This window comes from Bubalus bubalis, chromosome 13 (genome assembly GCF_019923935.1).
Source record: "Bubalus bubalis isolate 160015118507 breed Murrah chromosome 13, NDDB_SH_1, whole genome shotgun sequence".
In the NCBI taxonomy this organism is placed as follows: Eukaryota; Metazoa; Chordata; class Mammalia; order Artiodactyla; family Bovidae; genus Bubalus; species Bubalus bubalis.
Window position 1 is genome coordinate 4,741,428 of NC_059169.1, and position 122,932 is coordinate 4,864,359.

The 122,932-nt window shown below is 43.8% G+C and overlaps 1 protein-coding gene, 1 long non-coding RNA gene and 1 other non-coding gene across 8 annotated transcripts; 2 read left to right on the top strand and 1 right to left on the bottom strand.

The window, feature by feature from the left end:
- Nucleotides 1-3,333: 3,333 nt before the first annotated feature.
- LOC123464848 lies at nucleotides 3,334-93,863 on the bottom strand. Of its 4 annotated transcripts, XR_006639884.1 has the most exons (7): nucleotides 93,726-93,844; nucleotides 86,123-86,255; nucleotides 82,387-82,431; nucleotides 32,533-32,671; nucleotides 17,311-17,399; nucleotides 15,790-16,028; nucleotides 14,092-15,210 (listed from the first exon to the last, which is right to left on the bottom strand). It is a non-coding gene; the product is annotated as an uncharacterized LOC123464848 (long non-coding RNA). The 4 variants fall into 4 exon arrangements; XR_006639885.1 differs by lacking the exons at nucleotides 14,092-15,210; nucleotides 86,123-86,255 and adding an exon at nucleotides 3,334-5,397 and having other exon boundaries at nucleotides 93,726-93,863; XR_006639886.1 differs by lacking the exon at nucleotides 86,123-86,255 and having other exon boundaries at nucleotides 15,790-15,900; nucleotides 93,726-93,863.
- TRNAG-CCC lies at nucleotides 20,079-20,151 on the top strand. Its single transcript has one exon. It is a non-coding gene; the product is annotated as a tRNA-Gly (tRNA).
- Nucleotides 93,864-93,901: 38 nt separating the features above from the next.
- On the top strand, nucleotides 93,902-120,832 carry ARGLU1 (arginine and glutamate rich 1). Of its 3 annotated transcripts, none has more exons than XR_006543971.2 (4): nucleotides 93,902-94,479; nucleotides 103,451-103,676; nucleotides 105,477-106,050; nucleotides 119,980-120,069. XR_006543971.2 is itself a non-coding variant. In XM_006072277.4 (4 exons), the coding sequence occupies exons 1-4, from the start codon at nucleotides 94,133-94,135 to the stop codon at nucleotides 120,142-120,144; spliced, it is 822 nt and encodes a 273-aa protein (XP_006072339.1). In that variant the 5' UTR covers nucleotides 93,905-94,132; the 3' UTR covers nucleotides 120,145-120,832. The 3 variants fall into 3 exon arrangements, 1 of the variants encoding a protein (XP_006072339.1); XM_006072277.4 differs by having other exon boundaries at nucleotides 93,905-94,479; nucleotides 105,967-106,050; nucleotides 119,980-120,832; XR_006543970.2 differs by lacking the exon at nucleotides 119,980-120,069 and having other exon boundaries at nucleotides 93,903-94,479; nucleotides 103,451-105,534; nucleotides 105,967-106,027.
- Nucleotides 120,833-122,932: the final 2,100 nt, after the last annotated feature.

The following is a 122,932-nucleotide window of genomic DNA, read 5'->3' on the forward strand; positions in this document are numbered from 1 at the left end:
AAAGAATCTGCCTGCTGATGCAGGAGACAGAGAAACCTGGCAGGCTACAACCCACGGGGTCACAAAAGAGTTGGATATGACTTCGCGACTAAACAGCAACACCAAAAATAAACAAGTATCATATCTGGTTATCTGAGAGGTTCCTGTTTGGATGGTATGTGTCTATGTGCTCAGTCATGTTCGACTCTTTGTGACGCCATGGACTGCAGCCCGCAAGGCCCCTCTGTCTGTGGGATTTCCCAGGCAAGAATACTGGCATGGACTGCCGTTTCCTTCTCCAGGGGATCTTCCCGACCCAGGGATGGAACCCACGTCTCCTGTGTCTCCTGCATGGGCAGGCGGATTCTTTACGGCAGAGCCACCAGAGAAACCTTTGATGGTATAAAGAGATGGAAACCTGAAAATGCAGAAGGAGAAAGAGTACGTAAAAACAGGAAAGAGGAGGGTCTCATGACAAAGTTGGCTGAAGTCACAACCATGCCCGAAGTTGTTAACCTTGAGTGGATCGAGGACAGAGGACAATGGTCCCAGGAGTGATAAAGATCTCCTCGAATTCCTTTTTATGCTACAAATACTTCATGTACAGAAGTTTGATTCCAAGGGGTGCATTTTAAAGATTTTCTTGGTTATTTAAGTGCTCAAACCATATCCTCGTTCTAATAGGTTGCAATATTTACATGAAACAAATACTGTCTTTCATTTAGATGAAAATATCCATTCTGTTGTTAAACACAACTTCACAGAGTTAAGAAATCACAGGAAACTGCTTCTGTCCCTGTCTCTATCTCTTCTCATTCTATGAATTTTGTGTCTCAGATGTATAATCTCATTATTACAATGTTTATCTCAAAGAAAGATTAGGAACCTCAGCCAATGTTTTCAGACTATCTGAAAGTCCCCACTGTCAGATTTAGAATGTGACATTAATATATTACAAATAATCAAAATGCAGTAACAAAAAGAGATGATTGAATTCCTAATGCTTCCATTACTCTTCAAAAAAAATTTTTTTTAATAAATGAACTGCTAGACGCTTTCTTTCTCGAGAGATAATCTTTCCATTAGGATGGTAATTTGCGAAGCAATATCTTTGTATTTTGTTGAGTTAGTTCTTGTTTTTAAATAGATAAAAGTTCTGTGCACAGGTTATTTAAGGGGCCGTTTTTCATTTGCAGAACATGCAAGGCTGGAGCAAGGCAGGCAGGGGAATTGTGTGCATATCAGATGTGTGCGCTTTTGCCAAGAGAAGAGACCCCCCTGAGACTTCTATCACCAGGCTGGCTCTGGGATCAGTTTAACAACTTGCTTTGAATGCATATGAGTCCTGACTGCGAAATTTGCAAATGCCTCCTCATAAAGGTTATGCACCCACTGTAAATGCGGCATCTATTCAAAAAGATGGCCAGGTTGGTTGCTAGGAGATGGTGGGATTCTCTTAGAGAAAAATCAGTCCTGACAAAAAAAAAAAAAAAAAAAAAAATTTTTACATAAAGACCTTTTAAATATAAATACCTTTGACAGCAGCTATTATTATTCACTGAGTTCCTTCACATCTGAATAAATGGCAGAAAAATGATGATATTATTCATATGCCATTATCCACTAAAGTGTTAAAATAGAGAAGTCTTATTTTCCTCTCTCTCTTTTTCTTTGTTATTGCTAAAGAGAAAGAAGAAACCTTTTTTGAAAATTCCTTTCCAGTGGATTTCTCTACTTTTCAAGATTCTCAGTATACCAGAAACCTTTCTCAAAATCTGAAATTAAAAATGTGGATCACTGCATTCTCCTTCCACACAAAACCGCCTATTTTTAAAGGCTGGTCGACAAGGAGAAGGGAAGCACACCAGCAAGACTCAAAAGAATGCAACCAACTTCCTCCAAACGGGAGGTTCAGAAAAAGCAGGGTCCGCAGGTGGAAGTCTGTGCTTCTTGTAAGCGACCATCCGTCCCAATTTCATTTCAATAACGTTTGCAATTTTCTTCCTACTGGGTTGACCGGAGGCACAGCTGCCCTCTACGTGGGTCCCGACGCCCAGCTTTTGCTAAAAATGACCCTAACACGCAAAACGTGAAGCAAGTGATGATTTGCTGTTTATAAACTGTGTCGCCTATAAATGAAGCAGCAATCTCTCCTCCTTCAGTGTGCCCTGCCCAGTCCATAGAGGACCTGAGAACCTCCCAGCTGAAACTCGCCAAGAGGTAGCTGAGGCCAGAATGCCCAAGCCAGTGGCCACCTCCCTTGGACCAGGGCCACGAGACGCATCCCCCACGCCAAGCTCAAAATAAGGGATCCATGTTAAATACATTTCATTTCCATGAGAATGGTCACCCCCATCTCCAAGCATTTTTTTTCTTTTGCTGTTGTGGATACTGTACAGTTTCTCAAGATTTTTTTTTTTTTTTTTTTTTTTTTGAGCATGCCTTGGAGTCACAAGGAGGCATGGTTCCTTGTACAAATATTGACATGAGCCCCTCCGTTTACCGAGCATTTTCCTGTGAAAGGCTGAGTATGGTAATGTCCCTTCATAGGCTTTCACACGTTTGTTCTGACTCTTGGCTCCAGGAAGTCCTTATTGTTCTAATCAATGCTCCCTGGCCCAGTGACTTTTTTTTCCCTTTTAGTGACAGACATGGTATGTTTCCTTTCTTGAAGTTCTCATGAGAGTTTCTTGAACCGTGTTCCATGCACACCAATAAAAAGGTGACACATTTGCAGGTATTCCTTTTTCTGCTTTTTGTTTTTTGTTTTGCTTGCCTTTTTTGGTCACAGCCTCTTAGCCAACACTGTGACTAACTGTTTAAGTGGTGGAATGCCAGATAAGAAAGCCCCTCCAAATTCCAATAGCTTGCTCTAAATTCATGCAACATTGGGGCGTCCCTGGCGGTCCAGTGGTTAAGACTTTACGTTGCAGGGGGTTGGAGTTCAATCCCTGGTCAGGGAGTTAAAGTCCCACATGCCTCAAGACCACAAAACAAACATATACAAGCAAGATCGTAACACATTTAATAAAGGCTTTTAGAAATGGTCCACACTGAAAAACTAAAGTAAATAATAAATGCATGGTACATGGATCCACGACTGAATTGGGGCAGAATTCCTTTGTGAGTGCACCCAAGAGGTTGCATTCTGCATTTTTACTTGAGCGTTTAACCATTTAGGTATTCCAGAAAACTTTGCTTTTCACTGTGCTTGAGATGGTGCATGCATGCTTAGCCGTGTCTCACTCTGCAACCCCATGGACTGTAGCCCGCCAGGCGCCTCTGTCCATGGGATTCTCCAGGCAAGAGTAGTGGAGTGGGTTGCCATTTCCTTCTCCAGGGGATCTTCCCTACCCAGGGATCGAACCCAAGTCTCCTCTATTGCAGGTGGATTCTTCACCACTGAGTCACCTGGGAGCCTCTTGTGTTTAGGCAATTCTTGGTCCCATAGCATCCTCCCACTTGCAGTGATTAGTTATCTCAGTTTCAAGAGCTGGTTAGTGTGTCTTTCATGCTAGAACAGAGTCGTTCATTGATTTCTACCTTGAGATTAAAAAAAGCACCACCAGAAGCGGTGAGAAACCCCCAAGGACAAAGCCCACAGACAGCAGCTGGTAGGCACCACGCTTTCCACACCGGGAGGGGGAGAATCATCTGACCCTCCCCAATTTACCACTCCTGCCAGTTCCACTTTCCCCCATGGACCTGTCAGATAGGATGAACCATGGCAGAAAGCCCCGCTCTCAGCGCTCAGTGGGGAAGGAATCTTCAAGGACACGGAGAAGCTCACAGCTCCCTTCAGTCTCACCGGGGTCACCAGGAGAACCTTGCTCATCACAGCTTCCTCTTCCCTCCTTTTTCTTAAGCACATCTGCTCTGATTTGGGAAGCTGGTTTGAGCAGAGAAAGCCCCTGGGGGTGAAAATCTAGATCACTAAGGACTCTGAGTGTCAGGTCCAGGGGGCTGTGAGCAATTCATCCCCAGGCAGGACCACACTGGGTCACGTGGGCAGGGGAGCGGGGGCCCACAGAACCAGCTGCATCTTGGCTCAGCACCCAGCAGGGTCCCAAGTGGAGAACAGGCGGCTTCCTGGATGGGCTGAGGGCATGATACATCAGAGAAGGCTCCCAGGCCGGCTCTCAGGGAGCAGGATTCAGCAGCAGTACCGAAGCCTTTGTCCTTGAGTTCCTCCACCACCCGGCCCCCGACCCCCCTCCCCATCAACTCCGACTCCTACCCCACACCCATCCATTGAGACCCCTTCTTCCCTAAATGGTCCCCAGCCATACTGTCCTCCAGCATGAAACTTTCCAAGGCACAAAGCAGTCGTCTCTCTTTGGGGCTACATTCTTTTGTAAGTTGCACTCCAGGTATGATTTATTTCTGGTTCATTTCCTGTGACTCAGTTACACAGGATGCTAAATTATGATAATAATGCTTGTCTCCAGATAATGAAGACGGGGCTTGGGTTTCTCATAGCGGAGATTTTATACAAATGCAGAGTATCATTATGGCTAAAATCCATGACTGAAGAAATTAAATTTCCTGAAATGTTTTATATCTGACAAGAATGTTTGTAATCCTCTGTATTTACCGCTAAACGAGGTGGACTACGAGAAAGAAGATATTTCAGGGGAAGGACTGAGCTCAACGGGAAAAATTAACAAATGGGAAAATTGTAGCACTGCGTTTGTTCTTTCTGGAGAGAAAGGGCTTTGGTAAACATGCAACAGGAAACTCTGTTTGATTTCTGCAGGGAAAATCTAACCAGCAACAGACTCATGCGGAATCTTCAAAGGAGAAATTTCTATACTTGTTTACTTTGTGATACGCAGCTGAAAAAGAACACCATGGCTCAGCTCAAAAGGAGCAAGACAGTGAATAACTGATCCAGTTCTGCAAAGAACTAAATACTTAACTGGACATAAAGCAAATGAAAATCTTTACCGTAAAGAAGTAAAAAAAAAAAAAAAGAGAGAGAGAGAGAGATTTGATTTGGGAGGGTAGGGGTGACATACCTTTAATCATTTCCCAAATTTAGTTCTTTTCTGGTTTCATAGTCACACGAGACAATCAAAATCAGGGTTTTAAAGTTTTTCATGTGTCAGACGTAGTTTGAGAACACAACCTGTTCTCAGTTCTCCGTTCTTATTTCCATCTCTCTTTTTGTTTGGAAGTACCGACTTCATTAAAGCAGAACAATGAAAGAATCGGTATTTCTGAAAATAGGCATTTATAGATTCACGCTCACTGGCTTTAGGTGTTTCCTCTATGTAGGTATTAACCGGTATTGCTTCAGGCCATCAAGCCAAGAGATGCCAACGACCTCCACGTCTTCATCAGAACCGAGGGTTCCTCCTAGAGACTCGACCAGTGCAACTGGCAGAACCACAAAGTGCCGGCCCTCTTCTGTGCGTCCTGAAAGATCAGGGGAGAAGGCAAGGCTGGGAGCAGAGCTGGGAGCTGTGGACAGAGCCGGCTGCAACGTATTTCTTATGCCAACTTCAGCTCTATCATTTGTCACAAATACCACTACCTTTTCAAGCCTGGGGCCTAGCTCTGTGGGTCCTGTCCAATGGCTCTCCAGTTCCTGGCCATTTTTTTTTCAAACTTTTTATTTTCTATTGGCGTATGGGTTTCCTTGGTGGCTTGGTGGTAAAGAATCTGCCTACAGTGCAGGAGACCTGGGTTCAGTCTCTGGGTTGGGAAGATCCCCTGGAAAAGGGAATGGCAACCCACTCCAGTATTTTCACCTGGAGAATTCCATGGACAGAGGAGCCTGGTGGGCTACTGTCCATAGGGTTGCAAAGAGTCGAAGACGACCCAGCGACAAATGCTAACGATGACTAACAGTTGATTCACAATGTTGTCAGGGTTTCAGGTGAACAGCAAAGGGACTCGGGCCCACATATACATGTATCCATTGTCCCCCAAACTCCCTCCCATCCAGGCAGTCACATAACATTGAGCAGAGTTCTCTGTGCTACCCAGTAGGACCTTGTTGGTTATCCATTTTAAATACAGCAGTGTGTACATGTCCATCCCAAACTCCTTAATTATCCCTTCCACTCATCCTTCCCTGCTGGCAACCGTAAGTTTGTTCTCTAAGTCTGTGAGTCTGTTTTGTAAACAAGCTCATTTGCATCATGTCTTTTTAGACTCCACATATAAGCGATGCCGTATGTTTCTGCTTCTCTGTCTGTCTTACTTCTCTCATTATGACACTCTGTAGGTCCATCCATGTGGTTGCAAATGGCGTTTTTGATGGAGGCAGCACTTTCTGATCCTACTGAGTTGCTGTCTGCCAGAGCCGGGTACCAGACTGCCCAGACCAAGGCTTGCTCCCCTCTCTAACCTGGGCTGGGGTGTGCCATGCCTACATCAACGTCACTAGCCTCACAAATCGTCCAGAGCTCTGAGCTCAAGCAGCGTCATCTCACAGAAGTGTCCTCATCACAAGCTTCCTCCTCTGTTCCGCCCCTAAAATACCTTCCCCAGAGATGCCTCCTGCCTAGGACCTGCAGACAAATCACCAAACTTATCCGACTGGGACTCCCTCTGCATTTGATGTTAAGTGGACAGACCAGGAGGTTTCTAAGGGAGCCCCAAAGGCTGGGACCGACATGAAGCACTCACTCAATGCCAGCCAAACCTTTGCCTGTGCAACCTCATAGAAACAAGATGTGCTCAGGATTTACTCTGGGAGAATAAGCAGAATGCAGAAGCTGAAGAGGAGAGGAGAAGCAATGCATTTTAGTATGTTCAACGTGAAGTCATCTTCATTCAAATTGTTTAAGAACAAAATATTTCAAATTTGCAGAAAAGTTCCCCAAGACGCAACGCACAGCTATTCACCTACCGTAGACGTTACGCAGATACTACCATTTTGCCATATTGGCCTCAGCTCTTTTAGTTTTAAGAGATTAATCATTATAAGTTAAACAATGACCATCTTCTTTTCCCTTTCTCATCTCTCTCCTTAGAGGTAAATTCTCATCTGAAAATGTGTATCATTCGCAAGCTTGTTTTTGTAACCTCATTTGTGTGAGAATTTACATGCCATATATGTAAACCATTGCTTCTGTGTTCTGAAATTCACATAAATGTTTTCATACTGTTTATTTTGTGGCTTTCCTCCACAATTATGCATTTCCATTTTATCTGTATAGTTTTATATAGATCTAACTCTACATATAGAACTTCCCTTGTGGCTCCGACGGTAAAGAATCTGCCTGCCATGCAGGAGACCTGGGCTCGATCCCTGGGCTCGATCCCTGGGTTGGGAAGATCCCCTGGAGAAGGGCATGGCAACCCACTCCAGTATTCTTGCCTGGAGAACCCTCATGGACAAAGGAGCCTGATGGGCTACAGTCCATGGGGTCACAAAGAGTGGGTCAGGACTGAGCGACTAAGCACAGCTCTACATAAGTTATATACCAGGAGGCCAACCTCCAGGCTGTGGACTGGTACCTCCTGTCAGATCAGCAGCATCATTAGATTAAAGTGCACAATAAATGCAATGCCCTTGAATCATCCCCAAACCACCCCCAGCTCCTTGGTCCCTGAAAAAATTGTCTTCCAGGAAATCTGTGCTGTCACATGCTATCCTATTCTATGATTGAATCACAGTTTCCTCGTCCATTATCCTAAAAAAAAGAAGTTTAACGTGTGTCTAGTCTTCACTGTTGTATATGATGCTGCAGTGATCATCATTTTATGCACCTTCTTCAACATTTCTGTGAAAGTCTCTCTCGAAGAGACACCTCCATGTGGGGTGCTGGCACCATCAAGCTTTTCCCACGTTGTTCAGTTTCTCTTTGAAGAGGTGAGACACTCACAACTCTACCAAGGATGTATCAGCTTTCCTGTTTTTCCACATCCTCATCAGCCAATAGGATAAAAGGGAAACTGTGGCTTCTTCTCACATCTTCCTAAAAGCTAGTTGCTCTGTTTCTTGATTCTTCTTTCATATCCCTTTTATACCCTTCGCCATTATTTTCCTATTTCATGTTTAAACATGTTCTTATTGACTTGTAATAGCCCTCTACATAATCTGGATATGATCTTTGCTATGTAGGTTGCAAACGTCTTCTCCTGGTCTGGTTATCCGGCTAATATTGAGATACAAAAAGCAGGACTTCCCTGGTGGTGCGGGGGATAAGAACCTGCCCACCAGTGCAGGGGACTTGGATCCAATCCCTGGTCTGGGAAGACTCCACGCCCCTTGGAGAAACTAAACCCATGCACCACAACTGTTGAGCCTCTGTGCCTCACAACTACGGAAGCCTAGAGTCTGTGCTCCACAAGAGAAGCCACCATCATAAGTCGGTGCCCCTCAGCAAAGCGTAGGCCCCACTCGCGGCAACTAGAGAAAGCCCACGCGTGGCAACCAAAAATACGTAAGTAAATAAAATTAAAAAAAAGAAAGAAACAAAACAGTACTTAGGATCCAGTTATGATGCTAAATCAGTTCAGTTCAGTTGCTCAGTCGTGTCCGACTCTTTGCGACCCCATGGACTGCAGCATGTTAATATCAGGTCACTTATAAAAATGTCTAAGAAATATTTCTTCTATCGATAAAGATTTCTCTTGTTTTCAGGGAAGAAGCCTACTTATGTTTATCTGAAATGTCATACTGTATACATTTCTGTATAGTTTCAAAAGATGTGACGCTCTTTAACGTTCACGTCTTGCATTTTACTGTTCATGAATATTGCTAAAGTTGGTTTATACAATAAAAAGCAGATCCTAAGACTGCTCAGTCTGAGTTTGAGATATTAGGGAATGACAGAGGAATATCTTCCAGCAACTACTTATCTCAGAAATAATTTCATGAAACAAGTCCTGTGGCTGGTGACATAATTTGCTCTCTGCCCACAGTACCCAGGAGACCTTCATGAGAGGTAAACGCATATCTGTGTACACATGTGTTTATTTGTCTATGTCTAGGGAGTATCTCTATTTTAATCTTACACTCCAATTGATTAATTAAACTTTGAGGAAACTATGTTTTTATGGCACCAGTACCCCATTTGCATCATGGAAAAGTAATTTAGTTATGTCTTAATTCCTCACTCATTTCCACTAAAATAAATCCAGAACAGATTCAGAAAGCTGATGCTGAGGACAGACAGTGAATCTGTGAGCCCGTGGCTGGAAGCCTAAAATATTATTTTGAATTAACCTATTAACTCATTTGAGATAATTCTATCCAGATTTGAGTCTGTGTTTACTCAACTGATTTATTGTCTGTTTTTATTTCTCCCAAATGGGACTCATTATGTCTCTTTAAAGCAGTGTTTTCCATGTTTTCTACCATTTTTATTTTTCAAGGTACTTTATATCATAGCGACTGAGTTATGTGTCATGTCCTACTAATTATGAAACCCAGATTTTACTGTGTGTCCATTTTAGTGGGTTTTTATGTATTTGCATATACACACGTGTTTGTTCAGATGCTAAGTATTGTCTGATTCTTTGCAATCCTGGGGATTGCAGCATACCAGGCTCCTCTGGCCTTCACTATCTCCTGGAGTCTGCTCAAATTCATGTCCATTGAGTTGGTGACACTCTATACATTTTGCATCAAAATGGCCTTTTTGAAAGACAGGGATTACATTTTTAGAAGCACTGCACCCTTTAAATGTTTCTATGGATTTATGGAGACTTCTGACATAAAAATAGATTTTCCCATATGACCGGAAATACTAGAACCAGGCCACTCAGTGATTCACCTGAAGTCTTAACTGACCTGCCACAGAAAAAGGAGGCAGTCTTTGCTTCTCTAATAGCAACATGGGAAAGTGAGGTCTTGGGTTGGGAGCTTACCCCTGGAACTTGGTGTCTTGATGGAGCCACTTAGCAGTTGCTAGTGCATCTGTTAAAGGAAAAACACTCATCTTCTGAGGTCGATGTGAGATTAACTGTCCTGGCTCAAAGCAACAGAATAAGTACTCAGTAAGCACTAGTGTCTTCCTATTCCACCTAGTTGCAGAGAACTAGGTGGAATAAATTTATCTGCCATAAATCAGGGCTTTGTAACATTCTCAGACAAGCTCTGACATCTGCACAGCCTCGCCTGTGCCACCAATTCTAGAAACCTGCCCAAGTGCTACCGGAAAGATCACTGGGACGAACTGTAACTCATCTCAACAATCAGACCTTCCGATCAGGAACAACAGGTGACTTTTTTGGTTTTTTTCAACAGAGTCTGATTGCTTACCAAGGTTTTCACAGTGCTCTATCAGCTTTTGCAATCAGTATGTACAAAGATCTGGTAGATCCTCACCCCTTTCTTTTCAGTCAGAGAAAACTGAGGCTTGAAGGGGCCAACCACACCAAAGAATGGGTTAAGACTGGACTTTGGAGTTTTCTGACCACGTAGATTTGCTAGTATGTTAGGTCAAACTCTACGCAGTTGCCGTTTTTTTAGATAGACTCCTTAAGTTCACGGGCTTTCCCAGTACAATGTTACCTTACTCACAAACACTGTAGCAGCAAGAGACACATATTAACAAATGTGAGTCCTTTAGTGTGTTGGACTCTGCAAGTCATGGACTGTAGCCCAGGAGGCTCCTCTGTCCATGGAATTCTCCAGGCAAGACTAGTCAGTAGCCATTTCCTTCTTCAGGGATCTTCCCAACCCAGGGATGGAGCCTGGGTCCCCTGCATTGCAGGCAGATTCTTTACTGTCTGAGCCACCAGGGAAGCCCCCATACTAGCACAAAGTACCCTACAAATAGGAGTTCTGATCACTGGAAGGATCAAGGGCCTGCAGGTGGCTGGCATCAGACAGAGACTGGTCAGAGGCTCAAATATCAGAACTCTTTCTCTCTTCCTTATCCGGATGCTGCTGGTGTTGGCTTCGTTTCTGCGAGAGACGCCTCACAGGGTTCAACAGTGGCTACTGAAAGCTCCAGCTTTCCCTGGTCCTTAGAACAGGGACTTCAGCAACCAGAGAGCTCCTCTCTCCTGTGTCTTCTGCAGAAGTCCTGGCTTGAGTCTGTAGCTCTGCTCAGAATCAGGTCCAAGTCAGGGACATTGATGGATGTTTGGGGGGTATGTGATTGACAGCCCAACTATAACAGGGGGCATTGCCAACATTAAAGAGGAGCTCTAACCAAAGAAAAAAGGTGCTAAAGTGCTGCTCCTGCCCACTGCATGTAAAATACACATACCTACAAAGAATCGAACATTCTCCCCAACACTGCAGTTCAACTTAATGCGAAAAACAAACAAATAAGAGCAGAACATAAAGAATAAGATGCAGAGAAATTAACTAGACAAAGACCAAAATTATTAAAAAAAAAAAAAAAAGCAACATGACTAATCTGGTTAACTACACATCAGAATGAATTCACTTCTGAAGTTTAAGAAATGTTATTTCTTTGATGTGCATAACATTTTTATCCACAAGTAAGAAAAATAGTCAAGTTTTTCAGAGGGCTTTTAAATATCACAGTTGCCTTTTTCATACAAATACAATGCTTACGATCTCATCTGTCAATGCCTTGCGGTGACATTTGAAAATTAAATAATGCCCATCTAACGGGCCAAAGCCCAGGCATAACCTGAATATTCCTGGCACTTGCATTGCCCCAAAGTTCAGTGGAGCAGAAAACGCAATTGATTTCAGGTCAGAAACAAGCAAACTACTTACATCCACCCTGCAAATTATATTGGCAAAAATAAGTAAGAACGGCCTTAGCGCATTGTGGCAAGCCCACTCTGCCTTCATAACACATTAGGTGCTACATGTAAGAACCATCAGCTCGCATAAGCAAGGGAAGGCATCAGTGTTCACAAGCATATTTAATATTTAAAATGTTTGATTTCTTTCATTTCTAAGTGAAAAATAAAATTAGATGTTCCGTTTTCTTTCCGGGCTTCCCTGGTGGCTCAAACAGTAAAGAATCTGCCTGCAATGCAGGAGACCTGGGTTTGATCCCTAGGTTTAGGAAGATCCCCTAGAGAAGGAAACGGCTCCCCATTCTATTCAGTTCAGTTGCTCAGTCATGTCCAACTCTTTGTGACCCCATGGACTGCAGCACTCCAGGCTTCCCTGTCCATCACCAACTCCTGGGGCTTGCTCAAACTCATGTCCATTGAGTCGGTGATGCCATCCAACCTCTGTCGTCCCCTTCTCCTGCCCTCAATCTTTCCCAGCTTCAGGGTCTTTTCCAATGAGTCAGCTCTTCCCATGAGGTGGCCAAAGTATTGGAGTTTCAGCTTCAGCATCAGTCCTTCCAATGAATGTTCAAGACTGATCTCCTTCAGGATGGACTGGTTGGATCTCCTTGCAGTACAGGGGGCTCTCAAGAGTCTTCTCCAATGCCACAGTTCAAAAGCATCAATTCTTTGGTGCTCAGCTTTCTTTATAGTCCAACTCTCACATCCATACATGACTAATGGAAAAACCATAGCTTTGACTAGACAGACCTTTGTCAGCCAAGTAATGTCTCTGCTTTTTAATATGTTGTCTAGATTGGTCATAGCTTTTCTTCCAAGGAGCAAGCGTCTTTTAATTTCATGGCTGCAGTCACCATCTGCAGTGATTTTGGAGCCCCAAAAAACAAAATCTCTCACTGTTTCCATTGTTTCCCCTTCTATTTGCCATGAAGCGACGGGACCGGATGCCATGGTCTTAGCTTTCTGAATGTTGAGTTTTAAGCCAACTTTTTCACTCATCTTTTTCACTTCCTTGTCTAGGCAATCCCATGGGCAGAGGAGCCTGGTGGGCTACAGTCTACGGAGTTGCAAAGAGTCAGACACAACTGAGCAACTAGCACTTTCACGTTTTCATTTTCCTGCCACACGTGAATTAGTTACTTGGCATCACTTGAAAGCATATGATGCCTGTGTAGATGCTGGCACGGACCCATGAGGTCAAGCAGGGCTGGCTCTGTGGTCCTTGCCGGAGACAATTATGCTCTTACTGTTTACAACAACACATTGGTGACACAGCAGAAGAGCAAGGGAGAAAATTCAGTGCTGGAAGGTTTACTGACTTTCGGAGTATTCAAGAATCACAGTCTTGTGCCTTAAAAAAAACATCTCTAAAATAATTTTAGAAGTATTTCAGCAGAACCTTTTAACTGAGTTTGCTATTTTCACCCCAAAACTTAGGTAATTTCTTTGAGCAATGCCTAATTTATAAACCAAAATTCTTCATTTAAATGCTATGACACCTGATCTTACTAATAGATACACCAGGGTTGGGGGTGGGGAGGGGGGCAGGGTAAAAATCTTGAGCCTGTCTTCTTTTTCATTTTTCATTAACTTTTCAAAGGATTGATGTAACATCCAATGCTCATTCTTTCTGCACCATATTATTGCTAAGAAGATCTCTTCATTTTAAATGTATTCTAATAAAAATTTGACATTCACACATTTCATAAGGAACAAATTGAAGAATTTTTGGCAGTAAGGAAAGATAAATTTCCATTAATAAATACAGCTATTTCTCCAATTTCAAATACAAATGGAGAAAACTGTTGGTAATTAGACTTGAAATTAATCAATTCCTATTTTTGCCAACAAATGAACAAATTTTAAGGAGACTTAGAGAATCGATTTGATTCTTTTTATCATGGCTCCTGAAATCTTGAAAATATTTCAAAGCATTTACTTCACCTCTCTAAAGATGGGTATAACTCATTGTCTTATAAACAGTGTAGTTTTTTGAACTTCTATGTAATGCCTTGAGAAATGAGAGAGCCAGAAATTATTACAACTACAAGCTATGTCCTAGCATCTCAGGACAGTCTGCAGAGTAGTTGCAAAGAGAATTCAAGGTTAGAAGGGAATTATGAACGACTCAGATAGATTTTCAGTTGACTCAAACTCTCAATAGTATTTAGCCTTTAAGTTTACTGATCTCTTATTGAGCATTACACACACATAAAAGACATTACTTTGCCATGTTTTTGTTTTCCCTACTAAAAGAGATTATTTTAAGATAGCATAGTAAACACCAAAGATTATAGGAAAACATATTTGCAAGAGATATTTTCTTTTTTGAACTATTTTTAAGTTAGAAGATTTATAATTTTGACATCTGAAGTAGCAGTGTTTGCTGTTCAAAAAGAACAAATGGAGAGTTCATTTGACAGATTAAGTTTTATTTCAGGGTTCAGTTACAAATAAAGAAAGAGAAGAGAAAAAAAGAGATACCATTACAAAATGATCATGTGTTCCAAAAGAAATCCATCATCTAACATTTTCTGCAGGATATCAGTTGATGGCATCAAAAGATAAAAGTCTCATTTGCCAATCACATCCCCTAAATAGGAAAACATTTTAAGTGCCAGGCAGAATCCAGTTTATAAATGCTCAGATGTGCTCCAGATTATGTACTCAGGAAATCTAAGTTACGTGTTCTTCTAAGGGAAATCTTAAAAGGAATAATTATCAAAATGATATTACGCTGAATCTTTCCAGACTGTTACTGCGCTCACAAGATTCTCTGGTGGGTCTGTTCCCATTCTCAACTAGCTACTCAAGGCTGGCCACGTCGTTCTCTTTTCCTGATGTCTACGTTGCCTTAATTGTACAATGGCTTTCATTTGCTCTTCATGTCAGATTCAAACTTGAAGAGTCTTCTGGTATTTGTTCATCAAGGGAGAAAGCAATTTTCTCCCTTGCTCTTCTGCTGTGTCACTGACGTATTGTTGTGAACAGGAAGAGCACAACTGTCTCCCACAAGGACCACAGAGCCAGCCCTGTTTGCCCTCCCAGGCTAGACAGTATTTTCTATTATCAAACCGAATAATAGAAACACGGCTGGTAAGAGGATTGTTAATCATATGAAAAGTAGTTCAGAAACACGCAAATAGGGGAAAAAAAGACTGAAGGTGAACATTTCTGATATCTTCAAATATCTGAAGGATTGTTGAGTGAAAGACGTTATATTTATCATGTCAACACCAGAGAGCAGGCTGCTGTGCATGTACTGTTGCGACCCCATGGACTGCAGCCCGCCAGCCTCCTCTGTCCACGGGATTCTCCAGGAAAGAATCCTGGAGTGGGGTGCCATTTCCTCCTCCAGGGGATCTTCTGGCCCCAGGGATCGAACCCACATCTTTTGCATCTCTTGCATTGTCAGGTGGATTCTTTACCACCGCGCCACCAGGGAAACTGGGTCTTAGCCCAGAAGGAGGAAAAAGACCAACAGTCGCAGCTGTCCTCAAAGAGAAAGAACTGTTTGGTAAAGAATTAAGGCTGGTTCTTTATCTGGTAGAAAAACAAAGCAGGAATATCACAATCGGGAAGAAGCTTTTAATCCTGGATACCTGCTAGGGAGTCCTCCGACTCCAGTCTTTGGGTTGTCCTCTTCGTTTTCTCACCCAGTTACTGGCCACCTAACTGCACCTTCCACCTGCCCTCAGCAGCCAGCCAGCTTATGCAACAGGACTTTTTGCTCCTATTCATTCGCCAAGAAATTGTCTCTGTTCCAGATAGTGTTACCCTCCCCAGTACACGACCATAAGCAAGCTACTTAACTACTCAGGTCTGCGACTTCCTACCCACCTCAAGGGGAGGCTGTGAGGAATAAATTAGATCATTGTGCATTTAGCACGGCTCCTGGCACGTAGTAATTACGAAATACTGTTTGCTCTTTTTAGCTATTATTATTGCACCCCGACTCCAGATCACTGTCTCCAAGAGGCAGGCGTGCACTAATCAGACCCAGGTTTAGTTGACTCCCTGAAACGATTTCTCTCTCTTAGGCGTGCAATTATTTCCAGCTGTTCTGAATTTGCTGAGAGACACCATAGAATTGTAAGGGGTCCAATTGTAGGAGTATCATACCTGTAAAAGGTGAAGTTCTGCTGAACTTGGTATTGAACCAGGCTCTCCTGCATTGCAGATGGATTCTTTAACAACTGAGCGTCCAGGAAGTCCATCACTCCATCTAGAAGTCTTCAAAGATACAAGACGACCGTTTGAGCAAAGAGAACGTCAGGTCTTCTATGGATCGCCCAATCTCTCTGGCCAGGTTTAGACCAGAATCAAATCAGAAAGTGACATGAACACTGAGAGATTCCTTCCTTAAAAATAAAAGGAACAACAAACCCAAACCTCAGACATTCAACAAAATAATCAACCTGTACTCTGTGAAAGTGACAGGGATGTGAAAGACAAAGAAACTGAGAAATAGTCACAATTTCAAGCTTAATGACTGAACGCAATATGGGATCCCAGACTGGATCCTGGAGCAGAAAACAGACATTATATGAAAACTTGGTGAAATTCTAATACAGTCTGTAATTTAGCCAACCAGCATTGTATCTTCACTAATTTCCTGAGTTTGGTCATTGTATTATGGTTATGTAAGGTGTTAAATCGGAGAAGGCAATGGCACCCCACTCCAGTACTCTTGCCTGGAAAATCCCATGGATGGAGGAGCCTGGTAGGCTGCAGTCCGTGGGGTTGCTAAGAGTCGGACACGACTGAGCGACTTGACTTTTACTTTGCACTTTCTTGCATTGGAGAAGGAAATGGCAACCCACTCCAGTGTTCTTGCCTGGAGAATCCCAGGGACGGGGGAGCCTGGTGGGCTGCCATCTCTGGGGTCGCACAGAGTCGGACACGACTAAAGCGACTTAGCAGTAGCAGCAGCAGCAGCAAGGTGTTAAACAGTGGACATCCACACTATCTCTATAAATTTTCTATAAGTCTAAAACTATTCTAAAAGAAAAAGGATAAAAACAGTAAAATATAAAATAATACAACAAAAATATTTAAAAATTTTAATAAATGTTCCTTCCGAAAGTTTCCTACATTGGAGATACTAGGTCTATGATTTGCAGCTGTAGGTCAGAGAAGACTATGCCGAGAAAAATAAGTTCTCACCCACAAAACCAAAAGATAGGTTTACAAATCAGTTTAAACCCGCCTCCTCATTAAAGTGCTCAACTCAGGCAAAGAAAAAAAAAAAAAAACAGGATAAGCAAACCTAGATGTATGTGAGTATGCTGAGTCAATCAGTCATACTGAAGCCCACAAGGCTACTCCATCCATGGAATTTTCCAGGCAAGAATACTGGAGTGACTGCCATTTCCTTCTCCAAGTGATTTTCCAAGACTACCCCCTCAACCTGCCACCCTGGGGCTCCTGCATTGACAGGCAGATTCATCACCACTGAGCCACCTGGGAAGCCCTAACGCAAATATACAAAGATCAACAGTTTCCCAGGAAGAAAGCAATTAGAAAATATAATGGAAGCAAAATTGATTCACAAGAGGAACTCTAATCATGGACTAACTAACACGGTACAAAAATTTATAGAAGTTACACAGATTTAACATTGGGGAAGGGGGCAGTCCTTACTCCATGGAGAGACGCATGTCATGCTTGGAGAGGAATGTTGTGGTTTCTGCCTTGAGGAAGGTCAGAAGCTCTCAAGTGGACAGAGGAAGCTATCAAAAGAAAAAAAAAAAAAAACAGCTTAATATCTTAGTCTCATTTATTTTGGGGCCTATTTAATCTTTTTATATTGTTGTTCAGTTGCTAAGTCGTGTCCAACTCTTTGCGACCCCATGGACTGCAGCACATTAGGCTTTCCTGTCCTTCACTGATTTTTTGTTATTAGCCTACATTTATTACACATCAAGTACTTTGTCCAAAGCATGCATAATTGTTTCTGTGGACACTGCCAGAGATAAAGTAGCCTGCTGCATTACTTTTGTTGTGAAGTTTTCATGGATGAATCTCAACTCTCCCCAAGAGTGTACATCTTTAAAAATAGGAGTAATTTTTACATAGTCTCAGGATGCCTACTCCAATTCCTATTGTTCTGATTTGCTGATACTGAAATCCTACTATCCTAAATTATTTGCTAAGGAACAATTAGCAACAGATAGGCATTATTTTCCATTTAATAAGAACTTTTATCCTACGACTCCATTTTTATCCAGTCTCAGTATTACAGTATATATAAAGTATTACGGTTTATATAAAAGGGTGGTGAGACTGACTCGATTTGTCTTGATCTTTTGATTTTTAAAAAAGCTCTTCATATGGAGTTTATTATCGTGAAATCTGTTTCACATTATTAAAACCAGCAGGGTAAGACATTGACAATCACAGAATAGTTATAGTTTATTTTACATTATGGTTTAACACGCCGCCTTAGCCCTTTATCTCTAACGTCCTTAAAGATATGAGAGATTTTCTATAATATTAAAATTCTAAGTACTACTAGTATATATTTTAGCTTCCCCCTTCTTAGACAAATATGTCTGAAATGATCACTTATAAGTTTAAATAGCAAGCCTTCCATGTTTAGAGATTTATGACTTCATGTTTGGAAATTAAACATGTTTAGAGATTTGTAATGGAAACTCTAGGCATTATAGTGTCTGAATAAAAGGTGTTCAAAAATTATAAGCAAAATATACACGAAGGAACTTTTTTGTAATTTGTCATTTTTCCATATCTGCTTCATCATCTACCGATTCTAAAAATATATTTATATTATGAAAAGATTAAAGAGTTACAAAGATGTTTACTTAACACAGTTCTTTTCATATCTGAATTATCTCTCCAGCTGGGTAGTGATAGCTGGAGAGTCAAATTGTGGCAGACGTGCTGTAAATATTTTTATTTTGATGATTTATTAAACCTGCTCCACTCTTCATCTAGTCTGAAGCAAGATCCCACAGGGCATGGGTTAAATAGGAAAGGAAATCATCAAAGCATATACGACACTGAAAAAGCAAGAAGTTAGAAATGAGAGAATTGCCCATCGGCAGCTGGGAAAGTCAAGAGCAAACAGGAAAAGGAGAAAAGTGAAAAGTTAAGTAAAGAGACAGGGACTCGAAGGCCCTAATCGTTCCCAGGTGAGTGTATCCAGGCTGTGTCATCATGTACCATTTTCCTGACTCAACAGGAGATACTCAAACCTTCGTGCCCTCTACCAAGTGTGTAAAATACACAAGAAAGAAAATCAAACCTGTCTTCCGGGACGTAACTCTCAATATCCCTGGTGGCTCAGATGGTAAAGAATCTGCTTGCAGTGCAAGAGACTCGGGTTTGATCCTTGGGTGGGGAAGATCCCTGAGAAGGAAATGACAACCCACTCCAGTATTCTTGCCTGGAGAATCCCATGGACAGAGGAGCCTGGTGGGCTACAGTCTATGGGGTTGAAAAGAGTTGAACACAACTGAGTGACTAACACACACACACATACACACACACACTTGGTTGAACTAACACTGTCTCCTCTGTATTTGTTGCGGTTTTTGTTGGGGAAATGGTGTTCTTGTCTGTATATTAGTATCTTTTTTAAGTCCTGCTTTTTATATTTATTTATGGCCACACCACGCAGCATGTGGGATCTTAGTTCCCTGACCGGGTATCAAACCCGTGACCCTGCAGTGGAAGCTCACCGCCCTAACTCCTGGGCCACCAGGGAAGTCCTGGATATGAGCATCTTAGAGCAGTTCAGAAGACAAGTCATGTTTCCAGACAGCTCTTCACTTCCAGACACCAATGCAGCCTTCCCAGGGCTGGGGAGCCTGAGGTGGGGACGGCATGAGGTCAGAGTCCAGGTGTGCGCTCAGGATTCCACAAAGCGGAGGCAGAGGGGACCGTCGTGCTGGTTGTGGCCAGCTGGATGCCTCCTCCACACGGGATCCTGTGCTCTTCCCACCTGGCCCGTCACCAGCGAGGGACCTGTCTGAGTGGGGCTGTGTCCCTCACTGGGCCTGGGGGTGTGCGAGCTGCCACCTTCCCCAGCTGACTTCCCTGCAGGCTTTGAGTGCAATTCGAGTGTGTCTAGGGAGGGCATGAGGGGAGGTGGACATGAAGTTTCAGGAGAAGTTCAGTTGAAATGCTGGCAAGAGCCCTTTTTCCAGCAATGTTTGGGGGTCTAAATCAAGCAATGTAGGCTTAAACTAGAAGGATCTGACCCTTTCTCACAAAACACTTACACACAGCACCTGCTGGCTTATAGCATCCAAGCAGGGCTGGGCTGACCCAGCTACAGTCCAAAAAGACAGGAATGGCCAGAGCACCTACATCACAATCTGGCTTGGAAGGAAAACAAATCGGTTCAGACTGGGCTTGGCTGTAAGGAAACATGGCCTCAGGGGGCTTCCCTGATGGTCTAGTGGTTAAGATTCTGCTCTCCCAATGCAGGGAACTGGGGTTCAATTCCCAGTCAGGGAACTAAGATCCCACATGCCGATTGGTGTGGCCAAAAAAATAATAGAAACTAAAAAGACATCAATTTGTAAAATTTTCTTTTTAAGGAGCAATAGTTTAAAAAGAAAAAAAAAAACCTGTGGCCTCAGGACCCGTGAATATTATTGACCAACTGGTGTCACTCAACAGATATGAGGGCAAGTAATGTGTTAAAAGCAGCACTGCTGTTTGAGGCAAATGATTACTTAGAGGAATAAGGGAAGGAGATGCCATTAAGAAGTTTCCAACCCTTTGCAGGTTAATGAAGACGTATTAGCTACAATACAAAAGTCTACATTTCTAAAGAATGATAAGAACTAGAAGAGGATAACAAGCAAAAAATCAGATCATATAAGACACAAATATGCAAACTTAAACATATTATCCATAAAAGACACACACACACACATATATATACATACGAGATACAAATATATATAAATATATTATGTGGCCTTTAGTTCAGTTCAGTCGCTCAGTCGTGTCCGACTCTTTGTGACCCCATGAACCGCAGCATGCCAGGCCTCCCTGTCCATCACCAACTCCCGGAGTTTACTCAAACTCACGTCCGTTGAGTCGGTGATACCATCCAATCATGTCATCCTCTGTCATCCCCTTCTCCTCCTGCCCTCAATCTTTCCCAGCATCGGGGTCTTTTCTAATGAGTCAGCTCTTCTCATCAGGTGGCCAAAGTATTGGAGTTTCAGTTTCAGCATCAGGCCTTCCTATGAACACTCAGGACTGATTTCCTTTAGGATGGACTGGTCAGATCTCCTTGCAGTCCAAGGGACTCTCAAGAGTCTTCTTCAACACTACAGTTGAAAACATCAATTCTTTGGCACTCAGCTTTCTTTATAGTCAAACTCTCACACCCACACATGACTACTGGAAAAACCGTAGCCTTGACGAGACAGACCTTTGTTGGCAAAGTAATGTCTCTGCTTTTAATGTAGCCATAGTACACAAATATGATATCTTAACCCTCCTGAGTGCCCTGACTTGTCACCTCCACTGTGGTTTTCAGGGAGTAGAAATAAGGAATGTGTCTGCTCAGTTGTGTCTAACGCTTTTTTGACCCTGTAGACTGTAGCCCTCCAGGCTCCTCTGCCCATGGAATTTTCCAGGCAAGAACACTGGAATGAGTTGCCATTTTCTGCTCCAGGGGATCTTGCCAACCCAGGGATCCAATCCATGTCTTCTAGGTCTCCTGCATTGGCAGGTTGATTTTTTCCCTCTGTGCCACCTGGGAAGCCCCCAAATAAGAAGGAAAGTGGAATCAAATCAAGACACATGCGATTCAGCCCAAGTGATGAAGTTTCCTTCTGCTCCTCTTCCACCCATGTTCCTTCCCCTGTCTCCTGCCCTCCAGCCTATGGCCTCTCCCTCTCTCTAAGCTCCCTAGGAAGCTCCCTGCTTCCCTGAGAAGCAGTGTGTTATCACATGCATCGTCAAATAATGTTCCCACACAAAATAAAGCTTCCCCCCAAAACGTGAGAGTTTGTCCCAGCTCTATAAAGAATCTGAACCACTCTTTTTCCCCTCCTTGAATGTCTGTGGGGTTGGCTTTAGTTTGTTGTTCATTTTCTGGGATTATATGGAACAAAATATTTCTTTAAAAATATCTTCTTTTGCCTTATGCTAAAGTAGTCAGATCAACTACTCTGCAAATGTTTAGGGAAGCTAATCATAGAAATAACATTTTTTTTCCTTTACCTAACACGCAGCTTTGGTGTAAAACCATGTAGTAGCGGATGCTGTACCCCAAGACATGGAATGGCAGTGGAAAGAGCCGGTGGCGGGAGGGAAAGGGCGAGGGAGGGGCAGATGTCTTATCAGACCCTCTTCACCATGCAGGCGGTACCTCTCGGACACCCTCCTTAAGAATTAATTTCTAGAACAGCTCTTCAGCCTGAAAGCCCAGAAAATGATTCCACACGCAGTGGTCCCAGAAGAGTCCCTCTGACCCCGTCCAGGCCTTTGTCTGTCACACCGTCGCCTTTTCACGGACTCCTGGGGGCTTGGGCCGATAGTAAAATGAAACTCCAAGTATGAAACTTTGGGCTCTTCGTAATCTAACTCGTCACAAACATTTTTACCCTTAATCCTTAGAGCCCAAATAGCATCATTTTAAAAATTCCCTTATTAACAGATACCTTTTAATTATCATTTGTGGGATAGGAAAAAAAAAAAAATCAACCAAGTTCAGGCCACCTCTCACCTTGTCTCTTTCTTTTTCCTTTTTGTTCAGCAAGAATCTCATGGCTTTCCCTCCCATTAGCCCATTATTCCTGTTCACCGCGAGGCCGTGTTCCCGTCTGTAAGGGACACAACGTGTCATTGTCCGAAGGCCACCTACATCAGTCTGCTCCAGGGAAAACGAGCTCTCGCCACACACAAAAGCGAAATCTGTGCAGACGCTGGCTTCAATCACTTGGTTAAGTGTCGTGCAATGAGTGACAATACAGGTTTTTTTTATTCTCACTGGGGACAGAACGATGTTTAATTAGGCATTTAAAAGCGACTGTTAACTTATACAGACCTCATCACAAATGGTTTTTCAGCAGGCTCAGTGATCTGAAACACCAATTAGTTTCAATTCACACTTATTGTCTGTCCCTCATTACAGCAGTTAGTTCAGAATCTAAATTCTTTCCTATGCAAGAAAGTGTTGATGTCCTCCTGTGAATAAGAAGAATATATATGTTTTGTCCTTTTTTCAAACGGCACCCTGTAAAATGTCTTCTCATGTGTCTCTTTTCTAACTGGAGAAGCATGCAGAGCTCTTCTCCAGAAGACGCCCTTCGTTGAGACCGGTGGTCTTACTCTGAAGCCTCTTTATTTCCAAGGCCTTCGGTGGGCAGGGGGGTGGGTGGGGAGTGACCTGTGATGCCTCTCCTGATGCTGCAGCTCCCACAGGTCTGGGCAGCTGCATCTGTCATGACCGCCCTGACTCCTGGGTCGTGCATGGCCTCTCTGAATGCCCTTCTCTCGGACGGAGTGGACTCTCCATAGCCAGCCTCTCTTACGGGTCCCCAAGCTCCCAGCCCACAGAAGCACGTGTTTTCTGCTCGCTCAAAAGTCCAGCTTTAGTACAACAGAGAGTAAGCAGAAGAGCATGGAAGGAAGGGCATCACGTCTTTCCAGAGAAGGAGAGCCACTCAGAGGCAGATAGATGGATATAGAGATGCATGGATAGAAAAGCAGATTGATCAGATAGATATAGAGACAGATGGATAGAAAAGTAGAAAGATGACAGAGATAGAAAAATGTTCGCTAGACAGACGTAGATAGGTAGACAGATATGGGTAAGTAGGTAGATAGATAAAGATGGATACAGATGATGGATATATAGATATAGATAGACGATATTGCTGTTGTTGTTCAGGTGCTAAGTCATATCCGACTTTTCACGACCCCATGGACTGCAGCACACTAGGCTTCCAGAGAGGTGATAGAGATAGATAAATCATAGATATCAGTAGATACATGGATATAGGTAGGCAGGTAGGTAGAGATATAGATAGATGATAGATAGATACCAATAGATATATATCAATAGACAGATGGATGAGTGTGTGCTAGGTCGCTTCAGTTGTGTCCAGCTCTGTGTGACCATATGGACTGTAGACTGCCAGGCTCCTCTGAACATGGGGTTCTCCAGGCAAGAATCCTGGAGTGGGCTGCCATACATAAGACACTGATTTTAATTATGGAGGCTGCTGAGTCCAAAATCTATAGATCGGGTCCTCAAGCTAGACATTCAAGGAAGAGTTACGATAGCCTTGAGTCTAATTCTGTAAGGCAGCAGGCCGAACATTTAGGCAAGACTTCCATGTTGCTGTCTCAAGAAGAATTCTTTCTTCTTTGGGAAAATGCAGTCTTTTCTCTTGAGGCCTTCAACACACCACTGACGCTATGGGAGGGAATCAGCTTTACTGAGTCTGCTGGTTTAAATGTTAAACTAAAAACACCTTCACCACAATGCCTAGATGGATGTTTAATCAAACAACTGGGTATCCTCACCAGCTGACACATAAAATTGACCATCACAGGAGGAGGACACAAACTAGAATGCACATGGCGGTTCTGCCCTTCAAACGACCCCAAGACAATCCTTGGGCCTCGGTTCCCTCACTTGTAATAGTTGCTGTTGTTCAGTCGCCAAGTTGTGTCTGACTCTTTGCAGCCCCATGGACTGCAGCATGCCAGGCCTCCTGGCTCCTCAGCATTTCCCAGAGTTTACCCAGGTTCATGTCCATTGAATCAGTGATGGCATCCAACAGTCCATCACCTGTAATGTGCTTCCCCAAATAAAATAAATGAGAACAAACAGGATTTGGGGCTGTCTGAAGAATGAGGAGTGTTCGGTTAACAAAGCTGGATTCCCTCTCTTTGAATTGTCACTAATAACATAGTAAAGTGGCAAACCACTTCAGTATTCTTGCCTTGAGAACCCCATGAACAGTATGAAAAGGCAAGATGATACGATACTGAAAGAGGAACTCCCCAGGTCGGTAGGTGCCCAATATGCTACTGGAGATCAGTGGAGAAATAAGTCCAGAAAGAATGAAGGGATGGAGCCAAAGCAAAAACAATACCCAGTTGTGGATGTGATTGGTGATAGAAGCAAGGTCCGATGCTGTAAAGAGCAATATTGCATAGGAACCTGGAATGTTAGGTCCATGAATCAAGGCAAATTGGAAGTGGTCAAACAGGAGATGGCAAGAGTGAATGTCAACATTCTAGGAATCAGCGAACTAAAATGGACTGGAATGGGTGAATTTAACTCAGATGATCATTATATCTACTACTGTGGGCAGGAATCCCTTAGAAGAAATGGAGTAGCCATCATGGTCAACAAAAGTCTGAAATGTAGTACTTGGATGCAATCTCAAAAATGACAGAATGATCTCTGTTTGTTTCCAAGACAAATCATTCAACATCACAGTAATCCAAGCCAAGTCCCAACCAGTAACGCTGAAGAAACTGAAGTTGAACAGTTCTATGAAGACCTACAAGACCTTTTAGAACTAACACCCAAAAAAGATGTCCTTTTCATTATAGAGGACTGGAATGCAAAAGTAGGAAGTCAAGAAACACCTGGAGTAACAGGCAAATTTGGCCTTGGAATAAGGAATGAAGCAGGGCAAAGGCTAATAGAGTTTTGCCAAGAGAACGCACTGGTCATAGCAAACACCCTCTTCCATCAACACAAGAGAAGACTCTATACATGGACATCACCAGATGGTCAACACTGAAAGCAGATTGATTATATTATTTGCAGCCAAAAATGGAGAAGCTGTATACAGTCAGCAAAAACAAGACCGCGAGCTGACTGTGGCTCAGATCATGAACTCCTTATTACCAAATTCAGACTTAAATTGAAGAAAGTAGGGAAAACCACTAGACCATTCAGGTATGACCTAAATCAAATCCCTTATGATTATACAGTGGAAGTGAGAAATAGATTTAAGGGACTAGATCTGATAGATAGAGTGCCTGATGAACTATGGATGGAGGTTCGTGACATTGTACAGGAGACAGAGATCAAGACCATCCCCATGGGAAAGAAATGCAAAAAAGCAAAATGGCTGTCTGAGGAGGCCTTACGAATAGCTGTGAAAAGAAGAGAAGTGAAAAGCAAAGGAGAAAAGGAAAGATATAAACATCCAAATGCAGAGTTCCAAAGAATAGCAAGAAGAGACAAGAAAGCCTTCCTCAGTGATCAATGCAAAGAAATAGAGGAAAACAACAGAATGGGAAAGACTAGAGATCTCCTCAAGAAAATTAGAGATACCAAGGGAACATTTCATGCAAAGATGGGCTCGATAAAGGACAGAAATGGTGTGGACCTAACAGAAGCAGAAGATATTAAGAAGAGGTGGCAAGAATACACAGGATAACTGTACAAAAAAGAGCTTCATGACTCCGATAACCCTAACCCTAACTCACCTAGAGCCAGACAACCTGGAATGTGAAGTCAAGTGGGCCTTAGGAAGCATCACTATGAACAAAGCTAGTGGAGGTGATGGAATTCCAGTTGCTGCTGCTAAGTCGCTTCAGTCATATCTGACTCTGTGCAACCCCACAGACGGTCAGGGACCCCACCAGGCTCCCTGGTCCCTGGGATTCTCCAGGCAAGAACACTGGAGTGGGCTGCCATTTCCTTCTCCAATGCATGAAAGTGAAAAGTGAAAGTGAAGTCACTCAGTCGTGTCCAACTCTTAGCGACCTCATGGACTGCAGCCTACCAGGCTCCTCCGTCCATGGGATTTTCCAGGCAAGAGTACTGCAGTGGGGTGCCATTGCCTTCTCTGGGAATTCCAGTTGAGCTATTTCAAATCCTGAAAGATGATGCTGTGAAAGTGCTGCACTCAATATGCCAGCAAATTTGGAAAACTCAGCAGTGGCCACAGGACTGGAAAAGGTCAGTTTTCGTTCCAATCCCAAAGAAAGGCAATGCCAAAGAATGATCAAACTACCACACAATTGCACTCATCTCACACGCTAATAAAGTAATGCTTAAAATTTTAGAAAAGTCAGAAGAACCAGAGATCAAATTGCCAACATTCGCTGGATTATCGAAAAAGCAAGAGAGTTCCAGAAAAACATCTATATCTGCTTTATTGACTATGTCAAAGCCTTTGACTGTGTGGATCACAATAAACTGTGGAAAATTCTGAAAGAGATGGGAATACCAGACCACCTGACCTGCCTCTTGAGAAACCTGTATGCAGGTCAGGAAGCAACAGTTAGAACTGGACATGGAACAACAGACTGGTTCCAAACAGGAAAAGGAGTCCATCAAGGCTGTATATTGTCACCCTGCTTATTTAACTTATATGCAGAGTACATCATGAGAAATGCTGGGCTGGAAGAAGCACAAGCTGGAATCAAGATTGCCAGGAGAAATATCAATAACCTCAGATATGCAGACTGGAAAAGTTGGCTTAAAGCTCAACATTCAGAAAACGAAGATCATGGCATCTGGTCCCATCACTTCATGGGAAATAGATGGGGAAACAGTGGAAACAGTGTCAGATTTTATTTTTCTGGGCTCCAAAATCACTGCAGATGGTAATTGCAGCCATGAAATGAAAAGACGCTTACTCCTTGGAAGGAAAGTTATGACCAACCTAGAGAGCATATTAAAAAGCAGAGACATTACTTTGCCAACAAAGGTCTGTCTAGTCAAGGCTATGGTTTTTCCAGTGGTCATGTATGGATGTGAGAGTTGGACTGTGAAGAAAGCTGAGCGCTGAAGAATTGATGCTTTTGAACTATGATGTTGGAGAAGACTCTTGAGAGTCCCTTGGACTGCAAGGAGATCCAACCAGTTCATTCTAAAGGAGATCAGTCTTGGGTGTTCTTTGGAATGACTGATGCTAAAGATGAAACTCCAGTACTTTGGCCACCTCATGCAAAGAGTTGACTCATTGGAAAAGACTCTGATGCTGGGAGGGATTGGGGGCAGGAGGAGAAGGGGACGACAGAGGATGAGATGGCTGGATGGCATCACTGACTCGATGGACATGAGTTTGAGTGAACTCTGGGAGTTGGTGATGGACAGGGAGGCCTGGCGTGCTGCAATTCATGGGGTCGCAAAGAGTTGGACACAACTGAGTGACTGAACCGAACTGAACATAGTAAGTTCGGTTCAGTTCAGTTCAGTTCAGTTGCTCAGTTGTGTCTGACTCTTTGCAACCCCATGAATCACAGCACGGCAGGCCTCCCTGTCCATCACCATCTCCCGGAGTTCACTCAAACTCACGTCCATCGAGTCGGTGATGCCATCCAGCCATCTCATCCCCTGTCGTCGAGCCACCCAAATTTAAATTCAGAAAGTTATCAAACTGGTCACATTTTGTTGTCTTCAAACAAACAGTGTCAGGTAGGGGAGTGCAGGTAGGTTTCAGGCGATTCTACATTTGGGGTATGGTCTTGAAGGTCAGTATGGAAATATGCTGAACTAGTTTAGTTAACTTGGCACTGAACAACCCAGCCAGATAGTTCTGTCCCGGGAAGAGAATGTAGGCATGTCCCATGGAAGTGTGGCTGTAGAGTGTGAAGATACAGCAGTAGAAGTCATGGACTCTAACTGTCTGACACTGAATCAGTCACTTAACCTCTCTTGACCTCAATTTACTTTCTAGAAGATAGGAAATTTGGAGAAAATGACTTTAACATTCCGTCCAGTTTCACATTGGAATCTATTAGGATTCATGCTTTCTTCCTAAACGGTTTGTATTCATTATGGAGTATTTGATGTTGGTTAAGTCAAATCTGTTCAACTTTTCAACGTATTAAGGCATAGAGGTAATCTGAAGAGTAAAGACTAAAAGAGTTTATTTTCCTGGGCTCCAGGTCACATAGCCTAATAACTATTTATATTAGCTACTGCAATGGAATCAGTTAATAGCTCTATTTGTACCTTATCTCTTCATACTTTGTCTTCCCAAAAGATCTTATGACTAAATCTTCCTTTAGCCAATTTGGTTTCAGCTGCTTTTCTTTGACAGTCTGTAAGGTGATATTTATTAATATTAAGACCCATTCTTTTTCCAATTTACGGCTCCTCAGCAGATTACTCTACTTTTAGGGATTAACGGTCCGTATCATTACACCTTTTTCATCAGTTTAGATTCATCTTACTATTTTTAACTGCTTGGCCTTTGCTGTTAAACTACAAGGTACATTAGAGCATGACCTTTGATACAGGGCTATTTTCAGAAACAAAACTCAGGATTCATCCATTCCTTGTAAGAGGAACCCCAATGACTGTGAAGTGGATAAATAAGTAAATTAACAAAGAGTAATGAAGAAATACTCTAAAACTCCAAATCTTCTTATTGATGGTTATGTGCCCTACAGTCCCTGTAGGGCCTGCTACATAGAAGATATATTAAAAATCGTTTTAAGAGATTCAAGAACGTATGTACACACTGCTACATTTAAAATGGAGAACCAACAGGGACCTGCTGTAGAGCACAGGGAACTCTGCTCAGTGTTATGTGGCAGCCTGGATGGGAGGGATGTTTGGGGGAGAAAGGATACATGTGTATGTATGGCTGAGTCCCTTCGCTGTCCACCTGAAACTATCACAGCATTGTTCGTGAATTGGCTATATCCTAACACAAAGTAAAAAAAAAAAAAAATCCCATGGACAGAGGAGCCTGGTAGGCTACAGTCCATGGGGTCGCAAAGAGTCGGACATGATTGAGCGACTTCACTTTCACTTTCTTTCAACACAAAGTAAAAAAAAAAAAGCACATAGAAGAAAAGACGGGAAAATGTCAAAGTGCCTACAGCACAGCCATACCCCCAGCCCTGTCGTCATGCTTCTCTGACCCCATTCACTCGACAGCACTGCCTGAGCACCTGCTGTGTGTCTGGCACTGCGTGAGTCGCTGAGAATACAGCAGTGAGCAAGGTAGGGCGGCGTCTTACCTTCCTCTGGTTTACACCTCACCTCGCTACTCAAAATCATACGATGCGGGCGGCAAATGAAGACGATGCTTTTACAATAAAGGAAGAAATCTGGGATTTTTTCCCAATAGAATTATTCGGTGTTTGATAAAATGCTAAAGGAAATCAACCCTGAATATTCATTGGAAGGACTGATGCTGAAGCTGAGGCTCCAGTACTCTGCCACCTGATGCAAAGAGCCGACTCATTGGAAAAGACCCTGATGCTGGGAAAGATTGAGGGCAGGAAGAGAAGAGGACAGAGGATGAGATGGCTGGATGGCATCACCAACTCAATGGACATGAGTCTGAGGCAACTCTGGGAGATAGTGCAGGACAGGGAAGCCTGGCATGCTGCAGTCCATGGGGTCACAAAGAGTCTGATTTGACTTGGCAACTGAACAATAGCAACACAAATGCTCAGTGTATACTTCGGTGACCAGACCACTGTTTCTTTTTTCAGGTAAGGAACGGGAGCCCCTTTGTTGGCATAAGAGGCACTCGAGCACTCCTGAACACAGAGCCGGCCCTGACCGCAGGAAGGGATCTTCGCAGGTGTCATTATCAGGGAAGACCCCCTAGGACTGCCCTTGGGCCCATGAATGACTCCAGAAGACCAGCTTCCTTCTTGGGCAGTGTCAGCTGGGTGGTGACCTTTGTGCTGGGCAGCTCCGTGCTGTCCTACAAGTTTGTAACCTTGGCAGTGGGATGTTACATCCTTAGGACTCAGCATATAGACATGTTCATTCACAAAGTACTGATTTTCTCCCTTTTTTTTCACTGTCATGAATATCGGCACCAAAAAGCATTTTGGGAACGAAATAATTGATTCAAAGCCATTGTCAATACGGTTTCAAAATGACACAAAATTCAAACTAGTCCATTGAAATGGGTATTGAAATGTGCATAAATAAAAGATTTCATAGGAAATGTGGTTGGAATTATTAGCTAGAATCAGGCTTGGGGTTTTCTGTGATTTAAAATTATTTGCGCTGCTTAGTAATCATCGATGGAACCTTTGCTATTTGCCGATGTCGCCTCACACCCTGGGGACCCAAAGATGGATGGAGGCATGGCCTCTGCCTCCTGGCTGAGCCTCAAACACGAATCAAATCGGGTTTCGCACACTGAGATTAACCCTGTGAGCATTTGGTTCTTCCCTTCACCAGAAAAATGCAGGCTCCGCAATTACAACAACGTCACTTTTCCCTGGTGGCTCAGACAGTGAAGCATCTACCTACAATGTGGGAGACCTGGGTTCGATCCCTGGGTCAGGAAGATCCCCTGGAGAAGGAAATGGCAAACCACTCCAGTACTCTTGCCTGGAAAATCCCATGGACAGAGGAGCCTGGTAGGCTAGTCTGTGGGGTTGCAAAGAGTCAGACACAACTGAGCGACTTCACTTTCACTTTTCACTTTCACTTTTCACCATTTCTCCTCCTGAAAATATAACTACGTTTATGATGAACATTCATCAGGACGCTTAGCACACGATTTTCATGCTCTGCTACTCACACTGTTGCCTATGTCTCCTTGTGTCTCCTGCCTTGCAGGTGGATTCTTTCGTGTCTGAGCCACCAGGGAAGCTCCCTCCTTATGTGAAAATGGGTGACTCATGACTGGTGTTAATCAGAATATTAAATTAACCACATCTTAACCAGCAGTTTTAATAACAACAGCATCTAAGCTTGGAGAAGAGATTTGTTGAAAGTTACAGAGCACAGAAGCTTCTCACCCAAGAGAATCTCCAAGCATATAATTCACAGGCTGCTCTAAGACCCTGGTCAGTCTCAGATTAAGACTGTGGGGCAAATTCTCTCCTAAAGCACGAGGATCCTGGACCACCCCCAGCTCAGCCCGTAAATGCACTTTATTTCCCACGGTCACACCCATAGCCCTCTTCTCCTGATCCCATCAGTCATGGGAGATGGCTGCGGATCCTCATCTTAGAGATGGTTCCAGAGAAATGACTTCAAGACTCTTGATAAACCTCCTCGAACCTCCACTTAAAGACTCGAAATGTTAGGTACTTCCCTTTCGCAGGAAAATAAAAAGGTTACAAATTCGTTAAAACGCTCCATCCCAATGCTTCTTTTCTGTTTTTATCACCATCTGGCTAGATGGATAAATAAGGTTCAAAAGCTGAAGAAGGTCTTTTCTATCAGAGGGAAATGTCCTGGGTTAAGCTTTATTAGCTATCATTCCAATGTATGGCTTTTGGTCTATTATTCTATTTTCCTGGCAATTATTATAACTTCACGGACAGCCATGGAAATAGCTTTCCTGACATTCAGGTTCATATCAACATCTATAAAGATTAATACTAACATTAATTCAAATGTTCTTAGCTCCTTCCTTGTCATTAGCAAATAGAAGAAGTTAAAAAAATATATCACTAGCTATTAACATGGTAATAGTGCAACAGGTAGCAAATTATGTTAGCAGTGTCATTTATGTATTTATTTAGGACAACATTTGCTTAATCTGTTTCAAAAAGGATTTCAGGTGGCTTCAGTAACTGCTAAAGTATCTTAGTTGGTTGAAAGCAAGTTTTTCACCTGAATTTAGGAAAGTGTTGGACAGAAAATTGGATAAATGATACCCAAGGCACTTAATGCAAATTGCACACCATCCCACACAGTGAAAAGGAGGATAAGTTAGCTGGACAGGAATCAGTGGCTGCTAGAAATGGTCCAAGCTCCCTCGGGCGTCCGTAATTACTTTCAATTGGGTAGCTTTCCCGACATTTGAGATTTCTTAAGAAAGGCTCCAAAACAGTTAGCATTACTTGATACTCAGCCACTGCACTTACTAGTCAAGGAAAGTGGCTGCCATGTGATCCCCGCCCCCCTCCGGAACTGAGGATTCACAGGGACGTCTCTTCTCCCCACTTGGTACTTACCTGGAGACGAGCCTTCGGTGACCTCAAAATCAGGTGCCCAGTTTTATCAGGCTTCCTGGTCCCTTTGAGTCACAGGCCAATGCTGTCTCCCTCATTTTAGTCATCAAAACTCAAAGAAAAGCAAGTGAGATGGCTTGTCCTAGGAGAAAAAAAAGACCATAAACCTGACTTCCTGTCTCCTGTTTTCTTGACAATCAACATATCAAGGTCTCCATCAGATGCGCTAATGAGGAGTAGACGACATGGCACAAATCTTTTTAAATCCTTAGAAAACTCAACATCTCTCTCCCGTGACAGTTTTATGTTTCTTTTCAGCACACGTTTTATGGGCAAATAGCACAAAGAATATGTTTGAGATTTATTTACTACCCATTTCCACATCTGTGCCTTAAAAATAATAAACAGGCAGGACTTCCCTGGTGGTCCAGGGATTCAGATTCTACACTTCCAAAGCATGGGGAGTGGGTTCGATCCCTGGTGGGAGAATTAAGATCCCACATATTATGTGGCATGGCCAAAAAAATAATAAAGAATCAGATTTTGCCTAGGACACGTATCTTTATACACCTGTTTCTTTCTCCTCATTTCTGTTCCTCTTCCAGTTTTGAAAACTGTACCCCCATCAAACCCATTGTTCAAAGTGGGGATTGGCTACATCATTCAGGTTCACCCTCATATAGATTTATGTAAAATATATTGATATCACTGTGCTAGGTCTCCCAGGTATGTTCCCTTCAGGAACAAAAGCTCCCATCAGCACTAAGGTGACTGTGTGCATGAGAGGCAGCAGGGATGGTCCTGATTTGCAGATCAGCATATGCTCAACTTTCCTTCTACTGTTGATAAAAATTATCATTATGTGCTGAAGATGGTGAGCAGAAGACAACCAGGACAGGGATGAAGAGAAAGACGTGGCAAATATCTTCTGTCTTCAAATTCATAGCCTAATGCCTTCGTGCTCAGCCACTCAGTCATGTCAGACTCTGCTACCCCAGAGAGGGCAGCACACCAAGCTTCCCTGTCTTGCACTGTCTCCCAGAGCCGAGAATTTGCTCAAATTCATGTCCATTGAGTCAGTGATGCTATCTAAACATTTCATCTTCTGTCGTCCCCTTCTCCCCCTGCCCTCAGTTGTTCCCAGCATCAGAGCTTTTTCCAATGAGTCAGCTCTTCGCACCAGGGGCCAAAGCATTGGAGCTTTGGCTTCAGCATCAGTCCTTCCACCGAATATTTAGGGTTGATTTCCTTTAGGATTGACTGATCTCCTTGCTGTCCAAGGGACTCTCAAGAGTCTTCTCCAGCACCATACTCAAAAAGCATCAGTTCTTTGGTGCTCAGCCATCTTCATCTCATATTCATACATGACGACTGGGAAAACCATAGATTTCACTATACAGACCTTCGTTGGCAAAGTGATGTCTCTGCTTTCTAATATGTTGTCTAGGTTTGTCATAGCTTTTCTTCCAAGGAGCAAGTGTCTTTTAATTTCATGGCTGCAGTCACCATCTGCAGTGATTTTGGAGCCCAAGAAAATAAAGTCTGTCACTGTTTCCATTGTTACCCCATCTATTTGCCATGAAGCGATGGGACCAGATGCCATGATCTTAGTTTTCTGAATGTTGAGCTTTAAGCCAACTTTTTCACTCTCCTCTTTCACCTTCATCAAGAGGTTCTTTAGTTCCTCTTCGCTTTCTGCCGTTAGGGTGGTATAATCTGCATATCTGAGGTTACTTATCGTGTGTTTGAAAAGGAATCAGTAGGTAGAGGAATAAAGATAGAATGTGCAAGTGACTTCTCTTAGAAGAAAATGTTTCGCAGTGAAATCCAAGAAAGTGCCAGACCTGTATTTCAAGTGTTTTGCTTATGAAGACAGATTTGAATGAATCCTAATATATAGGTCATTTCATCATCAATAGACAAAAGAGAAGCTAGAAAGAGAATGTCCAGATGTGAAGAAGAGGTGGTGTATTAAAGAAGGTGATGGAAGGAATGAGATCTGGGCACAGGTGAGCAGGTTACCTGGGGAAAGAAGAGTGATGCCCATTGGGGCTTAGAGAGGAAGTAGAAGCAATGTGGAGGAATTCTGAGCTGGGGGAGAAGCAAGAGAAAGGAAAGGCAGCTTTGATCTTTCTGATAAACTGAGAGGCTGTTTATCTTGTGAAATGGTGGGAGGTGTGGGTAGAATAGAGGACTTGAAAAAAGTGAAAAAGAAAAAAAAATTGGTGCAGACACTTTGAGGAAGCCAACAAAAAACAAACGTGAAAATAATCCTGGTGTGGCCTCTTTTTCACATCTTTAAGCTTCTCTTGGCGGGATCAGTATTCTATTTCAGATCAATCTTAACAGTCAGTCGTCAAACATTCCTGGAATGTTCACTTTCTACCAGGTTTACGCTAAGCCCTAAAGTACTTGTTAGGCCACTGCCAGAACCTTCGTGGGAAAAGAACTGTTTCTGACGTAAGCTAGTAGTTTGCTGCTTCCCACGTATTAGGGCCACAGTTGAATTACGCCACGGTCTGCAGACTTCAAACAAAGCTTCCAGGAAGTGAACGGAACCAGGACAAGGAAATGACTGTGACTCTGCACTCCATAAAGTAAAGAAATAAAGTGCAATTTGTCGCTGGAGAAACGGAGGAAGCTGAGCTGATAAAATAACCTAAGAAACTATGCGAATGATGTGATAAAGCTGGAATGGAGTCGATCATTTTGTACTTAAGATTTAACACCATTCTCCTGAATGGCCTGGGCGATCTAAAACTGGGGCAGGGAGGAGATGTCATTTTATGGCACACGTCTGCCTAGAACTCGGTCACCATGTGTCTAGGTGTCACGGGTTAAAGTCAAGGGCGTCTATTGTCACCTCCAAAAAGCCCACTTGATGATTTTTCCACGTACCTTTATGGAGCATATAGACTTGTAAGTGGAGGGAGTTAAATAACAGCATCTGCCCAGCAATTGGGCTTTGGGTTTTGAAATTGTGTAAAATAAACTGTTTTTTCTAACAGATAATTAACATTTTGAGGAGTCTGGTCGCCTGCTCTGTGGGGAGCGGCTGACTCACTGAACCGCAGGGGTTTCACCAGCCGCCTTCGCTCCCTCTCACCAAGAGCGGTTTTGTGCGAAGCTGAAGAGGTGGCCTCAAATGAAACTGCAAACTAGGCTGTTTCTCCGGATCCCTGGGTCTCCGGGTCCCCCACTTCCCCTCCAGAGATGCCCAGGACTCTCACATCCTCCTCTGCTCCGCTCAAGATGCCCTGGGGGCTGTCTGTTTACACGGAGGATTCTCAGGTGGCACAGTGGTGAAGAACCCGCCTGCAGTGTTAGAGACGCAGGCTCCATCCTGGGTCGGGAAGACCCCCTGGAGGAGGGCATGGCAACCCACTCCAGTGTTCTGGCCTGGAGAGCCCCATGGACAAAGGAGCCTGGCGGGCTGCAGTCCCTGGGGTTGCAAAGAGTCAGACAGGACTGAGCACAGGCAGGAGCATGCGAGACTCCTCCCTCAGTGAGCCAGCGAAGATGACTCTTAATATACCAGGGCTGTACATTCAAAGGCTTACAGCCACCTTCTCAGCAGTGCCTGAAAAGCTTTATTTCGGGTATCACTCTGACTGCCTTGGGATCTGGAGTCGCCTTCAAAGACCATCCTCCTTTCTTCTGGAGGCAGCACTTCCTGCTGGGAGAGTGGTTGTGCTTTCTGGAAATCATGACAGTCCTCCTGAACCCAGTCCCCTGAAAAACATGTGGGAGATGGTTTCTGGGCTCCCCGGTGATTTCAAAGACAGTTGCATGGTGATGGACAGAGAGGCCTGGCGTGCTGTAGTCCATGGGGTCGCAAAGAGTCGGACACGACTGAGCGACTGAACTGAACTGTGATTGAAAGCACTTTCGGGGAACTTCCCTGGTGGTCCTGAGGTTAAGAATCCACCTTACAATGCAGGGGATGCAGGTTTGATCCCTGGTAGCAGAATCAGAATCCTACTTGTCACTGAGCAACTGGGCCCACGTCCACCAGCTACTGAGCCTGTGTGCCCCAGCTAAGACCCAGTGCAGTCAAATAAATATATATATATTTTTAAAAAGAATATTTTAGAATCCAGGAGCCAACCAGGCTCCAAGACCCAGCATGCTCCTTGCAACGGGGAGTCTCCCCACAGCCTGCCTGGGTGGCACTGGAGGGGAATGGCAACCATAGTAAGCTGCCTGCACGCCTGCTCAGTTGCTCAGTGGGGTCCGACTCTTCTCAGCGCTGTGCTTCTCTTGTTAACGGGAGCACAGGCTCTAGGGTGAACCGTCTCAGCCCCTGTGGTGCAGCTCACGGGCTCAGTTGCCCTGCTGCACGTGGAATCTTCCCGGACCAGGGATAGAACCCATGTCCCCTCCACTGGCAGGCGGATTCTTAACCCCTGGACCCCCCAGGAAAGTCCCAGGCAACTCTTTTGTAAGCTTGTAGGGGATCTGGGATGGTCATGTTTCCCTGAAGATCCAGCTTACTTTCATCTGGACACATTCCTTTCGCTTCAGGTATATATATCCCTATAAAAAGTTGTGGCCCTCAAGTTGAAATTGATGATCACTAAACTGAAGCAGCATATACACTGGAAAACCAGGAAGAGCAAAACCCTACTGCTGGTCCCCGTGTCCCTTCCCATAGCGGACATCGCTAATCGGTCAGTACACTCCGGTGTTGAGACTGACGTCAGCTTGGAGATCTTTCTCCACACAGGACTCTAGGCACTGCTACTCATACCTGAGAATTAGGATGCAAGTTGAAACCTATCTGTAACCATTGCTTTCATTTATTTATTTTTTATATCTATTTATTTGGCTGCACTGGGTCTTCGTTGAGGGACACAGATGCAGAATCTTTAGTTGCAGCACGCGAGGTCTAGTTCCCTGACCAGGGATCAAACCCAAGCCCCTCTCTGCACTGGGAGCACGAAGTCTTAGCCACTTGGCCACCAGGAAAGTCCCTCTGTAACTCTGCTTTTAAACTGTTGCCAGTTATTCTAAAGACAGTGGTAACCAGTGATGGATTATGTTGTTTGACATACAAGCTACATACAAAAGCATAGAAGTCTCGAGTAGAAAATATTAATATCATCACCGAAGCAAGTGTATCTGGCAAAACTGGGAATCCAGATAAAGCTTATTTCTTTCTGTGGAACCTAAGGCATGGAGTTTTCTTCTCCCAAGGTCACTTAAGTCAAGTGAGTAGTTCTGAAACTTTGGAGATTTGGGGGCCTGAGCATCACTCCTGATGGATCAAGGCTGCCCCCCAGGAACCAGTCCTGTGTGCCATTCCTGAAAATTGAGGAGAAATGCTGCTTTGAAAATGATGGATGGGCCTTTAGACAGCACACCCCCACCCCACCCGGCCCATGCTGGGGAAGGAAGGCATTCCACACTGGCGGGTGTGTGGGTGGCTGAGAAAAGCTAGAGAAATCACCCTGAAGTGAGAGTTTGCTGAGAAAGAAACGTGCCTCAGACTGAGACGGATGATGACTGCATCTGTGCGTGCCCAAACTTCCCATCTCCTCAAATGTCAGGAGGGTCTGGACAACTCACCAAACTGCTTCAACAGAGGCGACCCAGGTCACAGGGCATCGACTTAGTCTGGGAGCCTGGACCCGGAAGCAGAAACTCATGGCGGGCCCAGTAATCTGTAGTTAAGTAAACCCTAGGCGACCTTGATGCTAAAGTTTGTAAAAGTGAAAACAGTGAAAGTGTTAGTAGCTCAGTCACCTCTGACTCTTCATGACCCCGTGGACTGTAGGCCTTGTTAGTCTAACATCAATTTGCACACTGCATGCTGCCCACCGTCCACTGCATACCACCCACGCCCAGCTTGTTAACACACGGTGGGTGTGTGGTGCGATCTGTGTGTCTGCCTTTGCTGTGGGTTCACAGGCTGCCAGCAAGTGTCTAAAGTGGATCAGAAGAATTGCCATTTCTCTCTGAGAAAGCTCCTTAACCCAGGAGTGCCTGGCCCTGAGGGTGTAGAACCATTGTCAGGAAGGGTTAGGCGGTGATGTAGAAAGTAGAAGTATCATGTCAGAGGCTGCTGCCTCAGCTGTGAGACTGAGCCACTGATGCTGAAGCAGAGAAAGGCAGTGGGGGCAGGGTGAAGCTTCACTGGCCTTGGAACCAAGTATGTCACCAGCTACCCATCTACCAGGGGACAGGGACGTTTGCTTGTCCCAGCTTACTACCGTTGGGCTTCCTATGTGGCTCAGTGATAAAAGAATCCACCTGCCAATGCAGGAGACACCGGTTCAATCCCTGGGTTGGGAAGATCCCCTGGAGGAGGGCATGGCAATCCATTCCAGTATTTTTGCCTGGAGAATCCCAAGGACAGAGGAGTCTGGTGGGTTACAGTCCATGGGTTGCAAAGAGTCAGACACGACTTGGCGACTAAACAACAACGCGGTCATTTTCAACTAGAAGAGATTCCCTTCCCTTCCCTGCCTCTCGCTGGTGAACAGTTTATCCTTACAACTTGGCTTGGGGGAGGTGAGTGTTACCAGCTTCTAGTGGACAGGAGGCAGAGAAGCTATGAAACATCCTATGATCCACACGATAGTCCCTACCCCAGCAAAGAACTTCTGGCCGCAGAAAGTGAGTTTTTGCTGAGGCTGAGAAATGCTGATGTGGAGGACTGAAATGTGGGTCCCTGAGTGACTGATCCTGCCTAAAACAAACCCTTAACTCAGGACTCACTCAGTGGAGAATATAATTCTTCCAATAAGAAGAAAATGAACCCAATTCTTGCTTTGGACCTAGGGAAAGTGTGTCCGTATGATGTCTTTATCAAGTTAGAGAAAACTCTATTTATAAACGCCTCTACAGCCTAGTATTTCTGCAAAGAAGACAAATAACTTACACCTTTTTACGTGAGCACAATCTCTGGCCGCAGCAATCTGTTTAGGAGACGCGGCTAGGAGGGTAGCCTGTCACTCCCCTTGCCACAAAGAAACACCAGAATAAACAAACTATCCTGGGCCCCTTGCATACTTGCAGTAAATGATAACAGCAGTTTTTTGTTTTCCATCTTTAAGATCAAAATATTTTAGTGACTTGTGATTCCTACACCTATAAAAATGATGTGTTTAAAGTTCTACAGTCTTAAAAAATAAACATGAAAAGCCTAGTTTATTTAAGATATCAAGAGAAGAAAAAAAAAGATTGGTGGGATTTTTTTTTCCTTTCCCGATCAAATAACGAACAAAATCAGCTACAGCACTACACTTTTAAAACATTGTAAGCTATAGCATTTTACTGTAATGAGTCTGTGGGTTTGCAAGGCAAGCTCAAAAGTTATGACGATCAACTCAGTCCCAGAGGGGAGAGTTTAGCTGTGTAAGCACTGGTTTAGGGAACGAATATTCGGTCGAATCAAAGATTCCGATAGTCGCTGGGTTTCCTCAACCCTAAATTCTTCTATGATGCATAATTGGATATTATGCAGTTAACTGAGAAGGACCTTGGGAGAAAACAAAAACCGAGTTCCTTTTAGATCTTCAGGAACATTAAAAGCTAAGCTTTCAACTCTAGCCAAATGCCATTACCATGAATTTCTTCCAATATATATTGTTTAGTCACAATGCTTTATCCTTGATATCACATGTGGTCCCAAAAGTTCAAACTTATAAACCAAGACTCCAAGACTTGTAATCCCAGAGACAGACTGTGACCAACACACAGCATGGAATACATTTATGCTGTAAAATGCTACTAATGATAAAGTCGAACTGAGTGGGGTTTGATCAAAGTCTCCACTGAGAGGTTGTGAAGATAGGAGGCTTGGGTCATAGTGGTCGGGTCCCACCAAATGTTAACAGCAACCAAAGTAGGAAGGTATGTTCTCCTATAATTAGGAGAAGGGGAGTGTGTTTTCCTGCCTGGAGTTTCCAGTCTTTAGAGGAATTTTGGGTTCTTGTAGGTTGAGAAGGATCCTTTCCTTGGAAACTTCACACCACGGCCTCAAAGTCTTGGATGCTCCCCATCAGTGACAGCTGCGGGGACCGGGTACCAAGGGTCTCATGGGCTGCGTGCATGCGTGTTAAGTTGCTTCAGTAGTGTCTGACTCTGTGCGACCTTACGTTATGGACCAGAGCCCACCAGGCTCCTCTGTCCATGGGATTCTCCAGGCAAGAATACTGGAGTGGGTTGCCATGCCCTTCTCCAGGGGATCTTCCCAACCCAGGGATTGAATTCTGGTATTCTGCATTGCAGAGTCTTTACCATCTGAGCCACAAAGGAAGCCCAACAAAGGCTTCAGAGTTTTCCAAGACAAGTCATTAAAGCGATGGTTGTGACCAACACCTCAAGCCCTCGTTCCTTCTCTAAGGCGGTCCCAGCTCTTTTCATCCCATCCTCCCTCCCATGACCTCACAATACCGTCCATCCACGAATTCTGTGCACAGAACTGTCCCGTGTTCTTTTTCACCGTTTACCCTCAAGCCCTGCCGCTGCTTCCTGCTGATACTGAAACAAGAAGACCTCTGGCTTCTGGTGTGGCTGGGGACCCAGGGGTGGTGTCTTTCAAGCTGGATGACTTAAGCACCCAAGACTTAAGGGGTTGCTCCACAACAAAAATAAAATTCATCTGGCTTTGAAAATTTGGTCTTGATTGGCATGACAGAGAGGAAAGGAGATTTGTGTGTGTGTGTGTGTGTGTGTGTGTGTTTTCTGAGTGAAAGAGTAGAGACAAAACTTCAGAAGCCAAAGTGTCAAAGTGTTTCCAGCCAACCTGTTCATTTAGAATCGCAGCCGGTCAGGGAAAAGCAAAGGGAAAAGCAAAACTTAAAAAAGTTTTGTTTTGTCCAACTGGCCAGAAGAGTTATGAATGTTTTGAGGTCAGAGTGGTTACATGATCAAAGTGCTTCAGGAAAATTAATTAGATGTTGCTATGGGTTGGGACCCGATATGGATGGAAAAGAGTCAAGAAAAAAAAAAAAAAAAATCAGGAGCTATTAGAGTGAGGAGGGCCTGAGCTTGGGTGGTAAGAGAAAGGGAAAAAGTATTCACAGAAGGATCAGCAGTAAGTAACCAGGCTCAGGAAGGCATCACAGCACCACTGTGTCCCCTGCCTCATTAGGAACGTGACACGTCCTTGTCATATTTGCATCCCCCCAGTCGGTGGCCCCCAGTAAGCGGGCGGTGCTGTTGAAGCAGACATCTCCCTGATTTCCCAGGCACCCCGTCCCTCCCTGCCTGAGGCTGCCCCATGCGCTGCTCCTGTTGAGTGGGGTCTAACTGAATGCATCCTTTTAGAAGGGTCTTTCCTGGGTTCTGGAAGCACAAATTGCTTCAGGGCTTTCCCCAACGACTCAGCGGATGAAGAATCCGCCTGCAATGCAAAAGACACAGAAGATGCATGTTCAACCTCTGGATGGGGAAGCTCCCCTGGAGAAGGGCATGGCAACCAACTCCAGTATTCTTGCCTGGATCCCATGGATAGAGGAGCCTGGCAGGCTACAATCCATGGGGTCACAAAGAGTCGGACACAGCTGAGCATATGGCAATCTTACTCTCTGAAACAACTGTGAAGACGCTACCCTTCCTCAACCCTTCATTCAGAGGGGTTCATGCCGGCGAAATGGGCTTGGTGATAGCGATGTGATTTTATGCTATCGTGTGGTCCAAGCTCTGATTCCTGACCTTTTCACTTTCGGCCCTGTGTGATTTGGGACAAGTTTATTTAGTCCTGCTGGGCTTCAGTTTCCCTATTTAAAAAATGGGGTTGATAATAACAACCATGCAAGGACACGATAAGAATTAAACAGCACGTGCCAGCAGTTGGCATGCGTAGAATGGCTGTACCTTTAGTTATAAAACAATGAGAAAACGGGTGTTTCGTTATCACTGTGACACATACAGAAGCAAATATTCTCAACGTGACCGCACCGGAGGACCCTCCAACCAGAAATAAGTCCTTCTGCTCTGCAAACCAGTGGTCACCAACATTTTTGGCACCAGGGATCTGTTTTGTGGAGAACAAGTTTTCTAAGGACTGGGGGTGGGACAAAGCATCACTATCCATCATGAGAAGGATTAAGGTAGGCGTCTCCAACCTCTGGGATCTAATGCCTGATGATCTGAGGTGGAGCTGATGTAACAACCCTAGAAACTGAGTGCATGAGAAATGCGATGCGCTTGAATCATCCTGAAACCCACCCATGAAGACCCAGGCACGGATGGGCTCCCACTCTCACCGTTAGAGTCCCAAACTCCTCCAGGCATGGACACGCTCACGAATTGACGGTTCTTTTTTTTTTTTTTCAAAACCAAGTGAACTGATCTCAAACTGGTTTAATAAAGAGAATTTTAAAATACTGTTGCGTTGTCCTTCTTTCTGAAGAATTAAGTTAATATTTAGCCTTTGAATAAGTAAAAAAAAAAAAAGAGAGAGAGAGAGAAAATAAAAATGTGAATTTACTCTTTCAACATTATAAAACTTTGCTTTTGTTTTGTTTTTTAAAGTAACTCCGTTCTTCTCAAGTCCTGGGTCAACCTCTCCTCGCACTTGGGAGAGTCCTGTATATTATTCTGCAACACCACCGACCCATTTACGAACAGGCCCGTTTCTGAAAATAACATAAACACACGTCTTTCCCAGGGAATCGGAATTTAAATAAGAAAAACGAGACTGGTTGCAGGTCTGCAGCTCCCCAGCTAGTCCTTCTCCCCTTCTGCTCCTCTGAGGAAATGAGTTGACTGTAAAGAAACCACAATGACCTCACTTTCATGGAGGAAAATGGAGAAAATTCAGGGTGGTGATGCTGTGGAATTGACTTACATAGAAAGCATGAGGGGCAGTCGGGCCGTGTGTCTGATGTATCTTGTCTGTATCGGTGTTAAACTCGCAATTTGGGTTCAGTCCTGGGTGTAGCTGTTCACCCCTGGCTAAACAGGAAACGTTCTTCTCATCAAAGTCTGAAGCTTTTGATCTTCCTAATCTCCTGCTTGTTCACAGTCTCGGCATACCCAAGTGAGGGAGGTTCACTTGAGTCTATTGAATCTCTTAAAACTCCAGGAAATGTGCTTTTTTTTAAAAAAATTTCATCCTTCATCCTTAGGGACCAGTGATAGCAACTGAATTCTGAAAAGATGTGGGTCATATAGGTGATTCATGCTCATTTTTATGACTGCTTAAATTCTGAATTAAAGATTCAATAGTTCAGAGAACCAGCTTGATATATTAGCATCTGCCCTGCATTTTTATGCTGTCTTTTAACTGCTTTATTCTCGGCAAGTCTGTTGACCCCTTCAAACCTGGCCGAGCGTTGGTGACAGGTTTCCGAGCAGTCTCCTCAGCCCACGTCTTTCGACGTGATTACTGGTGGCCTATTTGGTTTTGCTGGAGAAGGAAGTATCAGTCTACTGCAGTATTCTTGCCTGGGAAATCCCAGGGACAGAGGAGCCTGGGGGGCTACAGTCCACAGGGTGGCAAAGAGTCAGACACAACTTCGAGACTAAACAACAAAATTTGGTTTTGCAGAGAAAGCTGTGACAGCCATATTCTAAGAGTTATGTGTCAATTTTAATTAAATGCTGAAATTGAATATTAATCCATTTTGCACAGTAGAGCAATTAGAAAATACATCATCTCATCCCTCAGAAATAACCAGCCTATGAATATGGGCATAATTTATTCTAATTGTATCTGTCTGTGTTTCCTCCATGCTTGAGATCATTCTTTTCTTTTTTTTTTTTTTTCAGTTTTGACTTTTTTTTCCCCTGAATCCTTAATTTTTTTAATTTATTTTTTTTTTAATTTCAGCTGCACTGCTTCCTCATTGTGGCACTCAGGATCTTTGTTGTCACACATGGGCTGAGCCGCATGTGGGATCTTAGTTTCCTGACCAGGGATGGAAACCGCATCCCCTGCATTTGAAGGTGGATTCCTAACCACTGGACCATCAGGCAAGTCCCTTGAGATCATTCTTTATCTACAATTTGACAGCCTACTTAGATAAATAAATTCAAATTTCTTTTTAACTGGAGGATAATTGCTTTACAATATTGTACTGGTTTCTGCCGTACATCAACATGAATCAGCCACAGGTATATGCATGTCCACTCTCTCTCGAACCCCCACCCACCTCCCACTTTTGCTTTGCTTAGAAAATCGTATCACTAGGTGGGTCCTTAAGCAGTCTTTACCGTTTTAATGGTTACATGATATTTCCTTGCATGGACATCAGTTCAGTTCAGTTCAGTCGCTCAGTCGTGTCCGACTCTTTGTGACCCCATGAATCACAGCACACCAGGCCTCCCTGTCCATCACCAACTCCCGGAGTTCACTCAGACTCACGTCCATCGAGTCAGTGATGCCATCCAGCCATCTCATCCTCTGTCGTCCCCTTCTCCTCCTGCCCTCAATCCCTCCCAGCATCAGAGACTTTTCCAATGAGTCAACACTTCCAATGAGGTGGCCAAAGTGCTGGAGTTTCAGCTTCAGCATCATTCCTTCCAAAGAAATCCCAGGGCTAATCTCCTTCAGAATGCACTGGTTGGATCTCCTTGCTGTCCAAGGGACTGTCAAGAGTCTTCTCCAACACCACAGTTCAAAAGTGTCAATTCTTCTGTGCTCAGCTTTCTTTACAGTCCAACTCTCACATCCTTACATGACCACTGGAAAAACCATAGCCTTGACTAGACGGACCTTTGTTGGCAAAGTAATGTCTCTGCTTTTGAATATGCTATTGAGGTTGGTCATACCTTGTGTTAATTACCCAAAGTGGATGTTTGGGCCATTTCTTACTTATATTAATATTGCATAAATATCCCTATTCATAATCTCTATCTGCACCTCTAAATATTTCCCTAGGATAGCACCCTAGATGCATAACTTCAGGATCTGAGAATTTTAAAGACATTCTTCCTCCACATTTAAAAATCTGAGTGACTTCTAAGGTTTCATAAAATGTGGTATTTCACAATTACAAGGGAGAATATACAGTTCTCCCTGGTGAAGATGGTAAAGAATCTGCCTGCCAATACAGGAGATGTGGGTTCAATCCTTGGGTCGGGAAGATCCCATGGAGGAGGAAATGGCAACCCACTCCATTCTTGCCTGGGGAATCCCATGGACAGAGGAGTCTGGTGGGCTACAGTCTGTGGGGTCACAAAGTGTCGGACACCATTGAGCAACTACCAGTATACACTCGAGTATCCACAGCCCTGTGAATCTGACCGTGGAAACACTTAAGCTGTAATGTAAAATAGTATAAAGTTCTACTGAGGGAGCGTCCAGTCTCTGTGTGTACATTTCTCTCATCTATGTGTGTCTTTTCATTTTTCTTTGTCATTCTCTTCACATGAGTACTTAAAATTTTCTAAGAATTTGAGTTAATACATGTAAAAATACAGGTTAAGCTATTTGTTTTAAAAGTTGCATGATATGGAAGCAACTTAAAGTGGTCATCGCTGCAGAGATGAACAGAGGAGAGTGGAAAATTGAGATTTGGAGTTTTCATTTGCATCTTTCTGTATTATTTGAACTAAGTACATGTATTATATTCTTTAAGTATCAATGGGATGATCTTCTTAGTGTGACTATAAGTTTCTCTTTGTTTTTTCTGTTTTATAATTTATAAAATAAATTATATATATTTGTAATTATATATTTTATATAATTTATAAAATAAAAGATACTTTTTGAAAAATTAAAGTTTCTATCATCCAATTCATAATGAAAGTTATTCGTGGAAAAAGTCAACAAATCAACAGTTAAACTGTTGGCAATTAAAATCGTACATGGTAAAATGTACTACCAGATAAAAGTATAAGCATAAAATATAAAAAATAGAATCTTCTTAGTTAAATGAGATGAAACAAATCTGGCAGGAGAAATTTGCACTTAGCTGAATGAATGTCCAGGAAATAAAACTCTAAATGTATAACTGGTAAAATTTTTATTTTTTTATATTTGATGTAGCTAAACATTTTCACATCTGTTAGCTTTTATATATCCTCTTTAAAAATTGTTCATAACCTCTGTTATTTATATATTAGATTTTTGATGTCTTTTCTTATTGATTTACCTTATTTTTCATATTACAAAACTATGAACCATTCATTTGAAATTTTTTTGGGAACTTTTTTCGCCAGCTCTCATATGAAGTATTAAAATGCCTGCTTTGCTTCTTGCATTATTGTCACAGCTATTCCTCCTAAAAGTTCCAGGACTTTCAGCCACATTCATTCATTTATTAACAACCCAGAATCTTTATGGCTTTTCAGGTGGCTCTGTGGTAAAGAATCTACCAGCCAGTGCAGAAGATACGCGATACACGAATTCAACCCCTGGGTCGGGAAGATCTCCTGGAGGAGGAAACGGCAATACACTAGTATTCTCGCCTGGGAAACCCATGGAGAAGGGAACCTGGCGGGCTACAGTCCACGGGGTGGCCAAGGGCCAGACATGACTGAGCACACACACACACGATCTTCATTTATCATCTGTCTTGACCTATGCAGATATGTTGTTGTTTTCAGCCGTGTCTGACTCTTTGTGACCCCATGGACTATAGCCCACCAGGCTCCTCTCTCCACGGGATTCCCCAGGAAAGAATACTGGAGTGGGTTGCCATTTCCTCCTCCAGAGGATCTTCCCAACACAGGGCTAGAACCTGCATCTCCTGGGTCTCCTGCAGATGTATAGTACCTTTAAGCAGTGGGCATCTGACCTTGCCTCTAGGTTTGGCCACAGTCCATTTCCCAAACACAAGAGAGTATCGAGCCTGTCTCGGTTGCTAGGCCTGCCGTAACACGGTTTCATAAACTGGGTGATTTAAACAACAGGAACATCTTGTTTCACAGCTCAGGAGGCTAGAAGTTCGAACTCAAGGTGTAGGTGCAGTGGGTTCCTTTCAAGAGCTGTGAGAGTCAGCTCTAAACTCCCAGCCGTAAACTTCCAACCAGGTCTCCTGGAAGGGTAGCCACTTGGCAGGACCTGGAAACTCATGGAAGCTTTACACCAGGAGGGTAAAGGAGCCGAGGGCTTTCCTTTTCCTGGCCAGATCATACAGGAAGACAAAGTAGGTGCCGAGTAAGATATACAGTATCTGCAACAGCATGTGACTTGGAGGAGGGATAGAGCACATGGACAAGCAAGAATTACACATGACCCTGCTTCCAAAGCCACTGTGAAAGCCAGCAGCTGCCTCAGGGACCACACCCTTGTCCTGGCGACGAGGGTGAAAGAGGACAGTGAAAAAGCTGGCTTGAAAAACTCAACATTAAAAAAAAACCAAACAACTGAGATCATGACGTCTGGGCCCATCACTTCATGGCAAATAGAAGGGGAAAGAGCGGAAACAGTGACAGATTTTATTTTCTTGGGTTCCAAAATCACTGCAGATGTTGGCTGCAGCCATGAAATTTAAAAGATGCTCGCTCCTTGGAGAGAAAGCTATGACAAATCCAGATAGCACATTAAAAAGCAGAGACATCATTTTGCCAACAAAGCTCCATAAGTCAAACGTATGGTTTTACCAATAGTCACGTATGGATGTGAGATATGGACCATGAAGAAGGCTGAGCACTGAAGAATCAAAGGTTTTGAACTGTGGTATTGGAGAAGACGCTTGAGAGTCCCTTGGACTGCAAGGAGATCCAACAAGTCCATCCCAAAGAAGATCAGTCCTGAATGTTCATTGGAAGGACTGATGCTGGAAGCTGAAGCTCCAATACTTTGGCCACCTGAGGCAAAGAACTGACTCAATGGAAAAGACTGAGGGCAAGAGGAGAAGAGGGTGGCAGAGGATGCGATGGTTGGATGGCATCACCAACTCAGTGGACAGGAGTTTGAGCAAGTTTCAGGAGATGGTGAAGGACAGGGAAGCCTGGCACGCTGCAGTCCATGGGTCACAAAGAGTCCCATGTGAGTTAGAAACTGAACAAAAATAACAAATAAGGCAGCAGGAGAACTGACGGGCGAGGCACGGCCCACCACCCCTACCCTGGGCCATCCACCCTCACAGCTCGCTGGGTCTGCAGCCTCTTGCTGTACTCTTAATGGACCAATTAACTCTGTTGTCTTATTTTCTCCAGTGTCAGAATTTATTTTTCTTTTGCCTTATTAGACACAATAATCGTGTCAGAGAGAGATTAAGCCACTAGAAAAAAAACATAGAACTCACCTACAGCTTTTAAGTCACAAGGGAATTTTAAAATCTGGATATTATTTATGGGGATATTAAATTTGGTTGTTGTTTTTAACACAATTTAAATTGCTGTGGAGACATAAAACAACAACACAACCAAAAAAAAGAAAAAGATTTTTGGTGAACCTAACAAGCACACTTCTGATTTAGACTTGTAGCTGAAAATTTAATTAACTCTGCTGAAATGCAGCAAAGGCCAGGAACCATGTGTTAAAGAAATCAAAAAGAAAGGGAAAAACGTTATGCCCACAATAGCGGCAGCAGTTTTACACGGGTGATTTCTGAGTAAGCAAAGCAATAGAATCAGAGAGTATATTTGCATTTAGTGGGCTTTTTTTTTTTTATTTTAAAGAAATAGAACATTTTCAACTAGGAAAAAAGCATGCAACAATTCAAAAGGGTTCTAAATGCTCTCATCCAAAGCTCTAAGTTTCCGCACAATCTAGATGAGCTAAAAGCATGAAAACAAGTCTTTTATTAGGGAAGCTAGTGAAGGCAGAAAGAGAGAGAAAACTGGACAGTGTGGGGAGACTAGTTGGCTGTTCAGTAAGCGGACATGGGAAATAAAATGTAACAAGTAATAAACAGAAGAAGGGGAGTCTTCCCTAGTGGTCCAGTAGTTAGACTCCATCCTTCCAATGCAGGGGACGTGGGTTTGATCTCTGGTCACAGAGCTAAAATCCCACACACAGCGCAGCACACCTCAAAAAAGAAAATAGCAAGGAAGGTGGCCATCACAGTATCCACAGACCCCTGGGAATTCAGGGGCGTGGATTTTGTTTATATGTATAGGTAAATTCCTTCCTTCACTCCAATCAGTATGTCAACATAAGCGCTTGCGTCAGTGGCTCAGATGGTAGAGAATCTGCCTGCAATGCAGGAGATCTGGGTTTGATCCCTGGGTCAGGAAGATCTCCTGGGGAAGGGAATGGCTACCCACTCCAGTATTCTTGCCTGGAGTATTCTAAAGGAAATCAACCCTGAATATTCACTGGAAAGACTGATGCTGAAGCTCCAATACTTTGGCCACCTGATGCGAAGAGCCAACTCATTGGAAAAGACCCTGATGCTAGGAAAGATTGAGGGCAGGAGGAGAAGAAGGTAGCAGAGGATGAGATGACTGGATGGCATCACTGACTCAATGGACATGAATTTGAGCAAACTCTGGGAGATGGTGGAGGACAGGCAAGCTTGGCGTGCAGCAGCTTATGGGGTTGCAAAAAATCAGACACAACTGAGCTACTGAACAATAATAACAAATCTCTGCATTGTGCAGAGGGAAGAAGACTAATGTTCTCTCGTCCTACCTGGGGTGAAAGAAACTAAGCTGTTGAGTTCTGTTCCTGATGGTCTGGATAGGGAATTTGGGTTGGGCATGTTCACACTGCTGTATTTTAAATGGATAACCAACACAGGGACTTCCCTGGTGGCTCAGAGATAAAGAATCTGCCTGCAATGCAGGAGTTGCAGGAGACATAGATTTGATCCCTGGGTCAGAAAGATCTCCTGGAGGAGGGCATGGCAGCTCACGTCAGTATTCTTACCTGGAGAATCTCATGGACAGAAGAGTCTGGCAGGCTACAGTCCATGGGGTCACAAAGAGTCAGATATGACTGAATCAACTTGGCACACATGCCCATAACCAACAAGGACTTCCTGCATAGCAGAAGGAACTCGGCTCAGTATTATGTAGCAGCCTGGATGGGAAGGGGCTTTGGGGAGGAATAGGGCTTCCCTAGTAGCTCAGCCGGCAGAGAATCCACCTGCAACACAGGAGACCTGGGTTCGATGCCCGGGTTGGGAAGATCCCCTAGAGAAGGGAAAAGCTACCCACTCCAGTATTTTGGCCTGGAGAATTCCATGGACTGTATAGTCCATGGGTTCACAAAGAGTCGGACACGACTGAGCAACTTTCACTTTCAGATACATATATACGAGGGCCCCCTGTATAGCAGAAGGAACTCTGCTCAACATTATGTGGCAGCCTGGCTGGGAAGGAGGTTTGGGGAAGAATAGACACATGTGTACATACGACCAAGTCCCTTTGCTGTTCACCTGAAACCATCACAACATTGTTTTCAATTGCCTATACCTCAATAGAAAACAAAAAGATTAAAGTTAAAAAGAAATCAGCTATCATAAAAAACCAACATAAAAAAACATAAAATAAAAAGCTAAAAAAATAAAAGATGCAGTGCCATGGGGAGCCTGGTGGGCTGCCGTCTATGGGGTTGCACAGAGTCGGACACGACTGAAGCGACTTAGCAGCAGCAGCATGAGGTTCCTCCACTGGATAGGACCGGCTGTTCATCCAAGATGACCGGTGTCCTTATAATAAGCCATGAGACCAGCACGGAGGGGACCCCACCACGTGAAGGCAGAGAGGGCTTCACGAGTGAGGACGGACGCAGAGATTGGGTGACCCCGCTGCTGGCTGAGCAGCACCCCGGATGCCGCTCCATGGACGCCTGAATGCGGCTCGGGGACACGCTGACCCTGACAGCTCCCCCCTGAACCACGAGATAACGCGTGTCTGCTGTTTGCAGCCGCCCCGTGGGTGACCGTTTGTCGGAGCAGCCCTGAGACATGAACGCCTCGTCCAGCGGAACAGTGGAGCCAAAGGACAGCTTGCTGAGCGCCTGGCTGAGTTCACGGGGAGAATTTACAGAGACTCTGCAAGGATGGAGGGGTTTTTCTACTTCCAGGTAAATCCAATCTGGAATCACCTCGCCTTGAAAAGGGGCCAGAGTTTAATGGTCTCCCTTTATGGCTCCAGGGGGGCGGAGAATGGGCTTTTGTTCCCTGGCTCTTCCCACCCAGAGTGGGCTAAAGGTCAAAGAAACTTCTCCAAAAGGGCAAACCGAGGCCCAGCCCAGGCTCCTAGAATTCCTAAGAGCATTTGAAAGCAGACAGAGAAACGTGTGACTCCAACATCTGAAAAGAGACTAGAAAGTTCACCCTCCTCTGTTTCCACCCCACCCCCCCGCCCCAGTGAAGCAGAGGCTTGGTGATTTCAGCTGCCTGCTGTTTACACATAAACTTTATCCCAGGAACACATTTCGGAGTTAGCCAAACTATGAGGATGCCAGGACAGAAATTTAGAAGGCAGAGAGTCAAAAAAAAAAAAAAGAAAAGAAAAGAAAAGGCTGACTTTTCTAAAAAATACAGAAACTAAGACCAAATAACAAGGATTGTTCTAGAATTCAAAACAGCTTGGGAGAGAGAGTCTTTGCCAACAACAGGAAGCAGTAAAGAGACGGGACACAGGAAAATTCTAACCCAATGAAGAAAAGACTGTCGAACGGGAGAGAGAAAGCGTGTGTGGATTAAGTGTGTGCTTCCCAGCTGGTGCTAGTGGTACAGAACCTGCCTGCTAATGCGGGAGACTTAGGAGACGCAGGTTTGATCCCTGGGTCAGGAAGATTCCCTGGAGGAGGGCATGGCCACCCACTCCAGTGATCTTGCCTGGAGAATCCTTTGGACGGAGGAGCCTGGTGGGCTACAGTCCGTAGGGTCTCAAACAGTCAGACACGACTGAAGCGACTTAGAACTACTATGTCCAGCAATACCCACAACACTCCAAGTGGGGTCACGTATTTCATTTTCAGGAGATAAACAGCGCAAACTTGGCTCTACAGATGAGAAACCAGAGACAGGGCCGGCCTGATGCGTCCCAGTCACAGAGTTAATGAATGGAAGAGCTGTATTTCAATCTCTTGACTGCGAATCTTGTGTTTTCCTTTGTTTTTTGTTCTTAGTTTTGAGTTTGTTTCAGAATTACCCAGGCAAGGCAAGAAGAGTGGAATTTGGCAGCCTGATGAAAACACATCAGTGCATGAGACGCAAACGCAGAGGAACCAAACTGAAGACTGTATACACTGGTTTTGTTTTTCTTAAATACAGATGATAAGAAATGAGAGCTTCCAGGAAAACACAGAAAACTTAGTTTTTGCTCAAATATCATTGTTGTAAGGCAAGCGTGCCTAAACCAGGCAATAACACAAGAGGGAAAAAAAAAACTGCTGGAGAAAATGACAAGGTTTTTGCCTGCCTTTGAATCTTAAAAATATTTGGCACAAACCTTGAGAATAGTTCAAAGATATTTCCTACCAGCTGTAAGTTAAATATTAGAAGTGAATGTTCTCATTGTGAATACAAGCATAAAGCAAGAGCATAAAACTGTCAGTTTCAAAGGAGAGCGTATTTCTCGTGCAGCTGGTACCTTCTGAAAGAAGCACGAACCCCGTCCTTTCTTCGTTCTCATATGTGACCCTTGTGTTGGGGGGGCCCGTGGCCTGCAGCAGGATGCTCCTTTCTGGCGGGTCTGAAACCTTCGCTTCACTCAGAGCCTGGGGCAAGGGGAGGCCATAAAGGCCAAAGCTTGATTCCTTGAGCTGCCACTCGCTGAGCTAAGGCAGCCAACCTCTTTGTCTAGGCACCCTTATCTGCAACATGAAGACATTACAGGGCTGTCATAAAAACTACATTAGAGTGAGAACCTACTTCCAGCCCAGGGAGCTCTGCTCAGTGCTCTGCGGTGACCTAAATAGCAACGTGTTAATCTCTCAGTTGCGTCCGACTCTTTGCGACCCCATAGACTGTAGCCCACCAGGCTCCTCTGTCCACGGGATTCTCCAGGCAGGAATACTGGAGTGGGTTGCCATTTCCTTCTCCAGGGGATCTTCCCAACCCAGGAACCAAACCCAGGTCTCCTGCACTGCAGGCAGATGCTTTACTATCTGAGCCACCAGACCATTGGAATTAAATCCTGCCTCTAACTTTTCTTTATTGTAGGACTTCAGGGGAAGTTTTCAGTTTCTAAGTGAGCCTCTGTTTCCTCTTCTGATGAGGAAAAAAAATGGAAACCCTCCCTCACAGGGCAGCAGGAGGATGAAATGAGTGAGCCCGAGGAGCTGGTCGTGTCCTCAGCATCACTGCCACCCCCTTCTTACTTCCAAGGCATCCTCTGCTGTGGTCCTTTGCTGGCCTCCTCCCTGGGTGACTCGAGCACTCACCATGGGATGAGGGTCTCCAGCCTTGACTGCTCACAGCATCTCTTCCTCATCCTTCTCCTCCCTTTTTACTTCAGTGGGAATTAGGACTTTCCCAGGAACCAGTCTGGGTGGATCAGAGTTACAGCCGGTTCTTGACATGCCCAGAGCTGAGCAACCAAGGGCCAGTTGTCAAGTTGCCGGGTCCAAAAGAGCAGAGGAAACTCAGGCTCGCCTCGTGCCAAGGTCTCCGTCCAACGGGATCTGATCCAGCGGTACTCTCTGGGCTCCTCACTTGATACTTTAGAATCCTGTGAGATTCACAAACCAGACACTGTGATTTTCAACTTAGTGAGAGACCTATAAGTGATTTGTCCAATGCAAGGCCAAAGTCAACAACAGGACAAACGCCAGGGGATGAGGAGCCAGAGGCACCGCTCAGCCCGGTTCAATCAGTTTAACAAACACTCACTGAGAACCAAGACATCGTTAGACCCAGTGCAGAAAACAAGGGCCCAGAGCAGCAGCAACTGAGACCTGTCTCTCCCTGCTCCCAGGAAGAGGGAGCAGACCTCGGGAATTCAGAGAGGGAAGTGGGGGGTCCTGGAGCAGGAGTGACCGAACCAATCCAGGGGCTCAGGGGAAACTGGCAACGTGGTAGAAACGCGAGGAATGGAAGAATTGCCAAGCAGAAAGTGGAAGAGGGAAGCGAAGAGAATAGTGTGGTTCAGTTAAGTTTATTCGCTCAGTTGTGTCTGACTTTTTGCGATCCCGTGAATCACAGCACGCCAGGCCTCCCTGTCCATCACCAACTCCTGGAGTTCACTGAGACGCACGTCCATCGAGTCAGTGATGCCATCCAGCCATCTCATCCTCTGTCGTCCCCTTCTCCTCCTGCCCCCAATCCCTCCCAGCATCAGAGTCTTTTCCAATGAGTCAACTCTTCGCATGAGGTGGCCAAAGTACTGGAGTTTCAGCTTCAGCATCATTCCTCCCAAAGAAATCCCAGGGCTGATCTCCTTCAGAATGGACTGGTAGGATCTCCTTGCAGTCCAAGGGACTCTCAAGAGTCTTCTCCAACACCACAGTTCAATAGTGTGGTCCACTTCTGCAAAGGGCAAAGGAAAGAGCCACACACCCTGAGAAAACTTCCCTTCTGCTAACTCGGGGGCCAAGGTGGCAGAACCCGAGCTGTTATTACAGAGGTGGAAGAGGAGGAAGGGGGTTAGACCACAGGATAAAATGATAGATTATCGTGGAATATTACTCAGCCATAAAAAGGAATGCATTTGAGTCAGTTCTAATGAGGTGGATGAACCTAGAACCTATTGTACAGAGTGAAGTAAGTCAGAAAGAGAAAGATAAATGCCGTATTCTAACACATATATTCAGAATCTAGAAAAATGGTACTGAAGAATTTATTTACAGGGCAACAGTGGAGAAGCAGACATAGAGAATAGTTATGAACATGGGGAGAAGGGAGGAGAGGGTGAGAAATAGTAACACGGAAAGTTACATTACCATATGTAAAATAGATAGCTAACAGCTGTATGGCTCAGAAAAAAAAAAAAGATTATCAATACTTTTTAGCATATGTTTTAAATACCAGCTATTCATAAACAGTCCATGCTACTCTCTCTATTCATCTCACGCTCTCCCCAACCCTTGTCTATAAGTCTGTTCTCGAAGTCTGTGTCTCCATTGCTGCTCTGCAAACAGGTTCGTCGGTACCACATACACTAACATCTGTAAAGACAGAGCCAATGGGAGCTTGCTGTTTGACCTAGGGAACTCAAGCTGGGCTCTGTGATAACCTAGAGGGGTGGGAATGGACAGGAGGTGGGAGGGAGACTCAGGAGGGAGGGGACATATATACACCTATGGTTAATTCACGGTGATGTGTGACAGAAATCAAACCAATATTGTAAAGCAATCAACAATCAATTAAAAATAAATATTTTTTTTAAAGGGCCAGAAAAGTGCAAAATCAGAGACTCTAAATGTTGCATTAATTTGCTAATTGTCTTCAGAAAATATTAGCTAACAGTGACTTGGAAATACAGTGTGGTCTGTTTTATGTATGCAGGCTTTTATCTTAGGGAATAATCTAGGTCATCTCCTTTAAGCACCACGGTAGGAAATGTATAATTGGTATTGTATTGTTTTATTAATGAGAGTATTCTCCATCAATTGTTTCATTAAATTTTACAGTAAGGGGAAATGCCATAAGCACTGTTTTTCACCACTCTCTACCAAGGTTTTAAGTCTCATTTCTCTCGACTATTATTAAAAATACACAAATGATTTTATTTATTAGAATAACAACTAATATAGGAAATACACATAAAAACATTCAGTTATCATCATGCTAAATTTGGCAGCTATCAATTCCGACATGATCTCCATTACTCACATGAATACATTGTCTATTCCTGAAATGCTCTGCTGCATCAGATTTTAACTGAGTAGATCTTTGAGAGAAAGGTTTGTGTGTGCTGTGTCTTCTCAATGCATTTCCCACGCTTCTGGGACCCACACTGGGATGTTTAAGAAACAACAGTTTTTGCCGTCTGGTGCAGAGCTCTGTTTCAGTTGATCCTGGAGGCGCCCCTGTCTCCTGGGTGGCCTGGTGGCCTGTGGTTCAGTATTCCTCCAGGAAAGACTTCCCGGGTGGGCTTTGGGGAATGTGGATAGTGGCCCACAGACCTGCAGGAATTACTGCAGCTTTGACTGTGGCCCCTGCTTTGACCGGTAGCCCCCGGCCAGCAGGCAAGCACCCTAGGGGTACCACACCCCCCACCAGTGAGAAATCTTTACTCCAAGATTCCATATGTACTGATACATTTTTCACTGCATTCTTCCCTCTGATTGTAAACTCCATGAAAACAGGGCTGTGCTGTGCTCAGTGGGGTCTGACTCTTTGTGACCCCATGGACTGTAGCCCACATGGCTCCTTTGTCCATTGAATTCTCCAGGCAAAAATACTGGATGGAGTAAGTTGCCATTTCCTCCTCCAGAGGATCTTCCTCACCCAGGGATGGAACCCACCTCTCCTAAACTAGCAGGCAGATTCTTTGCCACTGAGTCACCTGGGGAATTGTATGAAAATAGGGACCACGACCATTTTAGTCACCCATTTTCACAGCAGGAGCAGAGCTCTTGGTACCTGGTGAGAGTGATGCACTGAATGCGTGCATCCTTGCCATGCATGAAAATTCACAGATGGAAGCCCTGGCCCTATGGCGTGGTGGTATTTGAAGGTGATTAGGTTCAGATGAGGTCATGAGGATGTGCCCCCCCCCCAGTGGGATTAGTGCCCTTATGAAAAGAGGGAGAGACAGGAGATCCCCCTCATTCTCCAGATGCTCGCACCATGGAGGGCCTTGTGAGGACATAGGGAGCCTCGCCACTGGCCGCTGTTGGAACAACATAGACTGGGCGGCCTAAACAACAGAGATTGATTTCTCACCATCCTGGAGGCTAGAGGTCAGAGGTCAGCCTCTTATTCCCTTGGGGACAATGTGACCTGAGCTCTGAAGGGAGAGTAAAAGGTCAACTGGACGAAGAGGAGGTGATGAGAAACAGGATTCCAGGAGCGGGGGCCACAGGCGCCGACACGGGTGGCGAGCACACGACATGCAGAGACAGAGGCGGGGAGAGGGGTGAGGCTGGGGGGCAGCGGTGCAGACCCTGCCATGCTTCATCACACCCGGCAAGGACTTTCATCGTCATCCTGACCCTGCCCTGCCTTAAGAAGGGATTCTTGCCTGGAGAATTCCACAGACGGAGGAGTCTGGTGGGCTACGGTCCTCAGACTCGCAAAGAGTCGGATATGACTCAGGGACTTGCACTTTCACTGCGGGCTTCTCTGGTGGCTCAGTCTGAAAAGAATCTGACTGCCATGCAGGAGAAACCAGTTTGATTCCTGGGTCAGGAAGATCCCCCCTGGAGGAGGGCATGGCAACCCACTGCAGTATTCTTGCCTGGAGAAATCCCCGTGGACGGAGGAGCCTGGCGGGCTGCAGTCCATGGGGTCACAAAGAGTTGGACACGACTGGGCGACTAAGCACAGCACAAGAAAGTTTACTCTGACTTGCTAATGAAGCAAATTCTCTCATTATTCATTGTTAGGGAACCACCTACCTCTTTTTAGAAGCACCCCAGCTGTTGCTTGGACATTGTTACCATCGGACTCCATTAGCCTCTGTCTCTCCCACTGCAGCTAAGCTCCCTGAGGGCAGGGCCAGGCCTCTTTGGTCCTGCAGTTGCCCCTTGGCTCACTGTGTTGTCTCCAGCTTAAGGGGCCATACCTGACCCAACTAGATGCTCAAACAGCAGTTGCTGAATAAATGAACAAAGAAAACTTGTACAATAATCATGAAAAGGCTGAGGTTCCCTCGTGCCAAGTTCTGATTAAAAGATGAGAAAATGTGGCTGGGTTCTTTTCTGTGCTTTTGCAAACCTTTTTCCCAGTTTCTCTTCCTGGAATCAGTTAATACCATGAACAAGTTAAGAGCTGAATTCTGAGACCCAGCCCTAAACAGAGCGCAGTATTTATAAACATTTAACCCAGGCCACCGTCCCAAAGAGCCAAGGTTGGCGTGCACAGCAGCCATGTGGCGTGGGCTACAGGGAGTTTCTTTGTGGGTTTTAATTGAATTGAGGGTTGGAGGTCCCTCCCTACCACAAATAAAAACTGTTTTTAAATCACTAGAAAACTCCCATATTCGAACCAACTCTCAACTTTCACCCCTTCCTACTGCAAAGTTCAAAAGTTGGCAGTTTCTCGAGTTTAACTCCCCAGATTCAATTCTGTCCTAAGCTGGGCTTTTCTATCTATATTGGTGGTTACATAGGTCAACCATTCTCTTAAACTCCCCAGCCTCGGTTCAGCATTTTGGAACCCATAAACACACAAGGAAGCATTAGCAATTCAGAAAGAATGAACCATTTCAATAGGAACGCGTTTCTTCCTCCAGCCTCCGCAAGGAATTGGAAACGCCTAACGTCAGCAAAGCTAGCAAGGCCTGTGTGGCTGTAACCTCCACATCTTTTCAACATATGAGGGTTGTGCGATGTGAAGAAAAGGATGAAACCGTAAAGATCTTTACGGCTCCATGCCCCTAATAATAAGCTCCATGCAGGCAAATATTTTCACCTGGGTTATCCATAGCCTAAAACAGTTCCTGGCACATAACTCAATAAATACTTCTTGAATGATGAACGAGTGAATGGGTAAATGAATTGAAAGCTTAGTATAAGTTACAGACACTTTTCTAAATACTTCACATGGAGCAACTCCTTTCATCCTGACGACCACTTTTTAAGGTGGCCGCTATTGCTCTGTCTACTTTGGGATGAAGAGACTAGACGGAAAGGGACTACCCTGTGCAGGGCCATGGAGCTTGAGGGTCACTTTTTAAAACACATTTATTGATTTGGCCCTGCGGGGTCTCTGTTGCTGCACTGGGGCTTTCTCTAGCTGTGGCAAGTGGGGGTACTCTTGTTGGGGAGCACAGATTCTAGGGTGCTGGGGCTCAGTAGTTGTGGGCATGGACTTTTGTTACCCCACAGCATGTGGGTTCTTCACAGACCAGGGATCAAACCCAAGTCCCCTGCATTGGCACGCCGATTTTCAACCACTGGACCTCCAGGGAAGTCCTGAGGTCACTTTTAAGAGTGAGGCTGATCCCCTCCCTGGCCAGGCCCTGAAGCCAGTGCTCTTCCAGGTAACGGGCCCCGTTCATACGGCCAACCACACTCTATGCCCCCAGGTCGACGTTTCCATGCCACATGGACACCCAGCTCCATACATCTTCCCCGATTTCTAGGAGTGGAGAACAGCAGCCCGGCACATCCCACCACCTGCCAGCTAAAGGAGAGTCCGTCTACTTATGGGTTTTCTCTGCTGGGCTGAGTCACCCACCAGGGAAGCATTCTGTAAGCACAGGAGGTACCTGGTAGGAGTGACAGGTCCTCGGGCTGAAGGAGAAGCAGCTATTCTTTGCTGGGGTCGATTTTCCATATTCGCTGGCTTCACTAGGCTGTGACTGTGAAATGAGGGCATGCTTCTTTTTAAGGCCTGAGTACTTGTGGTAAAGACCCCGGGGCCTTCATGCCCACATCCATCCCAACTTCGGGCATCCACGCCATTGTCTCTGTTTTTCAGGACACAGCATCTCCCAAAGACAAAGCCCTGTGTTACTCCACTTTTTCTTATAGAAGGAATTCCACCTCTTTCATCTCCCCAGCACAGATGACACCAAAGGTGGACTTTAACAAGAATGTAGGGGAGGTTCAAGGTCAGCAGAGAGATGGCCCCCTGGGTCACAGTCACTCCTGGAACCGGGCACTTAGACACCCAGGTCCCACCAGACCTCAGCATCCCTGCCCAGCCCGGGACACCCAGCTGGGGGCAGCCACCTCTGTCTCCATCAGCAAATATCTCAGTGGCTCTGAACCTACGTGTCCCAGAGAGAGCTCCCCAAACTTGCCCCACGCTCACCCCAATGAGGGCAGCCACAGCTATTTCCTCCAGGGTGGACCCTGGGGCCCACCCTCTACCATCAAATTCAGAAGGCCTGGACCAAACAAGGACAGTAATTCACAGAGCAATACCCGAAGTCTGATGGATTCAGTTCTAAGTAACACCATGTGTGGGACCCACCAGCTGGATCCCAGAAACTGTGCTGAGTCCAATTCCATTGTCTGGGTCCCACACACAGGCAAAAAACACCAGGCCTGCTGGGCTCACACCAGGGTCCAGGTTTCCTACTTACCATGTAAGTGCTTGGAGAAGAACTCACACACACACACACACACACACACACACACACACACGCACCAGGAACTAGCAAGGATCTGCAGACACAGAGCATTGAAGCCACGATTGAAAGGGGAAGAAGAACACTGTAAACCATTCTGCAATAATCGCAGCCTTGGTAAAGTCTGCAGTTTTCATGACTGGGTGAACTGCGATCCCCCGGCACAACACATGGGCCCTCACGTGATGCTGGGCATTCAGGGCTGTCCAGAAATGGCCCACCTGCCCTTCCACACCCACTCCGCTCCCCACCGTCTGTATTCTCCGATCCCCTGACCTGTTTGGTGTACATAGGTCACAGAATTGTAGCTGGCCTTGGCCAATGAGGAGTCCAGAGGGAACCTGGGAAGAAAGGCAGGATTTTTATCCCTGCAGCTCCCTCCCTGTGGGTCCCCCGAACTGCCTGTGCCCCTTTATCCTCCAAAAGCCATCCTCTCAGCGTGATGCTCAGTCGTGTCTGACTCTTTGAGACCCCATGGACTGTACCCCGCCAGGCTCCTCTGTCCATGAGATTTTCCAGGCAAGAATACTGGAATGGGTTGCCGTGCCCTCCTCCAGGGTATCTTCCCGACCTAGGGATCAAACGCAGGTCACCCGCATTGAAGGTGGATTCTTTATCATCTGAGCCACTGGGAAGGTGCTTGGTGATGCTCCCAGGTCCCCGTAACTACCCTCACCCTTGTCCCTCTGGGTCTGGGGTGCGGACAGCTCTGTTTCATCAGCACAGCTTACTGCACTGTCTTTGGGGCTCCCAAACAGTGCATCTAACCTTTGTGAAAGGTCTCTTCATTCCACCCTTCTTCAGCCCAGCTGGAGCTGCCAGCCGTCTCCTGCGGGGATGCCGACAGACTCAAGGGTTTTCCCGGAATAGAGCCGACACCTGAAAGAGCTGGATGTATCTGAGCAAAAGAAGAGGCTTCTGGTAGCTCCTGAAAGCTTGGCACGCATTCAGTGCCCGCAGGGTAGCGCTGTGGCCCCCGGTTCTCTTTTTCTGTCTCCTCCCAACGCTCTCTTCCTCCTGCTGCCGCTGGGCTTTTGTTCCTGAACACAATAAAGAAAAGAGTCTGGAAGGGACCAGCACGAGTCTTGACACCTATAGGCAAGATGTATTATTAAGCTTGTTTTCCTATGACCTGGAAAAGCAACATCAGGAGAAGGAGAGGAATGTGCTTATGAGCTGGACAACCTCCATCCTGGCCTTCCCAGGCTGCGGTTCAGGACTGGCTTTAGGCGTCCCTGTTTTATAGGAAACATTGGCTTGCAGGCATATTTCTTGCCTTTTCTAACCGCTTGCTTTTTAGATATTATTAAAGACATGCCCGTAGACGGAGGTTCCATTGCATTTCTAAATTTTAATATTTCTCAAATGATTTGGAAATGTCCCTTTGGAGCCATGTTAAAAGGGCCCTCACATTAACATGTGAGCATATCATGACGGTATGCTCTTAGCTGAGGAATGGGAATTATTGGTCTCATGAAACACCCTTTTGGGGTCGAGGAGCTGCCTGCTCTGCTGGGGAGACAGCCCAGGGGATCAGATGGGAACAGTGGGGTGATGCAGAGCCGAAGTTTGGGGCAGGTTGGGGGCGCTCTAGGCTACCCGTAGGTCTGGCGATCTAGAAGTGGACTGGGGGTCAGGCGGGTGGGATCACCATGCCCTCGGACGGCACATGGCCTGCCGTTTAGCCTCTCCCCCTCTGTCTCTGGTTGGGAAGGACAAGCTGGCGGTGGAGACCACAGGGAGGAAGGAGCCTTCTGTTTCCCTGCAGGGGGTTTTCTGTTCCCCTGGGAAGGCTTATGCAGGTGAGTGTCCAGAGCGCCCAGTGCCTTGGTTTCCCCCTGCCCAGAATCCACGTCTACCCCACCGTGGGTTTTTTTAGTTAATTTATTTATTCATCTGGCTGCACTGGGTCTTTGTTGTGGCACATAGGATCCAGTCCCCAGACAAGGGATCAAACCCGGGCCCCTTGCCTTGAGAGCGCAGAGTCTTCCCCACTGGACCACCAGGGAAGTCCCTACCCCACTGTTTTTTGTGCTAATTGATTGGGTTGGATCATCAGTTTGACCTTGGAAGTTGCTTCCCTGGTGGCACTAATTACGGTCAAGAAACTGGCCACTGATGCAGGAGATGTAAGAGACGTGAGTTTGATCCCTGGGTTGGGAAGATCCCCTAGAGGAGGGCATGGCCACCCACTCCAGTATTCTTGCCTGGAGAATCCCATGGACAGAGGAGCCTGGCGGGCTGCAGTCCATGGGGTCACAAAGAGTTGGATACAACTGAAGCGACTTAGCACACACATAGCAGACACACGTGTCACTCACACAGTCTTTGCCTCCTTAGTTTTTGAGAGACTGGCTTCACCTCCATCATTGATAGAGACCCTCAAACCCCCCGATCCCACCCGACCCTGCATGGAGCAGATGAAGCATCCATCCCACCATGGCCAGGGTCCCTTGCCAACCCTTCAGAGAAGGTAGGGTAGGCAGCAAGAGGTGGGTAGAAATATGAGGATGGGAGGATGGAAAGAGATCCATGATGCCCATCCCACCAGACGGACCTAGAGAAATGGCCTCGTTCGAAGTAGGAGGACCTACGTTCAACTCTAGAACGCTGCCGTCACTTAAATCCCCCAAACTTCTATGTCCTTGGTAGGGAAACAGAGACGGTGACATCACTCGGCTGATGCGTGCGAAGAGTAACCGAGAGAAGACATGTGCAGGCATCTGGCACCAGGACCCTCAGGTAAGGGGCATACCGTGATCAGTACAATATTAGAGAGAGTGGATTTTCGTCTCGTGATTCTTTCTGTTCTTATTCCATGGAATGCTTATCATTTCCTCAATGGGAGTCTGCTGGACATTTGGTCTCTGGAGGAAAGGACTAGAACAGAGCACCCTCTGTGGACATTGATGCAGTTTTAGTGGCCCGTGATGCGGCTCCAAGGAAGCATTCCCCAATGGCTCTCCCGCAAGCATGAGTCTAAAAAAGGATGGAAATGCACTGGGCAAGATGGGAACAACTGGGAACATGGAGAGGTCCAGAACCACAAAATCTGTAAAACCAATGAAACACAGAGGCCCTAAAGAAAAAGAAACTCTAGAGGAGATTACTAGGCACCTCCTTTCTCTCTCTTTTTTTAAAGATCATTTTTTATGTGGATCACTATTAAAGCATTTAATGAATTTGTTACAATATTGTTTCTGTTTTACGTTTTGGTTTTTTTTTTTGGCAGTGAGGCACATGGGATCTTCACTTCCCCACCAAGGATCAAACCCACATCCCTGGAGCTGGAACGTGAAGTCTTAACCACTAGACCTGCAGGGAAGTTCCTTAGGCACCTTCAATAATAACAACAATGATAATCCATTACTGAGCCTGTCGCTGTATGTCCTATACACATTTTCTCAAATCTTCCCAACCACTCTGTAGGTCAGGTCTGATAACAGCATTTCACAGAAGAAGAGACTGAGGGTCAGAGAGGGCAGGACTCTGTCTGCCCACACACCCTCTCCGCCTCCCGGCTGAGAGCTGTCACAACGGAAAACAGGGCTTGTTTCTTTTCGGGTTGGAGGCATGTAACTGGGAACAATGGGTGGAAATTACAGGAAGGCAGATTTCAGTCTGATAGCAGGAAGAACTCTGGAACCCCAGGGTTGCTCACGGCCGGAAGGCGCTGCTTTTGGAGACTCACAGTTTCCCATGACTGGAGAAACTCACGCATTGTTTGGGAGTGGGGGGCGGGGGTTCTGGGTAGGGCAATGGAGCAGCAGAAGCGCCTCCGCATTAAATTACTTTTGGGTTTATTTATTTATTTATTTATTTTTGGTTGCACCACAGAACACGTGGGATCTTGGTCTCCTAACTGGGAATCAAACCCCTGCACTGGAAGCCTGGAGTCCTAATCACTGGACCACCACTAAGTCCCCTTGCATTAGATGATTTTATAGGTCCTCTCTGGTCTTTTCCAATGAGTCAGTTCCTCGCATCAGGTGGCCAAAGTATTGGAACTTCAGCTTCAGCATCAGTCCTTCCAATAAATATTCAGGACTGATTTCCTTTAGGATGGACTGGTTGGATCTCCTGGCAGTCCAAGGGACTCTCAAGAGTCTTCTCCAACACCACAGTTCAAAAGCATCAATTCTTCGGCTCTCAGCCTTCTTCACAGTCCAACTCTCACATCCATACATGACCACTGGAAAAACCATAGCTTTGGCCTGACAGACCTTCACTGGCAAAGCGACATCTCTGCTTTTTAATATGCCATCTAGGTTTGTCATAGCACTCTTAAAATGTGCCCAGCCTGTGAAATGATTGACTCCCCAGTTCAGAGGAGAGGGGGCATCTCTGCTTTTCCCGTCATGTTCTTGCACAGTGACTGAGCAGACGCTCTCACGTGCCAGGGCTCCAGAGAAGAACTCCCCGACATCTGCTTCCAGTCCACCCCATAAACTGAAGTGCTCTCAGTCCATAAGATTTCAGTAAGCTCTGAAACCCATCCCACTGTCTTGTGTGTGATCTTAGCTGGGAAGTGTCCTGAGCCCTGACCCTCGAGAGCACTGCTCCCACCTTCCAGACTCTTAGACTCATGCATTTGGGCGAAGAAATTCAATATCTCACAAAACCTCCAGCAAAACGAAATGAAATATAACATGTGAAACAGAACAACTTTCCTGCACACAAAACTTTCAAAAGAAAGCCAGCAAGCGTGTTCTAGACATCTCACAAAGTTCATATTGTATTGTGAACCTCTTTAATGAAGCTGTTATTATGCTACGCAATAAAACATCTGAAACCTGAAATTTCCTATTTTTATCACCTCCTGTAAGATTTTCAAAGGGGCCAAAATGATTTGTTTCAAAATGCGTACAGAAATAATTGGATTGAGAGTTTTCATGCCAATTTTCCACTTGGAATGAAATCTAGAGACTGTTACTTCATAAACCACTGCAAATATGAGCACAAAATGAAAAGGCTAAAATATGATGAAATATAAGTATAATCAAACAGAACGTACCCTGGAAGGAACCATTGATTTACCATCTCCCAGTGTGGGGTTCAGCACAGGGACCTCTTTTACATCACAAATAATTGGTTTTAACTGAATCCCCTAATTACCTCTGGAAAGAGAAACGCTATATAGGTGAACTTCTGTGTGTGAACACGTAATACTAAAATACTAAAGTGCAAATCCTACATTGCCTGATTTTTAAGCACAATAGTATTCTGGATTGTTCAGAAGAATGCTATCTTCGGTCCCTTAATTTTCTCTTGGCAACACAAATCCTTATTCCCTGTTAGAAAACTCTGGCAAAAATTGAATCCTTGTGTGCGAAGCCAATACATTTTAGCATACAAATTGAATACAAGAAGTTTATTTCAGATTGTGATTTGTTGTAACAGTCCTGCCAAATGACCAGGAATTAATCATACACCCAAACGTGTAACTATAACAGGAAGATGTTAGTTATCTCATGATTTCAGATTTAATTTTCAATTCACACCTTTCTGAAAGTCATTCTGGAAGATCGGTCGCTTAGGAAACAGACAAACTCTCCTCAATTGCAAATCAAGTTTCTGGTTTGGGGGGCAACCTTTCCCAAAGCATTCATCTCTGTCAGCGTATCCAGTGCACCGTCTTTCATGAACAGCTTCCAGAATTAAGTAGAGCAATTCTGTCTACCATCTGGCTCTCTGAGCAAAAAGGTTTTTTTTTTTCTATGCGAAAGTAAAAAACTGATGTGTCCCTTGGTCTAGACATATAATCTTTCCAAGGATATTGTCCATCTCCTCGTCCATTCCCAATGGATGGAATTTGAGATGGACCAGTCATCAGAGGTGAAAGGAATGGAATCTAATTTCATATGTTTACTCAAGTTGTTTTTAAAGGACATAGGGATTAGAATTAATTTTTTCAGAGTACCACCATCCCTGGGAACTGGCCCAATATTTACTTTTTACTATGTGACAGTTGAGCACATTTTCAGAAATGCAGGAGAAAACACTGCATAGTGGAGGCGACAGGGATCTTATTTAGTCGTTGCAGATGTTGGCAGTTAAAACTACAGCTTTCACTGGTTGATCTGCGGTTCGATCCCCTTCCTTCGGTCACAGTTCTAACTACACAGGCTTATGCTCACATGCTAGATAAAATCATAGTTGGAAAAAAAAAAAAGTCATAAAAAGCTACTACAAGAGTTTGATCTCTCTTTAACTGCTCTTTTAATTCAATGGATTGTCTGTATGTACTGGGTTGGCTGAAAAGCTTGTCCGTGTTTTTCCATGTCATCTTCTGGAAAAAGACAAACTTTTTGGCCAGCCCAGTTCAACGTGAGTGCGGGTTTCAGCCATGGAGTGGGTTTTCCCTCCATCTTTCTTCCACCCCACCAGAACAATATTCTGGGCGGTGGAAAGCACAGCCAAGGTCACAAGGTACCCTGACTCCTGCTGCTGTGAAAACTTTAGAGTGGTCGTTTTTAAAACACTTAAACCACCAAGAAAAACTTTCTTAGAGAAATCTTGTCTTTGCTCTACAAATAGTAATTGATAAAACTGGTGCCCATTGGGGAGTAAGGAGCAATCTCATCTCTATCATGCAATCTGGTAGAAACTGAGGCCGCCCAATTCCAACTAACTCAGCCTAGAATCCTGAAGAACAAGATAGAACTCTGTGTGCTCAATCAAGCCTCAGTGAAACCCTATCCTTTTAGGAAGAACTGGTGTTCAGTCGCTAAGTTATGTCTGACTCTCTGCGACCCCATGGACTGCAGCACGCCTGGCTTCCCTGTCTATCACCAACTCCCGGAGCTTGCTCAAACTCATGTCCATCGAGTTGGTGATACCGTCCAACCATCTCATCTTCTGTCGCCCCTTCTTCTACTTTCAATCTTCCCCAGCATCAGGATGGACTGATAATCAATCAACATGCCCTAAAAAGTCATGGGCGATCTACTGCAAAGATCAGATCAACTGATGCTTCAAAAGCTCAGCTCTGCTGCCCTTCTCCACTGGAGGGCCACCTCAGGCACAAGCGCTAAAGTGCCGGCCTATCTCTTACTCTAGGCAAGTGGCTTCGCCTTCCTCTGCCTCCGTTCATCTGTGCAGTGGATATTCTAACAGTGCCTTCCTCATCATGCTATTGGTAAGATTTGATGCATTAACATGCATGCGGGCTAGGTTCCTTCATTTGTGTCCAACTCTATGCCACCCTGTGGACTGTAGCTTGCCAGGATCAAGAATGCTCCAGGCAAGAATACTAGAGTGGGTAGCCATCCTTTCTCCAGGAGATCTTCTCGACCCAGGGATCGAACCTGGGTCTCTCGAATTGCAGGGCAGATTCTTTACCATCTGAGCCACCAGGGAAGCTGCATTAACACTCAGGTAAAGGAAAGAAAACAGGTCTTTCTCTCAGCCCTTGACCTACACTGCTGACATACGGAAGAGAGAAATTTTTTACAAAGACTCAGGAAATAGAAACATTTGAAAGAGGTGCCTGAGGACAGCTGGAGGGAAAGCTCCAAGCCTCCCCCTGCCCCTCCGAGGCTGCTCCCCCACCCGCTGTCCCTGCACCTCATCCTGTTCTTTAGTTTCCCTGCGGCAGGAAAAAAGACCCTGCTCCTTACAGAGCTGTTCCCCGCCTCTTCCCAGTGGCTCAGAGTGAGGCTTTGAGAGATTTAACAATGGAAGGGAAAAAGAGCCGAAGACTAATTGATTCTAATGACATCTGCCTCTTGATAGGAGCCTTTGACTTTAGCTCAAGGTTAAGCTCATCATTTCAGACCACATGACACTGGGTAACATTTTTAACTGCAGAAGGCCCTTCCTAGTCTTCTTCATATCATGCAGCTCACCTCACCTTTTTTTTTAGTTATATTTTAGGACTATAGTTGATACACAGAGTTTGTTAGTTTCTGCTGTGTGGCAAAGTGAATCAGTTAGACAAGAATCCACACTTTTTAAGATTCTTTTCCCATATAGGTCATTACAGTGTACTGAGTAACCTATGCAATACAGTAGGTTCTTATTAGTTATCTACTATATATATATGAAAGTGAAAGTCGCTCAGTCCTGGCCGACTCTTTTTGACCCCATGGAATTCCCCAGGCCAGAAAAGCAGAGTGGGTTGCCATTCCCTTCTCCAGGGGATCTTCCCGACCCAGGGATCGAACCCCGGGTCTCCCACATTACAGGAGGATTCTTTCTATGGACAGAGGATCCTGGCAGACTACAGTCTATGGGTCACATCTATTTCATATATAATAGTGTGTATATGTCAATTGCAATTTATACCAATCCCCTCTTCAGTTCCCCTCTGATGACCATATGTTTGGTTGCTAAACTTGTGTCTCTATTTCTGACCCCACTTCTTAGGACTATGGTCAGCCTTGGAAATACAGGCATAACCTAGCATTCTAACCCTAGGGTTCTCTTTCAGCAAAGTAGTTGATTCCACTCAAAAGGGCAATGTGACCAATATCAGCTTTACAGAACCAACTTCATTCGGATTGCAATTTAGATAAAGATGATTAGCTTAAGTTTATTTTCCATCAATTGTATTGTTACGTATGATAACGGAAAAATAGCTAAAAGTCTTGATTATATGACAAAGTCTGATTTACATAGACGTAATTTTTGATGTTTAATTTTTTGTGTCTGTAATCAAACAACAAAGAACAAATATCTCACAGTTTCAGACCGGACTGTCTGTTGTGCTTAAATCAGAAGCTGGACCTCCTCTGAGTGGTAAATACTGGACTTTCTCTCCTTCCAGCATCTTTTGTCTGCATTGGAGCGGGGCAGCCTGAGCTGCTGTCACTCAGGCTCCCTTGGGTGATTTACCGAGCCTGCCATTAGGGGGAGCAGAAGGGAAGGCAGTGACCAGGCCTACGGAGGAGCTGGGTGGGCAGGGGGGGAGAGGGGCAGGAGTGGAGGAAGGGGTGAGGAGTGCGGAGGAGGGTGAGGGGGGGAGAAGGGGGAGGGGTGAGCAGGGGGAGAGGGTGAGGAGTGAGGAAGGGGTGAGCAGGGGGAGGGGGAGGAGTGGGGGAGGGGTGAGCAGGGGGGAGGGTGGTGAGCAGGGGGGAGGGGTGAGGAGTGGGCAAGGGGGAGCAGGGGGGAGGGGTGAGCAGGGGGAGGGGGAGGAGTGGGGAAGGAGGAGCAGGGGGGAGGGGGGAGCAGGGGGGAGGGGCGGTGATGGCTTCCGAGCCCAAATCTGGGAAGGAGGGGCGGCGCCAGGACGCGGAGGAGTCCCAGCGGGGCCATCAGGGGCTTTTAGGGAATCGGTCATCCTTGTCTTCGGGTTAATGATCAGGCACCCCGATCAACAAGCAAAGGTGGGGGCCTGCAAGGTAAGGTTGTGGGGGGTCCAGTTTCTGGATCAAGGGGGGATCTCTGCTCCTCTTTTCCCTGCCCCCCCCCCCCCCCCCCCCCAGCGAGGGGTGCAGGGAGATGAAGTCCTGGGCTCCAGATGAGAACCGGGACTTTGCAGGAATTACCAGCCACGAGGGACCGGCTCCCATCACGCTTGGTTTCCTTTTGCTGTTGTTTAGGTTTCCTATTTAATACAGGCTTCCTCCATAACCTCGGTGAGGGGGAGCTGGGGGGCGGTGCTGGGAGGGGACAGCCCGTGGGTCGCTGCACACAGGCCCCGGGCGGCTCAGCAGGAATGAGCACCGCACCTGCGGTTAAAAAAAGCCACAGTCTCGTCCTAGTCAGCGTTTCCCAAGCCTCACGGCAAGAGTTGTCATTGGAGGAGGTTGTTCATTGTCTGGGTTCCCTCACTGATAAGAACAAACCCGCTGAAGCCAGTGGGGCTTTTGTCACTGGGGCTCATAGGGGACATTGTTCTAGCACAGGGGGGTCCTGCGGAGGGGGGGGTGGTGGGGGTGGGACAAGGGGAGATGGGGAAGGAGGACCCCAGGCTACTGCGGGCTGTCTAGGCAAAGCCCACCCGGACGACCGAGTCCACGGCAGGAAGAACATGGTCAGTTCTTGTTGGTGGGGTGGGAGGGGGCACAGACCTTGTCTCCATGGAGCCTTTTGTTCCACGTTCAAGTCAACACGGAACCCATGAGACAGCAGACCTTTGCCAGCCTGGCCGTCACCCTCTCGGTTTATTCCAGTTCTTGGCATAGCGTTGACCACTATCCAGCACTGACTCACCCATTCATTCAGGCATCCATTCCTTTCTTTTCCGTCAGTGCCTGCATCTCCACTTTTGTGTTGACCCTGCTTTTTCTCCCCTCCCCTAAGTGCTCAGGTTATAGCTTTGAACACAACATAACTGGCTCAGGGAAAATATTCTATCAAAGTACTGGGACCACAGATCACACATACGAGTTCTTCCTTGGCCACACTGTTGTGTACATAAACACAAACACATAAAGCAGAAGTATAGTTCCCTTCTCTTCAAATCGAGCAGCACTTTGTTATTGTTTAGTCACGAAGTTGTGTTTGACACTTTGCGACCCCATGGACTGCAGCACACCAGGCTCCTCTGTCCTCCACCATCTCCTGGAATTTGCTGTAATTCATTTCCATTGAGTGGGTAATGCTATCTGACCATCGCATCCTCTGCCGCCCCCTTCTCATTTTGCTGTCAATCTTTCCCAGCATCAGGGGCTTTTCCAGTGATTTGGCTCTTTGCATCAGGTGGCCACAGTATTGGAGCTTCAGCTTCAGCATCGATCCTTCTAATGAATATTCAGAGTTGATTTCCTTTAGGATTGACTGGTTTGGTCTCCTTGGAGTCCAAGAGACTCTTAAGAATCTTCTGCAGCACCACAACTCAAAATGCATCAATTCTTTGGCACTCAGCGTTCTTTATGGTTCTCCAACTCTCACATCCGTACATGACTACTGAAAAAAAAAAATATCTTTGACTATGTGGGCCTTTGTCAGCAAAATGATGTCTCTGTTTTTTAATACGCTGTCTAGGTTTGTCATAGCTTTCCTTCCAAGAACAAGCGTCTACAGGGAACCAGAGCCAAATATGCATTCCACTGGGTTGAGTCGACAAGATGCAAAGTGACTACAGCCGTTGCACACCCACAAGCCCTGTCATTCAAGTAGACTGGGAAGACCGCGGCCTCTTTCTGCAGATAGTAAGCAAAAGCTCCATCTGCGTCATCAGCTCTGATTGGGCTGTGTATCCTGAACCAACAACTGTCATCAGATGAACATGGGCTAAGGCCTATGCTCCCTTCCCCAGCTGAGGGTGGAGTCCTGCTCACGGGCTAATCATGCTACACACAGCAGAGTTTGTATTGACAGCTGAGCTGACAGGACAATGGAGCAGTGATTTTTCAATAGGGATGTCACCACTCAGAAGGGAGTTTTAAAGATTTGTGGGAGTATTTCTGATTGTCACAGTTATGAAAGGGGAGCTGCTGGGACTGAGGAGGCCAGAAGCCTGGGATGTTGGATCTCCTGCCCTGCACAGGGTAGTTTGCATAGGAAGCTAGCGCTGAATCTTGCATAATTTCCATGAATCTCATTAAAAACCATGCCTGGGGCTTCCCTGCTGGAGTAGTAGATAAGAATCTGCCTGCTGATGCAGGGGGCATGGGTTCAGTCCCTGGTCAGGGAAGATCCCACATACCCCAGAGCTACTAAGTCCTTGTGTCCCAATTACTGAGCCTGCGCTCTAGAGACCGAACACCACACCTACTATGCCACAGTGCTGAAGCCGGCTCACCTAGACTGTACTCCCCAAGAGAAGTCTCCGCCGTGAGAAGCCCGAGCACCACAACGGAGAGAAGCCCCCATTTCTCGAAACTAGGAAAGCCTTCACACGGCAAAGAAGAAGACCCAGTGCAATCAAAAGCAAAAAAAAAAATTCAATTAAAAAAAATTTTTTTTTAATTAAAATTTAAAACATTGAAATAAAAATTTTAAAAATGAAAAGAAAAGCATGCCTGACTAAGTACAGCAAGCTGGCTTGCAAAGAGATTTGTTTTCCATAAGACGATCACCACCCTGACCCACATCACAACAAAGAAAAGTATTCTGTCCCTGCACTTACAAATAAAACACAAAGCTGAGCTCACTGATAAGATTATCATACTTGCTCATTTTTTTCACTTTAAGTCTCAGTCTGTAACTTGCCTTGACATGTTATCAACTCAGTTCAATACAGGATATTTCCCTCATCCTCTTATTTTGGAGCCCTGTAAGAAAAAGACCGCAGACTATGAAGCCCCTCTGAGATTCTCCCTCTGGTCCTCAGGGAAGAAGGGGTCACATACAATCAAATATGAAAGCCAGGACATTCTGATTGCCAGCAGAGAAGGAAGAAGTGCAGCTCCAGTCAAAGGTTAGCACATATTTAAGGGGAAGAAAAACAATTCAAAGAATATTGATAATATGCAGTTTAAAAAAGATTACAGCATTTGTCCAGGAAAATTATTAGGTTCTATGAACAAACCACTGTGCTTGTCCAGGCAAGTAAAACCTCAAGAATCTCCTTGTTAAGTTTTTAAACTTAGAATACATGGTATGATCACTTGGCTACTAAAAAGGGATAATTTTTGTCAACACTGGAGTACTTCTGGTTTTCTTAAAACTCGTTTGTAAGCTAGGGCTTCCTCAGTGGCTCAGTGGTAAAGAATCTACTTGCAATGCAGGAGATGCAAGTTCGATCCCTGGGTGGGGAAGACACCTGGAGAAGGAAATGGCACCCCACTCCAGTATTCTTGCCTGGAGAATCCCATGGACAGAGAGAGGAGCCTGGCGGGCTGCGGTCCATATGGTCACAAAGATCAGACACGACTTAGCACGCAGACACACACACACTCAGAGTTTATAAGCTGACATTGGTTTTTAATCAATGTCCACTCACATCTCTGCTCTTTCCCATAACTTTCTGCTCAGAATGACTTCTGATCATATTTCCCTTAATCCAAATGATTACTTAGAAGCAGATGCAAGCATCTGACAATTTCATCATGGAGTGTTAGTTTCTACTGATGAGTAACTCATTACCCTGAAATGTGGTGGCTTAGAACAACATTTATTATCTCACTTTTTTCTGGGTCAGGAGTCCAGATAGAGCTCAGCTGGTTCTTCTGCCTCAAGGTCTCTGATAAGCCTGCAATCGAGATATCTACTGGGGGATTGCCTGGTGGTCCAGTGGTTAAGACTCTGCGCTTCCAAAGCAGGGGGTGAGAGCTTGGTCCCTGGTCAGGGAACTAAGAGTCCACATTCCCCGGGGCAACAATTAGAGAAATCCTGTGCACCCAACTAAGACCCCAGACAGTCAGATAAATAAATATAAAATAAATAAACAGCTTCAACCATAAGGTTCTTGGACATTCTGAAGTGTCATTTGCTAAGAGACTGCTTTTGTGAAGACATCTGTGCTACATTCTTTGTGCATTCTCAAGGAGCTTATCATTTAGAAGAAGAGAACTTTGTCTTTTCAGTTTATGTCCTGCTTCTGTGGGCCTCCCTGGTAGCTCAGACGGTAAAGAATCTGCTTCCAATGCAGGAAACCTGGGCTCGATCCCTGGGTAGGGAAGATCCCCTGGAGAAGGGAATGGCAGCCCACTCCAGTATTCCTGCCTGGAGAATTCCATGGACAGAGGAGCCTGGTGGGTTACAGTCCATGGGGGTTGTGCAGAGTCAGACACAACTTTCACTTTCACACTTTCTATGGAAGCTGCTGCTGCTGCTAAGTCGCTTCAGTCGTGTCCAACTCTGTGCGACCCCATAGACGGCAGCCCACTAGGCTCCTCTGTCCCTGGGATTCTCCAGACAAGAATACTGAAGTGGGTTGCCATTTCCTTCTCCAATGCATGAAAGTGAAAAGTGAAAGTGAAGTCGCTCAGTCATGCCCAACTCTTAGCGACCCCATGGACTGGAGCCTACCAGGCTCCTCCGTCCATGGGATTTTCCAGGCAAGAGTACTGGAGTGGGGTGCCATTGCCTTCTCCATCTATGGAAGCAGAAGTCAGCATTTACTCAAGGATCCAGCCCTTACAGGGCAGAAGATACCTACTAGAATGATGACAATATGAGGCAAATGGACAACGTCCCATCAGAGGGCCAAATTACTGCTTCATTCAAAAAAATGTATTGGATGTCTTCTGTTGCCAGATCTGTGTTAATTATTGGACACTGTGCTAGAGGCTAGTTACAATTTTCATAGCAAGCTATTATCTGAGTGAAACTAGGTCAGGGAGACAGAGGAATTAAGTAGAACATTTAGCTCCAAAAGTATCAGACACGTGACAGACTGGAATCTCGGCAAAGGTTAACAATGACAAGGAAGTCTCCTATTTGACACAGATGTGGACAGTTTTCCTCTCAACATCCAGCGATGGGCACAGAGGAGCTCTCTTGGCTTGGGTTGCTAGGAATCGAGCCTGAGAGAGGTTATCTGCTCAGGAGGCGTATTCAGAGAGTGACCTTGGGAGAAGGGTCAGGGTTGGTACCGGAAGTGGGACAGAGCAGGAGGAAAAGCTAAGCAAGAATGTGTGACTCCCTTGAGATGAGCCCCCAGGGAGGCTCGGGGTAGAGATACACACAGTCTGTCCTACCTTGAGGCTATCTATGCCCATGTCACTAGGTCAGGGGCCACAGTCTACGTGGGTTTAGCAACATGAATAGCACTCAGACCTTAATGATAGCATCAACCAGTCTGTCCTAAAGGAAATCAGCCCTGAATGTTTATTGGAAGGACTGATGCTGAAGCTGAAACTCCAGTACTTTGGCCACCTGATGTGAAGAACTTGACTCATTGGAGAAGACCCTGATGCTGGGAAAGATTGAGGACAGGAGGAGAAGGGGACGATAGAGGATGAGATGGTTGGATGGCACCACCAACTCAATGGACATGAGTTTGAGTAAACTCTGGGAAATGGTGAAGGACAGGGAAGCCTGGCATGCTGCAGTCCAGGGGGTGCAAAGAGTCAGACGTGACTGAGTGAGTGAACAACAATGATGGCAGGCTGGGTAGTGAGGCAGGGGCACAGACCTACTGAGTGTATCTGAGAGAGAATGAGAAGGGAGGAACTGCACGCAGAGGTGGGGACAGCTACTTTTGGGAAGTACTACTGCAAATGGGGCAGCAATGCGGACTTGCAGCCAAATAAGTACACGGAATCATGGGGGCTTTTCTAAAAAAAAAAAAAATTATTTGGCTGTCCCAGGTCTTTGTTGCAGGGCTGGGTATCTTTTTCTTTTTTCTTTCTTTTTTCTCCAGTTGTGGCGTGTGGGATCTAGTTCCCTGACCAGGAATGGAGCTCTGGCCCTAGTCACTGGACGCCCAGGGAAGTCCCAAGATCTTTTTTAAATGGAATTTTTTTTTTTTTTGCTAACGGGGATGATCTAGTAGAGTAGAAACATGATAATGCCAAGAGGAAGGATAGTTTGGAGAGCGCTGACAGGTGGGTCCTTTACCACTGAACCACCAGGGAAGCCGCAGTTCACCTCGGTGAACAGAGGAAAAGACAGACTATATTTAAGGGAGTATATTCATGTGAACAGGAGGGCAGGGACGCCGATGGGAGCCTCTGGAGGTTCTCTTCTGATTGCTTTTAGCTTCCCCTGAACTAAAGGAGGACAGGAGACTGAGGACAGAAAATGTGTTGGAGGTTTGAGGCGAGCGGGACCAGAGACAGACTTCTCTGGTGGCTCGGCTGGTAAAGAATCCGCCTGCAATGCAGGAGACCTGGGTTCAATCCCTGGGGTGGGAAGATCCCCTGGAGAAGGTATAGGCTACCCACTCCAGTGTTCTGGCCTGGAGAATTCCATGGACTGCAAAGAGTAGGACATGACTGACTTTCACTTTCGCTTTTCCTTCAAGCAACTTTGCTGATTCAAGTTGTTTTTGGTTGATGACTTCAGACTGCCTGAAATCATGACTTCTGTTCTTTCCATGTAACAGTATGTCCTTTATTTCTGTTCCATTCCTTTTAAAAAAATATAAAGTTTTTTTTTTTTTTAATGCACTGGTCATAACAAACACCCTCTTCCAACAACACAAGAGAAGACTATATACATGGACATCACCAGATGGTCAACACCAAAATCAGATTGATTATATTCTTTGCAGCCAAAGATGGAGAAGCTCTATACAGTCAGCAAAAACAAGATCAGGAGCTGACTGTGGCTCAGACCATGAACTCCTTATTGCCAAATTCAGACTTAAATTGAAGAAAGTAGGGAAAACCACTAGATCATTCAGGTATGACCTAAATCAAATCCCTTATGATTATACAGTGGAAGTGAGAAATAGATTTAAGGGCCTAGATCTGATAGATAGAGTGCCTGATGAACTATGGAATGAGGTTTTGACATTGTACAGGAGATAGGGATCAAGACCATCCCCATGGAAAAGAAATGCAAAAAAGCAAAATGGCTGTCTGGGGAGGCCTTACAAATAGCTGTGAAAAGAAGAGAAGCGAAAAGCAAAGGAGAAAAGGAAAGATATAAACATCTGAATGCAGAGTTCCAAAGAATAGCAAGAAGAGATAAGAAAGCCTTCTTCAGCGATCAATGCAAAGAAATAGAGGAAAACAACAGAATGGGAAAGACTAGAGATCTCTTCAAGAAAATTAGAGATACCAAAGGAACATTTCATGCAAAGATGAGCTCGATAAAGGACAGAAATGGTATGGACCTAACAGAAGCAGAAGATATGAAGAAGAGATGGCAAGAATACACAGAACTGTACAAAAAAGATCTTCATGACTCAGATAATCACAATGGTGTGATCACTGACCTAGAGCCAGACATCCTGAAATGTGAAGTCAAGTGGGCCTTAGAAAGCATCACTATGAACAAAGCTAGTGGAGGTGATGGAATTCCAGTGGAGCTATTCCAAATCCTGAAAGATGATGCTGTGAAAGTGCTGCACTCAATATGCCAGCAAATTTGGAAAACTCAGCAGGGGCCACAGGACTGGAAAAGGTCAGTTTTCATTCCAATCCCAAAGAAAGGCAATGCCAAAGAATGCTCAAACTACCGCACAATTGCACTCATCTCACACGCTAGTAAAGTAATGCTCAAAATTCTCCAAGCCAGGCTTCAGCAATATGTGAACCGTGAACTTCCTGATGTTCAAGCTGGTTTTAGAAAAGGCAGAGGAACCAGAGATCAAATTGCCAATATCTGCTGGATCATGGAAAAAGCAAGAGAGTTCCAGAAAAACATCTATTTCTGCTTTATTGACTATGCCAAAGCCTTTGACTGTGTGGATCACAATAAACTGTGGAAAACTCTTCAAGAGATGGGAATACCAGACCACCTGATCTGCCTCTTGAGAAATTTGTATGCAGGTCAGGAAGCAACAGTTAGAACTGGACATGGAACAACAGACTGGTTCCAAATAGGAAAAGGAGTTCGTCAAGGCTGTATATTGTCACCCTGCTTATTTAACTTCTATGCAGAGTACATCATGAGAAACGCTGGACTGGAAGAAACACAAGCTGGAATCAAGATTGCCGGGAGAAATATCAGTAACCTCAGATATGCAGATGACACCACCCTTATGGCAGAAAGTGAAGAGGAACTCAAAAGCCTCTTGATGAAAGTGAAAGAGGAGAGTGAAAAAGTTGGCTTAAAGCTCAACATTCAGAAAACGAAGATCATGGCATCCAGTCCCATCACTTCATGGGAAATAGATGGGGAAACAGTGGAAACAGTGTCAGACTTTATTTTTCTGGGCTCCAAAATCACTGCAGATGGTGATTGCAGCCATGAAATTAAAAGACGCTTACTCCTTGGAAGGAAAGTTATGACCAACCTAGATAGCATATTCAAAAGCAGAGACATTACTTTGCCAACAAAGGTCTGTCTAGTCAAGGCTATGGTTTTTCCTGTGGTCATGTATGGATGTGAGAGTTGGACTGTGAAGAAGGCTGAGCGCCGAAGAATTGATGCTTTTGAACTGTGGTGTTGGAGAAGACTCTTGAGAGTCCCTTGGACTGCAAGCAGATCCAACCAGTCCATTCTGAAGGAGATCTTTGGGATTTCTTTGGAAGGAATGATGCTACAGCTGAAACTCCAGTACTTTGGCCACCTGATGCGAAGAGTTGACTCATTGGAAAAGACTCTGATGCTGGGAGGGATTGGGGGCAGGAGGAGAAGGGGACAACAGAGGATGAGATGGCTGGATGGCATCATTGACTTGATGGATGTAAGTCTGAGTGAACTCCAGGAGTTGGTGATGGACAGGGAGGCCTGGCGTGCTGCGATTCATGGGGTCGCAAAGAGTCGGACACGACTGAGCAACTGATCTGATCTGATCTGATCTGATTTTTAAAGTCTTCACTGAATTTGTTACATATTGCTTTTGTTGTGTGTTTTGGCTTTTTGGCCACAAGGCGTGTGGCATCTCAGCTCCCCAACCAGGGAGTGAGCCGGCACCCCTTCCACTGAAAGGTGAAGTCAACTGCTGGGCCACCAGAGAAGTCCCTAAAATGAGTTTTCTATCATTCTGTTGGGGTTTGGGAAGGGTGTGCTGTGCTAAGTCACTTCAGTTGTGTCCAGCTCTTTGTGACCTCATGGACTGCAGCCCTCCAGGCTCCTCTGTCCTGGGGATTTCTCAGGCAAGAATATTGGAGATGGTTGCCATTTCCTACTCCAGGGGATCTTCCCAGCCCAGGGATTAAACCCAGGTCTCCTGTATTGGCAGACAGGTTCTTTACCATTAAGCCACCAGGGCAGCCCCTTGGGAAGGGTGTGGAGAGTGTATTTACATGTTCACTGGGGTCGCAAAGAGTCAAACATGACTTAGAAACTAAACAACTGTGCTTAAAGGAAAAGTCCCTATAGTAAGTTCTAACTGGAAATGAGAAAGCAGACTGGGTAGTAGTAATGAAGAAACCTTATTGCCTCTCAATTGGGATAAAGTTTTGCTTTTATTCCGACCTCTAAGTTTTCTAAATAAATGCTCTTGAAGGCACACATGGGCAATCCACCCACACACCCTCCCCCACGTCTGCAGAGCTTCGGTGACCAACCACGGAGGCCCACGTTTAAAATTAAATGACTGTGGACTCAGTGGTGGTGCCCAGCGTGATATACAGCTTGTTTAAGCAAAAATAATAATGACTTTCCCCACAGATATAAATTGACTCTACCCATGCATGACTTTGCATTTTAATCCTATCACTATTGAGTGGAACCAACCTTGATGAAACCAACTTAAGCCATAGCAAGAAATGTCAGTTATTTAAAAAATGAGCTGGAGTCCATACTCATCGAAGCAAATAAGAGAATCATAAAGTTCTGAATGGCCTCTCTTTGTTCCGACCTTCAGATATCATGTAGGTGAATCTTTAAAGCAGTGTTGCCTGCCAATTGCCAGGCTTTCAAAGGCCACTGAAGCTGCCAGTCTTATTCAGATCCTTCCTGCCTTTCTCCCTGTCTCCCTCCGGAAACAGACACCCCATTCAGCAAAACCAGAACGAAAGTGTTAGTGAGCCAATAGCATTTGTTTCGGTGGTGTTGGTGATCAGAGAGGTGAAGACTGTTTAAACACGGCAGGGTTAGTATGAGGAGTCTTGCAGAGATAATTCCCAAGAGGTTGGAGAAAAATTAATCCTTAATTTTTTTGGTTAGAAAAGACAATGAACTTGAAGAACTTGGATCCTCCAAGTTTAGCCCCAAAGTGGAACTGACCAAGTAGAATGGCTACTGTTTTATCCTTCTGTCAGTGGTCTACAGGATCTGATGCAGCGTTGGCACATACATTTTTTGTTGGGATTTTTACCAGCTGAGCCACAAGGGAAGCTCAAGAATACTGCAGTGGGTAGCCTGTCTCTTCTCCAGGGGATCCTCCCAACCCAGGAATTGAACCAGGATCTCCTGCATTGCAGGCAGATTCTTTACCAACTGAGCTATGAGGGAAGCCTGGGTAAATAAACAGAATTATTAAAGGAAAATAGTTCAGTAACAATCCTGTTCATGTGCTCTGGAATATTATGTAGTGTTTAAAAAACATGTTAAATCTCTACTTTATTGACAGACCAAAACTCCAAAGACATGTGGTTAAGTCATTTAAAAAAGTAAACAAATAATATATTTGATAAATACAGGAAAACATCTAGAGGTATATGCAACAAATATAATATACATTATCTCTGCGGGAAGAAATACTGAGGGAGACTGTCTTATCCACGTGTGCTGCGTGCTAAGCCGCTTCAGTTGTGTCCGACTCTTAGCAGCCCTATGGACTGGGGCCTCCCAGGCTCCTCTGTCCATGGGATTCTCCAGGCAAGAACACTGGAGTGGGTTGCCATGCCCTCCTCCAGGGGATTTTCTCAACCCAGGGGTCGAACCCACATCTCTTACATCTCTTGTGGTGGCAGGTGAGTACTTTACCATTTGAATATTCTCAACAAGAGCATATTTTTATATTACATGTGTAGAAAGAAGATAAAGCAAATGTGCCAATTACCAACTGGTATTTTTCTCTTGTGCAATTATGATAAATTTTCATATTTTACTTACCTTTTAAATGTCCTATTTACATTTCATTTTTTTAATTTAAAAATTGTAAATTAATCTTTAGTAATTCCTATTTTTCCTACTGATAATACTATTTTTATTGTAATAGCATACTTATTTTGCTATGATTATCGTATAATAAACATGTAAACAAACACAAAAATTAACAAAAATTGAACAATATTATCACTGTTTTTCAACCATTTATTTACTATGAGGTATTTCCATATGAATATTATACACCTATATCAGTATTCATGGTGATTTCATTCTATTTCATTGGATATATATTATATGGATATATATCGTTATCTCGTAACCCCCTTCTTTTTGAATATTTATGCTGTATTCCTGTTTTTAACTATTACAAACAATTCCAAGAAGTATACATTTGAGCTTGATTGGCTTGCATTTAAAAAAAAAATTTAGTAGTGCAAATTATTGTCCAGAAAAGTTGCACTATTTTAAACTTGCAGTGAGCAGGAATACATATTCCCCATCAGTAAAATAATTGTTGATGTCAGTATTTTAAAAAATCTTCATTATATGGTAAAAAAATAGAATCATTTAATGTTTAAATGTATGAGTCTTTACTTATTAGTGACAATGTTAATATTTGTCTTTCATTCTTTAGTGAAATTTATGCCCTTTCCTTACTGGGATATTCACTTTTGTTATTGACTTATAAGCTCTTTTTATATTTTAAGGCTATTTGGTCTTTACTACATGTGTTGAAATCTTTTTTACCATCATTTAACTTTAAACATTCTTTTAAAACTTTCATCATAAAGACTCTTTAAATTCTTATTTATTAAAATTTAGAAATATTTTCTCTTACCACTTTTTCCTCAGTCACATTTTGACAATCACCCAAAATATACATGTAAGAAAATAAAAATCCTTAAAGCACTATAACAGTTTCATTTTTTACCTTTAAAATATTTAAAATATGAATAAAAAAGAAAATGTGTGTCTAGGTGCATAAGACATAAAAACATTAAAGACTTTAATTCACCTTATATTTATTGATTTATTCATATACAAAACAGGTAGGACATGAAATTTATTTTTCCCCAAGTGGTTAGTTAATCATCCCAGTACCAACAAATATCATTTATTTGCTGTTGTATAATACCACCTTCATTATATCAATAAAACTATAAATAAACACAGCTTGTTTCTGCATTTCTATTCATTCATTCCTTTATTCATTCAACCAATCTTGACTGAGCAAATAGTACGTTCTGGGCACCGCTGAGGCACAAAGAACGCAGCATAAGTGAGATGCACAGGAGCCTTGCCTTTGGAAGCTTCTGCTGAAGTCACAGGCACAACAGTGCAGGAGCTGTGATCAGCAGGAGGAACACAGGCAGAAGACGGAGCGACAGCGTGGAAAGAGGGGCAGGAGAGAAACCTTACCCAACACGATCAGAAGTGTCCGGGAGGCCTGAGGTCTCAGCGCGCCTGAAAGGAGAAAAGGGAACGTGAATGATGCACAGAGCCCCAGATGTAGTGAGGAAATAAACCTGTGAAAGTCCGGGGGTAGAGAAGCAGCCAGTGCAAAGGCCCCGGGGCAGGACTGGGCTGGGGGAGGGGAGGCCAAGGCAGCTGGACAGAGATCAACAAGCATAAGTTCAGAGATTTAGAGTAGCAGGGGGCTCTTTGCAGCTGTGGATGAAAGTGCAAGTGAAAGTCACTCAGTCATGTCTGACTCTGCGACCCCATGGACTATACAGTCCATGGACTTCTCCAGGCTAGAATACTGGAGTGGGTAGCCTTTCCCTTCTCCAGAGGATCTTCCCAACCCAGGGATGCAACCCAGGTCTCCCACATTGCGGGCAGATTCTTTACCAGCTGAGCCACAAGGGAAGCCCAAGAATACTGGGGTGGGTAGCCTATCCCTTCTTCAGCGGATCTTCCTGACCCAGGAATTGAACCTTGGTCTCTTGCATTGCGGGTGGATTCTTTACCAACTGAGCTATAGGGAAGCGGCTGTTGATGAAGGTTCTGTGTGTAGGAAGTGTGCTCTGATTCACATCACTTAAACGCGCACCTTTGTAGCTGTGTGGAAAACCGACCACGTGAGCCAGCACAGGACCAGATTCAAGCTGTGAAGCTCAGCTGGAGCTCACAGGACTTGGTGACTGACTGGACACACAGGAGAGGAAGAGGTATGGCTGCAACAGCTGAGGGGGGATGAACTGGACACGCATGAAGGTTCCGTAAGGAACATCAGGAATCAGGAGTTTGGTTCTGAACAGGTTCCGGTTGACATTCTTAGGACCTCTCCAAGTGGAGATATTAAGCAGGTGGCTGGATATACAAGTCTGAACCTCGGGGGAAAAGGTCAGGCTGGAAATACAAGTTTGGGAGGGTCAGGAGCATACAGCTGGTGTACAGGGCCTGTGGGATCTCCAAGGGAGACAAGATAATCAGAGGGCCTGGGGGAGAATACAAAGGAATGGCCAGTGGGGGAGAGGGTGCGGTGCCCTGAGCCAGTTCGGTGTTTTCAGGAGAACGGCAGAATGTGAGTGGTGACTAAGGTCAAGACTGCAAATGGACGGTTGGGTTCTGTGAGCTCGGGGTCATTAGTGACATGGACAAGTGCTCTTGCAGTAGAGGCTTCCAGCTGAAGAGAGCTCAGGGCAGAAGGAGTAAGGCTAAAGCTATTTCTACAAGAAATGGAGGCTGTTTGAGAAGTGTGCATAAGCAGGCACTCGCATTTTTGTTCTTCCCCATGGAAGTTAATTCAGTATCTTTGCACACTGATGAAGTAACCCAGGAGAAAGAAGAAATTAACCATGCAGGTGAGGGGGATATAGGGAGGAACAAGAGGAAATAAGGGGCTTTTCCTGGTGGCTCAGACAGTAAAGAATCTGCTTGCAATACAGGAGGCCTGAGTTCGATCCCTGGGTCAGGAAGATCCCCTGGAGAAGGGACTGACTTTTCCAGCATTCTTGCCTGGGAAATCCCATGGACAGAGGAACCTGGTGGGTTACAATCCATGGGGTTGGAAAGAGTTGGACATGACTTAGTGACAAACAACAGTTCTTGTTTCATTGGCTACTTTTGTAAATATTACACTTACTCTTGTTGCTTAGTTGCTAAGTCATGTCTTTGCAACCCCATGGACAGTAGCCTACCAGGCTCTGTCCGTGGGATTTCTCAGGCAAGAATACCAGACTGGGTTACCATTTCCTTCTCCAGGGGATCTTCCCAACCTATGGATCGATCCCGTGTCTCCTGCATTGATGGGGGTTTCTTTACCACTGAGCCACCAGGGAAACCCCCAAAGAAGGATGCACATAAATAAAGACTCTACAAAAGCAAAGAAAGCAGATACTCTAAGTGAAAGACTTTTTAAAAATACTCTAAAACTGGAAAGACAACAGAAAATAATGTGACCGAAAAACATCAGCGGTAAAATTCAAACTGGAACCTGTACCATTTCAGTTGGTACAGTTACAGGAAGACCTATAAAACCACAGCTCTGCAGAGGAGCTGGGGACCTACCTAGTACAGCTCTGCATCCTGCAGTTGAGGACAGCGAGGGCTAGAGAGCTGCAAAATCTTACTCAAAATCAAACAGAAGCCTGAGAGTATCTTCCACCTAGAATACAGCACTACTTTCATTATATGTTCTTTGAAACATCTATTCGTAAAGGGTATTGTGATGATTTTTAAACACACCTGCACGTTCTGCGAGCCCTCAGGAAGAGGCCTCTTCCCCTGAAATCTGCACCAAGCCTGGTGACTCAATGGTCACAAGCAGAATACAGGAGAAGCGATGGCATGGCTTTGGAGGTCATGTTGAGAAAAGGCTTGGGTAGTTTCTGCCTCACTCGTTCTCTTGGGTCACTGACATTGGGAGCACCGAGCTGGCATGAGGCCCCACGGTATGCCCAGGCCACAGGTAGGTGATGTAGCTGAGTTTCCAGATGATGCCCCTGGCCATCAAGTCCCCACGGTATGCCCAGGCCACAGGTAGGTGATGTAGCTGAGTTTCCAGATGATGCCCCTGGCCATCAAGTCGTGGTCCCCCTTCTGCTTTCTGCCACTGAACCTTCCCAACCGAGCCCCCAGACAACCTGCAGCAGAGACAAGCCATTTCCACTGTTGTGTTGCTCAGTCACTCAGTCACGTCTGAGTTTTAACCAACCCATGGGCTGTACCACACCAGGCTTCCCTGTCCTTTACCATCTCCCGGAGTGTGCTCAAACTCAATGTCCCTTGAGTCAGTGATGCCATCTCTGTCTTAAGAGGATGAGATGGGTGGGATGGCATCTCCCGCTGCACACAGAATCTCTGTGCATGATAAAATGGTTCTTTTAGGCCAAAGTTTTGGGGTGGCTTGTTGCAGCAGCATGAAAATGAGTCCTATTTTTCCTCCACTACTATGGATTTTTAAACAGAGAGCAAAGAGAAAAAATTTATTCCTAGTCTATTTTATCTTCGAGTCCAACTAAAGCCAAAAGGCTGCACTTGATTGAGAAGAGAAATGTAATAAAACTTGGTTCTGAATTTTAACTTTCTGCAGCACAGAGGAACAAATTATAAGGCTAGCCCAAGAAGTTTTTCTTTTTTAAATGTCACAAGATTTTCAGATGATAAACACTTGCTTAGCAGCACAGTTCAGTTCAGTTCAGTCGCTCAGTCGTGTCCGACTCTTTGTGACCCCATGGACTGCAGCATGCCAGGCCTCCCTGTCCATCACCAACTCCCGAAGTTCACCCAAACTCACGTCCATCGAGTCGGTGATGCCATCCAGCCATCTCATCCTCTATTGTCCCATTCTCTTCCTGCCCCCAATCCCTCCCAGCATCAGAGTCTTTTCCAATGAGTCAACTTTACGCACGAGGTGGCCAAAGTACTGGAGTTTCAGCTTTAGCATCATTCCTTCCGAAGAACACCCAGGACTGATCTCCTTGCAGTCCAAGGGACTCTCAAGAGCTTCTCCAACAGCACAGTTCAAAAGCATAGCAGCACAGTACTCAAGCAAATATCTTGGCAATTAATCACATGTATACAAGATTTTTTTCCCCCTGGGGAGAAATTTTTTGTTGTTGTTGAAGAATAGAGCTGTACTTTAAAAGTATTTGAAAGCAAAAGCAAACCAGAGGTTTCTCTGCTCTTAAGTACAATAAGGCTGACTTACTTTCATAATGTAAACATCTTTTTTTTCTCTTCTAATTAAGCCAAGTAAACAAAGCAGGATGAGGGCTTGTATTGGTGTCAAGTGTTCTCGGCAGCCCCTGAAATGCCTGGCAGGTACAGACACATTCAGAGACCTGGAAAACCAAGATACTGTATTAAGTGTTTCTGTTAGTTCCCTATGGCTGCTGTAACCAATTACCTCAAAATTTGCGGTTGAAAACAACAGAACTGGACTTCCCTGGTGGCTCAGTGGTAAAGAATCCGCCTGCCAATGCAGGAGACACAGGTTCTATCCCTGATGTGGGCAGATCCCACGGGCAGTGGAGTCGCTACGATTATACACCACAACTATGGAGCCTGTCCTCTAGAGCCCGGGAGCCACAACTACTGAAGCCCACGGGCTGCAACTCCTGAAGCCTGTGTGCTTCAGGAGCAGCTGTGAAGCTGTGCAAAAGCCCTTTCACCTCTCCGGTCTCCCAATACTTATCTGAGCAGGGATTAGCCAAGGCAAATGCAGTCACAGACCAGCAACCAGGCATCACCCGGTGAGGAATACTGACACTCAGGCCCCACCCTGGACCAACTGAGCCAGCACGAGCATTTAAGCTGGAGCCCCAGCAGCTTCCAGTGCACCTTCAAGCTTGAGGAGCACTGAGCACAGTTCCTGAGGCAGGATGACTTGCCAATAAACGTGAATCCCCCGTGCCTATAAACACCACAAAGGCACTTACATAAAATGGCTGAGTTTACATTTAATAACTGAAGACTAAAAGGAAAGAAAGGAGGAGAGTAGGCCATTCTTAAAATTAAAAAAAAAAAAAATGGCTAACTAGGAACAGGCTGGTACTGAAACACTAATTTCTGGGACTCTTTTGGGGAATCTTTTTAAGAAAAGATTGCTCACGCTACATAGGGAAAAGAAATCCAGATATGAGTCACAGCTCACTCACATTTTTTTAAGGCTGTATTATCTGAAAGAAACAGGTGAATTCCTAGGTTACTGGTATATGATTCTTGTGGGAGTTAAAACAATTAAGTGTAAAAACAAAACAAAAAGCTTGGAAGTCATGTCTCCATCTCTCAGAACAAGAAAAGAGCTGCATAAACTGAAAGTGTGAAAGTGTTAGTCCCTCAGTCATGTCCAACTCTGTGCAACCCCATAGACTGTAGCCCACCAGGCTCCTCTGTCCATGGGATTCTCCAGGCAAGAGGACTGGAGTGGGTTGCCATTTCCTTCTCCAGGGGATCTTTCCAACCCAGGGATCAAACCCAGGTTTCCTGTATTGTAAGCAGATTCTTTACCGTGTGAGCTACCAGCAAAGCCCTGTACAAACTGAAAGTCAAAGAAAGGCAATGCCAAAGAATGCTCAAACTACTGCACAAGTGCACTCATTTCACACGCTAGTAAAGTAATGCTCAAAATTCTCCAAGCCAGGCTTCAGCAATATGTGAACCGTGAACTTCCTGATGTTCAAGCTGGTTTTAGAAAAGGCAGAGGAACCAGAGATCAAATTGCCAATATCTGCTGGATCATGGAAAAAGCAAGAGAGCTCCAGAAAAACATCTATTTCTGCTTTATTGACTATGCCAAAGCCTTTGACTGTGTGGATCACAATAAACTGTGGAAAACTCTTCAAGAGATGGGAATACCAGACCACCTGATCTGCCTCTTGAGAAATTTGTATGCAGGTCAGGAAGCAACAGTTAGAACTGGACATGAACCAACAGACTGGTTCCAAATAGGAAAAGGAGTTCGTCAAGGCTGTATATTGTCACCCTGCTTATTTAACTTCTATGCAGAGTACATCATGAGAAACGCTGGACTGGAAGAAACACAAGCTGGAATCAAGATTGCCGGGAGAAATATCAGTAACCTCAGATATGCAGATGACACCACCCTTATGGCAGAAAGTGAAGAGGAACTCAAAAGCCTCTTGATGAAAGTGAAAGAGGAGAGTGAAAAAGTTGGCTTAAAGCTCAACATTCAGAAAACGAAGATCATGGCATCCGGTCCCATCACTTCATGAGAAATAGATGGGGAAACAGTGGAAACAGTGTCAGACTTTATTTTTCTGGGCTCCAAAATCACTGCAGATGGTGACTGCAGCCATGAAATTAAAAGATGCTTACTCCTTGGAAGGAAAGTTATGACCAACCTAGATAGCATATTGAAAAGCAGAGACATTACTTTGCCAACAAAGGTCTGTCTAGTCAAGGCTATGGTTTTTCCTGTGGTCATGTATGGATGTGAGAGTTGGACTGTGAAGAAGGCTGAGCACCGAAGACTTGATGCTTTTGAACTGTGGTGTTGGAGAAGACTCTTGAGAGTCCCTTGGACTGCAAGGAGATCCAACCAGTCCATTCTGAAGGAGATCAGCCCTGGGATTTCTTTGGAAGGAATGATGCTAAAGCTGAAACTCCAGTACTTTGGCCACCTCATGCAAAGAGTTGACTCACTGGAAAAGACTCTGATGCTGGGAGGGATTGGGGGCAGGAGGAGAAGGGGATGACAGAGGATGAGATGGCTGGATGGCATCACTGACTCGATGGACCTGAGTCTGAGTGAACTCCGGGCGTTGGTGATGGACAGGGAGGCCTGGAGTGCTGCGATTCATGGGGTCGCAAAGAGTCGGACACGACTGGGCGACTGATCTGATCTGATCAGAGAATTGAGGTCTTGGGATAAACTAACAGCCTGAAAACTACAGACAGGTGAGGACCAAGAACACAGGACCGCACAGCAGAAGCTCTGGGACCAGGAGCAGGGCTTTCGTGGTTCCCACAGCACACTGCTAGACGCTGACGATGGGCTAACAGACTAAGCAAGATCCCCATCTTCATGGATTTCATGTCCAGCATCCCCATCAGGTTTTCATGGGGAAGATGGGAGAAAAATCCCCTTGTTTGGCTGGGGGTGGGAGGAATAGTAGCCCTTTCAAAATATGTTGTGACAGAAGTTTAACCAAAGTTTGACTAACACACATTTGCTTCCATTGATCAGTGGGGACAGAATAGTTCAGCTCATTTAAGAGCTAAAGCACGGAAATTTGGAGGGTCTGTGTCTGACCTTTTCATAAGTAATCAAGGTACTCCTGTTAAGTCTCATTTAGTCTTATGGGGGAGACAGGTTCCTTGCAGTGAGCTTTTTCTCCAAACATAAAGTATGAGAAATCTCTTAATTGTCACTATTTTCCAGGAGTATGGGGTTCAGGTAACAGCAGCATTAACAGTAAGGCTTTCCAAGGATGATCTAAGATTCTTCACTATTTGTTCTCTGACTCTCCTTTTCTTTATGTAGATCTGAGTTTCTGACCCTTATCCTTTTCCTTCTCTCTGAAGAACTTTTAAAACTGTTTCTTGCAAGGCAGGTCTACTTTTACTTCTCAGAGAAGCTCTGTATTTCTCTTTTACTTTTGAAGGATAATTGTGCTGGATACAAAATTCTAGGTCATTGTTTTGTTTTGTTTTGTTTTTCTATCAAAACGCTGAATATGTCACCCCAAGGTCTTCTACTATGTATGGTTTCCGGTAAGAAGTCTGATATGATGCTGACCTTTGTTTCTCTGCATGTAAGTTCATGGAGTGTGCAATGCTGAAACTCTGTGTGTCCCTCATTGGTTCAGTGCATCCTCAGAGACAAGTTCCCAGTAATCTGAGTGGCTTTGATCCACTTTTCTTTTCCAGTTTTTTTTTCTTAAACTGTTCTTGATGGAGTGCCTCTAAGAGAAGCATGTAGGGTGCTCACTAAAAATTCAGACTCTTGGGTCCAAGCACTCTATGAGAATCTCTGGGGAAAGGACACAGGATTTTATCTTAAAAACAAGTCTCTAGGTGGTAAAACCATTGCTTCATAGTTACATATTTTATGTCTCATATAATTATTTAAGAGTGATATTTTATGCTTTCCTATATATTTAGATTTCAATCCATCTTAATTTGCTTTCTGTTATGATGCAAAGGGATTCCTTGGTGGTTCAGATGGTAAAAAATCCACCTGCCATGTGGGAGACCTAGGTTCGATCCCTGGGTTGGGAAGATCTCCTGGAGGAGGGCATGGCAACACACTCCAGTATTCTTGCCTGGAGAATCCCTATGGACAGAGGAGCCTGACAGGCTACAATCCATGGGGTCACAAACAGTAAGACATGACTGACTAAGCACAGCACATGATGCAAAAATCTAAATTAACTGTATTTTTAATGTTTTTACTTTAATTATGCCAGTAGCATTTATTAATAACCCATCTTTTCCCACTAAATTAAAGCATCACCCTTATGATAGATTGTGGAGTTTCTCACAGTTTTAAAAAAAGACACATTCCTTTATTCTTTTTGTAAAGTATCATGTACTAATCATAAAGAATGTGACATGCAGAAAAATTAGGTTCTTTTAAAAACCCAGCTGTCTTAGATTGAACAGCTGGGTATCCCCCCAAAATTCATGTCAACCTAGATTTGTGAACTTATTTGGAAATGGGATCTTTGCAGATTTAATTACATTAACATGAGATCTTATAGGATTAGTGAAGTCTTTCAGTCACGTCTGACTCTTTGCGACCCTGTGGACTGTAGCCCACCAGGCTCCTCTGTCCATGGGATTCTCCAGGCGAGAATACTGGAGTGGGTTGCCATTTCCTTCTTAGGGTGGGTCCTAATTAAAAGAATTAGTACTAACATAAGAAGGGAACCTGGGCTTCCCAGGTGGTACAGTGGTAAAGAATCCACCTGCCAATGCAGAAGACACAAAAGACATGGATTCAATTCCTGGGTCAGAAATATCCCCTGGAGAAGGAAATGGCAACCCACTCCAGTATTCTTGCCTAGGAAATCCCATGGACAGAGGAGCCTGGTGGGCTACAGTCCATGGAGTCACAAAGAGCACAACTCAGCACACATGAAGAAAGAACAGATGCACAGTGAATGCCATGTGAGGACAGAGACTGAGACTGAAAAGCCAAGGAAAGAAATAATGCAACTACCAGAAACTAAGACAGAGGCATGGTATATAGTCTTCTTCCGAGGCTCCAAAAGAACCAACCTTGCCAACATCTTGAGTTTGGACAGCTGGACCCCAGAGCCGCAAGCGATTAAGTTTCTGTTGCTTTGTGCCACCAGTCTGACTGTGGTGCTCTACTACTACTAAGTCGCTTCAGTCGTGTCCGACCCTGTGCGACCCCATAGATGGCAGCCCACCAGGCTCTCCCGTCCCTGGGATTCTCCAGGCAAGAAAGTTCTAGGAAACCAATATATCAACTACCAAGAAATAACTAATTTTAACATCAAATGGCCCTCATTCCAGATATATTTAGTTCAGTCGCTCAGTTGCATATGACTCTTTGAGACTCCATGGGCTGCAGCATGCCAGGCTTCCCTGTCCTTCACCAACTCCCAGAGCTTACTCAAACTCATGTCTGTTGAGTTGGTGATGCCATCCATCTCATCCTGTGTTGTCCCCTTCTCCTCCCGCCTTCAATCATTTCCAGCATCAGGGTCTTTCCCAATAAGTCAGTTCTTTGCATCAGGTGGCCAAAGTACTGGAGCTTCAGCATCAGTCCTTCCAACGAATACACAGAGCTGATTTTCCTTTAGGATTGACTGGTTTGATCTTCTTGTAGTCCAAGGGACTCTCAAGAGTCTTCTCCAACACCACAGTTCAAAGCTTTCTTTGGTACTGAACTTTCTTTATGGTCCAACTCTCACATCCATACATGACTACTGGAAAAACCATAGCTTTGACTAGATGGACCGTTGTCAGCAAAGTAACGCGGCATTTAGCATGATGTACTCTGCAAATAAGTTATATAAGCAGGGTGACAATATACAGCCTTGATGTACTCCTTTCCCAATTTGAAACCAATCCATTGTTCCATGTCTAGTTCTAATTGTTGCTTCTTGATCTGCATACAGATTTCTTAGGAGGCAGGTAAAGTGGTTTGGTATTCCCATCTGTTTAAGAATTTTTCAGTTTGTTGTGATCCACACAGTCAAACGCTTTTGTATAGTCAATAAAGCAGAAGTAAATGTTTTTTTGGAACTCTCTTGCTTTTTCTATGATCCAACGGATGTTGGCAATTTGATCTCTGGTTCCTCTGCCTTTTCTAAATCCAGCTTGAACATCTGGATGTTCTTGGTTCATGTACCATTGAACTCTTGCTTGGAGAATTATATGTAAGCATGAAGTGTAGTGTGAAAGTGTTAGTCACTCAGTCATGTCCAACTCTTTGTGACCCTATGGACTGTAGCCTGCCAGGCTCCTCTGTCCATGGGATTTCCCAGGCAAGAATACTGGAATGGGTTGCCATTTCCTACTCAAGGGGATCTTCCTAACCCAGGGATTGAACCCCAGTCTCCTGCACTGCAGGCAGATTCTTTACCATCTGAGCCATCAGGCAAGCCCATAATATGTATTACACATATTATACATGTAACAGATTGAGAGAAATATTTCCCATACAAGGTAATTCTGTACACTCTATATCATTAAATATTATTTTACTTGAATGGAGAAGGCAATGGCAACCTACTCCAGTACTCTTGCCTGGAAAATCCTATGGACGGAGGAGCCTGGTAGGCTTCAGCCCATGGGGTCGCGAAGAGTCAGACACGACTGAGCGACTTCACTTTTACTTTTCACTTTCATGCACTAGAGAAGGAAATGGCAACCCACTCGAGTGTTCTTGCCTGAAGAATCCCAGGGATGGCAGAGCCTGGTGGGCTGCCGTCCATGGGGTCGCACAGAGTCAGACACAACTTAAGTGACTCAGCAGTAGCAGCATCTTAAAAAAAAGAAAAAAACTGGATTTGTACTATTAGTCTGCTGATGGTTATTCCTGTTTCTGTGCTAACAGCTTGGTGTTTAATTTTTTTATTATTATTACTCCTTTTTTTAGGGTTTTCTTGATCATTCACAACTGTGTGATCCTCTACATAAAATTTAAAATTAGTTACTTTTAAGTCACCCTCGAGAGAATTTGGGATGTTGATGTCAATTGTGCTAATTTTCAAATTTGACTTGGGAAGAATTGGCCTATTTTTGGTCCTGACTTCTCATTCAAAGATCTGGCACGTTTTTTTCATTTACTCAAGTCTTGTTTTCACCAAGAGTAATGGATTTATTTCATCACCAGGATCTTGTAACTCCTTAATCTTTATTCCTAATTACTTTACAGTTTTTGATGCCACTGCAAATAAAATAATTTCTTTTTTAATAGGTTATTACTTGTTCAAAAGGAAAACTGCTAATTTTCCCTCTGCTTATCTCTCTCGAGTTTTAAGCCTCTTACTAAACTCAGTTTTGATGGAGACATCTGAATTTTGGCACTTGGCCTGAGAAGCGCTGCATTAACCCCTGACTTTCCTGTATCCCAGCCTCCTTGCCAGCCAGTGAGCTGCACAACCGCGTCATAAAGTGCGGTGTCTCCAGGGCACAGCACCAGCGAGCTCAGCTCAGAGGAAAGTGGTCTGTACCCAGGGTCACTGACACTATTTTGGCCTGCTTGACGAAACCAGCTCCTAAGAAATAACGCCGTCAGTCAGTTCCTACTGAGGCACCTTTCACCCGCGCCAAAACCGGACGAGCCCAAGATTACGACATTAGCATCTTACCAGGAAGCAAAAGTGCTCTAGAGCAGAGGCCAGGGAGTCGGCCTCCCGCGCGGCGGGCCGGCGGAAAGAGCCGAGCGCGCTCGGAAGCTCCGGCCACGCCTTCCGCAGGGAGCGTCAGGGGGCGGGGCTCGTGCGACGGCGCGTTGATCGCGGGGCATTGTGGGAGGGGCGGCCGGTGCGGCCGCGGCTGCCATCTTAGCAACTCCTGGCGTTGCGGCCTTGTCGTTGGAGGCGGCCTTCGCGGCGGCCCTCGACCTCAGAGAGAGACTAGAGAGTCAGCTCGCTGACCAGCTTTCTTTCCCTCGGCCTCGACAGACCTGCCGGCCCGCGTCCGGAGGCGGAGGCGCGGGTAGCCCGGCACGTGCAGGGCCCGAAGCCAGCGGTTAGTCACAGCGTCGCCCGGAAGGATGGGCCGGTCTCGGAGCCGGAGCTCGTCCCGCTCCAAGCACACCAAGAGCAGCAAGCACAACAAGAAGCGGAGCCGGTCCCGGTCGCGCTCTCGGGACAAGGAACGCGTGCGGAAGCGCTCCAAGTCCCGGGAAAGTAAACGGAACCGGCGGCGGGAGTCGCGGTCCCGCTCGCGCTCCACCAACACGGCCGTGTCCCGGCGCGAGCGGGACCGGGAGCGCGCCTCGTCCCCGCCCGACCGCATCGACATCTTCGGGCGCACGGTGAGCAAGCGCAGCAGCCTGGACGAGAAGCAGAAGCGAGAGGAGGAGGAGAAGAAGGCAGAGTTCGAGCGACAGCGGAAAATGTGAGCTTCCGCGCGGGGAATGGTGGGGGTGAGGGGAGTGAGGGTGACGGGGGGAGAGGGGGTGGTGAGGGGAGACGGCGAGAGGGGGTTGTGAGGGGAGACGGGGTGACGGGGGGCACCGGTGGGGGGGTTGGTGAGGGGAGACGGGCTGACGGGCGAGTGGGGGGTGCAGGGCAAGAAGGGGGTGACGGGGTCAGTGGGGGATGACGGGGACACTGAGGGTGACGGGGGGCAGTGAGAGGTAGCGGGGGTGGCGGGGACACTGGGGTGACGCGGGAGTGAGGGGCGGCGAGGAGACAGGCGGTGGCTGGGTCGGGGGAGGTTAGAAGGGTCGCCGGAACCGGGCCCCGCGGGCTTGCAGCCTCGGTGTTTGGAAAAGCGGGGGTCAGGACCTACCCGCGAGTTGGTTGGGAGGAACACAGTGGGGACCGGCCTGGGAGGGCTTGGAGGGGAGATCGCGTTTTGGCGCGAGAGGCGGCGGCGGCGGCTGCCAGTCCCGGAAGTGGGGGGTGCAGTTCCGAGCCGGCGGGGAGCCGCGTCGGCCCCCGAGGCTGACTAGGGATGCGGGCCTCTATCGCGTCGGAGACGTAGGACCCGAATTCTCGGGGTAAAGAAAAACACTCCAAAACCAGGAGTTGAACTTCCGTGTGTTCCTCCTGTTGAGTGATGTCGTGGTCGCTTCTCCCTTCCTGAGCCTCCTCTCTTTTTTTTTTTTTTTTTTTGAGGTGTAAAAAGCAAAACCCACGAAGCTTAAGTGTATAGTAAGATGGATCTTGACGCGTGCATTCACTTGTGTAACCACCATCCCGAACAAAGCCGACTCCCTCCTTTTGCTGTGCTGTGCTTAGTCGCTCAGTCGTGTCCGATTCTGAGACCCCGTGGACTGTAGCCTGCCCGGCTCCTCTGTTCATGGGGATTCTTCAGGCAGGAATACTGGAGTGGGTTGCCATGCCCTCCTCCAGGGGATCTTTCCGACCCAGGGATCGAACCCAGGTCTCCCACATTGCAGGCGAATTCTTTACCGTCTGAGCCACCAGGGAATTGTACTGTTTATTCATTTTGCTGTGTAGCTCTCTGTAGCACACTTTGGTGCAAGCCTATTGTTTCCCCTTATGGTGTACTTGCTGTTGAGAAGACAGATTTGCTTTTACTTTTGCATTGATCCATGTAGAAGAGGCACCTCTCGAGTTCTCTTTTGATCTAAGACTAGGTGCACATCAGTTCAGTTCAGTTGCTCAGTCGTGTCCGACTCTTTGCGACCCCATGAATCGCAGCACGCCAGGCTTCCCTGTCCATCATCAACTCCCGGAGTTCACTCAAACTCACGTCCGTCGAGTCAGTGATGCCACCCAGCCATCTCATCCTCTGTCGTCCCCTTCTCCTCCTGCCCCCAATCCCTCCCAGCATCAGAGTCTTTTCCAATGAGTCAACTCTTCGCATGAGGTGGCCAAAGTACTGGGGAATCAGCTTTAGCATCAGTCCTTCCAAAGAACACCCAGGACCGATCTCCTTCAGAATGTACTGGTTGGATCTGCTTGCAGTCCAAGGAACGCTCAAGAGTCTTCTCCAACACCACAGTTCAAAAGCATCAATTCTTCCACGCTCAGCTTTCTTCACATAGTCCCAAGCTAATGAAATGGCTTGGGATAATACGGTCTAATCATGAAATTTTGGTTTTAAAGTGTAGGGTTCTGTTTTGGTTCAAGACTATGGTGCTTTGGGTCTTCTTTCCCACCCAGAGTTCGACTTGCTGCCTCTACCTGTTTAACCAGCCGTCTTCCATAGCTCTTGAGTGCATCTTCCGAGTGTGCCCGTGAGGCAAGACAGTTACTGAATGTTGAATTTTCCCGAGCCAAGTTTTTCTTGTGTACTGATTGTGAAGGGATTTTAACTTTCTCTGCAGTGTGGCTTGTTTCTAAAAGCAAATCATTAAGAGGTCTGGGAATAGAAAACTAATACTACCGTGGAAGCATTACCTGAAGAGTCCCTTCACTGCATTCCTTTAAAACATGGAAATGCTTTCATTTTTCCTTAGAAATGTCAGTGATTGTATGAACACCAAGTACCCATAATTGTGTCAGAGGAAATTTCGATTACACAGAATCCAGTTTTGTAAAGATGTAGCTCTCAAATAACTATCAATATATGAGTATTTAAAAAAATTAAGACATCTCTGAGATAATATTTACATATGAAACCAAAGGATACCTCCAAAGAGTAATGGTTTGCCATTTGCTAGAAAGCTCAAGACTAGAAAGCTCAAGAGTATGTATAGGAGGAATAGTTAAAAGGATTTAGCAGACTTCACACAAATAACAGAGAAGAAATCCAGAGATGAAATGAGAACATAGAGCAGTTATGTAGTTACAAGTTGATAGAGGAGGCACACTTCCATTAGCATGTATGAAGGGAGGAGGGGGCAGAACTAGCATCCACCTTACACTGAATTCCTGTGTGTCCTGCCGTTAGTCACTCAGTCATGTCCAACTCTTTGTGACCCATGGACACTAGTCCACCGGCTCCTTTGTCCATGAAATTCTCCAGGCAAGAGTACTGGATGGGTAGCCATTCCCTTCGGAGAAGGCAGTGGCACCCCACTCCAGTACTCTTGCCTGGAAAATCCCATGGATGGAGGAGCCTGGTGGGCTACAGTCCATGGGGTCGCTAAGAGTTGGGTACGACTGAGCGACTTCACTTTCACTTTTCACTTTCTTGCATTGGAGAAGGAAATGGCAACCCACTCCAGTGTTCTTGCCTGGAGAATCCCAGGGACGGGGGAGCCTGGTGGGCTGCCGTCTATGGGGTCGCACAGAGTTGGACACGACTGAAGTGACTTAGCAGCAGCAGCAGCCATTCTCTTTTCCAGGGTATCTTCCTAACCAAGGGATTGAACCTGTGTCTCTTGCAGTAGGCACTGCTTAATATGGTCTAATCATGCAGAGGAGACAATTGAAAGGTCTAGGTTTCACAGCCGTGGGAATGGGCAGAAGTAGTTGTCTATCTACAAATTGTGTTGGTTAGCTCATTCATCTAATACTTACGGAACATTTGAGAAGTGCCAAGCACTATGCCAAGAGCTGTTATTCTGAAAGATTGGCCCTCCAGGATCCCCTGGAGAAGGAAATGGCAGTCTACTCCAGGATTATTGCCTGGAAAATCCCATGGACAGAGGAGCCTGGTAGGCTACAGTCCATGGGGTTGCAAAGAGTCGGACACGATTGAGCAACTTCACTTCCATGCCCTATGTCAAGAGCTGTTATTCTGAAAGATGATTGACCGTCCAGGATCTCAGTCTAGCTTGAAGATGTGTAGGTGGGTAGGTAGGTTATAATACAGTGTGGTAAATTCCGTGATAGTGATGTGGCTGTGAAAAGGAGGCATCCTAGACAGCTCAACACCTTAGTTCTCTTGAGGAATGAGTGGCAGATAAAGATAGGAGACTGTCAGGCTTGCCATAGGATACGTGGGCACCCAGGGAGGGAGTCCCCCCACCCCTCCCAGAATAAAGGGAGGTGCAGATGGTCTTAATGTGGAGTAAAGATATGAATATGGACTTGAAATTCCGTAAGTACGAAAGTCATGGAGTGACTGGAAAGGTAGATTTAGGCTGGGAATCATGGGAAGGGTCTTGTAGGCTGAATTACTGAGCTTGAATTTTGTCATAGAAATCAGAAGGGTTTAAAGCAGGCAAATGGTGTGGGGTTGTTGATTTTGTTTTTATACAGATCAACTGCTTTGTAGGATAAATTACAGTAAATACACATAGGAGTAGTGAAGGAGCAGTTGTTGAAATGGACAAAAGGGACAGATTTAAGGAACATTAAGAGCAAATAAAATTTGATGTGAAACATAAGGGAAGTAAAGCATTATTCTTGGCTCTATTGTGGCCATTGCACCTCAGCTACCAGATGTTTAAGTCATGACACTGTGGGTCAGACTCAGGTAAAATGTCAGAAGCCTGGTGCATGGTGGAGGGGGAGAAATAAAGGGAGTTTCCACTTGGCACTTCCAATGTAGGCACTAGATTTTGAATATAGTGAGTTTATCCAAGCTTGATAGTGGGGGACTGAAACCTGAGAACCTTTGATCCTAGATAGAATGACCCAGGGAGAGTGTGGGGAAGAGCGGGGGTCACAGGGATGTCTATGTTTACCATTAGACAGAAGGAAAGTGCGTGGTCAGGCAGTGAGTGAAGAAGGAGCAGAAGACACACTGTCGAGTGTACCTTCTTGTGAGAGGTCCAGTGTGAGGTGGAGAGAGACAGCAAAATTAAAATTGATTGGGCTTTAGCGATTAGAAAGTCTCAGTAAGATTGGAAACCAGGCTGTTTGGCCATTTACACTTCTGAGACCTTGAATAAACTACCTACCTTTGAGTTTGATTTCTTATCTGTAAAATGGAGATAGCTCTCATGTTTATTGTGAAGGTTAGAAATAGTGCATTTTGGGTACGTAGGTGATATTTGTCATGTATGCAGTGAGACTCAAAAATGTTGTTTGTAACTTACATGCAACCAGATTGAACCTGGTGAATTTAAGAAGTGACCTTATAAGTCATAATTTTAATACAATAAAAGGCAGACCTTAAAATTAAAAAATTCTTTTTCTCAATTTTGAGGTTGATAATTCAGTTAGAAAGATCTCCTCCTAATGTCCCAGTCATTCGGTGTTGCGCTCTCTCTCTGCTTCTGCACCCTTATTTTCATGTTTTATTTTGAAATGCTTTATGCCTGTTGTAATAACTGTTGGGGAAAGAGTGACTGAAAATGACTTGAAACAAATCAGGATAATAGTGGCGTAGTAACTAGTGTTCAACTGCATGACATCTTGAGCGCCTTCTAAATGAGAGTATCTGAAGTGAACTGGGGTCTATCTAGTGATTGTGAGAATACTTGGGAGCTTATTGTGAGAACAAATTCAGTGTGTTGGAACTGCATGTCAGGGAGGATAGGGCTTTGAGAAGAACTTTAGGGAGAAAGATCAGGCTGATGTTGAAAAGAATTTTATCAATTTTTAAAGTATTTTGTAGCTAAGTTTTTGTGCATACCTGTGCTGTCCACATTTGTCCACATTGTCTGGGGAAATCATGCAGAGTAGGTCATTGCCTGTGGAGCAGCTAGGTTGAGGGCCACCCCTCAGCCACCTGCTTTGCCTCAGAGCCCATCAGAGATGTACATGATGCTGTGGTGTATAAAGCTTTGGGCAGAGTAGTCAGTACTGAGTAAATACTGTTTCCTAATATTATGAAGCAGTTCCTAGAATTAAGCTCCTTGCACTGAGTTTGTACATTTTAAAGACTTAAAATAATATTGCACGATACTTTGTGCAAAGTCCCACTCGAATTAATGGTGCTGTGTTGCTGGGCCTTTGCTGTTTGTTCTAGTGGTTGCCGTTTTAAGGTTGATTGTGATCAGTGTTTGTTGTTTTTTTTTTTTTTAACTTTAAACATGATCAGTGTTTTTAAAAGACCTAAGATAATGGAGAAAACTTGGTTTTGATTCACCCCTTTCATCAGCATCAGGTTCTTAACAAGGGGATGAATTTAGCAGAGGACTTTGAGGAAAAATTAAGAGTATCAAGAATGACACTCCTATGACCAAAGTTTAACGAATTGGGTATGCAGTGATTATAGTGATACGTTTCATAAGATACTAGTGATGAAATTGGGTTGTTGTTTTTTTTTCTTTTCCTGAGAAAGTTTCAGTGCCACTTTTGAAAGTCAGCCTAGTAGCTGCCTTATCAGTGATTATGATAATAAATTTGTCATCAGTAAAAATGAACTCAATTTTTTTTAAGAGCTATCCACCCATCCCACCCTCCTTCAGCTGAGTGGTACAGGAACGTTATGTTGTATTAGGTTTTATTCAGTTTTATACCATATATCTTTGCTTTTGTGGGAAGACAAAGAAAGGGATCCAGACAAAAGAAAGGTGGAGTAAAGGGATCCAGAGTCACAGTCGGGAGTCCAGGCTGTGGCTTCTAGCACAGCGCCTACTGCACAGGGGTGGTTCCTAGGGGCTTGTCCTGTCTCTCAGGTGCTTAATCCCCTGTGCTTGTGTCATTGAGTTTCTGGATTCACGTGTGTGGAGGGAGGGGAATTAAAACAGTATTGGGCTTTTAACTTTTTCAGAGCTGGATCTAGAAATTGATTACTTTTTTCTGATTGCTGAAATAGCAGTTCTAACCTTACCAAAAATAACAGCGATTATATCGTTGATAATCCGTGTAGGGGGCAGCTCTGCACTGGTGCCCTGACCTTGCCTGTCTCCTGGCCGGGCACAGCAGCAAGGCCTAATTACAGTCTGGGGTGGGGGTGCCTGTTCCTCCAGAAACAGAGAGAGATAAGCAGCCTTGTGAGAAAGTCCACTGGGCCATTTCCCATCTCCTGGTTTCAGTTAAGCTCGGCAGTTTCCGCTTGCCCTCCCCTCGAGACCGTGAAACTGCTGAGCTGTAGTTACAGAGTTGACTCCTTAGCAGCAGCTGCCTCTTGCCTACACTGCTTGTCACCATGTGTGGCATGTCACCTGGCCCCTCTGGTTTGGTGTCCATCAGTGGGGGCAGAGACCCAGGGAGCTGATACCATGCTGGTGTGGCTTTTGCTGTAAGTAATAACACTGAATTTATTTAGGCTCATTTGGTACTTACTGACCACATCTGTGGAAATGTGGCCCCATCAGCCATTGTGCTGTATTGCTGTCATTTAGGGACTGTTTGCTTGTCAGAAACACTAAATATATGTCAGATCTCTTCTATCTTTACCAAACTCCTTAGTTATATAGGCAGCTTTTCTACTGATAACCTAACTCAAAGCCTTATCCCATTCTTTTCCCTCTTTACTACTTTGTGTGGAAAGTTTTTAATTGGAACTTGGTTTATAGTGTCCTTTTAAGAGTTGAATTGTACCATTTTTGAAATTTTTAAATGAAATTTCTTCTAGACTTACACATTTATTAATTTTATAAGAACCAACTAACGAAAGAACGTGTATAGGGTATGTGTATACTTTTAAAACTTGGTGTTCGGAAAGCTTTCCAGTTTACCAAAATGGAGTACTATAATCCTCATACTTCATACAGGTTCAGCAATTGTTAGCCTTGCTTGTTTCTTTTCATGTTTGTCTTTCTCTTTGGATGAAGTAGAGAAACAACATGGTTATATTTGAAATGTAGTTTTAATTTGTATTGAAGTCACTGCCTGATTTCCTTTAGATATTCTGGTCACTCATTTTTAGTGCTGAGGTAAATATCTGTTCTATTTTACTGAGCTGCTGTAGATGAAGGCTTATTGGAACTGCCTTAATACGGTATTTTATTGAAACTTAAAAAAGGAAAAGGAGCAAGTTAGAGTACATGTTAGGCTTTCATGTTTTTCCTCCCAATTATAATCACCAATAATGTAATGTTGGGAAGAGATAGTTAAGAGGCAAGCAACAGAATCTTCAGAATGGTTATTTCATATATCTGAAACCTTATAGAAATTATGCTTTCTCAAGAAGCTCCTATCTCCCTGGCAGAAATACGTAGAGATTATAAATGCAGAAACAGATATGAATCGGAATGTTAGATATGCTGGTGTTAGTATGGTATCGCTGAATAAATAACAGGAGTTAAGAATGAAAGCACCTTAGTGGAAATTGAAACACCCCCAAAATAGTTGACTTGAAGTGGATTAGGATATTTAAAGGTCACTTAGAAACTATAAAGTCTTGATAGATAAATTGAATGACTTCATACATACATATGAGTCATCAAAAGATAGAAAGTTTACAGATTTTGTTTAATTTTGTGGTTGTGAGAAAGTTGAAGCATTAATAGATTGACCTCTTAGTATTTAGGTATACTTTCAGAGTCTTTTGCATTCATTTCAGCACAGATTGTCTCAGATAATGCTGTTGAATAGAAATGCAGTGTGAGCCAGATTAAAAAGAAACCATTAATTTTAATATATTCTGTATCTTTATTTTTTTCTTTTTACTAGTCTTCAGTTCAGACTGGATGCATTTGACTAGTGGCTGTCGTATTGGAGAACACTTGTATAAAATGTGCGAGGTTTCCACCATGGTGCCTTGATAAATGTCAGTATCTTCAGCACCGAATTTCGCCTTGAGTAAATAAGTTCATATATACTATCTAAATGGGATTAGAATAATTCAGCAATATCATGGTGCATTGAACTTTTTAGTAGAAGTGATGATACAAATGCATTTCATCCACTTCCCTATATCTGGAGAAGGAAATGGCAACCCACTCCAGTATTCTTACCTGGAGAATTCCATGGACAGAGGAGCCTGGTGGGCTACAGTCCATGCAGTTGCAAAGAGACACAGCTGAGTGACTAGCACTCCCCATATTTGGTAGAGCTTTGAATTGACAGTTAACAAAAGAAAGAACAGGTTCATTAAAGGGTAAGAGTTGTGAAGCTAAGTAAGTCTGTGTTTTGTCTAAAAGCTGAAGTACTGTTGCTTTCGCACTGTGAATTTCTTTGGATCTGTATTCTTACCTTGCTTGTAGTGGGGGAGGAGGAGTCAATTTAATTGGTCTGAATTGCTTGCTACATAAGTTTCTCCTAACTTTTCTGTAATTCATTGCTTAGATTAAATGGATTGGCAGATGAGCAAATCATATATTTAATAGCTTGTCCTTTCATTATAAAGCTGATAGTTTAAGTAGATTTCCTGTTTCAGATTTACTCTGCGGTTCCTAAAGCTAAGGCATTAAGCTCTTTGTATATACTAGTCTTTTTGTATTTACTTTAGAAAGTGACAGAAGAAAAAACCATGATGTTATATTTATTTGAATTTTGGTATCACTTGACCTCTTGGTATCTATCTTTTCCTTGTATGTTACATGAGAATGAGTTGTAAAATCATAGAAATATATAATCGGGCTCTGTTTTACAGACTTAGAACTAGTTCTGTTTCAACTCTTCATTCATTATATTATCAAAATCACTTTTCCCACTTTGTTTGCTAGTCGGCAGCAGGAAATAGAAGAAAAACTTATTGAGGAAGAAACAGCACGAAGAGTGGAAGAACTGGTGGCCAAAAGGGTAGAGGAAGAATTGGAGAAAAGGAAGGATGAAATTGAGCGAGAAGTTCTCCGAAGGGTGGAGGAAGCCAAGCGCATCATGGAAAAGCAGTTGCTCGAAGAACTCGAGCGACAGAGACAAGCTGAGCTTGCAGCACAAAAAGCCAGAGAGGTAACGCTCGGTCGTTGGGAAAGTAGAGACAGTCCATGGCAAAACTTTCAGTGTCGGGTGCCTCCTGCTCAGTTCAGAAAGAGATGGAATACAGACTCATTCCTTTCTCGTCTAAACTTAACATTGCTGTGAAAGTTAATTTTTTAGCCTATTCAGATGTGCTGACTGATACTTAAAAGTTATTTCCATAAAACTATCCAAGGATACTTTTTGATTGAATGAAACTGGCTTACATATTTGAGAAGTGTTTGAAACTTTTGCCATGGCTGCAGGACTTACATTCTTCTTTGGGAGGGTGGGGGGAGACAGGGAGTGGTAAAGGGAAAAGGTTAATAATCCACCTGTGGTTATGTGTTCTTCTTTTCTGTTCATCACTCTTACTGCCTAGACTGTGAGAGGCTTTTTGCCTTCAGTCAGATTAAAAAGAGCAGGGCCTAACGTTGAGTGACAGCACCTGCTTTTGATAAATAGGTTTTCTTGCTCTTCTTTTTTCCTTCTTTTATTCCTTGCCCCCTACCCCAAATCCTGCTTCAACACAATGGACTAATTCTAGCATTCTGATCATAAGGCCCTCCATTTTCCTAATGTGTTTCAAGGATCTTTTTAGGAAAAATGTCCAGATTATTCATCCACTTTTTTAGTATCTACTAACAACTCCTTTTTTCCTCTAGAGAGTTATGAAGGAACAGGTTGTCCTTGTCTGGAGTCAAGCTAAACACACGATTTGTTTTATCAGCAGCTGGAGCAGAAGTTGAAAATGTCTTTCTGTGAGACAGTAATTTGCTACTGAAGCTTTATGGCTTGTTTGCACTGATTACTCCAGGATCCTAAAACTTGGTGAAAGTCACTGAAACACTCGAGGCAAATTACTTTACAGCACTGAGTGTCCCTCAACATAGTTGGATAATAACTGAATTCCATTGATGTGTGCCATAGGAAAACCCGTAGTTCTACTTTGTTGAACTTCAATGTTTTATTCAAAATAATGTGATTGATTGTCATTTTTAATCTTGACATTATTTGGACAAGTTGACCTTATATTAAATCTTTGTTTTCCAGTAAGCATAGTTTTTCAAATGCATTTTCCCTCGTGCTGTCTTTAACTAGATATACATGTCTATATTTAGTGGATGTCACAGCCTCTGCAATTGAGTATATGAAATTTTGATTAGTGCTTTTCATGACGAAGATACTTTTGGAGTAATGGTGCTGTCTTGTAGCGAGTTATTAATCATAGGAAGATTTTTTTCTCTTCGTTTGCTTTTTGTTTCATATTAACAAATTTTTTTTTTACACGGACACAACCCTCCTGACAGTCTTCCCAAATATTAAAATCATTTGAATATGTATGCTGTGATCTCAACACTGCCCAAACCATCAAGCAGTCTTCATATAGTTTGCATTATAAAATCTCATTAAATTCTCCAAGAAAAAATAAATTACAGAATTTTATTTCCTGACCATGCACCCCCTGGATTCCTGATTTTCAGTTCAGATTGTAGATGACAAGATAAGCTGCCTTTAGAAATTGTCAACAATTCTGAATGTTAAGTCCATTTTCCCCATGGAAGAAGCCCTTAGTTCCATGAAGTATGGATTACCATTTGTATTTTTCACTAACAGTAAATGTATTTTTCTTATTAATTGTTTGCCTTAGGAATGATGAATTACATTTTTTGTTCCTTCTTACCATAAACATCTGCATTCCTCAGCTCAGCCTTCCTTGTATGTTGTTTCTTTATAAATGGTTGAGCTGCTGATGCAGGTTTTGCCAAGCTAACAGTACAAATCATTTTAAAGAGGAAGCTGGCGCGTATGGCAGCCGAGGAGCACACTCTGCAGGACACTGGACAAGACAGTAAATATTCAACTTTTAATGCTGATTAAAGGAGTATAGGTAAAGAATACGTAGGTATACATAATTGGTGAGACAAATATTCACTTTATTTATCTTTTATATATTATTTTTTAATTTGGTAAATACTATCCAGTTTTGTAGTTGTCCTTGTTGATTTGTGTGATGTTAAAGTATTAGTAGTAACTGCCAGGAAACTGTCATTAGGGAGGGTGTAGTCGGTTGCTGTTTGGACTGGGAGGGATGATTGAAATTTAGTGCTAGAAACAAATGTTAGTGGCTGCACAGTTTATCATTTGTCAGACAGAAGGTAGCTATACAGCTGCCCTGTTAAGTCAGATCAAAAAAGTTCAGAGGAAGATTAGTAAGTATTTATCAATTAAAAAAAAAAAAACATTTTATCTTTCTAACATCTTAACATGTCCTCCCCTTTAGGAGGAAGAACGTGCAAAACGTGAGGAGCTGGAGCGAATACTAGAAGAGAATAACCGAAAAATTGCAGAAGCACAAGCCAAACTGGTATGTATAAAGCAAACATGAAAACCAGTTCAGAGTTCTCAGGACTATTGTTAAGGAATTTGAGGCAAGAGTAGGAATAGTTCACTAGATTTTGGCTACTACCTCTAGAGGAATCTCTTTGGGGCAAGCCAGAAATTCTGGTTAATCTGGAGAAAATTCCAGGATTCACAGTGGTTTAGAACAGATTTTCTAGGGGAAATTGAACTGTCCCTAATTTTTTTCTATCCTAACCTCATTCACATTTCTTTACCTAAAACACAAAACCAAAAATCTGAAGATATTTACACCTACTAATATGTAATATTTCACTTGGCATAAGTTGCTGTTATCAATTACTAGACAAAATAAGTAGACAGTATTTGATAAAATGTACCAGGTTAGCAAGTGTTTTGTGTTTTTCAAGTTTATAATCTAACAAAGAACAGAGACTTAAATAATGGCATTATGAAATAGGCATATGAAAGGAAATACAATTTTTACATTTCAGTAAAGTCAACATAATACCAAAGTAAATTTTTTCAATAGAAAAGCTAATACACATCACTTCTGTTTTTCGTTTCCATCCTGTATTTTAGTACTCCAGTTTTTTGTGTTTGTAGCATATACTAGCATTTAAAAGTAGGTAAAGTTTTTGTTGTAGTAGGATTTTCCCACTTAAAAGTGTGAATATATTTTGAAGCATACTCAGTATGATGAAAAAGAAAGCTAGAATTAAAGGAGTATAGATATAAATAAATCAAAAACAAAAAAGGATAGTCAGACATTATAAGGGAAAACTTTCTTATATAGATGGCATATAGGAATTCTACTTCAAAGTAAGAATATAAATCAAAGATAGAGGGACATGTACTTAACGATGAATGAGCGTTAGTGGTAGTTCCTGCCCAGGAATGAAAACATGGCCCAAGAGGGACTTTTGATTGTAGACAAGTTTTGCGTAGTTGGAAATGGTTGTGAATAATATAGCCATGGGAAAACAGTTGCCACTAAGTTACACTGTAGACTGGGGGGGAAGCAAGATGTAGGTTCCATTTAAGTGGTTTAGAAAAAACAAATTCTGTGACTGTGTTTCTAAAGACACAGAAAAAGATCTGGGAGTGTCTAAGCAATTTGAGTTTGAGCAGACTCAAACTCAGAGATAGTGAAGGACAAGGAAGCCTGGAATGCTGCAGTTCATGGGGCCGAAGAGTGGGACAAGGCAGTTAGAGCTGGATCCTTATGGCCAGGTTGGGGGAATGAGGGAAGACTGCGAATACTTGTTTATAATGAATAAGAATGTGAAAGGTAAACCACCAGCAGTTGGTTCTAGAGCATGATCTTTTACAAGATAATGTACCCCACATAAGAGCCAAACTTGAAATACTCTGAACAACTTACTGAGCTTGACATAAGGACTCTTACTTAATATCACTGTCCTGGTTAAAGTGAAAGCCACAAGGAAAGGGGAAGACTCACTTCTGCTTTACCAAGGAAGAGACATTAAATTCGGCTTAGGTAGAAGAAGCACCATGAATGTGAAGTGGATGAGAAGTCATAGTAAGATATATCACTGTATGCTGATGAATAAGTATGCGATAATTTTTTTTTAAATAATTCCACATAAGGAAATCTCAGTACAAATAGTGTAAGTTGGAAGTATGCCTCTTAATTTTAGTTTTGCAAGTTGAGCTTTGAATGGTACACGCAGTCTGGTTTGTAAGGCATGGATATTTGTGGAAGACAGGAGCAGTATGGTTTGGGTTGAAACACTGAAGCCAAAGCACCCAGCAGGTGAGGTGGGATTCCTTTCAGAACATGGTGTAAGAGATTGGATAGTAAAGGGGTTTGGGTTGTGGATGGCCTGAAACCCTGGATGGTGACTCTTGAACTGGGTATATGCTGCTGCAGTCCTGATCCTCCTGACCCGGGCTGTCTGGGTGCCTAGGGACACCTCCACCTCTGATGTTCCTCTAAGAGTGTACCCACATGAACCTTAAATTTAGAGCCTTCTGTTTGTCATTACTGGGAAAAGATGAGCAAACATACTCTGGAGCAGCTTCTCAAGTGGTAGTAAAACTGGCCAGATTTTGTTTTTGTCTTCTAACCCTGGTTTGCCTCAGACCCCTACTTTTGCAAAACACAGTTAGGATGCATTATTAGAAAACTGAGATCAGAGTGCTGCAGGAGTTGCTGAAATGCTTACTGGCTTCTCTTTTGTGGGTCAGTGACAGTTTGCACGGTCCTTGGTCCCTGGACCATACTTAGACCAGCTGCTCCGGGGCAGTATTAATAGATGGTGCAGTGACGCTACTGTTAACTGCATGTTGCCGGTGAAACTTGGGTGAAAAGAAAGGTATCGTACAGGGAAAGAAGCTAGAATTTGAAAGTTGGTAAGAATTTGGACATAATTAGTCCATTTGCTTCTTGGTTAGGTTCAGTAAAGTTGCAAGTATAAGTTACTGTTCATATTGGAAAAGATTAATTTTTATTTGGTTCTCTTGGTGAACATTTCCTTGCAGGGAAAGTATAGTATCCTTTGTGTAGGAAGAGACAAAATGTATATTTTGCAAAACATATATTGCAGTTTCTTTAATTTTTGTTTTCTCTCCTCTTCCTCTGAATTTTGAGTGCAGTTCTTTAATCTTTATACATATTTACCAAGAAATGGGCTTACCTTACCTTACCACTGGTGGCTCAGTGGTAAGGAACTCGCCTGCTAATGCAGGATATACTGGTTCAATCCCTGGGTCAGGAAGATTCCCTGGAGAAGGAAATGGCAACTCACTCAGTATTCTTGCCTGGGAAATCCCAGGGATAGAGGAGGCTGGCAGACTACAGTCCATGGGGTCACAAAGAGTCAGACATTACTAGGGCATTCTACATGGAATATATTGAAAATCTTGTTAAAATGATAGATATAATGTATAAAGAACAATATGGAGATAAGGAGGAGTCAAGTCTCTTAAAGACTTTAATGTATTAATTGTGGAGACAAGCACAGTTCCAAGAAAAGTCAACTAATAATATGGAACTGCTTGGTAAGGAGTAAGAATTATGTGAGACAACTGACATATCACCCTGAGAACCTTCCTGGAAGAGAGACCTCTGATCTGGACCCTGATGGACAGTTAGAATGAGGACAAGAGTGTGAGGAAATGAAATGTAGTGCAGAAGCCTGGAGGGAAGTAGAAATGGAGAAACAGCAGGAGTTGGGGGACGGGAAGAGCAGTAGCAGTTGTGGTAGTAAAACCACTTTGTGTGTAGCAAGCTGTGTGATAAGTAATGGGAGAGTAGCTGTAATAGATTCCTGAAAATAAAATCCCTCCTTAGTAGGGAAGCAAAGAAATGGCCCTCTCTTTGCTTTTTCTCTAATACTGCATGCCACGTTTGAAGATCTTTTCCTCCTGTCAGTGCCCAGTGCTGGCAGGGATGTGGTCACAGGGATCCTTTGTGCAGAGCGCTGTCCTGTGAGTGGAAATGGGCATAACCATTTTCAGTTCAGTTGCTCATGGACTGTATCCCACCAGGCTCCTCTGTCCATGGGCTTCTCCAGGCAAACATACTGGAGTGGGTTGCCATTCCCTTCTCCAGGGATCTTCCCGACCCAGGGATAGAACTGTGTAATACAGGGAAAGTAGCTAAATACAAAACTTGCATACATACTATGATTTTCCTAATTTGAAATGTACATTTGCACATTTAATAGAAAAATATGCCAAAGTGCTGAGATTAGATATCTCTGATTGGTAGGCTTGTAAGTGATTTTATACTTTTCTCCAGTTTCTACGAGTAATACATGTCACCATTGTGATCATAAAAGAGTAACTAACTAGTAAAGAAAGTAAACTTAGGCCACACTTAGACTAACATTTAAGTAGGTCCTCATGACGAAACTAGAGAGAGAGATCCCAGTAATGTCTGTAATAAGAAACACATGAGCCAAGTGCTGGGCTCTCATATGTGACAATCATGTTAAGTGGTCTAGACCAAGAGTAATTTTTGCTTATTTCAATTCCAAGTTATCAAGATACTTGATTTTATCTGTTCATAAGGAGACAAAATTTTAATGGACATACACATTTGATTAATAAAATCAAATGAAAATCAAAATGTGAATTGACTTGGCTTGGCTTTTTGGCACACTGGGTTAGTATTGGCAGTGTACAGCTAGCATCAAATATTTGCAAGGCTGTTAGCATGATGAGATGGAGAATTTTAATTTTCTTCAGTGTTAATACTTAAAACTGTGTGAAGGTCTTCTTTGCACAGTTTTTTAGTGATGTGTCTGGGAAGGGCCCAGATACTGTTTTGAAATGTATATGAATCTTACTTATTCAGAAAGGGAAACAAACTAAGGTGATAGGTGTTGGCATGGAATAAAATGTTCTAGGCGGTTATATCAGTAGGAAAAATGACCCTCAAATAGTTCCATGAAATTGTAGATCTATCATATATTTCCTGTCTTTAATGTTGAATAGTTTTCCCCCTTTTCCCTTATCGGATAGGGAGATTTCCCATGTTCATTGTGCTACATGACGGTTGGTATCTCACCAGTTTGAGAGATTTAAAAAATAGTACCATTGTATACTATATATGAAATATATCCATATTCTTAGTTTAAATTAAACTAGATCTTACTTTGCAATTAGGAGAGACTGTAAAAAGTTTTTAGAAAGATGCAAGAAAGCACTTTTTTTTAAAGTATGTGTATACATGTTGTTGAAGTATAGATGGCTTTCAGTGTTGGAGGTGCGCAGCAGGGTGCTTCAGTTATACCATATATTATTTTTGAAATTATTTTCCATTATAGGTTATTATATTGACTGTAGTTCCCTATGCTGTATAGTAAATTTTTGTTGCTTGTTGCATATCTATTTTTTAATTAGAAATCTAGCTTTCTATTCATACTAAGACAAGAGGAATAACAGTGTCATAATTTTTTAGGCAAAAACTCAAAAAGTTTTCTAAAATATATATTTGCATACTATGTATGTATACAAAAGCTTTTTAACTATACTTGATAAAGGCTTGAAAACACAAAAGAAGAGAGATGGAGAAATTGGAGAACATAAACTAAATGAAATGGGAGTGCTGAATATGAAATAGAAAAAATGAAACAAACTAGATAAAAGTAAAAGATCATCATATAGTCCAGTTGTTTAAACATGGCTGCTCATTGGAAACATACCTGGAGCTCTGGAGAAAAAAGGCAATACCTGAGCATTTGTATTTTTCAAAAGAATTTCAAGATAATTCTGATATGCATGTGGATTTTAAAAAGTGTTTACAGGTTTTTCTATTAGATCCTAGTTTTGATGATACAAAGTTTTGATTATTTGTCTGTTGACCAATCGTGATAACAGTGGTATTGAGTAATAGTTACATAATCACAGTAGTAAAAATGTTTTATCAGTTTTCACAATCAACAGCCAGACCCCCCCCCCCCAAAAAAAAAGATAATTACAATTACAAGCCATAATGGGAAGATGCTTAACAGTATAAAATAATCACATAAAATTTGGGGGTGTCAAGCAGAGTGATGTGGTAAGTGGAAGTACGTGGATGCACATGTCTTTATCCCCCCAGTCAGTGTCTTTTGGTTGGTGTATTTAATCTGTTTACATTTAAGGTAATTATTGATATATGTGATCCTATTACCATTTTCTTAATTGTTTTGGGTTTATTTTCTGTGGGTCCTTCCCTTCTCTTGTGTTTCCTGCCTGGAGAAGTTCCTTTAGCATTTGTTGCAAAGCTAGTTTGGTGGTGCTGAATTCTCTTAACTTTTGCTTGTCTGGAAAGCTTTCGATTTCTGCATCAAATCTGAATGAGAGTCTTGCAGGGTTGAGTATTTTTGGTTGTAGGTTCTTCTCTTTAATCACTTTAAATGTATCATGCCATTCCCTCTGGCTTATAGAGTTTCTGTTGAGAAATCAGCTGATAGCCTGATGGGAGTTCCCTTGTATGTTATTTGTTGTTTTTCCCTTGTTGCTTATAATATTTTCTCTCTCTCTTTAATTTTTGTCAGTTTGATCACTATGTGTCTGGGTGTGAGACACCTCCTTGAGTTTATCTTTCCTGGGACTCTCTGTGCTTCCTGGACTTGGTTGACTATTTCCTTTCCCATGTTCAGGAAGTTTTTAGCTATTATTTCTTCAAATATTTTCTTAAGTCCTTTCTCTCTTCCGTCTCCTTCTGGGACCCTTGTAATGCAAATGTTCGTGTGTTTAATTGTCCTCAGGTTGTCCAGAGGTCTTGTAGTCTGTCTTCATTTGTTTTCATTCTTTTTTCTATATTCTGTTCGGCAGCAGTGATTTCCACCATTCTGTCCTCCCTTTGTCTGTTCTTCTGCCTCAGTTATTCTGGTGTTAATTCTTTCTAGTGTATTATTCATCTGTTTGTTCTTTAGTTCTTGTAGGTCTTTGGTAAACATTTCTTGCATCTTCTCAATCTTTGCCTTCATGCTTTTTCTGAGATCCTGGATCATCTTCACTATCATCATTCTGAATTCTTTTTCTGGAAGGTTGCCTATCGCCACTTCATTAGTTGTTTTTCTGGGATTTTATCTTGTCCCTTCATCTGGGACATAACTTTCTGTTCTGTCATCATGATTAACTTTCTGTAATACAGTTTTTGTTTTAGCCGCTATGAGACGGCTTCTTCTGGCTGCTTCTGTCTGCCTTCTGATGGAGGAAGCTAAGGGGCTTGTGTAAGCTTCCTGATGGGAGGAACAGGTGCTGGGGAAAATTGGGTCTTGCTCTGGTGGGCAGGGCCTTGCTCAGGAAAGCTTTAATCTGATTGTCTGCTGCTGGGCCTGGGGCGGGGGTGGAGGGGGGAGTGGGTCACACTCCATCCCTGGTAGTTGTTTGGTCTGAGGTGACCCAACCCTGGGGTCTACAGGGCTCTGTGGTAGGGTTAGTGGCAAACTCCCAGAGGGTTTACGCTACAGGGGACCCTCCAGTGCCCCTGTCCCTGCGGTGAGCCCCTGCCACCCAGCCTCCCCAGGAGGCCCTCCAGCACTAGCAGGTGGTTTTGGTTCAGTCTCCTGTGGGAGACTGCTCCTCTTCTCTAGGTCTTGGTGTGTGCAAAATTTTGTTTGTGCTAAGACTGGAGTCTCTGTTTCCCTCAGTCTCCTGGGAGGTCTATGATCAAATCCTGTTGGCTCTCAAGGCCAGATTCCCTGGGGATCCCCAGTCCCTTTGTTGGATCCCAGGCTGGCAAGCCTGACGCGGTGTTCAGAACCTTCACAACAGTGGGAGATCTGTTTTGGTATTATTAGTCTCCAGTCTGGGGATCACCCACCTGGCAAGTATGGGGTTTGATTTCATCATGATTGTGCCCCTCCTACCATCTCACTGCAGCGTCTTTGTCTTTGGATGTGGGTCACTGCAGCGTCTTTGTCTTTGGACGTGGGGTGTCTTTTTTGGTGGGTTCCAATGGTGGTTCTACAGCTCGTTAAAGTTTTGTTGCTCTCACAGGAGATGAGTGCATGTCCTTCTACTCTGCCATCTTGAACCAAAAGCGCTTTTTAATGTTAGTATAGTAGACTGAAAAATAGCCCCCAGCCCCCTGAAAAAAGATAGCCATGTTCTAATCCTCAAAACTTGGGAATGTTACCTTATATGACAGATAAAGAGTTTTACAGATATAAGTTCAGGTTTTGGGGTGGAAAGTCTATCCTGAATTATTACTATGCCCTGAATGCCTTCAGGCATTCACCAACTCATCACCAACTCCATGGATGTGAGTTTGAGTAAACTCTGAGAGTTGGTGATGGACAGGGAGGCCTGGCGTGCTGCAATCCATGGTGTCACAAAGAGTCAGACACGACTGAGCGACTGAACTGAACAGAATGCCTTCACATGTATCCTTTCAAGAGGGAGCTAGAAGAGGTTTTACCACAGAACACACAGGAGATGGCAAGAAGAGAGAGGTTGAAAGATACTAGCCTTGAAGACAGGAGTGATGTGGTCAGAATGGAAGAAGTCGTCCTGGAAGCCCACAGGAGCGGGAAGAAGCTCGCAGTGGACTCCCCTAGGCCTTCCCAAGGGAGCACAGCCTGCTGACACCTTGGTATGGGCCCAGCGATGCTGATTTTGGATTTCCAGCCCTCAGATGAACTTTGTGTTGTTTTGAGCCTACCTAGTTTGTGCTAACTTGTTACCAAAAAGTGTGGGCATATTTTTGGAATTGGACAGTGGATAGAGGCTGGAAGAATTTTGAGGCACATGATAGAAAATGCCTGGACTGCTTTTGAGAGACTCTAGGTAGGAATATGGACTTGGTAAAGTGCCTCTGGGCCCTGCTTGTTAGGGGTGGGAAGAAAACAAATAACATGTTAATGGAAACTGGAGGCAAGGAATTCCTTATGATACAGTGGGAGAAACCTAGCTGGATCGTATCCTACAGTTGTGCAAGAGGTAGAACTTACATCATAATGATCTTTAATTCTAAGTAAAGTGCAGTCTTGTTTCTTCTCATAATTTATGAAAAATTCAAGGAGAGAAATTGAGCAAAGAACCAGAAAGTAAACTAGATGAGAACTTGATGTGTGTGCTAGAAAGAAGGCCAAGGGTATGACTGGACTCTTGCTAATGCGGAAAAGGTTAGGCGTGTGACTCACAGGTTACCTCAGGCATTTTAGCAGAAGCCAGGAGTAGATGAGATTATCCAAGAAGGACCCGTGGAAGAGCCTGTTGGCTCATGGCCAGATGTGCCTGGAAGATCAGAAGCACTGCCAACATGGACTGAGAGAGAAGGCACCGTGGCAGAAGGGTTTCAGACTCCAAGCAGAAGAGACAGCGGTATGGAGTCAGAACAGAGACGGGAAGATCCTGGCGGAAGGAATGTGGCCCTAGAATGGCAGCACCTTGATTCTGCTGCAGTGATAACTGCCTGCTGGATACACTTCTGTTGTTTTAAGCTGTCCAGTTTGTGGTAATATGTTACAGTGGCTACCGGAAACTAACAGAGAACAGAACATTTGTAATAGAGCTGAGTGTATGTAAGTTGACTGGTAACGACATGTTTATACAATTTAAGAGATGGGAAAACGTGGTATGGCATCAAATTTACAGGTCAATTTAAATATCTTAATTTGAGATGGAGTGGTGGGCAAGTTAGGGTTTTCAGGCATTGAGAGGCTTGTTCCCAGATGATAAGGTAGAAAACTGATTTAATTATGTTGATGTATTCTGGGCAACTATTTTTTAAAAACTGTGAACATTAAATGTTTTGACATTGTGCAGTGTGGTGTGAAGGACAGAGGCTATAGAAACAAGAAAGCCACTGAGGTCATGAAAAGCTGGGCACTTGATAAGGTAGAAATAGAAATAGTAAAGAGAGAACAGCTGAACTTGGTGAGTGAGGAGGGTGTGCAGAGGGAGGAAGAAGAGGAGAGGGAAGAGAAGGAAGTCTGCTGTAGGAACCAGGAAGGCCCGGTGTGGTCATGCCAAGAGCTGGGGGTCACCAGGCATTAAAGGAAAGCTTTCACAAAAGGAATGCTTATTGAACAAGATAAAAGAACTGAGTAAAAGAGAATTTAGGGCACAGAATTAAAAGAAGTGCATCTAGAAGAGTACAGTTTCTTTTTTGTGAAATTTTAAGACATGAATGGTAAAATCCTGAAAGTGTCAGCTCTCTCTCTTGTCAGTAACGTCGAGCAGTCTCTCCAGAGATCTGGAAGGCAGTGATATCTGTACCCAGTGTTTCATACCATGCTCAGTTACCAGGCAGTTCTTGAAGCAGTTGTTTGTACTGTAGGTAAAATGAAAAGAGAGGAGATGTTATCTAAAGTATGTTTGTTATAAAAGGTAGCAAAGGGGAATTAAACTGGAGAGAAAGGGGGCTAGAGGGAGGGCGGTCACGGTTTCTCTGTAGATGAGTAGCTGATGATACGTGATGGTATATATCCTCAGAAGGTGTCTGTCAGAATAACTGAGTTGCCATGGGCCCTTGGGGGGAAAGAGGGTATTACTTTTTTCAAGCCAAACCCTCCCCCCCTTTTTTTTGGCCTTGTACATGAATAACAAAATAGTTTGCCAAGGGTCAAAACTAATTACATCAGATTTTCTTTTTAATACTTTTTACTCATTTTTTATCTAAAATGGGACCTGTATTATACTTGTTAATGGAGGGAAGGGTGTGTTAAAATTGAAAAATGGCAGAGTGAAACATATGCTTTGGAAGGTTAAAATGCAGAAATTCACATTTCCAAGTTAGGGGCATGATTCCTAATTGTAATATTTTTTTATTTTTTCCCATCATTCCTGATACATATTTCATAAAAATTCATATGTATTCCAAGTAGAGAGTGATGGTTTTCAGTATCGCTATTTGCTAAAGAAACTGCTGCTAAGAACCTTGATCCAAAATCGTAGACAGTTTAAGGAGAACGCTTAGAAAAGCGTTAATTTTTAAAAAGGTAATAGAACCTCTGGGTAAAGAGGGACGGGGAGACAAAAGATCCTGGGAGAGGGGCTAGGTAGACCCTTGTATTATGGCAGTATATGCTGCTTGTGTATTTCATCTCAGCAATTCTTTTGAATGGGGTGAGAGTTGAAAACCTTTTTGAGACCAAGCAGGGCCCTGGGTGCTGTGGCCGGGAAGGCTGGCCTGCATCATCAGCATTGACCTTTCTCTTCGGCCTCCATGGTGTAAGAGAACTTGGTGCTGTCCATCGGTTTGAACACGCCTGTGCGTGTCTGCCTCTCACTTGGAAGAATGGTTTCTTGTGTGCACATTGGAAACGAAGATGGGAGAGGAATAAAATTCGTACTTGGTTGCAAACGGGATCATGAGAGACAGAGCAGCAGGTCAGTTAGCTGAGGGCTGCAGGGCCTTAGAGGAATCCCTTTCCAGGCGGCTGTGGAGTCCCACCACACACACTGATGCACAGTCAGTTCCATCTCTTGAAAGGCACTGAGTTAAAATGAGAGAAGACTGGTTTTTCTCAACTAGCCTTTTTTAATATAAAATTTACTTTATTGTCAAGGTTTATCAATTTACCAACATACTCATTAACTTGCAGTTGAAAAGGACTTTGTAATTTTATCAGTTCAACATAGTTTTCTTATTTTAGAGCTAAAATAATGGTTTTTCTTTGGTCACTCTGCTTAGGCCTCATATTTTTTGTTTGGCTTAAAGGATAATTTCTAGCATTTATAAAGTATTGTACTTTACAGTGTACACTCATAATTACCTTATTTCATCTTGTAATTACCCTATGATATAATTACTCTGTGATCATTTCATAGTTATTATCATTGCTATTAGTCATTCTTTATATATAAGGGTCAAAAATAATTAAGATTTCCCCAAGATTATTGAAGTACTGAATCTTAAAAACCAACTTTTATGCATGTCAAATTCTTCTGTTTTACAAAATCTTTGAGTGTTTTACAAATAGGGAGCCTTCCCTTATATATTAAAATTGTTGAAAAACTTATTTCAGGCCACATTTTGGAATACATGTTCTTTACACAAAGACACTTATTTCTGTACCATTTTATTTGAAAATGTCTGTTTTGTTACTCTTTATTTTTTTCTTACAGTTTTGTTGAGATATAATTGACATACAGCACTGTATAGGTTAGTGTGTAGCCTAAACATTTGACTTACGAAATGATTACCATGATAAGTTTGCTGAAAATCCATCTTTTTTTTTTTTTTGCCCCAAAATATGCTTAGTTTAAAGCCATAATAAAACAAACTATGAGTGTATGTGCATAGAGGCGGGAAAGGCGCTTCAGGTTCCGAGACTCGTTCATCGTCAGGTGCCGGCAGCGGGCCCCGGGCCTCTCTAGCACTGGGCATAGCACTTGTTAGAGTCATCCCAGCTTCATAATGCTCCCCCACTACACAGACACTGTCATCTCCTGTATTTGTAGACTTAATGAAAATTAACCTTTTCTTTTTCTTCACTCAAATCTGAAGTTAATTTCAGTACAGTTGAAATAGTTTTTTCTGTCTGTGAAGGAAGTTGCTTTTTAAAGCTTGTTTAATTTTTTTGATTAGGTAGTATCACATAATTCTGGGTTTAACAGTTACACAGTATTTTCTTTTATAGGGTTTTTCCAGTCTTTTACAAACCATGTTGCAATAAATTTGTTCAATTTTGCATGTATGCAAGTATATTTATAGAATGAAACTAGTAGAAAATGAAATTGCTGGATATAAAAGTGCTATGAAAATGTAGTTTGGGGTAGATAGTGCCAAAGTGCTTTTCATAAATTTCTCAAGTGGGTTGTTGAGGTTGTGATATAAAATCCTTCAATCCCCAGGGTTCTTTCTAATATGCTTTCCTTAAGGCCGAGTTAGAACTTTAGGGATGTCTGTATTGGTGAAAGTTTCCGAAGCACAGGCATGCACCCTGAGAGTCTTTACTACACCTTGTTTGAGCTGCATGTGCCATGCCCTGACCATCTAGAAAGCAATTACAGGAGAATAATGGAGATGAAAGCAATGAATTTTTGACTTTGGAAATAAAGCCATTCAGATGATGCAATGAATATTTTACGATCAAGGTCAAATAGGGAGAAAAGGACAACTCAGTGATAACTGAGATTCAGAAGTCAAGGGTTAGAGCAGGTGGTCTAAACCTTGGCACTGTTAAACTTTGGAGTGAGTTGTTTGTTGTGGGGGCTGTCCTGTGCCTTGGGTGTTTGGCAGTCTGTTCTCTCCCCACGAGATGCCAGCAGCCACCCCCAGTTGTGATGACTCAAGTCACCACCACACACTGCCTGATGTCCCCTGGGGGAGAGTGGAGTGGAATTGCACCTAGTTGAGAGTTTAAGAAAGTGGACGTGGTATCTTTGGAGAGAAGAGCGACTTGAGGAGGAAGGACCTGGTGAGAATGGCCTGAAATTTCTTGGTGCAGAGAGGAAATCTGTAGAGAACACAGAAAGTTGGTTGCTTGAGACTAAAGGAGTTGAAGGCATTGCAGGAATTAATTTTATTGGTGTCTATTGAAATTAGCCAGGGAAGCCCAAGAATACTGGAGTGGGTAGCCTATCCCTTCTCTAGGGGATCTTCCCAACCCAGGAGGTACACCTTTAGATTAAAGATAAACCTGGTAAATTTTCTTGAAATTGGACTGCAAGGAGATCAAACCAGTCCATCCTAAAGGAAATCAGTCCTAAATATTCATTGGAAGGACTGATACTGAAGCTGAAACTCCCAATACTTGGGCTACCTGATTCAAAGAACTGACTCATTGAAAAAGACCCTGATGCTGGGAAAGGTTGAAGGCAGGAGAAGGGGACAACAGAGGATGAGATAGTTGGATGGCATCACTGACTTGATGGACATGAGTTTGAGCAAGCTCTGAAAGTTGAAGGACAGGGAAGCCTTGCATGCTGCAGTCCATGGGGTTGCAAAGAGTCAGGCATGACTGAGCAACTGAACTGAACTGATTGAAATTAGTGTTTTATAGTCAGCCAAGTCAGAAAGGTTTATTTTTCTCTCCAGAAAAAAGTTTATTATTTTTTGGTTGTCAATATGACAGTATAATGTAGCACCATTGAGGATTTTTGTATGCCTTTCTGATTACAAATTTAGTTAAACAAATTGGTAGATAGAATACTCTTTAGAATTCATGCCTCGATTCGTAATTGACAGTTTGTTAGTCTGGTTACTAAAATGATAGATAAAAATAGGTAATAGGACAAAATGTATACTGAGCTCAAGGCATGATTATAGAAACTTCTTTGATCTTCAGAATGTTCACATGCTTTCCTAACAATTTGTTCATATATTTTTCATAAAAAACAATATCGGAAAATGTTGGAATAACTTATAAGGAGTTCTTTTCCACTTCCTCAGTGTTTTTCCCTGATACCTTCTATGTCATCTTAGGCAAGATTTTTTTAAGCATAAACTTTTGTATACCCCTTTTGATTAGTTTGTCAGAATATTACAAATAAAAGATTCTAATTTTTTACTTTTAACTTACAGGCTGAAGAACAGTTGAGAATTGTTGAAGAACAAAGAAAGATTCATGAGGAAAGGATGAAACTAGAACAAGAGCGACAGCGTCAACAAAAAGAAGAACAAAAAATTATCCTGGGCAAGGGGAAGTCCAGGCCGAAACTGTCCTTCTCGTTAAAAACCCAGGATTAGACTGCGAACTCTGAACTTTTTACGAAGAAATATGGAAAAACTTTGTATGGTAGCTTCATGTTGAAGTGGTTTTTTTGTTTTGTTTTGTTTTTGTTTTTTTAATTTGGAAAATCTGGAAAGTTAGCTTGTTTTAATAGGGGCTATGCTCTACACTTCCCTCCCCTCCCCCTGCCCGCCCACCCCCCCAACCCCCTCTTAACGTCCATTAAGTCAGGTCCTTATCAGATCATTGTTACCTTCTAAAAAGCGATCTATTTTTCACCTGTTGGACTCTGTTAGTGGTCTGAGGAAGAACAGATCACTTTGTAAACTATGGATGGTCTGATAAGGTTTTTACTGACCCACTGACTTTAGAGTTACACTCTGTTTACTACATCATAATGCTGGTTTTGCTGACTTTTTGTTTTTTTATATATTTATAAAAAAAGAAAAAGTTGGTGATTGCATTGGAAGCCCCAGGGCATCACTGGACCTTTGTGGTGTATTGTTACCCAGTGTCTCGTGATACCGTTGCTCTTGGTGTTCCTGACACAGGTAAGGAAACAGTTGGTCCCCTCTGGTACAAAATACATACACAATTCAGTATTGTCTCTGTTCACCTTGTTTTTATTTCATTGACAGAATCAAACCAGCATTCCCCACTGTGTAAATAAATGATTTTGCTGAATAAAGTAAAGTCTTAAATTCATATGTTGAAGCAATTTTTTTTAAAGTTCTGTTAAGTCTTAAAGAGGGTGGTTTACTTTTTGATGTCAACAATCTAGAAATCCTAGGACTATGCTATATATTTCTTCTAGCTTATACTTTGAACATAGGATTTATATGTACTTTAAATATACTTGAGAATTAGTATTTAATGGCTATTTTTACAAATACCTAATTTATGCTGACACAAATTATGGCAGCAGTATTACCTTTAAGAAAGATTAAGCACCCAGAAAAAGATTTAAATTCTCGATCCTACACCTCTATTTTAGGATAATAAGTATTATCACCACAATTATACTTAATAAAGACTAGAAAAATGCTTCTAAAAATTTACAGTATCTTAAATTATTTTCACAGTGGGCCATCAGAAAGAACTTAGCTCTGTTCTTTTACAAAAGGCTAAGGTGGTCAGATCACCCTCAGTGGAGGGTACCTGCACGTTTATTTTGGGGAAAACACATTTCAACTTAAAAGTTTTTCTTTTGTTTTTGCATGTGGTATCTTATAAATGACTTTTATACATTAGAATCTGCCTCATTTATCTTTACATATATTTAAGTCAACTGGCATTAAAACATTTATTCAAGAAAAGGAGATGGATATAAAAAAGCTGCCTGAGATGCATAGATATGTCATGAAAGTAGAGAAACCTTCCAATATTTTTGAAACAGTTTGACCAGTCTTTTAAAAAGTGAAAACATAAGATAATGAGATGACTAAATGCTAGATTATTTTGTGTGTGCATGCTTTAGTTTGAGCTCTTCATGAGTCTAATTGTGGTAAGGAACAATAAACTAGGTTTAAGTATCTTTAAAGATAGAATTTTAAATAGGCATGAACTATAGTGAGAACTGACTTTTAGTAAACATGGTACCTTCTACTCTAATAAAACATTCACTTTATTTACCTAAAGAATTTAGATTGCTTATGAATCCTTTTTTTAATCTCTAGGTTAGCTCTAATTATTTTATGATTCTTAACACTTTTTTTTAAATGTAACTTTTTTTTTTTTTTTTGGGTGCAGATCCATTGTTCCTAAGTTGTGTATTCAAGTTTTTGGAAATGTTTATTTAAAAATTGTTTTGCTATACAAGTGTTCTAAACATTGTATCTAAGAGAGTAGCCTGGACTTTAGAATATATGAAATCAGCTTATGCGTGCCTTTTTTAATTTTTAAAAAATTTCCTGCCTCATATGGTGTGAAATCACAGTGAGTTGCTTAGTAATATTGCGGTATCCCTTTGCTGTTGGAGACTCCCGTCCAATAATGAAATTGTTCCTGCTCCAGGCTGCAGGAAAGAGGATGGAATTGTTAATAAAGTACACCCAATCTTCTCTGTGCAACAGCAGTATGTAGTCATTTGTTTTCTTCATTTCTACTGCTTTTGTATACATATTATAAAAGTTCAAATTCTTTCCCAAACTATTAGCAGTTCAGATGTTCCTTAATTTATTAAGTATGCTTTTCTTCACAATTTGTTTTTTAAAGTTATAAGTTCTTACTGCATTACAGAACTAATGACTTTGTTTATTTTTATTACAGTATTTAAAATATGTAGTTATTGCCATTTATATTGTGGAGTTTGCAGAATGAAATCAGTTGTATAAACTAAACCTTTAAATTAGCTGTGTGTGAGGACTCTTTAATGCTTGCAAAGAGGGGAAGGGGTTTGTAGTTAAAGATACACTGCTTCAATTTCTCTTGCGAAGACAGCAAATTAGGCTCTCCCTGTCCTCAGTTAATTTCTGAGTCAGTTTTACTAGTATTGTCCATAGCTTTTCTGTGTAACTACCAGTACTTTAAGAATTTGCAAATAGTGTACCAAAAAAAAAATTTGCAAAAGAAAATTCATACTACTTTTTAAATTTTCTGAGGTAAAATAAGCATAGAATCCTGGCCAGTTGAGGTGTATGTATTGTTTCCAAGGCTTTGTTTTATATCAGATTTCTCAACTAAAGTTTCTCCAAAGATGTTAATAAAACCAGAGCTTCTGTCATTGATTGCCCAAGTTTTCTGCTCCTTTACACCCAGAGCCTTCCATCTGTTTTGTCTGTTGGCCATGAGAAATTCTAAAACAGG

What these genes read in the sequence shown, in the direction of transcription:
- ARGLU1 (XM_006072277.4), top strand. Translation starts at nt 94,133, where the DNA reads ATGGGCCGGTCTCGGAGCCGGAGCTCGTCCCGCTCCAAGCACACCAAG. An exon ending in TTCGAGCGACAGCGGAAAAT is followed by an intron (nt 94,480 to 103,450) that starts GTGAGCTTCCGC and finishes TTTGTTTGCTAG; the next exon opens with TCGGCAGCAGGAAATAGAAG. An exon ending in CAGAAGCACAAGCCAAACTG is followed by an intron (nt 106,051 to 119,979) that starts GTATGTATAAAG and finishes TTTAACTTACAG; the next exon opens with GCTGAAGAACAGTTGAGAAT.